The sequence below is a fragment of the Rattus rattus genome, chromosome 18 (assembly GCF_011064425.1).
Source record: "Rattus rattus isolate New Zealand chromosome 18, Rrattus_CSIRO_v1, whole genome shotgun sequence".
Classification (NCBI taxonomy): Eukaryota; Metazoa; Chordata; class Mammalia; order Rodentia; family Muridae; genus Rattus; species Rattus rattus.
This window is the reverse complement of record NC_046171.1, coordinates 6,824,024-6,955,217: the sequence shown is the minus strand read 5'-3', so window position 1 is coordinate 6,955,217 and position 131,194 is coordinate 6,824,024. Positions and strand designations below refer to the sequence as shown.

At 53.1% G+C, this 131,194-nt stretch overlaps 13 protein-coding genes and 1 pseudogene across 39 annotated transcripts in view; 5 read left to right on the top strand and 9 right to left on the bottom strand.

The window, feature by feature from the left end:
• The window catches only part of Wdr46 (WD repeat domain 46), a 7,701-nt gene extending 942 nt beyond the window's left edge, over positions 1-6,759 (bottom strand). Inside the window, exons 1-12 of the mRNA XM_032889209.1 lie at positions 6,691-6,759; positions 6,406-6,612; positions 6,224-6,304; positions 6,005-6,117; positions 5,790-5,877; positions 5,644-5,705; positions 4,209-4,313; positions 3,950-4,100; positions 3,706-3,838; positions 3,360-3,459; positions 247-560; positions 10-104 (exon numbers count right to left, since the gene is read on the bottom strand). Of these exons, the coding sequence (XP_032745100.1) occupies positions 10-104; positions 247-560; positions 3,360-3,459; positions 3,706-3,838; positions 3,950-4,100; positions 4,209-4,313; positions 5,644-5,705; positions 5,790-5,877; positions 6,005-6,117; positions 6,224-6,304; positions 6,406-6,612; positions 6,691-6,759 (1,518 nt within the window). The remainder of the gene's footprint in view (positions 1-9; positions 105-246; positions 561-3,359; positions 3,460-3,705; positions 3,839-3,949; positions 4,101-4,208; positions 4,314-5,643; positions 5,706-5,789; positions 5,878-6,004; positions 6,118-6,223; positions 6,305-6,405; positions 6,613-6,690) is intronic.
• Positions 6,760-7,147: 388 nt separating this feature from the next.
• Positions 7,148-8,627, top strand: Pfdn6 (prefoldin subunit 6). 2 transcript variants are annotated; one of them, XM_032888579.1, is made up of 5 exons: positions 7,148-7,196; positions 7,306-7,446; positions 7,654-7,724; positions 7,816-7,940; positions 8,422-8,626. In XM_032888579.1, exons 2-5 carry the CDS (start codon positions 7,383-7,385, stop codon positions 8,543-8,545), a joined length of 384 nt encoding a protein of 127 aa, XP_032744470.1. In that variant the 5' UTR covers positions 7,148-7,196; positions 7,306-7,382; the 3' UTR covers positions 8,546-8,626. The 2 variants fall into 2 exon arrangements, with proteins under 2 accessions (XP_032744470.1, XP_032744469.1); XM_032888578.1 differs by having other exon boundaries at positions 7,155-7,446; positions 8,422-8,627.
• A 950-nt stretch (positions 8,628-9,577) lies between these two features.
• Positions 9,578-17,634, bottom strand: Rgl2 (ral guanine nucleotide dissociation stimulator like 2). The gene is made up of 18 exons (XM_032889204.1): positions 17,065-17,634; positions 16,665-16,862; positions 15,309-15,392; positions 14,904-15,082; positions 14,748-14,798; positions 14,366-14,663; positions 13,846-14,097; positions 13,651-13,754; positions 13,485-13,569; positions 13,262-13,330; positions 13,079-13,153; positions 12,118-12,150; positions 11,851-11,972; positions 11,644-11,739; positions 11,443-11,554; positions 11,066-11,359; positions 10,291-10,405; positions 9,578-10,203 (listed from the first exon to the last, which is right to left on the bottom strand). The coding sequence occupies exons 2-18, from the start codon at positions 16,818-16,820 to the stop codon at positions 9,992-9,994; spliced, it is 2,337 nt and encodes a 778-aa protein (XP_032745095.1). The 5' UTR covers positions 16,821-16,862; positions 17,065-17,634; the 3' UTR covers positions 9,578-9,991.
• A 192-nt stretch (positions 17,635-17,826) lies between these two features.
• Tapbp (TAP binding protein) lies at positions 17,827-27,107 on the bottom strand. Its single transcript, XM_032889202.1, has 8 exons — positions 26,817-27,107; positions 26,506-26,679; positions 26,047-26,307; positions 21,511-21,912; positions 20,974-21,315; positions 20,806-20,895; positions 20,618-20,694; positions 17,827-19,050 (listed from the first exon to the last, which is right to left on the bottom strand). The coding sequence occupies exons 1-8, from the start codon at positions 26,851-26,853 to the stop codon at positions 19,039-19,041; spliced, it is 1,395 nt and encodes a 464-aa protein (XP_032745093.1). The 5' UTR covers positions 26,854-27,107; the 3' UTR covers positions 17,827-19,038.
• A 107-nt stretch (positions 27,108-27,214) lies between these two features.
• On the bottom strand, positions 27,215-30,691 carry Zbtb22 (zinc finger and BTB domain containing 22). 3 transcript variants are annotated; one of them, XM_032889200.1, is made up of 2 exons: positions 30,599-30,691; positions 27,215-29,698 (listed from the first exon to the last, which is right to left on the bottom strand). In XM_032889200.1, the coding sequence occupies exon 2, from the start codon at positions 29,630-29,632 to the stop codon at positions 27,725-27,727; it is 1,908 nt and encodes a 635-aa protein (XP_032745091.1). In that variant the 5' UTR covers positions 29,633-29,698; positions 30,599-30,691; the 3' UTR covers positions 27,215-27,724. The 3 variants fall into 3 exon arrangements, with proteins under 3 accessions (XP_032745091.1, XP_032745090.1, XP_032745092.1); XM_032889199.1 differs by lacking the exon at positions 30,599-30,691 and adding an exon at positions 30,292-30,371; XM_032889201.1 differs by lacking the exon at positions 30,599-30,691 and adding an exon at positions 29,871-30,008.
• Positions 30,692-30,968: 277 nt separating this feature from the next.
• Positions 30,969-36,687, bottom strand: Daxx (death domain associated protein). 4 transcript variants are annotated; one of them, XM_032889197.1, is made up of 9 exons: positions 36,512-36,594; positions 35,745-35,985; positions 35,433-35,655; positions 34,128-34,953; positions 33,823-34,031; positions 33,412-33,607; positions 32,776-33,250; positions 32,437-32,659; positions 30,969-31,192 (listed from the first exon to the last, which is right to left on the bottom strand). In XM_032889197.1, the coding sequence occupies exons 3-9, from the start codon at positions 35,637-35,639 to the stop codon at positions 31,133-31,135; spliced, it is 2,196 nt and encodes a 731-aa protein (XP_032745088.1). In that variant the 5' UTR covers positions 35,640-35,655; positions 35,745-35,985; positions 36,512-36,594; the 3' UTR covers positions 30,969-31,132. The 4 variants fall into 4 exon arrangements, with proteins under 4 accessions (XP_032745088.1, XP_032745089.1, XP_032745087.1 ...); XM_032889198.1 differs by lacking the exons at positions 35,745-35,985; positions 36,512-36,594 and adding an exon at positions 36,617-36,687; XM_032889196.1 differs by lacking the exon at positions 35,745-35,985 and having other exon boundaries at positions 36,404-36,603.
• A 3,423-nt stretch (positions 36,688-40,110) lies between these two features.
• On the bottom strand, positions 40,111-40,353 carry Smim40 (small integral membrane protein 40). The gene has a single exon (XM_032889119.1). It carries the CDS (start codon positions 40,351-40,353, stop codon positions 40,111-40,113), a length of 243 nt encoding a protein of 80 aa, XP_032745010.1.
• A 1,978-nt stretch (positions 40,354-42,331) lies between these two features.
• On the bottom strand, positions 42,332-43,053 carry LOC116887583 (protein kish-A-like; the record flags this gene model as incomplete). Its single annotated transcript, XM_032889208.1, has 1 exon — positions 42,332-43,053. A coding segment is annotated over one exon (240 nt), but the record flags the coding sequence as incomplete, so codon positions are not given.
• Positions 43,054-58,533: 15,480 nt separating this feature from the next.
• Positions 58,534-59,170, bottom strand: LOC116887545 (annotated as a pseudogene).
• A 1,107-nt stretch (positions 59,171-60,277) lies between these two features.
• Kifc1 (kinesin family member C1) lies at positions 60,278-82,969 on the top strand. The gene is made up of 11 exons (XM_032888923.1): positions 60,278-60,630; positions 72,287-72,424; positions 72,511-72,595; positions 72,966-73,019; positions 73,489-73,539; positions 73,724-74,121; positions 75,045-75,824; positions 76,466-76,756; positions 76,855-76,928; positions 77,054-77,129; positions 82,770-82,969. Exons 1-11 carry the CDS (start codon positions 60,541-60,543, stop codon positions 82,812-82,814), a joined length of 2,082 nt encoding a protein of 693 aa, XP_032744814.1. The 5' UTR covers positions 60,278-60,540; the 3' UTR covers positions 82,815-82,969.
• Positions 82,970-83,758: 789 nt separating this feature from the next.
• Positions 83,759-88,722, top strand: Phf1 (PHD finger protein 1). 4 transcript variants are annotated; one of them, XM_032889252.1, is made up of 15 exons: positions 83,761-84,178; positions 84,844-85,018; positions 85,101-85,182; positions 85,279-85,374; positions 85,730-85,830; positions 85,922-86,070; positions 86,209-86,304; positions 86,433-86,501; positions 86,589-86,712; positions 86,796-86,863; positions 86,959-87,063; positions 87,185-87,353; positions 87,448-87,542; positions 87,877-87,954; positions 88,119-88,722. In XM_032889252.1, exons 2-15 carry the CDS (start codon positions 84,860-84,862, stop codon positions 88,405-88,407), a joined length of 1,680 nt encoding a protein of 559 aa, XP_032745143.1. In that variant the 5' UTR covers positions 83,761-84,178; positions 84,844-84,859; the 3' UTR covers positions 88,408-88,722. The 4 variants fall into 4 exon arrangements, 2 of the variants coding, with proteins under 2 accessions (XP_032745143.1, XP_032745142.1); XM_032889251.1 differs by having other exon boundaries at positions 83,762-84,178; positions 87,874-87,954; XR_004386228.1 differs by lacking the exon at positions 88,119-88,722 and having other exon boundaries at positions 83,759-84,178; positions 87,196-87,353.
• Positions 88,723-88,808: 86 nt separating this feature from the next.
• On the bottom strand, positions 88,809-90,433 carry Cuta (cutA divalent cation tolerance homolog). Of its 3 annotated transcripts, XM_032889254.1 has the most exons (7): positions 90,306-90,416; positions 90,171-90,222; positions 89,747-89,955; positions 89,568-89,627; positions 89,414-89,459; positions 89,271-89,320; positions 88,809-89,028 (listed from the first exon to the last, which is right to left on the bottom strand). In XM_032889254.1, exons 2-7 carry the CDS (start codon positions 90,210-90,212, stop codon positions 88,902-88,904), a joined length of 534 nt encoding a protein of 177 aa, XP_032745145.1. In that variant the 5' UTR covers positions 90,213-90,222; positions 90,306-90,416; the 3' UTR covers positions 88,809-88,901. The 3 variants fall into 3 exon arrangements, with proteins under 3 accessions (XP_032745145.1, XP_032745146.1, XP_032745147.1); XM_032889255.1 differs by lacking the exon at positions 90,171-90,222 and having other exon boundaries at positions 90,306-90,401; XM_032889256.1 differs by lacking the exons at positions 88,809-89,028; positions 89,271-89,320 and having other exon boundaries at positions 89,410-89,490; positions 90,306-90,433.
• A 1,798-nt stretch (positions 90,434-92,231) lies between these two features.
• Positions 92,232-122,300, top strand: Syngap1 (synaptic Ras GTPase activating protein 1). Of its 14 annotated transcripts, XR_004386226.1 has the most exons (20): positions 92,232-92,360; positions 95,557-95,678; positions 97,472-97,577; positions 103,338-103,429; positions 103,798-103,919; positions 105,407-105,560; positions 105,762-105,860; positions 107,493-108,116; positions 108,226-108,370; positions 108,568-108,712; positions 110,070-110,306; positions 110,392-110,593; positions 110,802-110,980; positions 111,618-111,659; positions 111,977-113,048; positions 113,519-113,692; positions 114,951-115,162; positions 116,710-116,800; positions 117,553-117,632; positions 120,381-122,300. XR_004386226.1 is itself a non-coding variant. In XM_032889239.1 (19 exons), exons 1-19 carry the CDS (start codon positions 92,294-92,296, stop codon positions 120,525-120,527), a joined length of 4,026 nt encoding a protein of 1,341 aa, XP_032745130.1. In that variant the 5' UTR covers positions 92,253-92,293; the 3' UTR covers positions 120,528-122,300. The 14 variants fall into 14 exon arrangements, 13 of the variants coding, with proteins under 13 accessions (XP_032745130.1, XP_032745129.1, XP_032745128.1 ...); XM_032889239.1 differs by lacking the exon at positions 117,553-117,632 and having other exon boundaries at positions 92,253-92,360; positions 114,957-115,162; XM_032889238.1 differs by lacking the exon at positions 117,553-117,632 and having other exon boundaries at positions 92,253-92,360.
• An 808-nt stretch (positions 122,301-123,108) lies between these two features.
• Zbtb9 (zinc finger and BTB domain containing 9) lies at positions 123,109-126,103 on the top strand. 3 transcript variants are annotated; one of them, XM_032888838.1, is made up of 2 exons: positions 123,109-123,235; positions 123,518-126,103. In XM_032888838.1, the coding sequence occupies exon 2, from the start codon at positions 123,520-123,522 to the stop codon at positions 124,915-124,917; it is 1,398 nt and encodes a 465-aa protein (XP_032744729.1). In that variant the 5' UTR covers positions 123,109-123,235; positions 123,518-123,519; the 3' UTR covers positions 124,918-126,103. The 3 variants fall into 3 exon arrangements, with proteins under 3 accessions (XP_032744729.1, XP_032744726.1, XP_032744727.1); XM_032888835.1 differs by having other exon boundaries at positions 123,481-126,103; XM_032888836.1 differs by lacking the exon at positions 123,109-123,235 and adding an exon at positions 123,242-123,337 and having other exon boundaries at positions 123,481-126,103.
• Positions 126,104-131,194: the final 5,091 nt, after the last annotated feature.

Here is a 131,194-nt window from a genome sequence, read left to right as displayed (position 1 = left end):
ACAGCTCACCTTCTCCAGCAGGGCCTTCACCTCCCACTCCTGGCGCTGCTTCCGGCTCCGGTATGGGTTACTCTCCAAACCGTCAAAGTTGGGCTCAGCAGCCCCTGAGGGAGGGAGCGAGGGAGGGATGGGCGGAAGAGGAACATGGAACTGAACCCAGTCCTGTTATCCTGGACTGACTGGCCTGTTGCCCCTCCCTAGCTATCTCCAACCCGTGCGCGCTTCTAGTCCTGTCGGGCCACTCACCAGGGACCAGCATGCTGGTGATGCCTCCACTGTGCCCCACCCCCAACACGTCTTCAAAGGGGCAGAACTGGAGTCCATGCACATTGCCCGAGAGCCTGTGGGTGAGGTAGGGCTGCTCCAGGGAGGGTGGGCTGCCTTTGCCCTGCCCTGCCCATATGTTGACCACGTCACCCATTCCCGCAACTAATAGTCCCCGCTGGGAAAAGGCCAGGTGCCCTGCTCCCTGCGGTAAGGTCCGGGAACTCAGGGGCTGGAATGTCCCTCGCAAGTCAAAGATCTTCAGCTGGTGGTCCAGACCAGAGGTGGCCATGTACCTGTGGGAGATGGGCCAATTAATCCCAGCAGGAACTGACTGGAGCCTGCGGAAGTCCAAGGTACCTACTCTGGCCATGAAGGGAGACTAGCACTGCTCTCCACACTGCTGCGCCCCACACAGCCTACCCCGTGGTCTCCGTTGCTTGTTACTTGCCTGTTTTGAGACCGTCTCACTAGAGAGCCCTGAACTCAGAGATCAGGCCTGTACCTCCCGAAGGCTGAGATTAAGGGTGTGTGCCCCACTGTATCCAAGGCCAGAAAAGAAACCTGGTGAGGAAATGACTGAGACAGGCATCACATCAGGCCTGTTGCTTTTGGGGTTTTGATGTGGTTGGGGGAGGGAAGATTGAACTCAGGACCTCATGCCTGCCAGTCAGTTCTACCCTTTACTTCCACCCAAGCCTATCTGGTAACTGCTTCCAAAGCTAAGGGCACTGCACTGCTCCCAAGTCTCAGCTCTGCAGAACACACCCAGTCTGCACCTAAGCGACATCCTACTTCAGAAGGCAGCATGGTAGCCCAATAAAGGTGCCAAGTATTTAGAGAGAGGCCTTCCCTAGCAAGAAGCCAAGCTGTGCAGCAGACCAGGTGTGGACAGCTATAAAAGCAGAAGTCTGTCTTCAGGGCTGGAGGGATACAGAAGAGGCAAAGGGCTGTGCGGGTTTCCTGGAGTCAGCGCCAAGCATCTCTCCAGCAGTGATGTAACAGTGAAGACCATGTTTCTCAAGAAAATCTCCCCTGGTGTACATGTGTACATGGTAGCACACACCTTTAATCCCAGCCAGGCAGCGGCAGAGGCAGAGACCTGCTCTACAGAGGGAGTTCCAGGGTTACACAAAGGTGCCCAGCAACCCTGTTTCAAATAAAAAGAGGAGGAAAACCCTCCTAGAAAGTAGCAGAGTCAGCACGCAGAGTGTGCACCGCCTGGCCAAATCCCTGAGCATAAGCTACTTCCTGTCAGAGGCTAAGAGGGGAGCTAACGTTGATGAGCTTTGCCAAGGGGCCAAGGAGTCTCCTGCCTTGACCTTGGATCCAAGGTGACAGAGCTCGGTAGAGTCCCAGCAGGACAAAAAGGCCACTGATCGAGGCATCCAGAACTTTCAGGACTGTGGTGCTGTCCAGGCAATGAAGCCCCAGGCAGGAGAGTTGTGGACCCAAACAGGGTGAGCCACAGCTCGGGTCTACTGGCCACTGAGGCACAGGCGTGCTTCCCTACTCTCCAGAGCCAAGCTGGCACGCAGGGAGAACGGGCAGAATCAAATGACTTGTTCACAAAGACGGCGATGGCAGCCAAAGCCATCTCAGCATCTCGAAATCTTTCGCTTTTTTCAAAGTGGGTAACTTGGGCTTTCCCTACCCACCTTCTTTACTGGTTTGTTTCCGTTTAAAAAGAAAAAGTTGCAATGATGCAAAAATGTAACCTAGAAAATCCCTGATCATCAGTGAAGGGGAAGTAGTTTGTGGGAAATTCCTCTGGAAACAGCACAGTCATGCCATGCAGAGCTGCAGCACCATGCCTGTCAGGAGAGGGCACAGGCAGCGCCATGCCTGTCAGGAGAGGGCACAGTCTGTCAGCGCCATGCCTGTCAGGAGAGGGCAGACAGCTCCATGCCTGTCAAGAGAGGACAGACAGCGCCATGCCTATCAGGACAGGGCACAGACAGCACAAGTTCCCAGAGGTACAAGGCAAGGCAGGACTTCAGAGGTAGTCACAAGCAAGATCAAGAGTGAAAAGCCACCAGGGCCAGGAGTTGGTAGCCCACAACTTTAATCCCAGCACTCAAAGCAGAGGCAGGCGGATCTCTGAGTTGAAGGGCCAGCCTGGTCTATAGAGTGCGTTCCAGGACAACCAGGGCCACACAGAGAAACCCTGTCTCAAAAAACAAAAAACCAAAAGAGTGATCCCACCAGCCCAGACGCAGAGAGCACTGAGAGATGCTGGTTCTTAGACTGTTTCAGTGTGTAGTGCAGACCAGCCTTGAGCTTCCCTTCCCCTGCCTCAGCCTCCTGGGTGCTGGGGTTAAAGTGTGTACTGCAGCTGCTGCTCAACCCATCAGAAAGAAGGCACTGTGGCCGGATTCCTTACCCCAGAATCCCAGCGCTCAGGAGGCTGGTGCAGGAGGCTCACTACATGTTCCGGGCCGGCTTAAACACGGCACACTCAAACTGAACAGCGATTTAACGCAGAGTTCGGGTGCAGAACTGGGACACAACATGTCCCCCTCGTCTAAGATGTCAGCTTTGATACAGCTGGGTGGTAGGCTGGGGTCGGAGTCTGTTGTCCCTGAGGGAGGACCCTGAGGGAGGACCGATATTCCCTGTGACCTAGCTGCTCCCCTCCACCTCACGGGACACCCTTGGCAGGCTAGGTTCTGGGCTGAGCTGGGGCCATGAGCATGAATCCTTGAATCTTCCCTTATGTGGCTACAGAGTTGAGTTTAGGTTAGAGAATTTTTTGTGTAAGGGAACAGGAGAAAAGGTGATTCGGGGAGGAAGTGACACGGCAAATGACGGGCCCAGCAAAAGGGACGAGACATCGAGTCACGGGACGGAGGCACGACCTTGGAAGGTGCTTCTGGGAAGCACTCTATACCCCTGCACATGGCGTGCACCAAACTAGACCCACACCTCTCTCAGGATCACACGGGTTCTGTAACACACCCACACTTTAGGCAGCTGGTCGGCTGCAACATAAGGCCACACACGTGACTGGATGCCCTCTGTGCTCCTACAGGCGAGGGTCATCCACCTTTCTGCCCAGCTGTGCCCAATACCACCTCCCCAAGCACGTGACTTACGTGCCTGTAGAATCCACTGCCACAGCCCGCACCCCGCCACGGTGACACAGAATCTTCGCCAGTGGCTCCTTCATAGCTGGACTCCATAAAGACACTGTGCCTGAAAGACCGAGGACACTCCAGGTCACTGCTGCAGACCCAGCCCGGGGCTCTTGAGGCTTTGGACTCAGGACACAGCATGAAGGCTTCCACAGACCTGGGCAGCTGGGGTGCAGCTCAGGGGAGCAGTCTCCCATGGACAAAGCCCTGGGTTCAGTTCCCAGCCCCACGAAACGCATTAGCGCATTAGTAGAGGGTCAGGAGGGGACGAGAGAAACAGGCTGGCCAGGAAAATCTGGGAACTGACCATTACTGTGTCCGAGGTGGATAACAGCATTGTAGGGGTTCTGAGCCATGACACTGGGCCGTCCAGCCCCAGCGTTCAGAGCTGTCGATCTTCCCACTGATACATCCAGGTAGGTCAGAACCCCTGTCTCTGACTGAGGAGAGAACGAGATGTCTGGTGTCCTCTCTTCCTTCTCACGGGTCCTAAGGAGAACGGTCCTCCACGGGCCACCACCCGGGCTGGGCCCTCAGCTCCGACCACTCACAGCGGTGGCCAGGAGGAAATGGAAGGGGAGGAATTCAAGCCGGGTCACTCGGTCACAGCGGCGGATGCAGTGGAGCTCGATGCCTTGGTTGTCGTAGATGTAAAGCCAGCGGTTCTGGGCGACTGCGAGCAGAGCCTCGGAATGGAGAAAGCTGGGTGGAAAGGAGGGCTGGTCTCATGGGAGGCAGGACCCCAGGGCACCGTCCTTTAGGGAACGGGCTGGCTCACTCCCATCAACCGCCAACAGAGCAAGCACTGACTGGATGTCCCGCACCGCTTCCATGACGTTGATCTCACACATGAGCTTCTTTGTCACCCAGTCCAGGGCAGCCACGTGACCCCGACGCCCTCCTAAAGCCAGGTGTCTGTTGGAGGTGAAGCAGAAGCAGAGTGTTAGTGCAGGGGGCACCATGACCCAGACTGGAATAATTCAGCCAGAGCCGACACAGCCCCTCGGCAGACGGGAGGAAGCCAGCGCACTGCTGCAGACAGCGCGACCAGACCCAACTGCGTAACTGAAGAAGGCACAGGTCGTGTACCTGAGGAGACACAGCCAAATCTTAGTTCAAGAGTCACAGAAGAGGCCAGGGAGATGGCCCAGTCAGTAGAGTGCTTGCCACAAAAGTATAACGGCCTGAGCCTGAATCCCTGGCACACATGTAATCCCAGTGACAGGGAGAGCAAGGCGGGCAGATCTTGCTGGACATCTGTTCATGAGGAACCGGCTCAAAAGTAAGGGGGAGGGACACTTGCTGCTCCCGTGAGAACGCTGGGTTCTGTTCCCAGCACCCAACTAGTGGCTCACCAGCGTCAGTCACTCCAGATCCTGGGGATCTGGCGCCCTCTTCTGGCTTGGAAAATAAAGAGGCACATCCAGAAGACCCAGCTGCTGAAGGTATTTCTGTACCAGCCCGGTGACCTGAGTTTGAACTCCCTAACCCACATGAAGGCAGATGGAGAAAATGACTCTTTGAGCTGACCCCACACACCGCCTCATGAGCTCGTACAACCACAATGGTACACACACCAACGACGAAAAGCAGGGAAAAAATGAAAAGCGGCACGTGACGACGCCACGTTGGCCTCTGGTGATCACAAGCACACGAGCTCATCTGCAGGCACACCAGCCAACACATGAACGCGCACGCTCGCACATACACAATAAAGTCACTGGCAGCTGAGGGGCTGAGGGTAGGTGTAGCTCAATAGTCAAGTGTGTGTGCATGTGTACGTGTGTGTGTGCGTGTGAGTGTGCGCGTGCGCGCTCTACAGGCTCACACAAGGTCATGAGTTTCATAGCCAGAACCACCAAAAAGACTCAGCCTCTTCCAGCTCTTGCTGTGACGATCCCCTTCATCACCTTCTGAGGTTACATCACCTCAGAAGCCAAAGTTAACCTAACTTCTTCCCTTAGAAAGGGGGCGGCAGGGCAGTATGGGAGAGGGGCAACACAGAGAGAAAGCCCAGCTAGGCATGTACACATGTGTGTCCAGCACATGCCTATAACCCCAGCCCAAAGGGAAAGGAAAGGAGGGTGACCCCAGGGGACTTGGAGGGGGACTTGCTGGCTTCCAGGTTCATAGATCACAAGCCGCTCTGGGCCTCTTCTGGCCTCTAGGTATGCACACGTGCACACAGGCAGATAATTAAGTCCTTTCTTAGAGAGAGAATAGAGCCTCCGGAGCTCAACCTTACCTCCCAGTTCGAGAGTAGTTCAGTCTGTAGGGTCCAAACTGCCTCAGATTCAGGTCAAAGTGCTGCCAAGGGTCAAAATTAACCATGAAAAACTGAACTCGCCCCACCCGGTCTCCTGGGCCCCTCCTCTTCCCGCTCGGGCTCACCTTGGCAGCACTAGAGATGTCCACAGCCTCCACGATGTCTGTCTGCAGTATTTTTGCTGTGTCTTCCCCATCTTCTCCTACCAGAAACCTGAAAGGCGGTTAGGATGGCGATGGTGACACTCCCCACCATGGAAGCGGGCATACAAACATAAAAACACCAACACAAAGTTCCAGAAAGACAGGACGAGAGAAAACCCAAGTCGGGGTCCACTCACCCAGGTTCCTCTGCAAGCAGCAGCTCAGCGCGGGCAGCTCTGACGCTCGCCTCTTCCTCCTGTGCTTCAGCCTTCTCCAGTCGGCTTCGGGTTTTAGGCTTCGAATGCGGGAGCTGCGGTATTGATGACAGGGTTGGAAGAACCGAAGAGCATGTTGCGGGGGAGGGGGAGGTCCTGGGAAAGACACTGGAGAAGCCGCCACCGCCCGCGGTTCCTCACCTTTTTGGACTTGTCAATACGGCAGAACTTCCCGGCCACCTCCAGGGGGGCGGGGACAGGTCCTGGGAACGGGTCTTGAGCCTACCGAGGGGCAGGGAGGTAAGAGGCAGGTTCTGATGGACCCAGTTCCTCTCGTTCTCAGGGGGCGACCTGCACCGCCACCCTGTCAACCCCGGGCTCACCCCAGACAGGGTCCTCTGCGGCTTCTTCCAGTCTGAAGCGTTCTTTGGGATCGGGGGCTTCTTGGAGAACCGAGACTTCTGGGCGATGCGCGCGCTCTGGGACCTCGGGGGTCGCGGCTCCCCAGTCCTCGCCTTCTTCCGTGGCGGCCCCGGAGAGGCGCCGGCGGCGGACGGGGTGGGCTCCTCCTCCCAGTAGCGCCGCGGTTTCTAAGGGGCACAGGAGAAGCCCTCGCACGCGCAGCCCGAGCCCGGCCCCGGGGCGCGGACGCCTCCCACCAAAACTACCTTCCTCTTGGCCTGAGGCTTGTCTTTCTTGGGTGGGTCACCCCTACCCGGCTTGGGGGCTGTCTCCATCCCGACGACCGAACGATGATCCACGTGCAAAACTCCCTTCAGTCTTCCCAAAGCCTGCTAGGAAACTTCCGGAAGTCCCCGAGACTTCATCCAATCATCGCCGTAAGGGCGTCTGAAGCCTCTGGCGCCATGTTGAGAGAGGGCACGCCCCTGAGAGCCGGATAGGCTCGCTAACAAAGCAGATTCTAACCAAATAAAGATTAAAAAAATGTCTAGGTCCAGAATCCTGGTGGTGATAAGCTTTTACTTTCCATATTAAATGCTCTGTCTTGCCCAAAATCTCTCGAGTCCAGTCTTTTAAGTAGAACGAGCCTCACACAAGTCAGAACTACACGTCCCGGCATGTGTCAGAATGTAACTTCCGGCGCCGTCTTTTTTCCCCCGGCATGCCTTGTTTATTTCCGGGTTTATGAATACAGAGGGCAGAGCGTGAAAAGGTTAGGGTTTGGATTTAGGGGGGTGTCTCTTCTTTTCGCTCTCCAATGCCTAGGGAGTGACTATTCTGGACGCAGAGAGGCCACGGTAGCTCGTGCTGTCCTTCTGCAGGGCCAGGAAGGGGAGCTCAGGTGCCTTTCAGAGCTTGAGACCCAGCGACCCCCGCCCAGGAGGCTTTCTCCTTCACCATGGCCGAACTGATCCAAAAGAAGCTGCAGGGAGAGGTAGAGAAATATCAACAGCTGCAGAAGGGTAAGAGAGCGGAGTTGGTGTGGTCTCGTCCCTGTCCGCTCTCAACTCTGATGAGGCGTCGTGCCCCATCAGAGGGTAGGAAGGGGGGATATTGTGTGCAGCGAATTCGGTATCCTCTCTTTCTTCCTCGCAACCATTCTCCCCAGAATTGTGCGGTTCCGGGCCCATTTGATGTTTCTAATCGTGTATTTCCTCTCACCATCCCAGACTTGAGTAAATCCATGTCAGGGAGGCAGAAGCTTGAAGCCCAGCTAACGGAAAATAACATCGTGAAGGAGGTGAGGGTGGGACGCTGGGGGAGGGGGGGAAGGGCGAGGAGGGACTTTTCTGGGCACCGTTATGTCATACACCGCCCCATCTCCTCTTCAGGAACTGGCCTTGCTGGATGGATCCAACGTGGTCTTTAAGCTTCTGGGACCCGTGCTTGTCAAACAGGAGCTGGGGGAGGCTCGGGCCACAGTGGGAAAGAGGCTAGACTACATCACAGCGGAAATGTAAGTGCAGCAGCTGGCCTTTTCAGTGCAGAAATGTTGAGCCCGTGCTGGATAGTTCTATATCTATAGCAACATCCGCCTAGCCACTTCCATAAAGTGGCTGCCCTGGAACTCGCTGTGTAGACCGTGCTAGCCTGTGGTAGATGCACCGGCTGCTGCCTCCCAAGGGATGGAAGCATGTGCCACCATTCCTGGCCTTTCTTTTCGTGTTACATTTGGGCCGTGGCCCATATTAGTCAAAGGATAACCTGTGGGAATGTTCTCCCTACTGTAGGGTTCTTCTGTAGCTTGAATTCAGGTGCCAGCCTTGAAGGACAACAGCCCTACCTAACTGATCCATCTCACCAGCCAGTTCTTCCCCTTAGCGCCCTCCCCGCTTTCTGTCCCACAAACCTCAAATGTTCCACCAGTTTCCCTTTATTCCAGAACATTGAGCCCTCACTGATTTCTCCTTTCTGCCTGCCTCTGTTTTCCTTCTCAGTAAGCGCTACGAATCGCAGCTTCGGGACCTCGAAAGGCAGTCAGAGCAACAGAGGGAAACCCTTGCTCAGTTGCAGCAGGAGTTCCAGCGGGCCCAGAACGCAAAGGCTCCTGGGAAAGCCTGACCCCGTGGGAGGGGGAGGGGGCTGGGGAGGGAGGGATGAGGCTAACCCTGAGTCAATAAAATGTAAACAGAACCAAACCTACTTTCTTTCTAGCCAGTCTTTATTCTCAGTCCTTAACTTCTCTGTACGCTTTACACCTCCGGGATTCACATTCCTGTGACTGAAATCTCTGGCTGGATTCTCCCGTGGCTGAGAACTGAACCCAGGGTGTTGCCTGTGTGCTCTCAGTTTCAAAACTTGAGTCTGAAATGTCTCAAGCTATTTCTTGCTCATATATACAACCCTTTGGCTTCCCTTATGTTGGTGGGCGCAACCTGGGGACACCAGAGTAGACACTGTCTACAGCACAGCATGTCGTTGCCACAGAACTCAGTTCTCTGGCCTGAGAGCCCAGGATATGACCCGGTCATTTGCTGTGAACACTTGTCCCGGAGCAGCCCTAGGTTACCTGATTACCTCTGTCTTCTTAGGATTGGTTAGAATGTAACTTTTAACTAATCTGAAATTCCTTCAAAATTCTTTTTTTTTAAATTTATTTATTATATATAAATACACGGTCGCTGTCCTCAGACACACCAGAAAAGAGCGTCAGATCCCATGGTTGTGAGCCACCCTATGGTTGCTGGGAATTGAACTCAGGACCTCTGGAAGAGCAGTCAGTGCTCTTAACCGTTGAGCCATCTCTCCAGTCCTCCTTCCAAATTCTTACGTCACCTCCACATAGCCGTTATTGGGTTTCTTTGCCCTAAATTATTTCCTATAGATCTGCCCCGAGAAATAACTGTCATTCAGGAGCCCCTGCTTCTGAGGGTCTTTGACAAGACAAACGGGAATGTATAAAGGAGCCAGGAGTGAAGGAATCCCTGGGTCTCCTTTCACCAGTATCTCGTTCTCGGGTCCGAGGATGGCGCCCAGGGCCTCACGCATCCCACCATGCCCTTTGCCACTGAGCTATACCAGGTACCTCCTGGGAGCAGAATCACTACTCCCCACCCACTCCCCAGCTCCGCACACTGAAGGACAGGAACAGGATTCAGGTAGTGTTTTGGTTTATTCTCTTAGTGTTATCACAGTGGCAAGAACCCCCAAAGCGGGACAAGGAAACCCCCAACAGAACCTCTTGTCACTGCCCTCTGCCCTGGGCTCAGCCTCTAGGCCTTCCCTTGGCCCTTCACAGGCTGTCACGTGGCAGTGGCTAATACTCTTTCCAGCACAGATGGCGTGCCACGTTCCCCAGAGGAGGAAGCTATATGCAGTTATCCAACTTGGTTACATGATCACCAGTCCCACAGGGCCGGCTTTTTCGCAGTGGTTTCGTAAACAGGTGACTTTACTGTACCAGGGTGGCTGGCCGCCTTTTGGGATTTCTGCTCGGGTAGAAGGGCCACCCTGTGTGGCTGCTCACTCCTGGTATGAGTTGCTATGTAAACCAACAGGACTTCATCCTCAGAACAGTGCCCGTGCAATCTTCCTCCCTGTGGCCTTGATCCTGGGAAAGGAGCCCCCTCCTCCCTCGCTTGGAGGAGTTCCTGAGGCAGAGGGGCCGCTGTGGGACCCCGAGGTGACAGCAGATGGTCTTCTCCGCTGCCGCAGGAGGAAGTCGTGAGATGCGCCGTCCATGGCATAGAAGACGTTAGCCGAGTGTGGGATGGTCAGCTCTGTGGGTTCAGAAGAGGGAGTGAAGCATTCACGAGTGTCAGCTATGAGGGCCTCCCTTCAGTGTGCCTTCCCTCCAGCCTGTTCACCTCGATCCCCGGGTAGCAGCTGCACCAGCTCAAACTCTGAAGCCACAGCAGAATCACGATTGTTTTTCTTAAGGACGCGGCTAATAACACTTGGGGCCTTGTCCTGGCTTGTCACCTTGACGAAGAGACAAAAGAACAATAAAAAAGCCGGGCGGTCATGGCGCGTGCCTTTAAATCTCAGCGCTTGGGAGTCAGAGGCAGGGAGGGGGAATCTCTGAGTTTGAGGCCAGCCTGGTCTACAGAGTGAGTTCCAAGATAGCCAGAGCTACACAGTGAGACCCTGTCTTGGGGGTCAGTGGGGGGGGGGCAATAAATATACCATGATGACCTGTTTCCCATCCTTTTAGCCCAACCAAAACAGGTCACCTGTGTCTAATCGTTTAAAATAAATAAGACACAGGCAGTGGTGGCCTGTGTTTTAAATCCCAGCAATTGGGAGGCAGAGGCAGGCAGATCTCTGAGTTCAAGGCCAGCCTGGTCTACAGAATGAGCTCCAGGACAGCCAGGACGGCACAGAGAAATCCAGTCTCGGAAAAAAAATAAATAAACAAGAAACCCAATATAGTGGCTGCCAGTGCCCCATCAGCCGGCCCACATGGTTCCCAGAGCAACAGCTCCTGGAAACTCAGGGTGGGGCCTGCTAATGCACAGTTGCATCAAACAACGGCCTGAGTCCCATGAAACTACAGTTGAGCCCTTCTGGCTACCCAAACCCAAGACTAATGCCTAACAAGGTAAGGTCCTTCCCACCCTGCCCAGCCCCAGGCTCCCTCACCAGGATGCTCTTGTAGACGCTGCCATCCTCCCCAAGCTCCATCTGGACTCGGATGATTCGGCAATCAGAGGACCCTGGCCCAGATACCCCGCCCCCACATCCAGCACTCCTGGAGGCCCCCTCTCCTGTGCCCCCACTCAACGGAGACCCGCAGGAGGCTGAGCGTCGGTGACCCCGAGAAGGCCTAGGGGAGGAGGCTGGAGGAGAGAGGTGGCCAGGGTCAGCAGGGCTGTGCAGGGAGGGGCTGCTTTCCAGGGCAGAGTCCAGAGATGAGACAGACGGCCACTTCATGTGCTAGGGGCAAACAGGTGAGGTCATGAACGTTGGGAGGCAGAAGAGAAAAGTCCTGATGGGGTCAGACGCAAGAGCAGGCTCACCTGGGCGAGGCGAGTCAGCAGAGGGGCCGGGGTTCCTGGCACCTCATCTCCCCCCACAGTGGGCCGATCCCAGGACACAAGCGGGGTGGGGCCTCCAACGGAGCCCAGAACTCTGCAGAGGCAAGAAATCAGACAGTGACAGGGGCAGTGGCAAGTCCCTGCCCGTGAAACCGGCTCCCAGCCAGCCAGTTGTGTCCTCACTCCGTCCACTGTGTGATGACTAGTGCTGGCCGAAGCGTCCTTGCCGCGGGGGAATCAATGGTACCAGATGGCTCCACTTCACAGGATACATGGTGACTGGACAGGGCAGCCATAGGCAGAGAGGTCAGGGCGTGCCACCAACACACACACCCGACCCCACCCCCGAGCCAGAGTCCTAGAACCCAACCACCAGACCCAGCCAGTCACCTCTGAGCTTCAGTTAATGGCTGGAGGCCCTGGAGCCATTGCTGGATATCAGGGTTAGGTCGGAGGTCATAGCCACGACATTCGTTCTGGAGGCGCAGCAGCTCAGAAAGGACAGCAAACTCCTGGGAAGGAGGCTTCAGACTGCAGGAGCCAAAACTCAGGGCCCCTGACTTCACCTCCCTTCCCCACCCCCCACCCCCGGGACACACACACACACACAGAGAGAGAGATCCACCACCCAGCCCCGAGCCCCCACATTCCTCTCACCTTCCTCCGCTTGTCAAAATTGATGTAGCCATTCTGCAAGGGCAGTGGGAGAGGGGTAAATGGCTAATCCTGCTCACACAGGTATCAGAGAGAACACCCCCCTTCCCCAAACACAGCCAGTGCACCAGCCACTCAAACCTTGGCATCGCACCCCTCCTCCCCCTCCCATTCACATCTCAGACCTAAACCCATCTTGACTTGATCCTTTTTTGTTTGTTTTTGAGATGCTCTCACTGTGTAGCCTTGGCTGGTCCTGAACTCACTATGTAGACCAGGCTAGCCTGAAGTCATAGAGATCTGCCCACCCCCCCACCTGCATCCTGAGTACAGAGATTAAAGGTGTGTGCCAGCATGCTTGGCAAACTAAATCTTTAAAAACAGACAGTGTAGGCAGGCTAGCCTCTCAGTCAGAAAAACCGGCAGCCTCTGATCCCCAGTACTGAGATTACAGGCAGTACCCAGCTCCACTGGACACTGACAGAGCATCTAATCTAGCTTCTAGATGGAAAAACGGAGCTCACAGTGGGACAAGGACTTTCTGGAAACCTCAGCATTTCATTCTGTTTACAACGCTGGGGATGGAACATGCCAGGGGGTCACTCACACCAGCTACTCAGTCTTCGTGCATTTAATAAACTGTGTGTGCTGGCGTTGCCAATATGCTGTAAACCCTTGACAAATATGAATGCATTGACAAATGTATCCCTCCCACTAACAGGCCGGCGTCCAGACAGTCGGGCAGATACCGACAGACCACTGAGGACATACAGAGGTTGAACTACTTCCCATGGTAACAGAACCTGACTTGAGAGACTGCACTGTTTCTCCTGCCTGTAGCCTCTCTTTGGAAGGTCGTCTGACTGACCCTAAGGGGCACTTGTTGGACCACCCAGGGGCGCGCGCACACACACACACACACACACACACACACACACACACACACACACACACACACACTGACCTCCAGCTCATCCTTGGAGGCTGCATCCAGCATCACGAGACCCTTCAGGAAGGTTCCCAGGTACGGAACCACACCCTGCAGGCAGAGATCGGGATGTGAGCCCTTCTCTCATGCCCTTCAGGCACAACTGTCTACTCACCTCACCAGGTAAGCCACAACATCCCAGCCCAACTGGGCACTCACCCCACCCCTGGAGCCAGACCTTGGGGCCTTCTTGGAGTGTGGCTCCACAGGGGGCTGCAGCTTTACTTCCTGGGGGTGACAAAACGAAGATGATATGGGGGTTGGGGGGAGCAGGGGAGGAGGGAGCTGGGGAGGAGGGAGCAGGGGAGGAGGGAGTTGGGGAGGAGGGAGCTGGGAAGGGAGGAGGAGGTGTGGAGGATGGGGAAAGCAAGACTGCCCTCACCTGCATGAGGAGCTCTCTGCTCTGGGAATAATTATCCTCCTCTGAGAAAATCTGGCACAGGCTGGAAAAGATCCTGAGGCTGTCCCTAGAGAGGAAGAACAGGCCCTGAGCACAGGCCTGGGTTCGGAAGCTTCTGTGCCCCAGGCCTCAGGCACCTCAGTCCTACCTGGTTGTCTCCCCCCAGGCCGCCCGAAGCCTATGGATAGGGCTGGACTGCAGAGCGGACACAACAGCATACACTGAGGAGAAGTTCCTAAGCAGGCGGCATTCCTGTGAGGACCCGAGCACGCAGAGTCAAGGCTCGAGGGTCCCTCTCTCCTCCACAGAAGAGTCCCCAGGCAGCAGGGCTGTTCCCTCTCACCTCAGCCACACGGATCCACTTCTCCAGGAGCCGGGCCCTCTGTGGGGGTCGGAGTGGCCTCACAGTCACCTCTCTTGGCCCCTCTCCAGTTGGGGTGGCCCCCAGGACAGAGCTAACTACTGCCCCCGCCACCTTGTTGAACTGCGTGACGGTGGCTCGGACAGACGGGCAGAGATGAGAATGTCCTGGCCGGTCTCTGTGACCCCATAGGCCTCCCAAACACTGAGAGGGGATCAGATTGAGAAACAGCTCCTGCAGGGCAGAGGTCATAGGTTAAAATTTAGAGTCAAGCCAGGCAAGTTTCCAGTATCAGGGATCTGAGGCTCTTAAGTGGCCGGGGACCAGTGGGGCCAGAGTTCAAAGGGGACAACAGCCAAGGAGCAAAGGGAAGAGAAGGGTCAGAGAAGCAGACAGAAAAGGGGACTGCACCAGGAGAATTGGAAGCAAGAAAAGGATCTGGAGCCAAGGAGAGGTTAGTGAGGGGGGTCAGAGTACGTGGGGTCAAAGGTCAAGGTCTCACCGCATCAAGCAGGGTCAGCTGTTCGGCCAAGTGGTCAGCGAGGAACACCAGGACATCCGTGGGGTCAGCAGGGGAATCGTCAGGAAGGGCCAGGGGCTTAGGAAGGTCGGGGGCCCGGGGGTCCACCCGGGCCCGGAGGTTTCGGACGAGGTCAGCACTGCCCCCCACAACACCCTCCCGTGCTGCATACCCTGTCCGAAGCAAGAAGCTCTCAAGCCGGTCAAGTTGACCCTTGACCTCAGAGCCAAAATCCTCAGGGTGAGAGGCCAGCCAGGTTGAAAGTACAGAGATGGCTACCCTGAGAGAAGGGGAACCAGCCAGGGGTCAGAGGTCCAGCCTCAGCTCCCTCTGAGCAGACTGCGGTTCAGACAGGGCCACTCACCCTGTGGTCCTCTCTAGCTCGCCCGGAGGATGCGATTCGAGGGCTTCCAGCCTGGGAAGGAGGAGAGAGTCTACCTTGCAGCTTTTTCAGCCCCCACCAGGGTGCTGAGAGTTACTCAGAGGGAATCCAGGAGCCTCCTCACCCTTGGCCCCTGACCTGTCAGCCACAAGCCCAAACAGGGCAGGAGTGGAGGTAAAGGCCCGGTGGGTGGCCAGCAAGGCTGGAGTGAACGTCATGTCAGCCCCTGATGTCCTGGCATCCAAGAGGTGTCTGACCAGGGCCTCCAGAGTACCAGCACGGAGCCTTCGGGAGGAGGCGAGGGGAGGCAAGGGGACCTGGAGAACATGAAGGGTGTCTCACTGACGGTCTCCTCAATCTTACTGCTAAACAACATCTAGGATAGTCCAGATCTAGCTTTTTTTTTTTTTTTTTTTTTTTTTTTTGCCACAGTTCAGAGTTCAGACATGGCTTAAATCACAAGAGTGCTACCAGACCTCCAATCTAGTGCTCTGGCCAAAAAAAAAAAAAAAAAAAAAAAAACAAAAAAACTCATGATCTCACCGAGGGATCAAGAGGCCTATACTGGCGGCTTGTGACAGTAAAGGTCGCACCATCCTCCTCCTCATCCCAGACTGACACAGAAGCCTGGAGGAGCAAGAAGAGGAAGTGAGTTCCACAGCACCTCCAGTCCCCAGCCATCGTCCCCAGGCCCTGCTCCTCCCTCTGCACCCCTCACCTGCGATGTCGGGGGACAATACCAGCGAGTGCGAGGGGTAGAGGGTACTGGTGACCCCAGGTCTACCCCCCCCCTGGGGCTCAGACAGCCCCCCTAGCCACCTCAGAGCTCCGTTGAAGAGGTTGGAGTCGGGATTTCAATTGAATGCAGGAACCCCACTTCTGGTCACCCCCAAATCCCCTTGCCCCCACAGCTGAGCCCAACACAGCAGAAAAGCGGGGTACAAAGTCACAAGCAGAGCGCCCGAAGAAGCGCAAAGCCAAAGGCGGAGAGACCTGAAGCTGAAACTTCACAAGACCCGCCCTCCCTGACTGAACCAGAGGAGCCCAAACTCCCCAGACTCCCTTCCCCGGGTCCCCAATACAGCTTCCACTCAATCTCAGCACTGGGGACCCCCTGAAGGTGGCGGCTCCAATCCCAGTTACAAGAAGAAGGGGAAGTAGGGATGATGGGGGGGTGGGGGCGGTAGACTAAGAGTCATGTGGCCCTAGCCCCTCCCCCGACCGATCCCGAAAAACCAGCCTTGCCAGTCACCCTAACTTTACCAATGTCGGGGCCCAGAAGTCTGGGTCCTCAGGCTCCGATTCTAACTTCTGAACCCTCCTGAAACCCTAAATCCTGCAGCTACAGTCACAACTACTAGTCCCTAAGGACGAAGATGACCACGCTCTACCTATCCTGGGATCATCTCTCCAGGTGCCAGAACCTCTTGGCTCGCTGCCCTTTATTGAGCACCGGGGGGTGGGGGAAGAGGCGGTGAAACCAGAGGCTTCCCTCCCCAATCCTAGAGTCTGAGGAGCTGGTTACTGTGGAAACAAACCCCTCCCAGCCAAACAAAAACGAGGAGGGAGACAGGGACCAAGACACAACTAACTGCCCAGTGGCAGCCGTCAGAGGCAGGTATGGGCAGAGGGGGCCTGAGCCCCGCAGGCACGGCCATCCTGCCTGCCAGCCAGACATTCCAGGCAGGAACTCGGCAGGTTCCTGCGGGCGGGTTCCGAGTCAGAGGGACAGGGCGAACTTCAGAGACACCAGGACCCGCAGCCAGGGGACAGATATCCAGAGAAAGAGCGTGGCGGGGTGAAAGGGAGGCAGGGAGGAAGAGACCGAGGGACCCAGAGACACCAAGAGAAGAGTCTCAGAAATACTTAATGCCTTTCCTCCCGCCACCCGCGTCTCACCTCTTCTTCTTCCTCCTCCTCTTCCTCCTGCCCCCCGCCCACGGCCCGGCCACCTGGGTCCCCACCCTCTTCGGGGTCCCGGCTCCGGAAGCTGCTCAGCACGACTCCCCCGGGGGGGTTCGTGTCCAAAAGCAGCCGCAGGGGCCGCGGGAGCATGGCCGAGAGAAGGAATCAGCGGGGTCGGGCCATTGGGGGCGCCTGGGGAGAGACGGGTGGGATTGGGGTGGAGTCAGACGGGCGTGGGGACTCGGGCACGAAGGGACCTGGGTGGGAGTCCCTCAGGAAGGCTGGGGGGAGGGGAGATACCGGAGTAGGGAAACCCGAGCCCTCGGGGCGTGCTAGGGGTTAGGGGCATAACTACTGCGGAATGGGCAGGGTCACCCGGTGCTCCAGCTCTGACCTGCTCGGGAAGGGTGAGGGGCTGCGCGCGGGTCCCGAGCCTCTGTTCTTGTCGGTCTCTGGCCCTCTACCGAGTCCCCTCCCTGGCTTTTCCGCGATGCCCCCTCCTGCACCCCGCCGGGCTCCCGGGCCCTCCCGCCCTTTCCGCTTCCCCCCTCCCCGCGTCCGCCCGACAGCAGGAGCCAAAAAGGGAAGGAAGTGAGGACAGGAGCCAGGGCTACCGACTAGGGGAGTGCTGGATGCCAGGGGCTGGGACGCAGTCTCCAGGTGCCCCACTCCACTGTCCCCTACTACCCTACTCGGGGATTCCGAAGCCCATGCCTCCCAGCACAGGCAGGCGGGAGGTCAGGGTCCTGTCTCAAGCCTCCACGGGAGGGCAAGTACGGGATTTTAAATCACTTTCTCTAACGAGAGCAGTGAGTGCAGCAACTCCCGAGGGAAGCGCCCTAGTGAGGGCGCGACCCCGTTACTGCGGCCCCAGAATGACACCACCCGCGCCAGCACGAGTGCAGCGGAGCAAATCCGCGCCGGGTTTTCCGAGCCGCCCTTAAGCCCGCCCACTCGCGCGGGGAGGGGGACGGAAGTCGGCTAGTGCGCCACTTCCGGTTCTACTCTGGTCCGTCGCTCCGGGCGTCCGGCTCTCGCGGTGCGCCAGAGCGCACTCAGTTCCTAGGATGGCTGTGTCATCGCCGCGCGTGTGGGAAGACTGGAGGGGGACCAAGATGTTGGCTGTGCTTGGAAACCAGAGAACGAGAGACCCTCATGAAAACTCTAAAAGACTTTATTGGCTCACGAGGCCCGGCAGACAGGAGAGGACAGCCATCCTTTAAGTACAGCCGGTGGACTGCACGGGGGACGCTCGTGAAAGGACGAGGCAAAGGAAACTCTGTGGTACGAATGGACGGCTGGAGAGGTAGGCATTAGTCCTCCATAGGCGACACATGGACCCCTTCGTCTCTAGACTACTGTTGTGGGTTGTCCCAAAGGTCCCTAGAACGCTAAGATGCTATGTGGCCCTATCGTCAATTCCCTGGGCAGTGGTTCTCAACCTTCCTAATGTTACAGTCCTATAACACCGTTCCTCTAGTTGTAAAATTCTTTTGTTACTTCGAAACTGATTTTGCTACTGTTGTGAATCCTAATGTAAATAAATGTCTGGTATTCCCGATGGACTTAAAGGGGTCATGACCTACAGGCTAAGAACCGCCTCTCTAGGGCATACAGTAGTGCCCCACCCCAGGTGAGGACGGAACCCAGGGCCTTGCGCTTGCTAAGCAAGCGCTCTACCACTCAACCCCCAGTGGTTCTTCTTGACCTGTGAATATATGTTCTTGTATTTGGTTCTCTCAACAAAGCCCGCTAGGACACCCTGACTGACCTGAAACTCCTTATTGTAGACCAGGCTGGCATGGAAATCAGAAATCCACGTGCCTCTGCCACGTGCCTTGCCAGGGTCAAGTGAGTGTGCCACTAACTAAGCCTCGCTTTTTCTCCCCCACATTTTAAAATTTTAGTTCTATTCCAATAGCTGTAGCCCACATAACAAAAAATTTGTTGGGCTTCTTGGTCATTTTAAACATGTATTAGAACCAAAAATTTTGAGAACCACTACCTCCAAACGTTAAGAATGCTAGATTTGTCTTAAAAAAAAAAAAAAACACAAACAAGCAAACAAAACACCCTTAGGCAAGATGTCCAATGCCACTTGTTACTCTGGAGGAAGAGAGACAGGTGGAGCTCTTGGACTTCGAGGACATCGTGGTTGGCTTGGTGAGGGTCCAGGCCAGACCTTCAGACCTTGTCTAAAAACAAGAACACAATCAAGAAGATTTAAAAAAAAAAAAAAAAAAAACCTGAGCCTGAGCCATTTAATGGAGGGAAAAGAGGGTATGAGGCACCCCTCTCTTGTTCTGGGGCAGGGGCTACTGGAGTCATTTGGACCAGAGATGAGGGTGGCTTCCACAGACCAGTGTCTTCACTCTGACTTCTGCAAGAGAAGGAAGAAGTGGGGAATTTGAAGTATTAGGAGTGAGTTCCTCCTGGTTAACCTAAAAAACACTCATAGTTAAGAGACATGGGAGCGGGATGGGGCTGGCGTTTCCCACCTGCCAGACACAGTCCTGTGTCCTAGCTCCTGAGTCTTCTAGAGGAGCCCGTGGGTCAGCTGAGCCCCACCCCTGGGCTGTGCCCTGAGTTTTGGAGTTCCGTATGTTGTTTACAGGTTTAAACTGTCTGGATGGGTGAGATTCGGACTTGGAGGCAGCACGGTGGTCTCCCTGGTCACGAGAGTTTCCCTCCTTAACAGTCTCTTTGTCCGCTGCCTTCTCTCCTGCTTTGGTGGTACCCCACTTGACTCTGTAATAAATCCTGATTGTCCTCTGCACTTTAAAATAAAAACTTATGCTGGGAGATGCTCAGCAGACAGAATCAATTGCTGGTTTGAGTTTGATCCAGGATCCTACAAGGTTGTAGGAGCAAACTGGTTCCCAAGAGTTGTCCTCTGACATCCAACCACAGGGGGTAACACACTGCACACATTCATATGCAAACATAGGAGAAAATCTTTAAGAGGAAGAAAGATGTGGCTAGTGGGGTGGCTCAGGGGTAAAGGTACTTGCCTTTCTGAGTTTGATCCCCAAGACCTCCAGGGTAGAAGGAGAAAACTCCCACAAACTGTTTTTTGACTTCCACATGTGTGCTGTATTATGCACAGTCCCACACAAATAAAAAAATGTAACTTCTGAAAATTACAAAGGTCCAGTAATGGAGTGTGGTAACACTTGGTTAATCCTAGCATTTAGGGAGTGGAGGCAGGAGGGGGAGGAGTTTTAAGATTGCCCTCAGAAAGCTGGCAGTGGTGGCCACGCCTTTAATCCTAAGAAAGAGGCAGGCAGATCTGTCAGTTCCAGGCCAGCCTGCTCTACAGAGTGAGTTCCAGGACAGCCAGGGCTACACAGAGAAATCCTGTCTGAAAAAACCAAGGCAGGAGTGGGGGTGTGGGGGCGTGTCATCTTCAAGTGTGTGTGTGTGTGTGTGTGTGTGTGTGTATGTATGTATATATGTGTATGTGTATATAATATATATGTGTATATATATAGTTATAGTTATATATACAAGTTGAGGGCAGCCTGAACTACATGAGACCTGTATCAACAAAAACTTAATAAAATATATGATTAAATTTTGCCTGTTTCATTTTACTCCCTTCCCCCGTGAGCCAAGGTTTGTGTGTGGCAGCCTAGAACTCAGGATTCTGCATGGGCCTCTGAGGCGCTATGCCTGGAAACACTGGCCAACGCACCTGGCTTTTTTTTTAAATGTAGCTACTAATGTGTGACTTAAATCTCTAACAGACAGAACCGCCTGCGTAATTTTTAAAAATCACTACTCACAAGGAAACAGATCCAGGCCAGAAAGTCTGAGGTGAACTACACTGAGGATGAGGAAGGATTCAGACCAGGTACCTGTGAAGTCGCCACCTGCTGCTGCAGCCAGCGTCCCTCCCTGGATAACTGGCAGGAGGAGGTAAAGCCCCAGAAACAAGGCACTCTTACCTTTTCGTCTTTGGGAACGGTCAGGCTGGTAGCTGAGGCCTTCTCCTTTAAGATTTTAGGAATGGTCAGGTAGGCAGCTATGGGGAAAGAGAGAGGGGTGAGAGGTGGGCATGCCTGAGGAAGGAAGGGGTGGGTGAGACTTCAGTGTGGGCAGGGTATGTCTTGTGGGGGGCAGGCCTCACACTTACCCATCCAGCCTAGTGCCTTGAAGAGGCCCAGAAGGAGAAAAGCAGACAGGAAGAGGCCTATGCCGTCCTCAATGGAGGGCCCGGAGAAGCCTAGCAAACAGAAGCAGTGCAAATGAGCTTGGTGTTTTCTGAGGCTCACCCTGGTTGAGGTGTTCCCCAGGCCATTACCTGCCACCTCCAGAGTGACTTCAGCACTGCGCCCCGATGAGGGCAGGCTAGGGTGGCGGACCCGACAGGCATAGCGAACTCCATGTTGCTTGTCAGTGACTGGGGGTAGCTGCAGGTGCCCAGACTGGCTGACAGAGCCATCAGAATGGTGACGGACAGTGGAGAGCCAAGTCTTCCCCTCAGCCTTTCTAGAACTTCCTTCTGGGCCACCTCTGAGCTCCCATTCCACCTCCAAGCCCTCCTCAGGGTAGAAGTGGGACACAAGACAGAGCAATTCTGGGGGTGCCTCTCCTGGGGCAGCCCACACAATGGGTGCTGGTGTTAGAGACACTCTCGGGGGCTCTGAAGAAAGAAGAGGAAAGGAAACTGAGGGAATCCACTCCCTCCCTCAGTTTACCTTGTGGCTTCCCTGATACTAGCAGGGTGCTGTCTCCCCATTAGTACTTCACAACAACCCACATTAAAGCTTTCAGAGACCCAGGGCTCCCGGCTGTCTTCAGTACCATCCCTCCCCCCTGCCATGATCCCCTGACTCACTGTGCACAGTCAGCTCCAGGGACACCTGTCCTTGCAGATAGGGCAGATGTACAGTGGCCAGGTAGACACCCTCCTGAGAAGGGCTCACTGCTGGCAGCCACAAGGTCCCATTCCCAGTCCACGGGCCCCAGGGATCATCGTCGTCATCCCAAGCAGCAAATGCCACAGCCTTTTCTCGGGCTGGTGGCATTTTCTCAAGCAGCCCAGGAATTGCAGCCAGCAGCAGGTGACCCTTTCCCCTGTGCTGGCGCCGCCACTCCAGCCCAAAGGGAGGAGGCCCTGAGGCCACAGAGGGAGCATCTTCCAGAGCAGGGGGCGCGTAGGCAAAACGCAGGTCCAGCACTGCATCCTTTCCCAGATGGATCCGAGGGGTGGGGTGACGGGTGAGGACAGTCAGTACCACTGGGCATTGGGAGAACGAAAGGAGAAGGGAGGAGCAGAGCTGAGGGCCCGCTCGTGCTCCAGAAGACCCACACTTCATGTATTACTACAGGGGTAAATCAAGGTGATGGGGGCGGGGCATTACAGCCCTGGAAATTCTGTGCTGAACACACTGCCAAACACAGTTCTCAAAATCTATAGGTGGCTGGGTCTAAGGGTGAGCGTTTCCCCTGCCTGCAAGTGCAACGTGTGTGCAGTGCCAAAGGAGGCCAGCAGAGGGCACTGGATCCCGTGGAATTAGAGTTAAAGATGGCTGTGAGCCATCATATAGATGGCTGTGAGCCATCATATAGGCATTAGGACCACAGTCTCTCATCAAAGCTCTTAACTGTTGGGCCATCTCTCTAATCTCTCTAACACACACACACACACACACACACACACACACACACACACACACACTCACACTCTCTCCCCCACGCTCTCTGCCCAGGGTATCTTTTTTTTTTTTCTTTCCCCGGAGCTGGGGATTGAACCCAGGGCCTTGCACTTGCTAGGCAAGTGCTCTACCACTGAGCTAAATCCCCAACCCCCTGCCCAGGGTATCTTAAAACTCACTCTGCACGATGAGCTAGTCCGGAACTCAACAGATAAGTGATTACCTTACTTTGGCCTTCCTCCTTTCTTTCCTATGTGTGTGTTGGGAGGCTGGCGTGTGTGCGTGTGTGACTACTGCTGCAGCGCTAAGGACTGACCCTAAGGCCTCATGCATGGGAGCAGTCTGTAGCACAGCTGTCACAGATCTCTTGACTCTCCTGTCCGTGTCTCCAGTGCCAGGATTACAGGCCTGAGCATCCAGTGCTGACTGTCACACACAGCAGGCAATGGGCCTACCACTGAGCTACGCCTCAGCTCCCTCCCCCAATCTCCAAAGGAGAAACGGAAGCCGCACTTAGTGGCTCACACAGATAACCCCGACACATGGGAGACCATGGAGGGAGGACTGCATATACTGATAACCCCAACACATGGGAAACTGGCAGGAGGACTGCACACTGATAACCCCGGCACATGGGAGACCGTGGTGGGAGGACTACCATGAGTTCCAGACAAGCTTGCCTAAGACCCAGTCTCGAGAACAAACAAAAATGAGTAACGGCCAGTCACAGTAAGAACAGGACCTACCTGGTGGGAATTCTGGGATTTCAGTCTCTTAAACACCACCACCACCACCAAAATCCCACAGCATGAGGCATGATAAGCTTTCATTTTAATCCCAGGTCTGGGATAGGGCTGCTTCAGACTGTCCATGGCAGCTGACTGATTTGCCTCGTGCTCTAGCAGAGGCGTCTGATTGTGTGATACTTGGAATTCTGGGAGCTTTTCAGAGGGTACATAAATGCTAGGACACCCCCCACAAGAGGAGGGGCAGATTGGCCATTCGGCGGCGGCGGGGGGGGGGGTTGCCTGCAGTTTGTTAGTCGTGCTCAAAGAAGCAACAAAAAGAAATTAGACTCAGGGATCTCTCTCTTCTATCTCTCCTCTCCTATGTAGTTATGTAGGGAGTAACACCCAGCAGATAAAGGGCAGGAAAAGAACAACCCACACAGTAACAAAGACCAGCTACACCAATCTGCTGAGCTACTGAGGTGGTGATGGTCATGCCATTTGCCATTTAATACCTCTGGCTAACCAAATCTGTCTCATTCCTGACTTTCGCTAATAAAACCCCCTATAGGAGGCTGGTCAGTACACGGAGCACAAGAAGTTTACAAATCGGGGTTGGGGATTTAGCTCAGTGGTAGAGCGCTTACCTAGCAAGCACTAGGCCCTGGGTTCCGTCCCCAGCTCCGAAAAAAAAAAGAAAAAAAAAAAAAAAAGAAGTTTACAAATCAGAGCCCTCTCCAGCCACAGTTAAAGTTTTCTATACTGTCTTTTACATTTTCACTTATGTGTGTGTGTGTTCCTGCATGGTGTGCATGTGGCGGTCAGAGGACTTCCGGGAGTCAGTTCTCTCTGTGTGGGCCTTTACTCAGTCACCTCAGAGGACAACATCTCTCCCTTCCCTCCCTCTTTCCCCTCTTCAATTCCTGACCCCTTTTTTACTGTCATTTGTATATGCATGTAGATTCCTAGTACAGCCTGCCTGTAATGTTTCTAGAAGAGTGGTTGGAACGAAGTGCTGTGTGCACTCAGTACTGAGACTCGACACTGGCTGGGCAGCTCCACGGCCAGTTATGTGTCTAGCACGAGCAAGGCCTGGCCCTGAACCCAAACCAGGGTGATTTCCTACCCTAGTGTTCTGTGAAAACAATCATTGAGGAGAGGCGGCCTAGGCCTGCTGCAGCAGCTTCTGGAAGGTGACAGAGAGCTTCCCTGATGCTGGTTCAGTCCCCTGGGGATGGGGGGAGGGGCCTGATAGCAACGAATAAAGCCATGTCACGGTTATTTTATATAAGATTTTTACGTGCACTGGTGTCCGCCTGTATGTATGTCTGTGTGAGCATGCCAACTGCTCTGTAGCACACAGAGTTACAGCCGTGACCTGCCGTGTGAAAGGTCAGCCAGTCCTCTTAACTGATGACCCATCTACCCAACCCCGTTTTCATGGGTTTCTAGTCAAGCAGGAATGACCTGATGTGATGAGGAAGAGGGGACACAGTGACTTGATTTCACCCCAGAGTCTATGAGAAATGGTCGGTCAGTCCTGGCCCAGAGCACTCTAGGAGCCCAGACAAGGGCCTAGAGGGTGACTCAGCACTTTAAACCAATCCTGCACTTCTGGGGATCCAAGTTGGGTTCCCAGCACCCAGGCCACATGGCTCACAGCCACCTGTAGCCCAGCTCTGGAGGATCCAACGGCCGCTCCTAGATTCCCTAGGCAGCTGCACTCACATGCACAGACCCATACCTAGACACACACACAAGTAAAACCAACTTGGAAATAACTGACAGTCACTGAGCCACATGGGACTGGACTGTCTACAACAGATGTGAGAAACACGCTGAGCCTCTCATCGATCACCCGTCACTGAGCACACAGGGCCACCCTGCACACTGCGATTCACACACCCAAGCTTTCAGTATGTTCTTTGCTAATTATCTGGAGCTTGATCTGGGAACCTCGGGCCTCGGGGTCCTAACTTTCTCTTGGTGCTAATAACATTTATTGGATCAGTGAACAGCACAGCGCCTTGCTTCACTGCCACAAAGAAAAGTAACTGGGAAGAACCTACTTTCTACAGTTGGGAAGAAACAGACCCATAGGACAAAGGCTGTGGTCGCCACCGCCATCCCCCATGAAGACCAATGATGTGAGGGCCGGTTCTCTTGAGAGAACTACTGTCCCCACAACGGGCCTGAATAGGGTGGAGCTGAGAGTGGAGGTGCTGGCAGAGCTGAGGGTTTCAGACTGTCCCCCTTAGGAGTTTCAAATGATGAAGACAAAGGACTCAGGGAGTTCGGTGAGAGTATTTGCATAAAAACACCAGAAATGGAAAAGGTGGATGGTTCTGTCTTCCTGTTAGGTGGTGCCCGAGGAGAAGAGCAGATGCTCAGAGGCGTTCAAGACAGATCTACCCCATTTCTGCACATCTGCCCATGGAGTGCCCTCTTCCCCTGTCCAGCACAGCAAAGTGGTGGACCTCTGGGAACTCTGCTGCACCGCATTCTATTTAGTGAGTGAGACAGTGGCCTTTGCAGGAGAATCCACCGCTTCGGCCGTGTCCCTTCTGCCCACTGGAGGCCACCGTTGAGGCACTCAGGACCATGGCCGAGAGCCTCTGGAAGAGGTTCCTTGCTGGACTGGCTGTCCTTAGGCTAGAGTGAGCTTTGAAGAGACTCAAAGTGTGATTTTTGAAACCTGGGACGAGTGCAGAAAAGAACTCGGGTGTCGGGACTCCTAACCTTATGAATTTCTCAAACTCTGGTTTCTGGAAACCGACATCCTTACCGCCTCCCCAGTCCCTCTGCAAAGCCCCGCCCCCAAACCACAGCAGGTTTCAATTTTACTCTCCCCCTACAATGAAAGGTGAAGATAGTCTAACCCTTAACAGAAAAAATATACTGATCCTCCAACTCTTGGCGAGTCGCCGAATTGGCCGATCTAGACCCTTAAAAGCTACCCGTCCATCTCCCGCTCCTCTTCGGGGCTACCTGTTGCCATGGTGATGAAGACAGGCTCCCGCTGAGGCTCCGGCAGTGGTCGCAGCAGGCTGGAGAGGCTGAAGACCGTGCCGGATACGCTGACCATCAGCCAATCCCCGTCCAGGGCCCGCGAGCAGTTCTGCTGCGGACTCAGACCCCTAGCCCACTTCGCCGAGGCGGGGAACGGGATGTAGCTGCTCATCTCGCAGTGTGGGGCGTGGGCGCCTGCGGGGTACCGCCTGAAGGCAGCCAGGAGCATTCCCGCCGGGTCTGCGGAACCGAGAAGGGTGTAGCGGTAGGCCCCGCTGGAAACGTGCTGACTGTACACAGGCCGGAAGGCACAAACTAGCAAAGTAGTGAGCGACTTAGAGAGTATCCAAACTTATTTACAAAGGGGAAAACTGAGGCCCGGGGACCCTACGTGAGCTAAGAGGAGGCGACAGACGCAGCTGAGTCCCGAAGACTCACCATCCACCTTGAAGTATAGCTTAGGGTCAAGATCTGGCCGGGGCGGCGGTCCCCTGGGTCCATGGCGCAGTAGCAATGTGGCAGGTTTCTTGGACAGGCCACCCCCACCTGCATCCTCCACGAACCAGCACTCAATCGTCTGTGGTCCAGCCGAGACCACCACGGTCGCCAGGCCTGGGGGAGAGGGCTCCGGTGACCAGGCTGCCACAGGGTGTCCGGGACCGGCCCGCCCTTCAGACCCGCGATGGGATCACCTCCCTCTCCTTCCCAATGTGTCCTTTCCTAAACGAGAAGGAATGGGGTCCGCTCACCCAGTGCCACAACGACGAGCAGGGGCAGAAGCTTCATGGTGCTGCGATCTCCCCTACCAAGTCTCTGTTTCCTTTCACTTTCATTTTCCCTCAAAGGCGGGGGTGAGGAACTGGAAATTCCCTGCGCTGGTCAGGTGAGGGCGTGACTGCGCGCTGGAGGAACGCAGCCCGCAAGGGCCAAACAGAGATCCCGAAACCCTGTCTCGGGCTCTCCGGCCCCTCCTCGCCCTGCACCCACACGCGTGGATCACCCGACAGCGCGCCAACTTTGAGCCTTTAGCAGCTTAGGCTCCGCCCTCGGGCTGCGCCCTCTTAGCGCCACCTCCCTTAGAACCATACTTCTGTGTCCCCCGACCTGTGTCAGGTCCCAGCAAACAGAGGGGTGTTGGGAAACCAAGTGAAGTGACCAATAAATATTTTAATCACCGTTAAAAATTAAGACCTATACTACGCGGCTCATCCCTTGTCTCCGCCCACTTTCATGACAACCCAATTTGGGATCCTCATGGCAAGGGTGGGATAGTACAGGAATAAGGGGCGCATCCTTCAAGAGGAGTCTCAAAGGCCTCGTCCCACAACACAAACACAGACTTCAGGCACAAATTAACACAACCTGACTGTTGGCCCTGCGACTCCAGGATGCTCAAAATGTCCCTTTTCCATCCCCCCCCACCGTCTTGGCACTACTCCGTGAAGGTGGGGCTCTGGTGTGCTCAAGGGAGAAGAAAAACTGCTTAGTTCCGGAGATATCGAGGAAGGGGCTAAGGAATGGAACGGGCTATCGATGGTGCAGCCTATGCCCTTCTCTAGAATATATACAAGTCCACAGAGATAAGGGAAGACGGTTTGGTGGGGAAAACCCCGGGAGCCACGTTGCCCTTAGACTAAGCTCCCCAATAGCCTGTCCTTCAGTGTGCTGCTCCTCCACCCCCACTGAAATCCATCTCGACTTTGTGCACGCTGGGTGGTGACCAGACACGCCTATTAGACGGGGGTGTGGCCGAATTCGCCTCATCGCCACTGCCCCCACCCACTGCGGAAGACTCCCTCTTGGGTTGCAGTGCTGGCCCGGTGGGTGCCCCCGGTCCAGGTCCAGGTACCGATGCGCCCGCGCCCATCCGGTGCCGGCGCTCACAGTGTCCCCGGTGACGCATGAAACTGTCCCGCCACATGAACTTCTTGGCGCAGACACTGCATTCGTAGGGCTTGAGGCCTGTGTGCGTCTTCATGTGCTCGGTCAGGTGGTGTTTCATCTTGAACTTCTTGTTGCACACGGGACAGTCAAAGGGTCGCAGGTTGAGATGCATATTCACGTGCCGGTCCCGCATACTCTTATGTGAGAAAGCCTTCCCACAGTGGCAAAGAAAGATCTTATTCCCGTCGCTGTTGCCTGCCCCTCCGGGGGTCCCCCCAGAGCCACTTGGTATGCCCAGACCCACCGCAGAGGCGCCCCCTAGGGTCACTGCCCCGTGTTCTGCTGTGTTCCCTGGTGGCTGGCCTGGAGCCTGCGAGGAGGAGGAGGATGGGAAAACCAAGATCTGGTTGCCTGGCACATCCAATGGAAGAAGGGGTCGTGGAGGGTGGGTGAGGCCATAGGAGGAAGGGGTGGGGCCTCCGGGGTCATCAAGTCCTGCCCCAGCGCCACCACTCTCATAGGGGCCAAAGTCATTGGAGGATTCACAGAAGTTCACCTGTTCCTCCCCCTTTTCTGCAGGCTCCGTCAAGGTCCGGACGTCACTGATACTGAGGGTAGCCTCGGGCTCTCCCCCTACAGGAACCCCAGAGCCATTCCCCAGGTCTTCATCCTCGTCATCCTCACAAGTCAACACCAGATCTTCCTCCTCTTCCTCATCCTCTAGATCGGGGTCTTGGTGGACCAGCGATGCTGGTGCAGGGCAATTTCTAGCTCGCTTCACATACACCCAGTGTTTCTGTGGCACTGCACTGGCAGGCAGGCAGTTGGGCCTCCGGAGCCCAGCCCCGGGGGCCGCCGCCCCTCTCCCATCCCCACCGTCATCACATAGCTCATCGGCCTCTAGCAGCAACTTCCCGGAGGTGGTACCCGCACTGCCAACCACGGGGACTGGGAACACGGGGCCACCATCTCGACGGTTCCCACTACCCACTGCTGAGGCCACAAATGCATCTTGGGAGGAAGAGGAGAAATCAGTCGACTCCCGGGGGCTGAAGTAGTTGCTACTGCTGGGAGACTGATTCTCACTGGCCCGGCTGGAGGTATGGGAACGTACAGAGCCTACAGTGGCAGGGGCAACGGTGCCCCCGCTCCCTGATGGGACACTGGCACAAGGGACAGAGACAGAGGGGGCTGCAGCAGCAGTGACAGTTGTAGTAGCGGCTGAAGATCGACCCTCCCGAAGGAGTTCTGTGCACTTATCCACAATGTGCCACATCTGGAGGACCGACCCCACTGTGAGGAAGTTGACAATGTCCGCAGCAGCCATGCTGAGGCGGCCCGTGTACGCTGAGGCCAGGACAGTCTCAAAAGCGCCTGGGTCCATGACGCTGGGCAGTGAGATGGAAGTCATGCCTTTGAGTAGGACCTGGTCGTGGAAGTAAGGAGAGGAGGCAGCCAAGACGGCCCTGTGAGCACGGAACTCCCGTCCCTGCACGCGGATAGACACATCGCAGAGCTGACCCTGGAGCCGCTGCTGGTTGAGGGACTCCAGGAGGGCACTGGTCACCTCAGGGAAGGACACATGTACCACTGCAGCTGCCGGCAGAGGCAGTGGTGGTGGAGCCAGTGACAGAGGCAGTGGGAGTGTGGCCCCACTGGGTGACATAGGAGATGGCTCCATGTTGTGGAAGGAGATACCCCCCCAGCCACAGGAACAAAGGAAAGAAGAGGGCGGCCGGGGGGGTCTCTAGGGAGAAAAAAAAGAGAATAATACAGCATTTTGAAAAGACATACACCATCACAGCATAAAAAAAAAAAGAAAAATCACTGAGATAGATAGGAACACCTCTCAACCCCATGGGACAGATGGGGCAGCTGAGGCCCAGAATTAATCAAGAAAAACATCCAAGTACACCTACCAAACGACATCAAATCAAACCTCAGCGCTAGCAGAGAAAGTATTCCAACTCCAAGTTGAGTACTCTTTCCTAGGTCAGAAAATAGGGGGCTCTCAGGGAATTGGTGTCTATCCTTGTCTACAGCTGCCCCTGAGCCTCACTTAAAAAAAAAAAAAAAAAAACCGCCTCTCCTTGGTGTTACGTACCAATTTTCTTGGGGCGAAGGGGTGTCCTCCACAGTTTTCAAGCTCCTCCCCCGACAGCCCCCAGTTAATTCCCCGACCCGCCCCTTCAGGACCCTCCAGGGCTCCGCCCCCTAGATCCCCGACCCCGCCTCGTGTTTGCCCCCGCCCCCCGAACCCCGCCCCCACTCCTCCCCAATCGCGTCCTTAGACTGTCCCCCGGCCTGAGGGGGCCCCCAGCCCCGCGCGCCCCCGCTTACCTGGCCGCGCGCCCCCGGGCCCCCCCTCACTCGGCGACCAGAGCCGCAGCCCCAGCCCCTCCCGCCGCCATCTTGTGCCGACTCCCTCCGCCCTCCGCCTCCACTCCTCCTCCCGGACCAGCGACCTTAAAGGCGCAGGACAGCACCCCTCCTGTGCCGCTGGGCAAAATTCGACCGACACCAACACTTTCCCTTTAAAGGACCGGCTCTTCATTCCGCCTTAAAGGTACCGGGTCCCATCTGCGGCTGAGGACCCAGGAATTGATTTGGCCGAAGCCTTCGTTCCCCTTTAATCCTGCAAGCCTACCTTTTCCCATTGACCAGTACTGGCTTCCGCTCCTCAGGCTCCACCCCGAGCCCTGGACATTAGCTTGCTCGCGGGATCTAACAGCCCTTTTCCCAGCGTATGACAGAACCCCCGAAGCCCCGCCCCCTTCCTCCGGGCCAGGATTGGTCAAATAACCTTGAGTCAGCCCCTGATTGGCCTTTTCACTCATACCGCTCAAAATGAGAAAGTAAAGCGGCTTAAGAAGGCTTCTGAAGCACTTATCTTTCCAAGTGCCTAGGGGGAGGCTCAAAGAAGGGTAAGGATGAGGGCGCCCTAAAAAGAGGTCCAGGCTAGAAAGGGCAGATCCAGGTGACAGCTGTCATAGGAGAAAGACAATTTAAGAAAAGAATACAATAAGAAAAGAAATTCATTGTTTATTAATGTGTCTGTGTAAAACTTAAAACATCTGATTTTTTGTCAAAAGAAACACCACCAAAACGGGAGGAGCTCTGTCCATCATTTGCTCCGTCATCTTCTAACAGCCATTAGAAACCCTTCTGGATGCAGGGACTGCTAATCAGAGTCTGAGAGCACGATGATCTCCTCGGGATCGCACTGGGTGGCCACACTAGTCTGCAGACAAGTCAGGAGAGAAGGAAGGGTGAACCAGGCATGATGGCCCACGCCTTTAGTCCCAGCACTCAGGAGGCAGAGGCAGGCATCTCTGAGACTGGGGCCAGCCTTGTTATATACAGAGTTCTGGAACAGTCGGAGACATAGAGAGACCCTGTCTCAAAAACAAAACAAAGCAGGATGGAAGGCTGAAGATGGCTTGGCCACTAGACACACTGCTGCTCTGCAGGAGACCTGTGTTCTGTATCCAAGACTCACATGGCTACTTAGTGCTGTCTCTGTAACTCCAGATCTAGAGGATCAGGCGCCCTCTTCTGGCCTCCATGAGCACCAGACACAAATGTAACACACATACATACCAACGGAACACCTAGTTACATACAATAAATCACTTTTTGTTTTACACGGCCTATGTAACCCTGACTGTCCTGAAGCTCATTCAGTAGACTAGACTGTGGCACTCAAGTTATAGACATCTGTATGCCTCTGCCACCTGGATGCTGGGGCTAAAGGAATAAACCACTATGCGGGGCAAAATACATCTAAACACACATAGACAGTCAGTCTTTGAGACTTTGTGGGTTCTTTTTCCTCCCCTTTATCTACCCCATCACTAGATAGGAAAGAAGGATAGAGGGGAGAGATAGGGATCTCTGAATCTAATTTCTCTCTTCTTTGAGCAAGACAACCCCTGAGCTCACACCATGCCTCTCGGAGGAGGTGGGGTAGTGGTGGGGTGGTGTCTACCATTTCTACGCTCTCTTGAAAAGTTCCACAATTCCTAACCATCATGTTCACACAACCAAAGCAACTGCCTGTAGCTGGCAAAGCCACAGCTCTGCTGAGCTCAAAGTGAGTCACATTCAGCCACAGCGATCAGTTGGAAGCAGCCCCACATCCCCACACTGGGGATTAAAATGAAAGCCAGCTCTTTCACTGTTTTTGGTTGGTTTTGGGGTTTAGACACAGTTTATCTGTGTAGCCCTGGCTGTCCTAGAACTCACTTTGTAAACCGGGCTGGCCTCAAACTCAAGAGATCCTCCTGCCTCTGCCTCCCAGGATCAAAGGCATGTGTCACCACTACCCAGCTCTGAGTTTTAAGAAACCAAAATTCCAAAACTGTCACTGTGCACACATGCACGCACGTACCCACTGGCGAATGGGGGAAAAAAGAGGAGGTGCAGCCCCCACAGAGAGTGAGAGGGTGAAAATGAACTGACAGAGGAACCCCCCCCCCAGCTTACCTTATAAATACAAGGCCGGGGAGACTGAGACTGGGGAGTCTGGAGTATCAGGGATGGAGAAGGGTTGCACAGGGAGCTGGTTACCAGCTCATGGCTGGGAGAGTCCACCCTCGTGGAGGAATCAGCAACAGGACCCACAGAGGCCAAGGGGGAGGACGGAGTAGACAGGACACTTGTCTTCCACCCACTGTCCTGCTGTGCCATCATCTGCTTTTTTACATAGCTAAGGACAGAAGAGAAATGACAGAAGGGGCCTGAGGCCGCAGGGAGACCTAGGACACCAGGTTCCCTTCAGGGAATCCTGCCTCCTTGCCTGCCTTCTTCCTCACCCGACGTTACCTGTTTTCTAACGGCCCAGGTCCCAGTTGCTTCTTTTCCTTCCGAAATCTCTTGCTTGGGGGACTGGCATCTCGACAAGGGTGAGAAGAGACACGCCCATTGAAGGACGTAGAGGTAACCATAGCTGCCCCATTTTCCAAGATGGTGGGGAGGGAACTGTCTGACTTTTTCCTGGAAGAGGAAATGCCCCTTTCCTCAGGGGAAGGGATGGTCTCCTCAGGCAGAGCTTCCATGTCTTGCTCAGAAAGCTGGGACACGGGACTCTCTCCCGCCAGGAGCCGCTCCTGGAGCTGCTCGCCGCTACTTTCAGCATCGGTGCTGGGAAGGCCCGGGGATGCTTCCAGCGGGGATGCTGGCGTCCCCGTCAGTCCTCTCTCTTGCTGCTCCTCCGGGGACCTGAGCCCTTCTGTGGGTGCTGAGTTCCTTCTGCGGAAAATGGGCGAAGGGGATGTGGGACTTTTATCGTCTTCATTATCTGGAAAAGAAAAGGGGGGGTGGAATGAGGAACAGGGGTGGAGAGAGGAACAGGGGTCAAGGGGGCTGTGCAGGGAGGAGGAGGAAGGAAAGGATCAACAAGGAAGTCATGTCGGACAGAGCGGAACCACTACCACAGGGGCGCTCCGGTTATGCATATACCTCCTTCCTCCTCTTCTTCATCATCCTGATCTTCCTGCAACTGTTCTAAATCCTCATCTTCATCTTCGGTGGCCTCCTCTTCCTCCTCCTCCTCTTCTTCCTCCTCTTCATCATCACTTTCCTCATCGTCTTCCTCATCCTCGGTCTCAGCCTTGGGGGTAGTAGGGTCCTCCTGGGATGCCACTCCACTAGGACCCTGGGGGAAAGAGGAGTCCCTCTTAAGGAATCCCTTGCCACACAGGTTTTTGGTAGTATGAGGACTTGACTCTGGGACCTTACTAGTGCTACCCAAGCACGTCACTAATCTTCTTTCCCTGCTTCCATACGCTGCTCCAGGAGTCACCCGAGGGTCCCTGGTGGCAGTGCAGGGTGCAGACAAGATTTCTCTGACAGGTGACAACCCTTCCATACCTCACCAGAATCCGAGGAGGCTTTGGGGAGGTCTGAAGATTGGGAAGTGGCTAAGAGCCGGGCTCGTCTCTTCTGTCTCTCCCCCTCCTCACTCTTGTCTTGCATCATTGCATACTTGGAGATGACCTCATCCAGCCGGCTCATGGCCAAGGTTCGATTCTCCCGAAGACGGCGAGCCAATGTGGGATCGGTGAGTGCGGGGTCAACGCCTGTGTGGGGAAACAGGGTCAGAGCAGTCAGTCCCAATCCTAGAAGGGATTAGAGATGCCTCTGTCCCACCTGAAATCATCCCAGGAGCTTCCTACCTGGCCTATAGTCATCTGTGAGGTGGCAGCCGAAGTTATAGATGAGATCCAGGTGGCGGCGCTCCTGTAACCTGACACCCACATCCCGGAAGGCATCCTGAGCCAGGAGCTGAAGCTGCTGTCTGGGAAGGCCCAGACTGTGCCGGGTCGCCGCCTTCTCCACCGCTCTCAGCACATCTCCATAGTCGGGAAACGTGTCAGGCCCCGGCTTGTTGATGAGCCGCTCGATGCGCCTGTTGACCTCTGGGTATCGAGTGCCTCGGTAAGGAATTCGCTGCTCTATGACCCTCCCAGTCAGAGAAGAGCAGTCCTTCAACTCGCACAGCCGCCCAAAGAGGCGGATCAGTTTCCGCTTCAAGCGGGCCTCCTGCAAATAGGAGGAGTCGGGATCATCCAGTTCTGACAGATCCAACTCCTTTTCCTGCAGCCGCTGTATCTCTGCGACATACAGTGCCAGCAGCTGCTCCAAGCGCTGGATCTGCCTCCGGGAGCCGCGAGTCCTTGAGGCCTCAGAGGCAGTGGTTTCGGTGTTTGTAAGGTCAGACGGGGGATCTGTGGGAGGGTTATCACCCGATGATTCCGCTGAGGCTGCAGGAGCTAAGTGCAACTTCTTCTTGATGGAATGAGCTTTAAGGACAGTGCAGAGCTCGTTAATGTAGACGTAGAGCTTCGCTGGCCGGTTCCGAGACCGAGACAGAACCCTGGAGAGGATGTTGCGGAACTCTGCAGAGGCCAGAAAAGCGGACTGAGCACGCTGCTGCAGTTTGTAGAGGAACGGAACCACCTCAGGGTGGTCCGATGTCTGCATCTTACACAGTTCAAGGAACTAAACGGTTCGGGGAAAGGGACGGGAAAAACAAAAAACCAAAAAACCAAAAAAAAAAGAGGGAATCAGTGAGGAAGCCAGAACAATCAGCCAATCAAACACCCCTTTCCTTGGGATCTGCCCAATCACATCATAATGGTTCACATCCTTTTCTTAAAAAGATGTATTCTATATATGAGTACACTGTAGCTGTCTTCAGACACCAGAAGAGGGCATCAGATCCCATTACAGATGGTTGTGAGCTACTATGTGGTTTCTGGGATTTGAACTCAAGACCTCTAGAAGGGCAGTCAGTGCTCTTAACCACTGAGCTGTCTCTCCAGCCCAGTGATTCACATCTTGAATCCCAGCTGTCAGGAGGCAAAGGCAAGTAGAACTCTGTGAGTTCAAGGCCAGCCTCATCTAGACAGTTCCAGGCAACCAGGGCCACAAAGCGAGACCCTTCTCTTAAAGGAAAGGGAGCCTTCCCTGAAGCTTACCTCTTCAAACAGCTTCTCATTCTCCAACTTGTAGCACTTCCTGCTACCTGAGTTACTGCTCCCTCCATCCCCACGGGACTCAGAGGGACCAGAGGCTTCTGGTCCTGGTGAGACAGGATTAGAGGCTGGGTTGGAGGGTCCTGGCTGAGCAGCTGCTTCATCTTCATCGTCATCGTCAAGCACAATGATGCTGTCATCGGTGGCCATGGGGGATCAAATCCCCCTGAGGGAAAAAGTATTTGAAAGGTCAAAATTCTGGAAGGGAAAGGGTGACTCAGGAAAAGCCCCTCCTCCTTAGTCCCACTCAGATACCTCGGGGTTCACAATAGCCTCCTCCTTTCTGAGATGTCTTCAAAGCCTGTCTTTTGCAACTATCAGTCTCAGGCAGTTCTGAAGGGGAACCTCCCGATCGATCGTCTCAAGTCCCAAATTTCAGCCCCCAGTCAATTTCCTGTCTTTCGGTTGCGTTTTCCCCACTCTCTTGTCAGCTGGTGAGTTTTTTCTTCCTACTCCCAATCCGATGGGGTATAAGATCCCACACTGCTCTCTCCGTCTACAGAAACCAACACCCAGTCGATACCACCACATGGGTTTGCCCACCTCTCGCCCTCAATTATCACAGTCCCCTCCGACTTCTTCCTAACTGCAACTCTTCCACTCCGAGGTTAAAGGGTTTCCCTCTCAAGAGCCTGGTGTCCTTCCCGCTCCTACAACCATCTCCATGTTCCACCTTCCACAAACCCGGACTTTAGGCTGGAGATTTTTCACCTCCAGTCCCCTCCCTCTCACCGCACCCAGGTTTTCCCATTCTCTGTGACTCGTAACCGACAGCAAGCCCACCACTCAGCATTCCCAATGTCTGGGCTTCCAGCCCCAGGCGAGGACAGTCTCCAGCCTCAGCTTCCCGCCAAGTAACCCTCTCCGCGTTCAGCCCTAGGCCGCCACATTCCCCTTCAGGGCTAGCAAGGTACCATACAAGCTCGCCCCTCAGACTCGGCAGCCAGGCCGTGCGGATCCTTCGCCTTCGCCAACTCCTGCGCCGCCCGCCACCCCGGCTCCACGAACGACCTGGCCCCCACCTCAGAAACGGTCTCTCGAGGCTCCCTTCAGCGCGGATCACAAATCCTCGCAAAGTTCCCTCCGCCTTCCTTTCCCCCACCCCCACCTCAGGCCCTACAACAGACCGGAAGGCGCGGAGTTTCCGCCTGCAGCACCTGAGGGCGGCCATATTGCTGTACGGGACCTAGGCTTCTTGGGACCGGAAGTGATGCGTGGCCCGCCCACCTAGGCCGCCGCTCCGGGTGCACAGACACTCAGGGGGCCGGGGTCTGGGACCAGGTAGATGGGGCGCGCCACGTTGCCGTACGGCACCAGCCAGCTCCGCGAGGCGTGGAGCTCCTTGCACCAGGAGCTTGCCAAAGCCACTCGGCCAATCAGAAACTTCCTGCCCCAGACCTGCCCTCCCACCCCACGCCATCGGCTGGAGGGCGGGGAAGACCTTCCCATCCTTCCATCCGAGCAGGTACCTAAGGAGCTGGTGTGTCTATGGCTGTGTAGGGCTCCAGGGAAGGAAATAAAGGATTTTCTTTTCCTGCCCTGGGTTGGTGTAAGCCTGGCACTCCCTACTTTGCTTTCCCTCCGACCAAGAGTTCCACCGCCTGGTTGCCTATGCTTGCCCTTCCCTTTAAGAGCCGGCGTGCACATGGAGGCTGTCCAGCCCCGGCCTCCTGGGTCAGGTGCACACACACGCATACGCACATATGCATGCATACAAATGAGCACAGCATGCTGCCCGAGTGAGGTATTGTTATTATTGCGGTCCGCGAGACTGGATGCTCAATCTGCACCACAGACCGAGCTCCCTACTGGGAACCGTGGCCCCTGTTCCACCGAGGGTCGTCTTGACTGTACGGAAGGCAGTGCTTCCGGGCAGGGGTCTGCAGGGCGTTGAGGCGGAGCGCGGGATAACCTGGTGCGGGCTCGATGAGAAGCCCTGCAAGCTGCCGCTGGGAGCGCTGGGAAACGAATCGAGGCTCATAAAATCACGCGGGGTGTCTTCCTTCTCCTGGAGAGCTGCGGAGAAAAGGAAGAGGGGAAAACAACTGTGTGATGCCGGCCGGGCCCGGGGTCCAGGCGAGGCCCTCAGGTGTGCTGACGAGGAAGCCTGATAAGTCAACACCCTTCGCGCGGAGACTGCATCAACGCGGTCTTCCTGCCTCAGGTGGCGGGCATTTTACCAATGTGCAGGACCAAGAAAAGCCCAGCTGCTCTCGGGGCTGGGGATTTAGCTCAGTGGTAGAGCACTTGCCCTGGCACAAGGCCCTGGGTTCGGTCCCCAGCCCCCTCAAAAAAAAAAAAAAAAAAAAAAAAAAAAAAAAAGCCCAGCTGCTCTCAAGAGAACCCGAACTACAAATTTAAACCCACTTCTTCCTCGCTTCCCGTCCGGTCTTACGGCTTTCAATGGGGGGTGGGGTGGTCCAGTGACTAAGGGGACTCTAAAGATAATGAAGGTTTTAATTTTCATATCCTTGGGTTTCTCAAAGTGGGTTTCCCAGAGTGAATGCCTGAAATGAAGGTTCCCCACCTTTTCACAATTATTTCGGTTTTATGTGCGTGCCGGTGTAAGTCTCTGCATGACATGAGTGCAGGTGCCTGCTGAGGCTTTAAAGAGGACTTATTTATCCTGCGGGTTCACTTCCCAGCAAATCCCTAGTGTGACTCACAACCAGCCATCTGTAACCCTAGTTCTAGGAAATTCAATAGTCTTGTGCGTGGTGAACATACATGGGTGCAGGCAAATCATCCGTACACATAAATAAAAGTGTGTTTTAAAAAGATAATCGGGAAAGGAGACAAATTTGAAATGTGGTAAAATATCCAATTAAAAAATGTAAGAGGGGGCTGGAGAGATGGCTCAGTGGTTAAGAGTACCGATTGCTCTTCCAGAGGTTCTGAGTTCAAATCCCAGCAACCACATGGTGGCTCACAGCCATCTGTAATATACATTAGATAAATAAAAATTTTAAAAAAAAGTTTTAAAAATGTAAGAGGAAATGTTAATCGCTATAAAAACTGACAGCAAGCTGAGGGAACATGTCAGAGCTGGGGGGTGGGGGTGGAAGGAAGCTAGGAGTTGGAAGATAGAAGTTCTGTAAAATGCTGTCCTCTGGACAAGGCTGACCTGTGGCACTGGCCAACTCCCAGAAGCCAAGGTTATCTGTGACACAGATAAGAGCTATCAAGATGCCTTCAGAAACGAGGTAGGGGGCTCATGAGGATCCCCACCCATCTCTAAAAAGCTATTGGCAAATCGTTGTTGTTGGGGGGAGTCATTTTCTGCCACTGGTAAATCCAGGGAGCTCCACTCCTGTGAATAACCCTAATTAAAGTGAGTTACAAAACAAAAAGACAGGGAAGTAGAATCAATTTGGGGGGCAAGGAGGAGGGAGTTTCCCTGGAAGTGAAAGGGGGATATGAAAGAGAAATGAAAGTGAAAATGACCAGAACTCAAATATATAATGAAGAAAAATAGACGTGTGTTTCACACTCTTCCATCCATTCTGTTCTTGCAATAATCACTCAACGTACCTTTATGTATCCGGGTGTTTGCCTGCGTGTGTGTATGCACCACTTGTATGTCTGATGCCCAGGAAGATAAAAAGAGGGTGACTGACCCCGGGGTCTGTAGCTAAACAGTTATGAGGAGTATCCCGACCTGGGGATAGGGAGGCCCTGACCTGGAGCAGGGCTGGGAGTGTCTGGAAGGGGCATGCTAGTTGTGGGGGCTTTGAAACTTAGAACAGATGCTGGTGGATGGGGACTGAAAGCTCTGTCTGATAGGCTGAGAGGCACCCCAGGCCCATGTCAGTACAGACAGAGCCATGTGTCCCTTTTTCCAGAGGCAAGGGAAACAAATCCTTTCTGCAGGCAGGAACCTGTTGGACAAGTTCCTGGAGGAAGTCTGGCCCTTATCTAACTGTCAGGAACCCTTCTAGAGTTTGGGGTGGCCCAAGGCTCATTTCTGGACATACGCACGTCCTGAGACCTAACGTGTCCCAGCTGTATCGCTCCTGGATAGAAACTGGAAGAAACCTAAGCCAGAACACCACAGAGACACTCGCACAGCCACGTTTATTGCTGTAGCGCTCGAAGTAGTCCAAAGGAACGGAAGCAGCCAACGGGCCCATAAAACAGAATATGGTACGGACGGACACACTGTGGAGTCTTACAGCTAGGAAGAAAACCAAAACCACCACAATATTTGCAAGAACACAAGAGGAAATGAAACTCACTCTGAAGCGAAATAAAATAAAATTAATCTTTCCCTTCAAATAGCTTATTTAATTATTCCTTGCTATTCTCTCATATGTGGGTTCTGGAGTTACATTCATATGCTGTATGTCTACAAAGGTAGGGGTGCGTGTGTGTGTTGCAGACCTGAGTGTGCTTCCACGCACCCGCTCACTTCAGGTCACTTACAGCCTCCTGTAATTCTACCCCCTAGGGCTCTAACACCCCTCTAGCTTCTGTGGGCCCCTGAACTCACGTGCACGTACCCACAAATGGGCAGATAAAGATAATCTTAGAGTGACGGCCTTAACTCTCTCCTCCACCCCAAACTCTCTAACATCTCCTTTCTCACCTCAGTAGGCAGGACAGGTTGTCTGTAAGATGATGTTCACAGTTCCAGAGCTGACTCCTCCTCAGGGGTCCTGAGGAGCCAGTCCCGAAACTTGGTCCAAGGCAGGGGCCACAGCAGTTTGTAAGCAGCCTCCAGCATCAGCAGGGTCAGGAAGAGGACCAAGAAAGTGAGGAAGATCTTGTCCAAGGCGCGACGCAGGGGACCCCGAGGAGGAGTGGGACCATGGGCGAATGCTAGGAATATGTCCCCCTCCTCCACACTGCCCTCTTCCTCCGCCATTTTCACAGCCAGACAGCTGGCTGGCTCCTTGAGGGGACAGAAGGCCTGGCTCAGCACTTCGGGGATTAAAGGGCGTGGTTGTGATGATCCTGCAGCTGCTGGGTTTGACCCTAATTCAAGAACCCCGAGAGTAGGGGGCTGGAGAGATGGCTCAGCGGTTAAGAGCACTGACTGCTCTTCCAGAGGTCCTGAGTTCAAGTCTCAGCAGCCACATGGTGGCTCACAACCACCTGTAATGGGATCTGATGCCCGAAGACAGCTACTGTGTACTTGCATACGTAAAATAAATAAATCTTAAAAAAAAAAAAAAAAGGAACTCAAGAAGAAAGGGGACAGAGGCTTTTTGAGTTTGGGGACAAATTTTGGGGTTTTTTTTGTTTTTTTGTTTTTTTAATTTTTTTTTTTTTTTTATGTGAGGACACTGTGAAATGATACTGTAGCTATCTTACACACCAGAAGAAGGTTTTGGATACCATACAGATGGTTTGAGCCACCATGTGGTTGGGTTGAACTCAGGACCTCTGGAAGAGCAGTCAGGCTCTTAACCAATGAGCCATCTCTCAATTTTTTATTTTATTTATAAGTTTTATGACCTTGTGAGCATGTTAAACCTTTCTCCCTTTACCTGGGTTCCAGCGGATGGGTCAGGGTGTTTGACTTGTATTAACAGCTCCTTTACCCGATGAGCTGCCTCAGTGGCTCAGGACAATGAAATCAATTCATGGACGTCGAATGGGAAAGGTTAGGCTGTATACAGATTCACCATATGTAACTCCGCCTTGGAAGCAGAAGCGCCCCCCCCCCATGGAGAAATGGCCCAGTGGTTAGAGCACCGGCTGCTCTTCCGGAGGTCCTGAGTTCAATTCCCAGCAATCACACGGTGGCTCACAACCCATCTGTAATGAGATCTGATGCCCTCTTCTGGGGTGTGTGTGTGTGTGTGTGTGTGTATTTATAGAGACCTTAATTGGGATGGACAGGCATTTCTGACCTCAAGAGTCTGTTTGGGGCCTCTCTGAGGGAGAAGAAGTGAGCAGCTATAACAACAGGTCAGGGTGGGGTTGTGTTCTCTAACCCCAGATAAAGAAGGGGGTTAGGATCACTTAGCCCAAGCAGGCTACTTCCCTCCTGTCAGGTTTCTGTGGGTGATCTTCAGATTGGGAGACTACATAAAACCTGACCAGGCTGAGTGGCACAAGCCCGAAATCCCCAACCTTCAGGATGCTGAGGCAGGAGGATCAGAATCAATGAGTGTTATGTTCCTTTTATAAAAAGATAAGGGAGGGAAGGAATAAGCTTGGTGGGGGCACCGCATGGTGTGGGGGTTAGGAGATGCCTCTGCAGGCCGGGCATTGTGGTTTGCCCGGGAGTTGTCTGTATTTTGATGCTAATTCCACTGCCCCGGGACGGCTGCCTAGTCAGTACTCAGGACTCAGGTGACTTCACCAGAACCTTTTCCCCATAGAGTTTGTAAAATACAGGTGAGGGGCAGGTACAGGATAGGAGGCCTGTCATTGGATGAGAAGGAAGGATGGGCGGGAGAGAAGTTTGAAGGAAGAGGAGGAGACTGGAACGGAACGGAAAGGAGGAAGAGACTGGAGGGACAGGGAGAGAAGCCTGGCAGGACAATATGGTGGGTGACATTAAGATTCTGCTCTGTGTATTTACAGGTTGTTATTAATGTTTTGGGGTTTTTTTTGTTTTTTTTGTTTTTTTGTTTGTTTTTTTGGTAACTACAATGGATGTTCTATTTGGAAGACTTAACACCACAGAGAACGAAAAATGTATAATGCATATTCAGTCATCATTCTGCTTGCCGCTTTTGTCATTCTATGATACTCTCCTTCGTAGGACGGCAGCTCTACATTTGTGACCAGAAGCCCAACTCTTACACTAATTAAAGAAATGCAGTTTTGTTTAAACTATTTTAAACACCTGTAATAAAGTACAGAATTTGCCAAGAATAGAGGTACTCTGGTTAGCAATCAAAAGGGTTTAAATATGAATGCAATTCCTAAGAACGGTAACAACAAAAATAGATCCATTTTCTTTTCTCAATAAAAATAGGCCAGTCGCTAGAAGGTATCACTCTGTGAAGACGTTATTTTGAAGCCCTAGTCAAAGAAGCAAGCCTGTGGAACTGATCACTGGGTTTCTACTTTAGTGCCTGGAGAACCTTAGGAAAAGCAGTCCTGGCATAACAGGATGACGTTTGTAGAGCGTAATACTGGAGTGAGAGAACCGAGGTCGATGGCTACAATCACGTTCCTGTGTATTTCCGTTACATCTTGATTATTCATACAGTTCGTTGGTCCAATAGCATAAAAAGAGAGAACAGCATCTCGAAATCTATCTCATTCCATGTTCAGAGACAAGAGGCGTAACCATTCTCCCCGTTATTTTCTGGAGGCAAGTCCTGTGTGCAGTCTGATGGCAATCACATGCTGGTAGTTTCCAAAGCTACTGTATGAAGAGAATGCTGAAGGCCATCATTATACAGCATATGGCGACATAAGGACTCTTGCGTTCGCCAATTCGGGCACACTTCCAAAATATTCCAAATAGTCCAGTTTTATTTCTGTCCAGGACGCTGGGTGCCAGGGATTGGACATAAGCACACATACATATAAGCAGCAAGATTACAGTCAATAGACTCTGAAAATTGAAAATGGCATAGTGAGGCCGGTGCTGGTCCAGCCACCGTTATTAATGTTTTTTTTTTTTTTTTTTTTGGCTTTTTTTCGAGCTGGGGACCGAACCCAGGGCCTTGGCTTCCTAGGCAAGGCCAACCACTGAGCTAAATCCCCAACCCCGTATTAATGTTCTTAAGGGATTTGGCCTGTCACTGGGCTTTGTATGTTTAGGTGGGCAATTTATATGATTTGGGTCAAAAGGTTATTGTGTTGTGTGTTCAAGTGGAGTGGAGTGTGGGGCGGCTGGTCTGGGCCACCACGGAGTTGAGATGTGTGTTCCTGACATGGAACTAGATAGGTAGAAAGACTGCTGATGGCTCAGAGAGAGGCCTTCGGCAGTGTGATAGTGGATGGAGCAGAGCGGGTGAGAGGCTTTGCTGACTGTTTTAAGATATCTATCAGATATTATGGGGGCACTGCAGTGATGGATCTAGTGGGGAGATAAAGACTTTTTATTTTTTATATTTTCACAACAACAGGGCATGGGGGAGGGGAGTTGAGGGAGAGACAGAAAAAGGCATAGAGAGAGTAGAGGAGAGAGGCCGCCATGAGCGGGGGGTGGGGGGGAGAGGAATGAGAGAGAGAAAGAGAGTAAGGGAGCAAGAGGACAGAGCAAGAGAGGAGAGAGGAGGGGCCAGCAGCCCCTTGTATAGTGAGTCAGGCACAACGGGCTGTTGCCAGGTAACTGTGGGGCGAGGCCTAGACGAAATGCCAACACTGAGAGTCTGAGTCTACCTACATAGGGGAGACTTGTCTCAAAACAAACAAACTCCCTAACTTCTGGTTCTGTGGTGTCAGGGGACGGGGGCAATTTTAAGTGGAGTGCACATGTTGACAATGTTCACAAGAAGAGCTGCGATTGGTCAGATGGTGAGTGTTATCTTTTGGGCCACCAAAGGAGGAGGGGAATTCTAAACAGACACTGGTCTCTGGCATCAGGAGGGTGGCCACCAGAGACACCCAAGGCTTCAAGCATTAAAGGGCTCATTGTTTTAGTCTCGTGCCCAATTCTGAGGAAGGCAAGATAGAAGGGAGAGTCATGGGGACATGGGAAAGGAAATATGTCCTGTGCCCAGGTGGCTAGTCAGAGCCTCTCAGCTAAGCAAGATTTCCAGCACCATTAACAACTGGCAAGGCCTTTCTTTCTCCCTTAGTTTCCGGGATAGCTCCTGAAACTTCTGTAGGCTACTAGTGGCTCTGCCTTAGTTTACTATATTATAACCCAATCCAAGGTGCCCGAAGGCACCCTGTAAACTCACCTGTTAAATTGAAGGCAAGGTGTCTCAGCATGGTAGGGCGTAGCTGGTCTTTGGTACTTTGTGGGTTCTCTCTTCCACCCTTTCACTAGATGGGAGAGAAACAAGGATAGAGATGAGAAAAGAATTAGGAAAATCCTTGAGTCTAATATCTTCCCTTTCCTTTCTTCTTTCACCCACAGCTGCTAACAGAACAAAAACAACCTTCCCAAATGACAAATGACCAACTACCACCCCCACCCCACCCCACCCCCACTGGATCTAGCATTGATCAATATACCCTATGAAAGACTCCAGAATCCCAAATGTCACACAGTAGCAGAAATTGTCTGCAGCTGGCAAAACCACGCCTCTGCTAGAGCACTAGGCAAATCACAGTCAACTGCTGGGGGATGGTCTGAAGCAACCCCCACATTGCATACCTGGGATTAAAATAGAAACACATTCCTTTCTCTCGTTTTTTAAGTTTATTTTAATTTTATGTATATGGGTGTTTTGCCTACATGTCTGTCTGTATGAGACCATCTGAACCCCTGGAACTGGAGTTACAGGCAGTTAGTTATAAGCTATCTTATGGGGGTAGCTGGGCATTGAACCCATGTCCTCTGGAAGAGAAGCCAGTGGTCTTATCTGCTGAGCCATCTCTCCAGTGCCAAAATCACACTTATAATATTTCTTGGGTTTTGCTTTGTTTTGTATTGTTGTTTTGTTCTTGCTTTTTAAAGATTTATTTATTTTTATTATATAAGTACACTGTAGCTGTCTTCAGACACACCAGAAGAGGGCATCAGATCCCATTACAGATGGCTGTGAGCTACCATGTGGTTTCTGGGATTTGAACTCAGGGCCTCTGGAAGAGCAGTCAGTGTTCTTAACCGCTGAGCCTTCTCTCCAGCCCGCTTTTGTTTTTTCAGAAACCAAAACACCAACATTCTCACTACAGTAGTGCCCACCATGACGCTCAGACCACTACAGAGACAGAGACAGGCAGAGTCAGAAGCGGGCAGAAACAGAGGCAGGCGATTCTGTGAATTGAAGGTCAGCCTGGACTACATACAGAGTTCCAGGCCAAGAGTGGAGAAACCAAGAGGAGTTAACATGAGTCACAGTGCAACAGTGTTGCTCAGTGATAAACAGGAACAGGATGAGAGGGAGGAGGGTCTGTTTGTCAGAGCATGGGGTGAGAAATGAAAACCTAAGTCCCCAGTAGAATTGAAAGTTAAGCCTTATTTTTTTTTTCCCCAGAGCTGGGGACCGAACCCAGGGCCTTGCCCTTGTTAGGCAAGCGCTCTACCGCTGAGCTAAGTCCCCAATCCCTTAAATATTTTATGTGAGTACACTGTCACTGTCTTCAGACACACCAGAAGAGGAATCAGGTCCCATTACAGATGGTTGTGAGCCACCATGTGGTTGCTGGGAATTGAACTCAGGACCTCTGGAAGAGCAGTTAGTGCTCTTAACCGCTGAGCCATCTCTCCAGCCCCAAGCCTAATTTTGAGGTCTGACTTCTGGGTCTTTCTTATCTCGTTCCTCGTTTTCTCTCCTCTATTTTAATTTTTTAGAGGTAAAACTTTTTTTCTATCCCAGGGTGGCCTTGAACTTACCTCGTAGGCCAGGCTTTTGGGATATCTCTCTGACTTTCACAGGCTGCAGAGAAATAGCCCTTGGGAGGCAAGAAGGGAATTTGGTTCAACACAACTCCCGTAGCTGATGTTGGTTCAGACTTCTGGAGTGATTTATTTTGGACAAATTTAAGGACAACATAATTTGCTGAAAACTGCTCTGGTGATAATTAACTCAATCCCAGCTTGACAACAAAGCATCCCTAAATCTCCCTCTGGAACAAAGACAGCTGTATACAAATACTGAAACTCTTTGGAAAAAGTCCATTAAGTTAGGTTCTGTGGATTTACTGAGAAAAACAAACTTGTAAGTGTTGGGATAGAAATGTCGGCTCGCGTCTGGACAAATCACAACGGGCCAACATGGTTCCACGTGGAAAGGTTTAATGAGAGAAGAAGAGTAGAAGAGAGGGGTAGAGGCGGGCCATGAGCACGTGGAGGGAAGTGGGAGGGGAATGGGGAGAGAAGGGACAGAGGGAAAGAGGGCAGGAGCAAGAGCAAAGAGTGAGGAGAGAGCAAATAGCCCCTTTTATGGTGCGTCAGGAATACCTGGCTGTTGCCAGGTGACTGTGGGGCGGAGCATACCTGCCTGTTGCCAGGTAACTGTGGGGGTGGAGCTTAGACAGAATGCCAACAATAAGGGTCTGGGGGAGGATCTAAGTGCCAGAAAAGTCTAGTCACACAGTGCAAAGGTCCCCAAGCTAAAAAACAGGTCCACTCCAACCTGCTGGGCAGATAACAGATATTGCATTCTTTCCCTTGAAGGAACAACCCTGTGTGCTAACACACCAGGTTCCCCCGGTGCTTATCTGTGAGCACACAGACTTCTGTGCCTTTAATGCAAAGCAGTCCTGACCTCTGCCTCCCGAGCATGCCATGCGCCCTAGGCTTTAACTCTGGGGACAAGATCTACGAAGACCTTTAAAAACAAATACTTTTCAGAAGAGGTAATCTAATACTTCATCCCTTAGGCATGCAGTGGATTTTGGGGTAGTTTTTCAGGGAGCCCTGGGTTTAATCTTTCCCATTTCGGAAAAAAACCAGCTGTGGTGAATGCCTGCCATCCCCCAACACTGGGGAACTGGAGGCAGGAGAATCAGAAGTTCAAGATCATCCTCCACTACGCAGCAAACTCAGGGCCAGCCTTCTGACCCGGATACTTTGTCTCAAATAAACAAAGAAGCAGGTGTAGGATCAGGCGCCTTTCCGAGGCAGAGGCAGGCAGATCTCTGAGTTACAGGCCTGCCAGGGTTACCCAAGAGAAACCCAGTCTCAAAAGAAAGAAAAGAGAAACCAGTAGGCAACACAAAAGCGGCTTGCTGCTTCACTTCATGGCTTCTTATTTTTATAGGATCTCAGTACGTAGCCCCGGTCTCAGTACTCATTATGTAGTCCAGGCTGGCCTTGAATTTACAGAGATCTGCCTGCCTCGGTCTCCTGAAACAACGACCCTGTCAGGTCTACTTCATATGCTCCTCCAGAAGAGGGCAGGTCCACTCAACCTGGCCTGTAGAAGGGTGTCTGGCAGTTAGACAAAAGCCAGCACTCCTTGGGAACTTGTGTAACCTGCTCCCCTCTGCCAAAAGAGGACATGTCTCTGTCTTTGGCAGAGGGACAAATGGCTCTCCAACAACAACATTGTGGTTGCTTATCAAAGCCTATGCCAGCCTCTAGACGTCATCTGTCCCCCCTGTTCACACCAGTACTGTTGTCCAAAGCCCCTACCCTGGCACCTGGGCCCCTCACCTCTCTTCTCATCTCTCTCTCTCTCTCTCTCTCTGTCTCTCTCTCTCTCTCTCTCCCCCCCACCCCTTTTCCCTCTCCCTCCTTAACTCCCTGTCTCTCCACATCTTTCTCCCCTTCCTTCCTCCCCTTTTCCCCTCCCCTCCCCATCTTTTTGTTCTCTCCTCCCTTTTGTCTCTCTCTCTCTCTCTCATATCTACATCTAAAAACCTTCCTAATAAAGTAGCAGTCATGTCAGCCTTTTCTTAACTGAGTTCCCTCTGGGGGTTGGGGATTTAGCTCAGTGGTAAAGCGCTTGCCTAGCAAGCGCAAGGCCCTGGGTTTGGTCCCCAGCTCTGAAGAAAAAAGAAAGAAAGAAAGAAAGAAAGAAAGAAAGAAAGAAAGAAAGAAAGAAAGAGAAGAGCACTGACTGCTCCTCCAGAGGTCCTGAGTTCAATTCCCAGCAACCACATGGTGGCTCACAACCAGTGTACTCACATACATAAAATAAAATAAATAAATCTTGAGAGAGAGAGTTCCTGTCAGTGAGTCAGGAAGTTGATGGCTACCCATCTCATGAAAAGGAACCTCTCTCCTTTGTGGTCGGGACATTTCCTGACAAGTCTTCAGTCTGGTTGGGGATAGTGCCAACTGAAGTTCTTGTCACCAGGGTGTCAGGTCCAAAGGAGACTCCCAGTTCCCCAAACTCCAAAAGAGCAGTCCAGAAATATCCAGAAATGAGCCCTACCTGGACTATAGGAGGAGTTCTCACAGGTAAAGCCCCAAGCCAGCATTCCTCAGGAACCTGGGAACCTGGTTCCCATCTTCTAAAAGGAGTCATTTCCCTTGCTTCTGGCAGAAGGGACATGTGACTACCCGTGGCATCTGTTGGCATATCAAAATGCATGGCAGTCTCTCCAACCTGGGTGTCCATCAGAGAAGACTGCGTGGACACGGGTTTAAGCTAATAGAATGTCTTTACGCGCCAGCCAGAGACTACTCTGTGTGTTTCGGTTCCAGGGGTGAGCTATTGAGCACGAGTGCACGCACAAACACACACACACACACACACACAAACACACACACACACACACACACACACACAGAGAAACTATAAGGTTGGTACCGGCAGAGAGATTCCCAGAACTATGGGGCTCCCCCAGTATCAGTTACACAATTCAGAGTCCATGCTAGCTAGCTAGAATCCTACCCCTTCTCACCTCGGCTCCCACCTAAGCTCCCTTGGCTCAAAGGCTACTCAGCCTCTCTCTCTCTCTCTCTCTCTCTCTCTCTCTCTCTCTCTCTCTCTCTCTCTCTCTCTCTGAGACAGGGTCTCTCTGTGCATCCCTGATTGTCCTGGAACTCACTCTGTAGACCAGGCCGGCCCCAAACTCAGAGATCCACCTGCCTCTGCCTCCCAAGCACTGGGATTAAAAGCATGGCCGCCACTACCTGACTTGTTTTCTCTACTCTCTGCTATTCTCCTGTCTCTCCCGTAGTCCCGGGGACATGATCAGTCTTCTTTTCTCTTTCACCCTGTGCTCTGGACTCGTCCAGGTGCCTCTGGATTTTCCCCTCCCTATGCACAATTATTCCTTCCCATACTGTGGGTTATATCAGTTTATACATCTGGTGCCCAAAACCTGGGGAGGGTACAAAAGGACCCCTTTCCCAGGGGCCTGGCTTCTCGGGACTGAACCAAAGAGATTTGACTCTCTGTTAGCATTAACCATTTGTCTCTGCTGCTGGCTTCTGCCACCGGCCATATTTGAATCCGAGGTTTTGAAGCTGCCTCTTCTGCTGCTTCTGTCCTCACCAGCTCTCTCAGGTGCTCGGGAATCACCTTGGAGCTGTCTGCTCTGTCTCTGCTGACTCCCTGAACCTACCTATGACAGGTACAGAAGTCAAAAGGCAGGCCGTGCTGCCTCTGGTGGCTTCTCCAGCCTTACTGGGAACCTGTCACATGAGAAGGGACACCTGTTCGAGTTAGGACATTTCTAACAAGTCTCTCAGTCTACCTGGGGACACTGGATTGAAACTCAGTCTTCTCTGTCTGGTCCTTGCTGGCACCTTCCCTAAAGTCTCTCCCATCTCCTCCTTCTCTGCCCCCTCCCCCATTCCTCTCACTTGCCTGCCAGGGAGGGAGGGAGCAAGCGAGCAGCGAGCAGAGCTCCATGGGCTCTTAATCTCTTTCCCTCCTCAGACTCAGCCAATCACTGCTTGACCCCTGAACACTCAGTTTCCAAATTCTTGTACATTGTGACAACTTTGACCACGGCCATCTCTTCTCTCTAAACTCTCGCCACTCCTTACATTCTTCTGTCCTGAGTCTTTGCTGCTCTCCGTTCCCACCACTTTAACCCTCACTAACTTCAGTCTTTAAAGATTCAGACAGCTTTTCAATATGAATAATTTTTTTAAAAAATTGTTTTATGGGGTTGGGGATTTAGCTCAGTGGTAGAGCTCTTGCCTAGGAAGCAAAGGCCCTGGGTTCCGTCCCCAGCTCGAAAAAAGAACAAAAAAAAAAAAAAATTGTTTTATGCTGTTCTACTCTATAAAAAGGCTGGCTCTCTCTCGAGTCCAGTTATGGCCCCGCTTTCTCCAGAACCAAGCATGCTTGTTTGAAATTTTCCTCCAAAATCTCTGTCCCAAGTGAGTGAGGCAGGCGACCAGACTCTGAGACAGGGAGAAGGAAAGCGAAACAGAGGGGGCAGGGAAAAGACACTATGCTCTACAACAGCTAAAAAGTAAAGTATTCCCAACAGATTACAGCTACATACCTCATACTCCTTGGCTTTAATTCTCTCTCCAAATCACTCCTTGCTCTTAGGTCTCTAGGACTTTTGCTAAAGTGTAACTTTGTCTCAATTTTCTTAAGACCATTGTGTAAACTTTCTGTTTCTCAGGGCGAGTTAGTTGGGTGTGGTTAGAATCTAGAACAACTACAACAACAAAAGAAAAATAGCTTAAGGAACAGAAGGGCTGAGAGTTAAAAAATCTGTAGATTTTAACTTGTACGCAGCCTGGATCCCACTCTTTTTTTTTTTTTTTTTTTTGGCGCTGAGTACTGAACCCAGGGCCTTGGGCTTGCTGGACAAGCGCTCTACCACTGAGCTAAATCCCCAACCCCGATCCCACTCTTTCTTTAGGAGAATAGACTTTGTTTATCACCGGGTTGTCTCAACCAGCCAGCTTCTCTCAACCAGCCAGCTTCTCTCAACCAGCCAGCTTCTCTCAACCAGCCAGCTTCTCACAACCAGCCAGCTTCTGAAGTAAGGACACTGGGATTTTTTTTTTAATTTATTATATATACACATACACTGTCACTGTCTTCAGACACACCAGAAGAGGGCGTCAGATCCCATTACAGATGGTTGTGAGTCACCATGTCATAAGATCTTTAGAAGATCAGTCAGTGCTCTTAACCCCTGAGACACCTCTCCAGCCCCACACCAGGACTTCTTATCCGTGATGAAAGCTTGGCCTTAGCTCAGGTTTGTTCCCAGCTACTGGGTATGACTTAAATTAACCTAGTTATAGTAATCTACATTCCACCACGGGGCTTCTTACTTCCCTCAGCTCTTTAATAAACTACTCGGAAGGTATTTGAGGGCATGTTTACAAGATGAAATGCAGGTATAAGAATAAAATATCAAAAAGGGGGGCTAGAGAGATGGCTCAGCGGTTAAGAGCACTGACTGCTCTTCCAGAGGTCCTGAGTTCAAATCCCAGCAACCACATGGTGGCTCACAACCATCTGTAATGAGATCTGATGCCCTCTTCTGGTGTGTCTGAAGACAGCTACAGTGTACTCATATACATTAAATAAATAAATTTTTTAAAAAAAGAATAAAATATCAGGGGGCTGGAGAGATGACTCAGCGGTTAGGAGCACTGACTGCTCTTCCAGAGGTCCTGAATTCAGGATCCCAGCAACCAAAATGGCTTGTGACCCTCTATAAAGGGATCTGATGCCCTCTAGTGGTCTTCAGGTGTACATGCAGACAGAGCACTCCTACGTTTAAAAGAAAAATACATACAAAATTATAAAAATACCATCAAGGGCTGGAGAGATGGCTCAGGGGTTAAGAGCACCCGACTGCTCTTCCAGAGGTCATGAGTTCAATTCCCAGCAACCACATGGTGGCTCACAACCATCTGTAAAGAGATCCGATGCCCTCTTCTGGTGTATCTGAAGACAGCTACAGTGTACTTACATATAATAAATGAAGAAATCTTAAAAAAAAAAAAAAAAGGAACATGTTTGATGACTGAAGTTTATTAATTTCTGAGGTCCACTCAGGACTGCAAAAACTAACGTGAGGTTGTATGTCTAAGTCCTCTGTCTTTGCTAACTCACTTAAGCTTTAGCTATTGGGATGAACTGACTCATACTGGAAACTGATAATCTGTGATGATGTACTAGGAAAGGCTGGGGAAAGTAAAGTTCCCAGTTTCTCTGTATTTATGGTTGAAAGCTTTATGTTATTTTATGTATGTGAGCACAATGTTGCTGACTTCAGACACACCAGAAGAGGGCATCAGATCCCATTACAGATGGTTGAGAGCCACCATGTGGTTGCTGGGATTTGAACTCAGGACCTCTGGAAGAGCAGGCAGAGCTCTAAACACTGAGCCATCTCTCTAGCCCCTGGTTTAAAGTTTTTTTTATTTTGATGCTACAGCATCTTTTATTAAATTCTTCCCTTCCAAATTTAAAGACTCAACAGGGTTAGAACTTTAAAACCCTAACTTCTTAAGAGCTAGTTACTTGTCGATAGTTAAATATAATTAAGACATACAAGCTAGGGGTTGGGTATTTAGCTCAGTGGTAGAGCACTTGCCTAGCAAGCGCAAGGCCCTGGGTTCGGTCCCCAGCTCCGAAAAGGAAAAAAAAAAAGACATACAAGCTAATGGCCAGAGGCTTTATGGGGGATCAAATTCTCTGATGTAAAGCAGGTATGTGGGAGCACACACCTTTAATACCAGGACTTGGGAGGCAGAAGCAGGAGGATCTCTGTGAGTTCCAGGCCAGCCTCATCGATAGAGTAAATTCCAGGAGACATACAGTGTCTCAAAACTTTAATGTGGGGGTGCTGGAGAGGTAACTCAGTGGTTAAGAGCACTGACTGCTCTTCCAGAGGTCCCGAGTTCAATTTCAGCAACCACATGGTGGCTCACAACCATCTGTAATGGGATCAGATGTCCTCTTCAGATGTGTCTGAAGACAGCGACAGTGTACTTTAAATAAATAAATCTCTTTTTTTTAAAGCAACTTTAAAGTGCTCAGAACTGTGTTTGCTAGGAGGACAAGTTTTAGCATTCTCTATATATTGGTGTCTCAGGGTTTTACTGCTGCGAACAGACACGTGACCAAGGCAACTCTTATAAAGGACGACATTTAATTGGGGCTGGCTTACAGGTTTGGAGGTTCAGTCCAGTATCATCAAGGCAGGAACATGGCAGCATCCAGGCAGGCATGGTACAGACAGGGCTGAGAGTTCTACATCTTCTTCCGAAGACTGCTAGGAGAAGACTGGCTTCCAGGCAGCTAGGGTGAGGGACTTAAAGCCCAAGCCCACAGGGCCACATCTCCAAACAGTGCCAAGCTTATGTAAACCATCACATTCCCCTCCCTGCCCCCCATAGGCTTGTTTAAACCCATGAGTCAATGGAGACCACACCTAAACATAGCATAATGCAAAATACACTTAGTCCAACTTCCAAAGCCCCTACAGTCTATAGCAGTCTCAACAATGTTACAAGTCCAAAGTTCAAAGTCTCTTCTAGGATTCCTCCAATCACTTAACGGTAATCCCTAAAACAAGACAGGAAACCAGCTGGGCAAACTCCAAACTCTGCATCTCCGTGTCTGATGTCAAAGCCGTCTTCAGATCTCCAACTCTTTTTCATCTTTGTTGACTGCAACAAACCTCTTTCTCCTGGGCTGGTCCCACTCCCTGTTAGCAGCTTTCCTCAGCAGATAGCCCACAGCTCTGGCATCTCCAACATCTTGGAGTCTCCAAGGCAACGCCAATGTTACAGCTTCTTGTCTCAGTGTCTGGGATCCACGCATGATCTTCTGGGCTCCTCCAGAGGGCTGTCATCTCTTCTCCAGCTCTGCCCTCTGTAGCGCTCTAAGCTCGGGTTGATCCACTCCACTGCTGCTGCTGTTCTTGGTGATCATCCCATGGTAATGGCATCTCCAATACACTGGGGTCTTCTGCTTCGAATAGGTTTCTCCAAGAGCCTTTCATAGGTTCTCTTCATGGTGCCAATCCTCAAACCTTGGCATGACCCCTTCAGTCCTGGGCTGTCAACTATAACTGAGGCTGGACTTTCACCAATGGCCTCCATGGCCTCTCACAGTGCCAAGCCTCAGCTGCTCTTCATGACCCCTTCATGCCTTCAGAACCAGTACCACCTGATGACTTACACATTACCAAATATGGCTGCTGCGGGAAGTATAACCTTGGCTATCTCTGGACCACAGCTTCTCTGTACTCTCAGAAAACACTTCCCAGAAGATTTCACCGAAGTGATGCTGGTCTCTTCTTAATCACCACTAATTTCTTAGTTCCAGTGAAAGATAAAAGTTTTAAAGTTGCCCCCTAGACACAAAGTTTTAGAGCAGAAAAAAAAAAAAAAAAAAAAAAAAACAAAAAAAAAAAAACAAAAACAGGACAAAAAACAGGTTAGGCCCCAGAATTGTATGTTCCAAAAAACCTCTCCTAGGGCTATAGAATGGATAATTACATTGGCCATCTCAACAGCTTTCTCCCAGAAACTAGCTGACCATAAATCTTAGAGAACTATCTTGAGAAGCAGGAAACAACTTCTCCTAGGAACTAGCGGACCATGAAGTTAAACAATCTGAGAAGTAGGAGACAGCTTCTCCTAGGAAACAATCTTGGGAGACAGAGAGTCCTTCCTTGTGATTTTTCACTGTTATTCATGACGCCATCCCTGCCCCCTCGGGTTGTGGTTTCTCCCTTTAAATACCTCTTCTCCCAGCCTCTCGGGGTCGAACTCCACTGCCCCTGCATGGGATACGAGTCTCGACCCCAGTGCACTGGTTGCTATCTATAAACCTCATGTGATTACAACAAGGACGGTCTTGTGTGAGTTCTTGGGGGGTTGCGTCATCCCGAGACTTGAGTGAGGGTCTCCCCACTCCGGGGGTCTTTCACCAGCTGACCAACATCAATTGTCCCAGTAATCTCTTCTATTTTTGGACTCTGAAGCCAGAGCCATGTGTCCAAAGCTGCCAAGTTCTGCTGCTTGCAGGGGCTGGAGCATGGCCCCTTGTTCTATTACACCATCACCAGCTTTCTGTTTCCCAATTCTTTCCCTGCCTAAGCTTGGTTGTCCTGGAACTTGCTTCATAGACTGACTTTGAACTCAGAGATGTGCATTCCTGTCTCCTAAGCACTGGTCCACTAAGCCTGGATTTAAGGTTTTCTTCACCTAGAACTTGCTCTGTTCTATCTTAGAGATCTGCACATCTTTGCCTCCTGGGATTAAAGGCTTGTACTACCGTGCCTGGACCTAAACTTACTTGCCCCAAGGTCACTTAATTATTCCCTTAATTCAATTTAATACCCTTGAAAACCGGATTCAGCTCCCATTTTACTTTTTTTTTTAAGATTTATTTATTTATTTATTTTATGTACAGCATTCTGCCTGCATATGTGACTGCAGGCCAGAAGAGGGCACCAGATCTCATTACAGATGGCTGTGAGCCACCGTGTGGTTGCTGGGAATTGAACTCCTGACCTCTGGAAGAGCAGTCAGTGCTCTTAACCGTTGAGCCATCTCTCCAGCCCCCTCCATTTTACTTTTGAGTGTCCATTTAATACTCAAAGTATAGAGTCAGTAGTTTTCCTTTAAACATCTTCTTCATGAGACTTAACCAGAGAACTCAGTCTATGATGGGCGTTTCTGAGACTTCTTTTGTCAGTGCAATTAATCTGAGTCTCTTCACCTTAGCCTCAGGCAGACTCTTCAAACAAGGGCAAAAGTAGCCCATTCTTCACCAAAATACCACAAAAAACAGTCTTTAGGCCAAATGTTGAAATTCTTCACCGAAACCTCCTGGGCCAGGTCCACATGATTCAAATCACTCTCAGTAGCAAAGTCTTCTATATTCCTACTAGGATAGCACATTAAACCCCACTTAAAGCATTCCACTATTTTCCAAATCCAAAGTCCCCAAATTCCCACATTTTTCTAAACAAAAGCATTTTCAGGCCTATCACAGCAATACACCAGTCCCTGGTACCAACTTCTGTCTTAGTTAGGGTTTTACTGCTGTGAATGGACACCGTGACCAAGGCAAGTCTTATAAAGGACAACATTTAATTGGGGCTGGCTTACAGATTCAGAGGTTCAGTCCAGTATCATCAAAGCAGGAACATGGCAGCACTCAGGCAGGCATGGTAGAGGAGGAGCTCAGACTTCTACATCTTCCTCTGAAAGGCTGCTAGTAGAATACTGACTGGCAGGCAGCTAGGAGGAGGGTCTTAAAACCCACGCCCACAGTGACACAACTACTCCAACAAGGTCACACCTCCTAATGGTGGCACTCCCTGGCCCAAGGCATATACAAACCGTCACAATTGGCAAGGTTAAGCCTAACCAGATAACCAAAACAAGTATTTGTTTAAAATCAGGTCTACCTAATAGAATGATTACACAACGGCTCTCGAACCCCTCAGAGAAATCTGCTGACTATGGCATTTAAGGTGTTTTTTTTTTTTTTGTTTTTTTTTTAAAGATTTATTTATTTTATGTACAGCATTCTGCCTGCATATGTGACTGCAGGCCAGAAGAGGGCACCAGATCTCATTACAGATGGTTGTGAGCCACCAGGTGGTTGCTGGGAATTGAACTCCTGACCTCTGGAAGAGCAGTCAGCGCTCTTAACCGCTGAGCCATCTTTCCAGCCCCATTGTTTTTTTTTTTTATAAGCCCAGGAGACACCGGGGCAGAGCACCCAGGCCTGAGCACTTTGCACAAGGCTTAGCCTTTATTTATTTATTTATTTATTTATTTATTTATTTATTTATTTTTTGAGCTAAGGACCGAACCAGGGCCTTACACTTGCTAGGCAAGCGCTCTACCACTGAGCTAAATCCCCAACCCGCATTTAAAGTGTTTAATGAGGAAAGACTTCCCTGGACCATAAAATACCAGTTCTGAGAGCAGCAGTTGGGACTATTTCCAAAGAAGACAGGCAGCCACTGACTTGCCTGGAGCTCGCTTCAAGTGGTACTACTGTCCACTGGGCAAAGAAGAGCCTGCTTTGGGGTTGGGGATTTGGCTCAGTGGTAAGCACCTGCCAAACCCTGGGTTGTCCCTCTCAAAAAAAAAAAAAAAAAAAAAAAAAAAGAAGAGCCTGCTGGCAGGGCCTGCCCAAGCTAAGGACAAGGTTGGGTTGATTGTCCTACTGTGCTTCACCCAGGTGAGTCAGTTCTCCCAAGTCCCTTCTCTGCAGAAAAATCTCTCAGATCCTGTGGGTGTGGCTGCTGCATGCTGGTGCTGCTCTGTGTGATGGCTGAAGACCGATGTAACCCCCAACGGAGCTGTTGAGTTCACCCACAGTGGAGGATCGCAGGTTTGGCTGTGGGTAAACGTCCCTCGTTCTACTTGAAACAGAGGATATTTGGTTTACCCCTGCTGCTCAAACGTATCCTTCTCAGGTCTCCGTGGTGGCCTTGATGGAGATCTAGCTTTGTCAGTCGGTTTAGCAGCAGCAGACTGACCTGAGCCAGCTCCTACCCCAAGGCTGCACAGGCCAGGTCAACCCATTTCATATGTAAAACCTCACAGGCTGGTTTACCTGACAGTCAGGCTTCATTCGAAGAAAGATAAACTCCCAAAACAGGTTTCAGTAGAAGACAAACACATTTTGTCACACGCTAAGATTTTTGCTTTTTTTTTTTTTTTTTTTTTTTTCTTTTCTTTTTGGAAAGTCGCTAGGGAAATACTGTCTAGGCTAAAACTCATTCATCTTTGGAAAATTATAACCAGAAATTTTCCAGTGTCCTCCAATAACATTCAGAAACATCTCAAGTAAGATCTTTGGGGGCCGTAGATTTATAAACTTGGTGTCAAGAAACATACTATTTGGGGCTGAGAGATGGCTCTGCCGTGAAGAGCACCGACTGCTCTTCCAGAGGTCCTGAGTTCAAATCCCAGCAACCTCATGGTGGCTCACAGCCATCTGTAATGGGGTCTGATGCCCTCTTCTGGTGTGTCTGAAGACAGTGTCTGTGTGTACAAATACATAAAATAAATAAATGAATCTTTAAAAAAAAAGAAACATACTATTTATTTATCTGGGTATATATGCATATCTGTCTTTATTTAAGACAGAGTCTCTCTATAGAGCCCTGGCTACCCTGGAATTTACTTTGTAGACCAGGTTGGCCTTGAACTCAGATATCTGTCTGCTTCTGTATTCTGAGTACTGGGATTAAAGGTATGTGCCACTGTGCACCTCAGGACCTGGAAGTACATGGACTGCCAGTGCCCCGTATGCTCTTCAGGGTGCAAGATAAAGGTAGTCAGGAGCTGCACCGTCAGGACAGGCCACAAGCATGGTGGGGACTGAGCAACACAAGGATACAGCACGCCTCCTATCCCCATCTGCTGCCTTTCCACACCAGTAGCTTCAGGGAAGAACATGCCTAATGTTTCTAAATTCATTAGTTCTTATTTCCTTGTGGCATCTAATGTGTGCCGGCTGTTTTGTGGCCCTTTTGTCACAGAAAAAAAATTCCATCTGCCTTGTCAAACTAATAAACCCAATTACAGCCAAAAAAAAAAAAAAAAAAAAGGTATGTGCCAACAGGCCTGGCTTCTAGTTGTTTGTTTGTTTGTTTGTTTTGATTCAATAAAGTTTTATTTTCCCAAATGTACAACTGATTGAATCTGTTTATGCATCTTCACCAGCAGCTGGGGCATCTCCACCCTTTGTGTTTCTGATGTAAATTACTTGGGCTCTGTGCTTTGAAACCAGCTTGATGAGTCCTTTACTAAGTAGCTCCTGAAGGGCTGCCCTGGCCAAGGAACCTAAAATCTTCAGTCTCTAGGAGACCACAGCTGGAGTAATAAGCTATAGTTGGGAATTTCCTTACAAAGTTTGTCATAAGTAGCTTTGTCAAGGGGCTGGAGAGATGGCTCAGTGATTAAGAGCACTGACTGCTCTTCTGGAGGTCCTGAGTTCAAATCCCAGCACCCACATGGTGGCTCACAACCATCCGTAATGAGATCTGATGCACTCTTCTGGTGTGTCTGAAGATAGCTACAGTGTACTTATAATAAATAAACAAATAAAGAAACAAACAAATAAATCTTTAAAAAAAGTAGCTTTGTCAAACAGGACGAGATTGTTCAGCTTGTCCTGAACTTTGCCTTTGGATCACTTCTTTTTGACCTTGCCACCAGATTTATTTACTGGGTATTTGTCTTTTTTGGCCAACTTTCCGGCATCCTTCTTCTTGTCATCTTTGGGTGGCATGGCGAAGCTCAGAGAGTAGTGTGGACCACTGCAGCCACACTAAGATGTCCTGTTTTTTTTTTTTAATCTAAAAAATTTTTTATTGACCTGGGTATGGTGTCATAGGCTAGCCCTGGCATCTCTGAGTTCGAGGCCAGCCTGGTTTACAGATAGAATTCCAGGACGTCGGAGCTACACAAAGAAACCCAGTCTCAAAAGAAGACAAATATGCATGAAATTTATGTATTATATATCATATATGCTTATATATTATTAATTATATATTTGCATGTGCAAAGATATGTACATTTACATTCATGTATATATATACATATATATATTGCTGAGTGCAGGAAGGGCACACTTGTGGAGGTCAGAGAAAAGTTTGTGAAGAATCCGTTTTCACCTTCCACATTATATGGGTTCCAGGGATTACCAGTTTGCCATCCTCCCAGCCCTGTCTCTAGTTTTTATGACCTTATTACACGATTTTTGAAGAGACACTGCAAGAGTTTTGTGTCCTGGTTTTTTCGCCCCCTCGTGTTTTTCTTCTTCTCCTCTCTTGCGCGGGCGATTGCACTCAGGACCTCAGCCTGCTAGGTTAATGTTACACCTCGTCATATCTCCAGATATGACCTCCGCTTTCGTTCTAAGATTTATTTATTATATCTAAGTACACTGTAGCAGTCTTCAGACACACCAGAAGAGGGCGTCAGATCCTATTACAGATGGTTGTGAGCCACCATGTGGTTGCTGGGAATTGAACTCAGGACTTCTGGAAGAGCAGTCAGCGCTCTTAACCGCTGAGCCACCTCTCCAGCCATGACCTCCACCTTTTTCTTTTTCTTTACTTTTTTCTTCTTTGAGGACAGGTCGGAGCCATCATCAGCTTCCACTTTTCGGTCCTGAGAAACCCACTTCAGTGGAGTAGTTTCCAGGCCACAGGGTTGGCGAGGAGGCGTGCAGGTTCAGCAGCAGCCGCTAGGTGGCGCCCGTTCCGCCCTGACCCTGCGCAGGCGCCTTTGCACGTTGCCTCCCGCACGCACGCGCTCTTCTGACGCAACCAGAGGCCTCAGGAAGCAGAGCGGAAGTGCAGGGAGCTCCGCGCAGAGAAGGAGGAGAGGGAGACGAGAGGAAGAGCGGATCCGGAAGTAGGATCCAAGGAGTCTGGTTCTCTAGCTTGGTCTGACGACAAGAGTCCCGACTCAGGGGGCGTGGTCCCGGAGGCGGAGGGCACTGTGATTGGCTCGCGGCGGCGGCGCCGGCGCGGATTGGCTTCTGCGGATTGAGCGGCGAGTTTACAGCGCGACGGTTGAAATTCAAAAGTGGCGGGTGTGGCGGGTGCTCTGGCTCCTGGGCCGTCTGGCTCCGGTGTTGCGTGGCGCGAGCCCATGAGAGGACGCGGGTCTCGGGACACCGGCACCCAGTCTGCTGCCTTTGCATCCCGTCCTGTGCGGACCACCGTGGACATGCAGGCACAGGTGAGTGTGGCGGAGACGGCCTCTCGCGGCGAGCGGAGGACACAGCCCGCCCGCCCGCCCGCCCGGGGTCCCGGGTCCTGGGGACAGGTCGGGACAACCCGGCCTGCAAGGGGAGAGTCCCATCGCCTCGTGCCCTGGACGCCAGCGGGCGGGCCAGTGCAGGCGACACACAGAGCGAGGGCCCCTGGATGTTCGCAGCGACGCTGGCCCACCATCCCTGTCGTGCAGGCGCGACAATCCCGCGTCTCTTGACCTCCCTCCAGCACTTCCCATTTCGAATTCTCCAGCGGATTCGACATGTCTGTGCTTCTCAGTTCTTACAGATTGCCTTGTGGGGGAAGCGAGGGTTCGGAGAGGCCTTGTCGCTTGTCCGCAAAACACATTCCTGCTGATGCCCTGTTGTGTTGCCTTCTCCTTGCGGCTGGATCTGAATAGGGACAGTCTACCCTCATCTATCTCTTTCTTTTGTCCATTTGGACTTGTTGACTAGCTTATGGATGCGCTGCTCCACCACAACCATCTGAGGTGTATGCAGTTAATGGACTGATCTCTCTAGTGTCAGGGAAGACCGGCCTCCATTCTTTGTTTACTAGTACTTCAGTCTAGACTGGCTCACAGTCGGTATTCAGCTTGAAGAGACTTTCTGGTGTATTCAACAGCCAAAACGGAGAGCATTGCATTGTGACAGGTGACAGAAAAAAATAGTTAAAGTTTTCTCAGATTTGTTCATGCAGTATTTGTAGAGCCTCTTCTATCCCTGTACTGTTGCATTTAAGTAAGAGACAGGAGACTGACAGCCCCTGGGGAAGCAGAAATAAATACAATTTGTATCTCTTTTGGAAGGCAGTGAAGGACTGTAAGGGTTGATCCAGGTGGAAGAGGAAGAAAGCTAGGAGGAGAAGAAACATTGACTAAGGTGTGGAGAGTCAAAACGAGAAGAGGTGGGTGGTACAGTGTTAGGCAAGCATCCAAGAATCCCCTGGAACCAAAAGCAACAAACCTTTCTGAGGTCAGCTGTGCAGGGGCTGAGACAAGGGTTTTGAGGTTCAAGCCAGTGATAAATTGTTTCAAAAAAATGAAAACAAATAAACCCAAAAGAAACAATATAAATTTGATATAGTAACTTGAAGCTGGTAGTGTGCTTAAAAGAATAGTAGGATTTGGGTTTTTTTTGGGTGGGGGGGGCGTGGGGGGGTGATGGTGGTGGTTTTCTCTGGGTGGTGTAACCCTGGCTGTCCTAGAACTCACTTGGTAGATCAGGCTGTCCTAGAACTCAGATCTACCTGCCTCTATCTCCCAAGTGTTGGGAGATAGCAGTTTTGATGGAATGGTTGAAGTGAAATTTGTTGAGATAAATTGAACCCAGTGGTTCTCACCCTTCCTGATGCCTGTGAACCTTTTTTTTTTTTGGTTCTTTTTTTTCGGAGCTGGGGACCGAACCCAGGGGCTTTCGCGCCTGTGAACTTTTTTTTTTTTTTTTTTTTTTTTTTTTGGTTCTTTTTTTTCGGAGCTGGGATCGAACCCAGGGCCTTGTGCTTCCTAGGCAAGCGCTCTACCACTGAGCTAAATCCCCAACCCCGCCTGTGAACCTTTAATACAAGTTCCTCATGTTGTGGTGACCCCAAACCATAAAAGTATTTTTGTTGCTACTTCATAACTGTAGTTTTGCCACTGTTATGAGTCATAAATATCTGATATGCAGATTTGATAGTCCTGTGAAAAGGTCATTTGATCCTCGCATAGGAGTCCTGACCCCAGAGGTTGAGAACCGCTGCCCTAGATACTGTTTTTGAGAAGTTTTACTGCAGAAGACAGTAGCTGCCAGGAGCACTGTCAAGGGAGGAGTTTTTGAGGTTAGAGGAAATTGTAGTATGTGTGAGCTGGCTGAGATGGGACTGGCGTGGTGCTCAGGGAGGGTTGAATGTGTATCCACTTGTACTGAATGTTAAGTGCATCTGAGAGATGAGGCCATTGTGTCTACCTTTCTGGCAGGAGAGAAGCATTTATACTGGTTAGAGTTGTCCCGAACAAGCACGAAAAACACAAAGGGTAGTACTTTTCAATTACTCAGCAATAAAGTTGGCTTTTTTCATTTTGGTTTTTGAAACAGGGTCTTCTTACCAAGTCACTCTGGCTAGTCTAGAACTGGCTGGAACAGGTGCCTCCCAAGTGTTGGGATCACCACTCCTAGCTCTGTTGTTGTTGACTTCTTTTTAGGAAAACATATGAGAGCCAATTTAGTGAACATTTTTTTTTTTTTTTTTGTAGACATGGCTGTCAAGGTGTGACTCTTTTGACATTGTGGTGTAACATTGTTCTCCACAAATACAACCTGCCTCATTCTTCTCTTAGCCTGGCATGCAGATGGCTGTGGTAGCTAAGGAATTGGTTACTTCTGTTCTGTCCTGTCCCTGACCCCACCCATCCATGTAGCTCAGACCGACCTGGAATTTTATGTAGCTATGGCTGGCTGGCTAGGACAGCGTCTTTTAATGCTTTGCACAGAAAGTCAGTTGAGTATAAAATTTAAAGCACACACTGGCTGAGGGAGACCAAACAGTGGGCGGGCGCTTGTGCGTGTTCCTTGCCACACAGTTCAAGTAGAGGTAAAGCTATCAGCTCGTGAATCTCAGGATTTGCAACCAAAGCTATTTATTTACTCTGAGTGTGTGTGTGCGCGTGCGTACATGCGCACGCACGCACGCACGCACGCATGCACGCACATATATGTGGTGGCATACTTAAAAATCAGAGGAAACTTTCTGGAGCCGTGAGTCCTGGGTGTTACACTTAAGCCCTAACCCCTGAACTACCTTGCTGGCTTCCCTAGGCCATCTCCAAGCCCCTTTTCCTATCTCCAATTTTAGTTAAACAGCTTTGCTGGGTTGCCTAGGCCAGCCTTGAGCTTGGAATCTTCCTCCGCACCCTCCCGTAGCTGGGATTACAGCCAGCTGCCATCCTGTCTCACAAGGATCGTCCCTGAAGCTGGACCAAAGGCACTTAGTTCCTTAGGCTTTGCAATATGTGCCGGGGACCAGGCGTGGTGGCCTATGTCTTCAGTCCAGCACTGGGGAGGCAGAGGCAGGTGGGTCTCCATGCATTTGAGGCCAGGATAGTCTACAGTGTGAGTCCAGGACAGCCAGGGCACAGGGAAACGCTGTCTCAATGTGATCTCCCCACCGCAGTAATACGTGCAGGGGTACATGAACACTGAATGCTAAGGCTTCTCCGAGTCTCAATGCGACCTCCCCACCGCAGTAATACGTGCAGGGGTACATGAACACTGAATGCTAAGGCTTCTCTGAGTGCATCCTTGCAGGACCGCGCCTTGAGCCTGTGTCTCATTACGCACTGTGGTTCTACTTCTCCTGGGTTAGGTTTACTACCAGGTGAGTTTACCAGTTGTCCCCGCTTTCTCGCTGACACATGGGATAGCTGATCCTTACAGACAGTCTTTCTCCAGTCTTCATTACAGCTTCTCCAAATTCCTGCCTTATGCATTAAAATCAACAGTTCTGTCCTCATAGAGACACTTTTGTACCAAAAGTGCAGTTGGTGAGAGGGCGCGGATGAATGGCCCTGCTCCAGGCCGAGGGGCTTGGCTGCTGGGTATACTTGTTGCCCATCTGGTTGGCTCCCCCTGTCAGCCGGCGTGCAGGCAGTTTGGGTTTGGGGTGAGCCTACAGACTTTGGCAGTGGGTGGTTAATACATATTCTCAGCTCCCCGGATAGCCTTCAGATTTCGGTTCAACAACCAGCCCCTCTCCAGAGCTATGACTTAAACTAACCCAGCCCCTCCTGTGAACTAGGAGGTATCCTCACATCAGCTCAGGCCTTCTTAGCTCCTGCCTCCCACCGTCCTCTGTGGCTCCTCCTGACCCCTGACACCAGCCAGTTCCTACTTTATCCCAGCACTGGCTTCAGGAGACTGCGCTCAGTTTCCTCGGGCAGGGGACACAGTGTGTGTAGTCCTGGGGCACAAACACTGCCTTTGCATCCAGTCACTCGTTCTAGTGAGTTAGATTCTGTCCCAGGTACTGAAAATGATCAAGGTGTTTATATTCTTGAGGAAGTAGATAGTTTGCTATAGTTTAGTTCGTTTGCAGACCTCCAGGTTGGTGGTTACCCTAAGCTCTGAGAAGTCAAGGACTTGGTGTTCATCACTGTTCACCATTCAAATGCTCACCACACAGGACCTTGCTGGATAAACGATGCAGCCTCTGCATAGGACGTCACTCATCTTTGCCTATCTCATTTTCTTTTTTTTTTTTTTTTGGAGCTGGGGACCGAACCCAGGGCCTTGGGCTTGCTAGGCAAGTGCTCTACAACTGAGCTAAATCCCCAACCCGGCCTATCTCATTTTCAAATGCTCACACTTAGCCACCAACCCCCACAAGGTCGTGCTATAACCCAGCCAGGCCAGCCTCAAATGTGTGATCCTACTGTCTCAGTTCCTGGGTGTGGGACTGGAGCGTGCTGCTTCCTTGGCTCACAGGTCAGTTCTTCACATCAATCATGTCGTAACTCAGACCTCAGTGCTCACCTCCTCATTACAGACCACAGCCAGCACAGTCTCTTTCCTCTAGTCTGCGCTCTCTTCCCGGTCTGCTGGGTCCCATGTGTTGATCTGAATAGACACTGCTGTTTGTTGCCCGTGAGCCCCCTTTTGCTATACCAGAATGCTTGTCCGTGAGCCACACTTTTGAAGCCAATGGTTATCCTCCAAATTGCTACCGAAAGTACTTTAAAGTTCTGGCGAGCGCTTGGGCATTTGCTACCAAGCTGGAGAACCTGACCTGGGTCCCCAGAACATGGTGACCAATAAGGGGGGTCTGACAGCTAACAACCTCTTGGCCTCCACTGGTCCTGCATGTATGTGCATGGCGAACAGATCTGACCTTAGAACATTTCACCTTGTGATGTCTGCCTTCCCCCATGTGGAGAATTAGTTAAAAATGGTGCCCGGAGATGAAGCATTTAGAACGGCACTCTGTAATCAGCCTGCTTCTCCCAACAAATGTCCCTCTCTTCTACTTAAGGTCCTAGCTTTAACTAGAAGGGCCTGTTGGCTTTGGACCTGTACTGTTGGCTGGTTTCTGTGTTCCAGGAATAATGTTTCTAGCCCTGAAGGCAGCTGCAGCACAGCCTCTGTCCAGCTTCTCCTGGAGGCAGTTCCCTCTCCTGTCCTGACTCTGTGTGTGTGCTCCATCTGTGTGTGTGTGCTCTATCTGTGTGTGTGTGCTCCATCTGTGTGTGTGTGCTCCATCTGTGTGTGTGTGCTCCATCTGTGTGTGTGTGCTCCATCTGTGTGTGTGCTCCATCTGTGTGTCCATCTGTGTGTGTGTGCTCCATCTGTGTGTGTGTGCTCCATCTGTGTGTGTGTGCTCCATCTGTGTGTGTGCTCCATCTGTGTGTGTGTGCTCCATCTGTGTGTGTGTGTGCTCCACCTGTGTATGTGCTCCACCTGTGTATGTGCTCCATCTGTGTGTGTGTGCTCCATCTGTGTGTGTGTGTGTGTATGTGCTCCATCTGTGTGTGTGTGCTCCATCTGTGTGTGTGTGTGCTCCATCTGTGTGTGTGTGCTCCATCTGTGTGTGTGTGCTCCATCTGTGTGTGTGCTCCATGTGTGTGTGTGTGCTCCATCTGTGTGTGTGCTCCATCTGTGTGTGTGTGTGCTCCATCTGTGTGTGTGTGCTCCATGTGTGTGCTCCATCTGTGTGTGTGTTCCATGTGTGTGTGTCCACCTGTGTGTGCTCCATCTGTGTGTGTGTGCTCCATCTGTGTGTGTGCTCCATCTGTGTGTGTGCTCCATCTGTGTGTGTGTGCTCCATCTGTGTGTGTGCTCCATCTGTGTGTGTGCTCCATCTGTGTGTGTGTGTGCTCCATCTGTGTGTGTGCTCCATCTGTGTGTGTGTGTGCTCCATCTGTGTGTGTGCTCCATCTGTGTGTGTGTGCTCCATCTGTGTGTGTGTGCTCCATCTGTGTGTGTGTGCTCCATCTGTGTGTGTGTGCTCCATCTGTGTGTGTGCTCCATCTGTGTGTGTGTGTGCTCCATCTGTGTGTGTGTGCTCCATCTGTGTGTGTGCTCCATCTGTGTGTGTGCTCCATCTGTGTGTGCTCCATCTGTGTGTGTGTGCTCCATCTGTGTGTGTGTGCTCCATCTGTGTGTGTGTGCTCCACCTGTGTGTGTGTGCTCCATCTGTGTGTGTGTGCTCCACCTGTGTATGTGCTCCATCTGTGTGTGTGTGCTCCATCTGTGTGTGTGCTCCATCTGTGTGTGTGTGCTCCATCTGTGTGTGTGTGCTCTGTCTGTGTGTGTGTGCTCCATCTGTGTGTGTGTGTGTGCTCTGTGTGTGTGTGTGCTCCATCTGTGTGTGTGTGCTCCATCTGTGTGTGTGTGCTCCATCTGTGTGTGTGCTCCATCTGTGTGTGTGTGTGCTCCATCTGTGTGTGTGCTCCATCTGTGTGTGTGCTCCATCTGTGTGTGTGTGCTCCATCTGTGTGTGTGCTCCATCTGTGTGTGTGTGTGTGCTCCATCTGTGTGTGTGTGTGTGCTCCATCTGTGTGTGTGTGCTCCATCTGTGTGTGTGTGTGCTCCATCTGTGTGTGTGCTCCATCTGTGTGTGTGTGTGTGTGTGTGTGTGTGTGCTCCATCTGTGTGTGTGTGCTCCATCTGTGTGTGTGTGCTCCATCTGTGTGTGTGTGCTCCATCTGTGTGTGTGTGCTCCATCTCTGTGTGTGTGTGCTCCATCTGTGTGTGTGCTCCATCTGTGTGTGTGTGTGCTCCATCTGTGTGTGTGTGCTCCATCTGTGTGTGTTTGTGTGTGTGTGTCCATCTGTGTGTGTGTGTTCTCCATCTGTGTGTGTGCTCCATCTGTGTGTGTGTGTGTGCTCCATCTGTGTGTGTGTGTGCTCCATCTGTGTGTGTGTGCTCCATCTGTGTGTGTGTGCTCCATCTGTGTGTGTGCTCCATCTGTGTGTGTCCATCTGTGTGTGTGCTCCATCTGTGTGTGTGCTCCATCTGTGTGTGTGCTCCATCTGTGTGTGTGTGTGTGCTCCATCTGTGTGTGTGTGCTCCATCTGTGTGTGTGCTCCATCTGTGTGTATGTGCTCCATCTGTGTGTGTGTGTGCTCCATCTGTGTGTGTGTGCTCCATCTGTGTGTGTGTGTGTGTGTGTGCTCTGTGTGTGTGTGTGCTCCATCTGTGTGTGTGTGCGCTCTATGTGTGTGTGTGCTCCATCTGTGTGTGTGCTCCATCTGTGTGTGTGTGTGCTCCATCTGTGTGTGTGTGCTCTTCATCTGTGTGTGTGCTCCATCTGTGTGTGTGTGCTCCATCTGTGTGTGTGTGTGCTGTGTGTGTGCTCCATCTGTGTGTGTGCTCCATCTGTGTGTGTGTGCTCCATCTGTGTGTGTGTGTGCTCCATCTGTGTGTGTGTGCTCCATCTGTGTGTGTGTGCTCCATGTGTGTGTGTGCCCCATGTGTGTGTGTGTGCTCCATCTGTGTGTGTGCTCCATCTGTGTGTGTGTGTGTGTGTGTGCTCCATCTGTGTGTGTGTGCTCCATCTGTGTGTGCTCCATCTGTGTGTGTGCTCCATCTGTGTGTGTGTGTGCTCCATCTGTGTGTGTGTGCTCCATCTGTGTGTGTGTGCTCCATCTGTGTGTGTGCTCCATCTGTGTGTGTGTGTGTGTGTGTTCCATCTGTGTGTGTGTGTGTGTGTGTGCTCCACCTGTGTGTGTGCTCCACCTGTGTGTGTGTGTGCTCCATCTGTGTGTGTGTGCTCCATCTGTGTGTGTGTGCTCCATCTGTGTGTGTGTGCTCCATCTGTGTGTGCTCCATCTGTGTGTGTGTGCTCCATCTGTGTGTGTGTGCTCCATCTGTGTGTGTGTGCTCTATCTGTGTGTGTGCTCCATCTGTGTGTGTGTTCGATCTGTGTGTGTGTGTGCTCCATCTGTGTGTGTGTGTGCTCCATCTGTGTGTGTGTGCTCCATCTGTGTGTGTGTGCTCCATCTGTGTGTGCTCCATGTGTGCTCCATCTGTGTGTGCTCCATCTGTGTGTGTGTGCTCCATCTGTGTGTGTGCTCCATCTGTGTGTATGTGCTCCATCTGTGTGTGTGTGTGCTCCATCTGTGTGTGCTCCATCTGTGTGTGTGTGCTCCATCTGTGTGTGTGTGTGCTCCATCTGTGTGTGTGTGCTCCATCTGTGTGTGTGTGTGCTCCATCTGTGTGTGTGCTCCATCTGTGTGTGTGTGCTCCATCTGTGTGTGTGTGCTCCATCTGTGTGTGTGCTCCATCTGTGTGTGTGTGCTCCATCTGTGTGTGTGTGTGTGCTCCATCTGTGTGTGTGTGCTCCATCTGTGTGTGCTCCATGTGTGTGCTCCATCTGTGTGTGTGTGCTCCATCTGTGTGTGTGTGCTCCATCTGTGTGTGTGTGCTCCATCTGTGTGTGTGTGCTCTATCTGTGTGTGTGTGTGCTCTGTGTGTGTGTGTGTTCCATCTGTGTGTGTGTGTGCTCTGTGTGTGTGTGTGTGTGTGTGTGTGTGTGCTCCATCTGTGTGTGTGCTCCATCTGTGTGTGTGTTCTATGTGTGTGTGTGTGCTCCACCTGTGTGTGTGTGTGTGTGTGTGTGCTCCATCTGTGTGTGTGTGCTCCATCTGTGTGTGTGTGCTCCATCTGTGTGTGTGTTCTGTTGTGTGTGTGCTCATGTGTGTGTGTGCTCCATCTGTGTGTGTGTGCTCCATCTGTGTGTGTGTGCTCCATCTGTGTGTGTGCTCCATCTGTGTGTGTGTGCTCCATCTGTGTGTGTGCTCCATCTGTGTGTGTGTGCTCCATCCTGTGTGTGTGTGTGCTCCATCTGTGTGCTCCATCTGTGTGTGTGTGCTCCATCTGTGTGTGTGTGTGCTCCATCTGTGTGTGTGTGCTCCATCTGTGTGTGTGCTCCATCTGTGTGTGTGTGTGTGTGTGTGCTCCATCTGTGTGTGTGTGTGCTCCATCTGTGTGTGTGTGCTCCTTCTGTGTGTGTGCTCCATGTGTGTGTGCTCTATCTGTGTGTGTGTGCTCCATCTGTGTGTGTGCTCCATCTGTGTGTGTGTGCTCCATCTGTGTGTGTGTGTGTGTGTGCTCCATCTGTGTGTGTGTGCTCCATCTGTGTGTGTGCTCCATCTGTGTGTGTGCTCCATCTGTGTGTGTGTGCTCCATCTGTGTGTGTGCTCCATCTGTGTGTGTGTGCTCCATCTGTGTGTGTGCTCCATCTGTGTGTGTGTGTGTGCTCCATCTGTGTGTGTGTGCTCCATCTGTGTGTGTGTGCTCCATCTGTGTGTGTGTGCTCCATCTGTGTGTGTGCTCCATCTGTGTGTGTGTGCTCCATCTGTCTGTGTGTGTGTGCTCCATCTGTGTGTGTGCTCCATCTGTGTGTGTGTGCTCCCTCTGTGTGTGTGTGCTCCATCTGTGTGTGTGTGCCCCCTGTGTGTGTGTGCTCCATCTGTGTGTGTGTGCTCCATGTGTGTGCTCCATCTGTGTGTGTGTGTCTCCATCTGTGTGTGTGCTCCATCTGTGTGTGTGCTCCATCTGTGTGTGTGTGCTCCTCTGTGTGTGTGTGTGTGTGCTCCATCTGTGTGTGCTCCATCTGTGTGTGTGTGCTCCATCTGTGTGTGTGTGCTCCATCTGTGTGTGTGTGCTCCATCTGTGTGTGTGTGTGTGTGTGTGTGCTCCATCTGTGTGTGTGTGTGTGCTCCATCTGTGTGTGTGTGCTCCATCTGTGTGTGTGTGCTCCATCTGTGTGTGTGTGCTCCATCTGTGTGTGTGTGCTCCATCTGTGTGTGTGTGTGCTCCATCTGTGTGTGTGTGCTCCATCTGTGTGTGTGTGTGTGTGTGTGTGCTCCATCTGTGTGTGTGTGTGCTCCTCTGTGTGTGTGTGTGCTCTATCTGTGTGTGTGTGTGTGTGTGTGTGCTCCATCTGTGTGTGTGTGCTCCATCTGTGTGTGTGTGCTCCATCTGTGTGTGTGTGTGCTCCATCTGTGTGTGTGTGCTCCATCTGTGTGTGTGTCCATCTGTGTGTGTGTGCTCCATCTGTGTGTGTGTGCTCCATCTGTGTGTGTGTGCTCCATCTGTGTGTGTGTGCTCCATCTGTGTGTGTGTGCTCCATCTGTGTGTGTGTGCTCCATCTGTGTGTGTGTGTGCTCCATCTGTGTGTGCTCCATCTGTGTGTGTGTGCTCCATCTGTGTGTGTGTGTGTGCTCCATCTGTGTGTGTGTGCTCCATCTGTGTGTGTGTGCTCCATCTGTGTGTGTGTTCTCCATCTGTGTGTGTGCTCCATCTGTGTGTGTGTGCTCCATCTGTGTGTGTGCTCCATCTGTGTGTGTGTGCTCCATCTGTGTGTGTGTGCTCCATCTGTGTGTGTGCTCCATCTGTGTGTGTGTGCTCCATCTGTGTGTGTGTGCTCCATCTGTGAGTGTGTGTGCTCCATCATCTGTGTGTGTGTGCTCCATCTGTGTGTGTGTGCTCCATCTGTGTGTGTGCTCCATCTGTGTGTGTGTGCTCCATCTGTGTGTGTGCTCCCTCTGTGTGTGTGTGCTCCATCTGTGTGTGTGTGCTCCATCTGTGTGTGTGTGCTCCATCTGTGTGTGTGCTCCATCTGTGTGTGTGTGTGTGTGTGTGCTCCATCTGTGTGTGTGTGCTCCATCTGTGTGTGTGCTCCATCTGTGCTCCATCTGTGTGTGTGTGCTCCATCTGTGTGTGTGTGTGTGCTCCATCTGTGTGTGTGTGTGCTCCATCTGTGTGTGTGTGCTCCATCTGTGTGTGTGTGCTCCATCTGTGTGTGTGTGTTCCATCTGTGTGTGTGCTCCATCTGTGTGTGTGCTCCATCTGTGTGTGTGTGCGCCCTGTGTGTGTGTGTGCGCCATCTGTGTGTGTGTGCTCCATCTGTGTGTGTGTGTGCTCCATCTGTGTGTGTGTGTGCTCCATCTGTGTGTATGTGCTCCATCTGTGTGTGTGTGTGTGTGTCTCCTCTGTGTGTGTGTGCTCCATCTGTGTGTGTGTGTGTGTGCTCCATCTGTGTGTGTGTGCTCCATCTGTGAGTGTATGTGCTCCATCTGTGAGTGTGCTCCACCTGTGTGTGTGTGTGCTCCATCTGTGTGTGCTCCATCTGTGTGTGTGTGCTCCATCTGTGTGTGTGCTCCATCTGTGTGTGTGTGCTCCATCTGTGTGTGCTCCATCTGTGTGTGTGTGCTCCACCTGTGAGTGTATGTGCTCCATCTGTGAGTGTGCTCCACCTGTGTGAGTGTGCTCCATCTGTGTGTGTGCTCCACCTGTGTGTGTTTGCTCCATCTGTGCCATCCTTCGGCACAAGATGTTTGCTGAGAGTCATCTTTGAGAATTAAAGTCTAAGGGAGCTCAGAAAAGGGCGTTTGTGGGCTTTTGTGTTTGTTCCTCAGCCAGCAGGGTGTGGTGGTGCACACCTTTAATCCGGGTGCTTGGGAGGCAGAGGCAGACAGAACTATGTGAAAGTGAGGCCAGGCTGGTCTACAAAGCAAGTTCCAGGACAGCCAGGGCTGCACAGAGAAACCTGGAGAGAGAGAGAGAGGGGGGTTGGTGGGGGGGAGACAGAGAGACAGAGAAACAGAGAGAGACAGAGAGAAAGAGAGTCTTTTACCCCAGCAGAGGGCCCCTTTGATGGAAGTGAAGAGGAACTTGGAGCTGAGCACAACCCTGGTCAAGTCCTCCTCCCGGCTGCCCCTGCCAGGAAGCAGGCTCAAGAGGGGTCCTGACCAGATGGAGGATGGCCTGGAGCCTGCAAAGGTAAGACAAGTTAGGAGAGCAGAGAGGAAGAAAACGAGGAGGGGTAAAGACAGGTCACTGTGGAACCTCATCCTTTCTCTCCCTAGAAACGAACACGAGGCATGGGCACAGTGACCAAAGTTGACACATCCCGCCCGAGAGGGCCACCCCTCAGCGCAGTGTCCACTGCAGGTGGGCTGTGGGGTGGGCTGTGGGGGGTGAGGGGACCAAGGGTGTGCAAATGTACTGCTCTCTTACTCTTTCTTTGCTATTTTATCTGCTTCTTTTTTTTAAATGATTTATTTATGTATATGAGTGCCCTGTAGCTGTCCTCAGACACACCAGAAGAGGGCATGGGATCCCATTACAGATGGCTGTGAGCCCCCATGTGGTTGCTGGGAATTGAACTCAGGACCTTTGGAAGAGCAGTCAGTGCTCTTAACCACTGAGCCATCTCTCCAGCCCCAGAGAGAGTCAAATATTTCCAAGCTTTTAACGTACACATGCATCTGTACTTGCCACCTAAGTGCTGTGCCGTCTCCCCCTTTCCACCCTTGGACAGCTCAGAAAGGCCCTAGGAAGACCGGACCTCGAGGGTGCTCTGCTGTTGGTCCAGGTAATGGTGCTCAAGCCAGGGCTACTCAGGGGTCTGGGTCTATGTAAGGGGAGTGGTGGCAAGGGGCTCTGGTCCTACATGTCTTCTAGGGAGGGCACACCCTCCCTAGTGGGGATCACACCCGGGGACTTGTACACGTTAGGAAACACAGCCCATGAGTTTGTTCTACAATTTTATTATTTTTTCATTTTACTGTGTGTGTGCGTGTGTGTGCGCGCGTGTGTGTGTGTATACACATACACGGAGGGAGGCATTGAATCCTGGAGCTAGAGTTGCGGGTGCGTTTGAGTCTCCTGACAAGGATGAGGGAAGAACCCAAGCTGAGGTCAAGTGCTCTCACCTGCTCAGCCATCTTTGTAGGTTTGATGATGTTTCACTGTGGCTCATTGGCCTCCCTAGTGCTGGAGTGCAGGTGCCTTCCATGTCCTATGTGTCCAGCCGTAACGCCATGTCAATTCTAACTCTCTAGTGCTGAGGAACCAGAAGCCGGCTCCCGCTGCTCCTGCCCAGAAGCCAGGCAGTAGGTGACATATAAACAGTGGGTAAGAGGCTGGGAGGGAGAGGAGGTGGGGAGTGCCCCGAAAACGCCATCTTCCTGTCAGGAGAGGTAAGAGGGTAGCTGTGGCCCGAGGTATGGAGACGTAAAGGGCAGAAGGCTCAGAGTGCTGATCTCTGTTTGCCCCTTGTGTGCCTGCCCGTATTAGCATCCACTGCTCCTGTGGTGGCAGGGAAGAAACCTGGCAAGCGTCCTGCCTGGGACTTGAAGGGCCAGTTGTGTGACCTCCATGAAGAGTTGAAACAGTATCGGGAGAAGACTCAGACACTGGACCGCGAGAACCAGGGGCTCCGAGAGCAACTCAGAGAGGTTCAGGAGCAGGCCACGACCCTGGGGACAGAGCGGAACACCCTGGAGGAGGAGCTGACCAGTGTACGCAGGCAAGCTGAGCAGAGCCAGCAGAAGCTGGAGACTCTGGGTGCCCGCGTCTTGGAGCTGGAGGAAAGTCTGGGTACCAAGGAAAGGCTGGTTCAGGAGCTTCAGACAGAGCGGCTGCAATTGCAGGAGGAACGCAGTACACTGAGCACCCAGCTGGAGGAGCGGGAGGTAAGGCCGGACTCACAGCTGCCCCCTCCCTCGCAGAGGCAGTGCCTCTCCTCAGGCCCCCTTGAAGCCTTAGGAGGCCTTACCTCTCCAGCAGGACGTCTGCTCTCAGTTCCTCTGAGCAGCTCCTCACACGGCCTGCTCTCCCTCTTTGTTCCTCCCTCTTCCCATGCGTGGGAGCCTGGGAGCCCAGGTAGATGGCACGGCTGTCTCTCAGGAGATGACGTGCAGCACTTTGAAGGTGCATGTCCACCTTACCTTGGCTCAGTCCTGTGACTGGTGTTGCTCTTCCCGGATGTTCCCGTCCCATTCCTCTTCTCAGGGCTGGGGCTTTCTCTTCTTTTTCTCTCTTTGGCAGCAGGGCCTGGGGATTGCTGAAGCTCTCTGTTGTAGCTACGCTAGCCAGCAGCTACGCTAGCCCCTCAGCTCTGGGATCCCATGTGCACACAGCCCTTCAGCTCTGGGGTCTGCCGTGCACATAGCTCTACCCATCTTTTTCTTCTTTAGACATTGGTGCTAGGAATTTTAACCCAGGTCCTCCTGCTTTTACATCAAGTGTTCTTCTTCACTGGGCGGGTGATCTCCAACGTCTCTGGGACTCCCCACTCCTATTTTCTTTTTTTTTTTTTTTTTTTTTAAATATTTTATTTATTTAGTATATATAGGTACATTGTAGCTGTCTTCAGATACACCAGAATCTGTTATAGATGGTTGTGAGCCACCATGTGGTTGCTGGGAATTGAACTCAGGACCTCTGGAAGAGCAGTCAGTGCTCTTAACCGCTGAGCCATCCTCCAGCCCCCCACTCCTATTTTCTTACCTCTTTCTTTACCAGACTGTGAAGTCCATAGGGTAGAGACCCACCCCATCCTGGCATAGGCCTTGCTCTGTTTGCATCCCAACCTCTGTCTCTCTGTTCTGGGCAGAGGGAGTTTCAGGCCTCAGAAGCAGCTCTGTCAAGCAGCCAAGCAGAGGTGCTATGTCTTCGGCAGAAGACTGCAGCCCAGGTGACCTTACTGGCTGAACAGGGAGACCGGCTCTATGGGCTAGAGATGGAGCGCCGTCGACTCCACAACCAGCTGCAGGAACTGAAGGGCAACATCCGGGTCTTCTGCCGGGTGCGCCCTGTCCTTGAGGGGGAATCCACTCCATCTCCTGGCTTCCTCGTATTCCCTCCTGGCCCTGCTGGACCCTCTGACCCCCCAACTCGCCTTTGCCTCTCTCGGTCTGATGACCGGCGCTCCACCCTGACAAGGGCACCAGCAGCTGCTACCCGCCACGACTTCTCCTTTGATCGGGTGTTCCCACCAGGAAGCAAGCAGGAGGAGGTGTTTGAGGAGATCTCCATGCTTGTCCAGTCAGCACTGGATGGCTACCCTGTGTGCATCTTTGCCTATGGACAGACAGGCAGCGGCAAGACCTTCACCATGGAGGGCGGGCCTAGGGGAGACCCCCAGTTGGAGGGGCTGATCCCGCGGGCCATGCGGCATCTGTTCTCTGTGGCCCAGGAGATGAGTGGCCAGGGCTGGACTTACAGTTTTGTGGCCAGTTACGTAGAGATCTACAATGAGACCGTCCGAGACCTGCTAGCTACGGGGACCCGCAAGGGACAAGGGGGCGAGTGTGAGATTCGTCGGGCAGGCCCAGGGAGTGAGGAACTTACTGTCACCAATGCACGATATGTCCCTGTTTCCTGTGAGAAAGAGGCAAGTAGGGACTGGAGAAGGGGTGGGCAGAGTGGGGTGGAGGATGGGCTGTGAGGGGAAGAGGCCATCTCTTGAGGCTGAGGGTAGGCTGCAAGGAGGTTTGCTTTGATAAGGCCCAGGAGTGAGGGGGGTGCCACATCCTTCCAGGTGAGTCTCCCCACTCTTCCTGCCGCTTACATTGCTAGGTTCACCCTAGCCAGGGTGGTTACCTGACAGTCCCCATCCCAGGGCTGCGTGATCGCTGCTTCTCTGGGGGCCTCATGTGAGGCCACGTGGGTTGTCCTTTCATTCTTTCTGAGCGCATTGCACTGTGGCTCTGGCTGCCTTAGAACTTGAGGCGGTCCTGCCTCGGCCTCAGCCACCACACCTGTCCTGATTTTATTTTGAGACATGGCCTCAAAAAACCCTTGAGATATTCCCTCTATGGCGAGTTGTCTTTGAACTTTGAGTTCTTCTCCTTCAGCCTCCAAGTAGCTTGCATTATAAGCCGTGCGTTAAGACCGAGGCTGGGTTCTCCGGTCACAAGTGCACACACTCATCTGCTGCTCTGTGGTTTTGCTCCAAGAGGGCAAAGGCACACTTCGCCAGCGTGTCCTAGCTTCTGACCGCCCGCCTATACCCCGTGTTAATCTCATCCCTAGGTGGAGGCTCTGCTCCATTTGGCCCAGCAGAATCGGGCTGTGGCCCGCACTGCCCAGAATGAGAGATCATCACGCAGCCACAGTGTGTTCCAGCTACAGATCTCTGGAGAGCATGCTGCCCGGGGCCTGCAGTGTGGCGCTCCCCTCAACCTGGTGGACCTGGCTGGGAGTGAGCGGCTTGACCCTGGCTTAGCCCTAGGCCCTGGAGAGCGGGACCGTCTTCGGGAAACACAAGCCATTAACAGCAGTCTGTCTACACTGGGACTGGTCATAATGGCCCTGAGCAATAAGGTTCGAGTGGACGTGTGGGCAGAAGGTGAGGGGCCACGGCATGAGCTGTGAGAACCCTCTCAGGTCCTAACTGCCTGTGCCTAACCTTAACCCTCCAGGAGTCCCACGTGCCTTACCGAAACAGCAAGCTTACCTACCTGCTGCAGAACTCTCTGGGTGGCAGTGCCAAGATGTGAGTAGAAGGGAGGGATGGGAGGACTGGAACTGCAGTCTGAGGAGGAGGAGGAGAGCTGGGTGTAGCTGGGTGTGGTCTCAGCCTCGGCCACTGATGGGGCTTGGACCCTTCCCTTTCCGCAGGCTCATGTTCGTGAACATTTCTCCTCTGGAAGAGAACGTCTCCGAGTCTCTGAATTCACTCCGCTTTGCTTCCAAGGTACGGCCTCTATCCTGCTGCCTTAGTTTTCTACTCTCGTGACAAAACACTGACCAAGGAACTTAAAGTTTATTGGGGGCTTACAGTTTCAGAGGGTTGGAGTCCATGCCTCTCTTGGCAGTGGGACGAGGCAGCAGGCAGTGGCAAGGCTGGAGCGGTCGCTGCAGCTCACATCTGGAGACCCAACATGAGGCAGGCAGAGAGCCTGGGAGAGACTTCAGAGCCCCTCCCTAGTTCCCGCAGACACATACGCTGCTCTGACAAGGCCACACCTCCTCGTCCTCTCCAAACAGTCTCCAGTCCTCTCCCCAGCGGGGCCTAAGCATCCAGTATTGAGCTGTGGGGCCACACTCCGTCGTGACTCCTGGCTGCTTACAGGCATCTCCACCAGGACTCACTCGTGTGTTTTAAGCTAGGGCACGTCTATCCAGAAAGGATTTAAACTTGCTAGGCATCCTGGGTTCTGCCCACCTGATTCCATTTTTAACTGCTGGCATTTGAATTAATATTTTTAGAAGAAATAACCAGAGTCAGGACTATTGCAAGAACAAGCCCTGTCCACGTTCTGAGGCCTCTCCTACCTGTATCTGTACTGCTGTCCCTTGGTTCTTTGCTCTTCAGAATGGCCCCCGGGTTACTGCCAGTGCACTGGGATTGCACGTTGCTTTTAGCTCTGTGCAGGACTACAGTATTCTCCAGTCCCCGCCACTGGGCTGGTGCATTCCCACCTTGTTATAATTGCAACACATCTCCAGTGACGCCTTTATTTTCCAGTTCCATCTGTCCAGAGAGACGCTCCTTGGGATGGGGTTGCCAGAACAAAGGGCATGTCCTATATAGACACAGAAGTCCCCAGTCTCACCAGGGGCAGGACAGCACCCATGACCTCAGCTGTCGGCGGGTTAGCGGGCCTCCGTTTCATTACTGTCTGCCTTGATGGGCAATGTTCTCCTGTTTTCCCCTTTTCCTGAGGGTAGAAGAACTCTTAAGAGTTCTGATCATGACTGCATCTGCCTTCTACCAGGCAGAGTGGTCACAGCATGTCAACACATGTACCATGCTGCCTGGAAAGTTACTTGGCCTCTTTATCACCTATCAGGGCTTTAGCCAGGTCCTTGTCACAGTAAGCATGAGCTACTGAGCCCACGTTAGCCATGTATGGTGACACACACTTTTTGTCTCAGTACTTAGTAGGCTGAGGCAGGCTGATGTCTGTGAGTTTAAGGCCAGCCTGGTCTACAGAGTGAGTTCAGGTCAGCCAGAGCGATGTAGATTCTGTCTCAAAAAGGGAATGGGGGGTAGCTTTAAGGTGCTTTACAGGTTCAGGGGGCTGGAGAGATAGCTTAGAGGTTAAGGGAACTGTCTGCTCTTCCAGAGGTCCTGAGTTCAATTCCCAGCAACCACATGGTGGCTCACAACCATCTGTAATGAGATCCAATACCCTCTTCTGGTTTGCAGGCATACACGCAGGCAGAAAGCTGTATGATGTATACATAATAAATATTAAAAAAAAAAAAGGTGTTTTACAGGTTCAACAGATAGCTCAGTGGTTAAGAACACTTGCTGCTCTTGCAGAGGACCTGAGTGTAGTTCCCAGCACCCAACATCCATCCCTAACTCTAGTTCCAGGGACTGCTACATCCTCTGCGGGCACCAGGCATTGTGGCGCAGGCAAAACCCTCCTAAACATAAAATACGTGAATCTTAAAATTAAAAAAAATATTTTTGCGTGTAGGTTAGAGGATAACTTGTAGGATTGTAGGACTTATTTCTCCCCTTGTCGAGACCCTAGAGACCAAGATCAAACTTAGCTTGTCATGTCATCAGACTTGGTGGCAAGCACCCTTACCAGCTGAGCTATTTTGCTGCCCCCAGCCCTAATATCTTATATGTTAATGTTGGCCCATTATGGGGCAGGAGGGGTGTTAAGTCTTGATCTGTAAGTGTAACTTTGCTTTTTTTTTTTTTTTTTGGTTCTTTTTTTTTTCCGGAGCTGGGGACCGAACCCAGGGCCTTGCGCTTCCTAGGCAAGCGCTCTACCACTGAGCCAAATCCCCAACCCCGTAACTTTGCTTTTTTTAAGATGAATTTACTTTTATTTTATGTGTCTTGTATGTCTGTCTGAAGGTGCCAGATCCCCTAGTATCAGAGCCACAGACACTTGTGAGCTGCAGTGTGATTGCTGGGAATTGAACCCATGACCTCTGGAAGAGCAGCCAGTGCTCTTAACCATTTAGCCATCTCTCCAGCTCCTAAATGTGACTTTTATTCTCCTGTTGTCTCCCAGGCTCACCTCCTCTGTCTGCTAACCTGGTCCAGGTCCTGGAAGCTTCCAGCCTCCATTCAGTCTGATTGATCTAGGCCTAGAGTGTTTTCAGCCTCTGAGACTTAATGCTCAATAAGTTCACTCTTTCTAGTTCTTTCTAAGCTCAAATTCTCCCAGGTGACTGATTCAAACTGGCTTCTCTCAGCTTCCTGAATTGGCTCTGCTTGGCCTCATACTAACTCGGGCAGTCTGTTCTAATCTTCTGGCTTCTCATTCTCTGGCTCGTCTGTCTTACCTGTGTTTAGTTTGTTCTCTCTTCAACCTGTCTCTGTCAACTGCCCTGGTAAAGCTGCCTGTCCCCAGTTCTCTCTGCACTGCCCCTCCTAAGTACCTTCCTCCTCTCTCTTCCTTCTCCTGAGTTGGGCAAATCCTATTCCGTCAAATCTTTCTCTGATTCATCACTTTGTCTGCTACTCAATTAGACATCACTTTCAAACATGGCGGCTTCCCTGTACAAACTCACTCTACCTTCACTGTTTGGGATTAACGGTGTGTGTGAGGGTGTGTGGATTCCAGCCAGGGTGGTTAAAGGTGTGAGCTAAGGCTGAGACACAACTAGAAACAGACTCTCCAGTAAATGACAGTCTCTGGGTTCACAGAGTCATCAAGTACCCGCAACACTGACCCTCCACCCCCACCCCCAGTGCTGGGGTCATAGGCAGCGCCACTCTGCTGTCAGTTCTCGAGGTGTCCACTGCAGTCTCCCTCAGCTGCCTCAGGGTGTCCCTGTGAGGTTTGTCTAGTGTGGGCATTCGTCTCTCACTTGGAGGAAGATGGGTCTGTTTGCTAGGAATCCTTGTCTGCTGTAAGGTGTGGTGGGGCCTCTCCTCTCCGCGTGTGTGCGGAGGGCCTCTCCTCTCCAGGTGTAGGCGGGTGGGATTTACTGGAAGTGGAATGGCTGTCCTGTTGATACTCCACATTCAGACTCCGGCTGCGCCCTCCCCTGCCTCGGGTTTGCTGTTTGTAGTTGGAGATTTGGTGTGGTTGGACAGGCAGTTTTGGTTCAGACCCTTGGCCTATTTAGTAGCTGGGGCAGCTGGTGCTCCTGGTGCATCGTATGTCTAGTTCCACATTTATTATTAACTTTTCTTTCTTTCTTTCTTTCTTTCTTTCTTTCTTTCTTTCTTTCTTTCTTTCTTTCTTTCTTTCTTTCTTTCTTTCTTTCTTTTCTTTGGTTAAAGATGTCCCAGCGCCCTGTGTGTGCTCAGAGTGCTCTACCCTTGAGCCACCTCCTCCACCGCCATCTCACCTCTCTTTTTTTTGAGATGGGGTCTCAGGTAGCCCAGGCTAGCCTGGAACTCATCTTCACGCTTGTCTGTCTAGTGCTGGGACCTAGATCTGTGTCTGGGCTCCTGGATTCTCAACAATGACTTTATGAGACAGTAATTCTAGATCCATTATTTTGTTAAAGGGCTGTAGAATGGTGATTTTTTTTTCTTTTTTTTTTTTTTCGGAGCTGGGGACCGAACCCAGGGCCTTGCGCTCCCTAGGCAAGCGCTCTTCCGCTGAGCTAAATCCCCAACCCCAAATGGTGATTTTTAATCAGTATCATTACTCATGGCTTCTCCCTTACGGAGTAAAAGCATACCTCTGGGGTACTGCTGTGGGTCAGTCTGTGAGCACTGCAAAGCAGAGGCATGAGGTTGCATGGGTATCAGTTACAATTGCTAAAATGTGGTAATGAATTACCTGAACTATTGAAGAAATGGCACCAACTAGACTTGTTCACTGTCAGGTTAGCGCACAACCTCAGGTGGTCAAGGGCACATTGTAAAGGACGCTGAAACTGACCTGTGTGTGGTGAGGTGAACATCCTGTGTAGGAAAACGTGCTTGAGAGTTCTTTTGTGCACTCTGTGTGCCTGGTGCCTAAGGAGCTGCATTCCCAGGCCCTGGAGTTACAGGCGGCTCTGAGCTGCGCGTGGTTGGTTCCAAGGCCCTTTGGAATTCAGCTGTGCTCTTAATCTCTGAACCTTTTCTCCAGCCCCAAGGTGATGGATGGGTTCATTTATTTATTAATATTTAGCTGGGTGTGATGGCACATGCCCTTAATCCCAGCACCCAGGAGGCAGAGACAGACAGTTCTCTGAGTTTGAGGCTACCCTGATTGTGTTCCAGGACAGCCAGGGCTATACAGAGAAATCCTGTTTCAAAAAAAAGTTGTATGTGAAGGTTTTGCCTGTGGAGGTGTTTATCACACTTGTTCTTGGTATCGAGGAGGTTAGGAAAGGGCAGTGGGTTCCCTGGAACTGTAGCGGATGGCTGTGAGCCACCATATAGGTGCTAACAACTGAACGCAGGTCCTCTGTAGGAGCCGGTGCTTCTAAACACTGAGTCATCTCTGCCTCAAGATGCTGGACCCTTTATAGGTTTTCATTTTTGAGTTCCTGTCCTGAGTGACTCCATGTGTGCCCATAGACTTCTATGTGGAGGTGGGCGCTACAGATGCTTACATCCTGACCTCTGACATCTCCACCTCCCCTTCCTGATCCTCACAGCAGCGCTCCATCTTGGTCGGCATGAGCTCCTTCAAGTTAGCGCCTGTCTGGTCTGCTTAGGCTGGGCAAGCGCTCTCCCACTAAATAACAACCCCAGCGCTCGTGTGTCCTTTGGTCTGAATCTAGTAGTCTGTTTCCAATTCTCTTCTGTGATATTTTTTTCTCAGGAGCCCTAGTTCTCAAAGGAGTTCAATGTCCTGATAGGTTTTGTAGGAGGGCTTTGAGGTGTCTAGTCCAGGGCGTTGCTGAAAATGGAGACCTCTCTGCTACTGTAATCCTCGTGTAGGTGTCTTCAGTTAGCTTTCTAATCCTGTGATTAAAACACCATGATCAAAAGCAACGTGGAGTAGAAAGGGTTAGTCCGTTGTCAAGATGTCAGGTCGTTACTTCTGTAGGCCATAATGGAGTTGCTGCTGTTGTTGCTGCTCCTCATCGCTTCCTCAGCCGCCTAATAACACACTTCATTAGGGACCCACCTGTTCATGGGTGGCACTGGCCCTCGAGAGGGTAGGGTCCTCCAACATCAATCACTAATTAAGAAGAGGCCCTGTGGCTTTGTCCCTCTTCTCGAGCAAGGAGTAGCCTGTGTCATGCTGACATGTGACCAGCGGGCATATCTCTATCATCTTTTCAGACTGCTGGTCTCCTCTAGGTTAGTGGACACAGCACCACTGTCCCTCCAGGGGGTCAGGCCGAGCCTGCTGCCGTAGTCCTTATTTCAGGGAGTCAGACGGTGGGCCCAGCATTGGGGCAGAATGGGAGACTTCGGATTGTAAGCAGTGATCTCGTGTAACCCTATTCACTGGTCCATCCACAGGTGAACCAGTGCGTGATCGGCACTGCTCAGGCTAATAAGAAATGAAGATGGATGCAGAGCCTGGCTCCTGTGCAAGCGGGTGTGCGTGTCTGTTTTGTGTATATGTATAACACGGGGGTGGGGCGGGGCTGAGACATGATTTTATTGGGTGGACAACATTATGTACCCAACTATCAAATAAAGAAAATTTGGTGTAGGTTGATTTTTTTCTTAATCTTAGATTTAAAAAATTGTGTGTGTACAGTTGTTTAGCCTGAGTATATACATGTGCACCATGTGCATGTCTCCTGCTCCTTGAAGTTCAGAAGAGGCTTCGGGGCCTCTGGAACTGGAATTATGGACAGTTTTGACCATCGATGTGGGGTCTGATCAGTAAGTGCTCTTAACCACTGAGCCATCTTTCCAGACCCTGTTACAGCTCTTAATGGTTTTATTAATATTGAGCTGCCAGATGAAGTATTGTGAGTAAATACCGTAAGATGTAGAAATGTCCATTTTGACCTGTTTTGCAGAGTGAGGGAGGCTATGGGCTTTCACTTGGAGGGACACACTCACTTTGCTGCCTGCCCTGGTGCCTCTCCTCTGTCCTTCAGCTCAGGGAGTTGTGCCCATAGTGCCCACACCGGGCCCTCTGTGACCAACTAAATCTCTCACTTCCCCTGCCCACCGGTTCGAACCATGGTTCCGTCCGTGCCGCCTAGTGCCCATTGGCTGGTGTGGGCGCGTCACCGCCCCAGTACTAGTTCCAAGTAGCCCCTGGTCCTTTCCCTCTTAGAGGAGCACGGCCATGCCAGTGCTCGCCGCGGGAGGAGTGGCTGTGTGCCCAGGTGCGGCGCGCGGGCGGGGCTACGCGTGCGCAGAAGGGCGGGGCAACAGAAAGCGTGAATGAGGAGGGCGGTTCCGCGTGCGGAGGCGGAGCTTGGAGTGGCCACGGGGGCGGGGCAACTAACGGATGTGGCATGGGGCGGGGCCCGGCCCTGACCTGCAGGCTAGCTGCCAAGAAGGTTATTTCCTGCTGCCCTCAGAGCAAGCCTCCTATCCGAAAAGGGGGCTACAGGGATTTCCTCGTCCTCCCCGACCGGCCGCGCCTCCAATAGCGCAGCGCCCTCCGGGCCTACTGGAGGTGAGGGAGGTGCTGCCTACCCGCCCCTCCGTCGTCTCCTCCCACTGGTGCTCCCCACCCTCCACTCTCCTCCCTCCTTCTGTCGACTCCTCCTGCCGCTGCTGCTGCTTTGGCTGCTGCGTCATACGCCCCAGAGCGGCCAGGACGGAGGGGCTGGGCCCGGGGACCCCCCTGGCCTCCACCTGCACGCCCCTCGGCGCTCACACTCAGTCTTCCCGCACCGGGGACTCACCCAGGTCTCTTGGGTCTGCCCCTACCTGGCTTCCAGCTGCCCCAGCTGTCACCGGTAAGGAGAAGGCGGGAGGCCCGGAGGGGGGGGGGCAGGGAGCCGGGGGTCGGTGCGCAAGAAGGGCTGGGGGAGCCTCCTGGTCCCAGTTTGGGATCTGTGCTGGGGCGACTCAAGTCCCTCCGTGGACTGGCAGTGTAGGGGAGTAGAGACTTGGACAGGGACACGCCCCCCTCCTGGGGCACTCAGGGAAGTTATCTAATCCCAGGTCAAGGAGCCCCAAATTTGAGGGTGACCTAACATAACCTGGCACCAGGATGGTGGCTCTAAATAAGACACACAAGCCTGGGGAGGCAGCTGTTTCTACTCCTTTAACGTCTTTAGAAAAGCTCCCAAACATCTCCGGGCAACAGATTGCCCCAGTTAGGCTACCTCTACACAGCTGGGAAAGGTGAAACTAAGTGGTAACCTTGATTCTGCAAACATCTTTTCCACCGGAGGTCCGGAGGAGCTGGGATACTACGGAGCTAGGCAGGGGAGATGGAAAGGAGTGGAGTAGAGAAGCTGACCAGAACGACCTGCCTCCTCGGGGTTCTAAAGGATTACGAGACTGGGGTTGGAGATTCCTGGTCAGGGTCAGGGTTTCTTCATCCGTAACAGAAAACAACCCACACAGGGACACTTTCTCAGCGCTCATAAACTCTAACCATCCTGTTTCGGAATAGCCCACCCCAGGATGCAATGGCGCAGCTCCCCCGGCTGAGCCGTTTGGGTGCTCCCTCTCTTTGGGACCCAGCCTCCCCTGCTCCCACCTCAGGCCCCAGACCTCGGCTTTGGGAGGGTCAAGATGTGCTGGCGAGATGGACTGATGGGCTCCTGTACTTGGGCACCATCAAAAAGGTGAGGCCCACCTCTGATCCCCTGCCTTCCCAGGCCGGTCTGATTCCTGCCCCCACTTTACGGTCTTGGTCATCCACTCCAGGTGGACAGTGCGCGGGAGGTGTGTCTGGTCCAGTTTGAGGATGATTCCCAGTTTCTAGTTCTATGGAAGGACATCAGCCCAGGTGAGACCCTTCAGAGCACAGCTTCCCTCTGCAGCAGCTGGAGCCGATGGGGACGCTGGGTTGAAGTGGGCCTCCTGACACTTTGTTCCCTCACAGCCGCCCTTCCTGGCGAGGAGCTCCTCTGTTGTGTGTGTCACTCTGAGACCGTGGTCCCTGGGAACCGGCTGGTCAGCTGTGAGAAGTGTCGCCATGGTGAGAGGGCGGGATGTTTAGGGGGTGCAGTTTGCCCTGGGTCTTCAGGGTTACCGCTAGAAGGGTTACCCTCCCTCATAGCGTGAGTCACGCAGGTCTCCTGCCTGGGCCAGTCCTCACCCTGTCACCTCATCTCAGTACAGGGAGAGGGAGCGTGGATGCAGGTGACAAGGCTGAGGGCCTGCCCTAGCTCGCTCACATTTCTTAACCAAGCTTCCTTGGGCAAGGTCCTCAACTGCTAGAAGCCCGTTGACTCAACTCGAGTGTCAGGATGAGACCTGCCAGCGGGACCGGTCTTAAATGCCCTGGTCAGGACTTAGATGCACACACTCTGTGGCCTTCTCTCCTCATTCAGCCTATCACCAGGACTGTCACGTCCCCAGGGCCCCAGCCCCTGGAGAAGGAGAGGGCAGCTCCTGGGTCTGCCGCCAGTGTGTCTTTGCGATTGCCACAAAGGTAAAGGCACCTCTCTGCCTGCTTGTGTGGGAGCCTCCCGTGACCTCTCCTCCTTCCCTGCCCTCTGAGGCTTCCCTCTTTTCCTCTGCAGAGGGGAGGTGCCCTGAAGAAGGGTCCCTATGCCCGGGCCATGCTGGGCATGAAACTCTCCCTGCCGTACGGTCTGAAAGGGCTGGACTGGGACGCCGGACATCTGAGCAACAGGCAGCAGAGCTACTGTTACTGCGGGGGCCCGGGGGAGTAAGTGAAGGAAGAGCAGGGCCAGCCACGGGGTGTTTTGTGGTGGTAGAGCCCAGGACAGAGGGGAACGAAGAGGGTGAGGGGGGGGCCCTGTGGTTTGAAGAAGGCTGAGGGCCATGGCGCTGTCTTCCCCTTGAGGTGGAACCTGAAAATGCTGCAATGCCGGAGCTGCCTCCAGTGGTTCCATGAGGCCTGCACCCAGTGTCTGAGCAAGCCCCTCCTCTACGGAGACAGGTGAGACCCAGGGAGACTGCACAGGAGCCTGGGGTGCTCTCTCTCCCGCTCTCCCGACTGACTAGTTAGCCCTCTGCAGCTCGTACAGGAGGGTTGAGTGAGGTCCCTCTGTCCTGACCCATATACAGATTCTATGAATTTGAATGCTGTGTGTGCCGGGGCGGCCCTGAGAAAGTCCGGAGGTTACAGCTTCGCTGGTGAGAAGGATGGTGCTCTCCGCCATTTTACCCTATGACTCCTGACTCCATAATGCTGCTGCTGTTGACAATCTCATGCTCCTCCAGGGTGGATGTGGCCCATCTTGTTCTCTACCATCTCAGCGTTTGCTGTAAGAAGAAATATTTCGATTTTGACCGAGAGATTCTCCCCTTCACCTCTGAGAATTGGGACAGTCTGCTCCTGGGGGAGGTAAGGGTTCTAAAGTTTGAGAACTGCGGTTTTTGGAACAAGGAATGCGTGCTCCCTGGGACCCATTTACCCTCTCCCTTCAGCTTTCAGACACTCCCAAAGGAGAACGCTCTTCCAAGCTCCTTTCTGCCCTTAACAGCCACAAGGACCGGTGAGTCGGAAGAGGGAGGCTGAGGGAGTGATGTGCCAGCCTGGATGAGGGGACTTGGCAACTGCCCTGACCTGCGGATTTCCCCCTTGTCCCAGTTTCATTTCAGGGAGGGAGATTAAAAAGAGGAAATGCCTTTTTGGTCTCCATGCTCGGACCCCTCCTCCTGTGGAGCTTCTCACTGGAGATGGATCCCCCACCAGGTCACTGGTCCAGGGGGGATGGGGGAAATTCTCAAGGATCTGTTTGGAGGGTACATGTACAGAAAATGGGGGTCTTGGGGTGCCTGGGAGGGGGCTGGGGGGATAAGGAGGCCTCTTACAGCTTCCCTTCAGGGCAGGGCCCTGGGGGAGGGGTCTCACGTCCCCTGGGGAAACGACGGAAGTCGGAGCCAGAACCCTTGAGGAGGAGGCAGAAGGGGAAAGTGGAGGAACTGGGGCCACCCACAGCAGCTCACAGTCGGCATGGGTCCCAGGAGCAGAGGGCCCTGCAGGTACAAGGGCAGGGGAATCCCATGGGGCAAACCGGTGGGGGTGTGTGTGAAGGAGCCAAGGGTCATCTCACAGCCCCTCTGCCTTCTTCTACAGGCCTCAGAGTCTCCACCACCCCCCAGCCCTAACCAGAGCTACCAGGGCAGCAGCGGCTACAACTTCCGGCCCACAGACGCCCGCTGTCTGCCCAGGTCAGTACCCGGTTCAGATGTACCCAGTCATTCCCTTCTCCAGACTCTGTCACCTGCAACTGTTTTCCCTTTCCGCCTTCTCGCCTCAATTTTTTTTTTTTTTTTTTTTTTTTTTTTGAGCCGAGGACCAAACCCAGGGCCTTGCGCTTGCTAGGCAAGCACTCTACCACTGAGCTAAACCCCCAACCCCTCATCTCAATTCTTGTACCAAAGAGGCGTAGAGCTAACTGCCGCCCAGCCTTCTGGTAGTTAGTGTAGTGTGAGCTCCGACCTTCTCAGGGAAGGCATGCTTCCCTGCTCCCGGTGCTGACCTGCCTGTTCCCAACCCCAGCAGCCCCATCCGGATGTTCGCCTCCTTCCACCCTTCTGCCAGCACTGCAGGGACCTCTGGGGACAGTGAACCCCCAGACAGGTGAGTCTATCCTGTCAACGCCAGTCCCCTCCTTTCCTTATGTGACCTTAGGCTTTAGTCTCTCAAAGGCATGGCCACCCGTCTGCCTTGAATGTTGTGTTCAATGGCATACCACCCTCATCTAACTGGCCCGTCTAGTCTTACTGTTGTCTTCTCTCTTCCAGGTCACCTCTGGAACTTCACATTGGCTTCCCCACAGACATCCCTAAAAGTTCTCCCCACTCAATGACTGCCTCGTCTTCCTCGGTCCCAGCCCTGACCCCAGGCCTTTCTAGACATTCACTGCCCCCTTCTCCCTTGTGCCGTAGTTTGTCTCCGGGGACTGGGGGAGGAGTCCGAGGTGGGGTTAGCTACCTGTCCCGGGGTGACCCTGTCAGGGTCCTTGCTCGAAGAGTGCGGCCTGATGGCTCTGTGCAGTACCTAGTCGAGTGGGGAGGAGGGGGCATCTTCTGACAGCTCACTTGTGCTCACCTCCCCATGCACACACTGGCACTTTCACGCCCTGACCTCTGACCTCACCTACAGCTGGGATGTACCTGGAGAGACGGAGTGGTTCTCCCTCCTGCCCAGGCTGGAATCCAGGGGGTTGGAGAAGAGGTCCTCTTCTCTGCCCCTTGATGACTCCTAACCCCCCTCCCATTCCCTTTGATGTTATTTTGTTACAGCTTTTGAAATATTTTTTAAGAGTATTTAACCCTGGGGTATAGAGACTGGGGGGGGGGGGTCCAGGATTCCAGACTGTATGACTAATAAAGAGAAATAAACCTATAGCAGGCATCATGAGTCATTTTGAACGATGGACAGAGGCACTCTCCATCTTCCCCAACCACATCTACGTCACAAGAGAAATGGGCCTCGAGAGCAGGAGAGGATTTATTAGGGGCTCAGTCATCATGTGGAAGCCCAAGAGCATTGAGCAGAGGAAGCTGTGGCGGGAACAGGGCTTGTCATGGTAGGGCCTTGCCAGAGCCTGACACTGATTCCGTGACCTGGTGCACCCAGTGCAGATACGGGGGATTCCCTTGCTCCACGGGCAGTGCGATCACCTCGGCAACTTCATAAGGGTGCACAGATCTGCAAAGCGACAGGGCCGGGGTTATTCAGACACCCAAAGACACACCCACTAAGCCACCAGCCCTGGACTCCCCAGTAAGCCCCACCACACAGTATCCATCTTGGACCTCTTTTTACCAAGCCTGGGATGGTATGTGTGTGTCTCACTCAGCAGCAGAGTGCCTGCTTGCCTGGAATGCTCAAGGCCCCACCTGGTTCATCCCCCAGTACCACCACCACCAAAAGAAAACCTCAGTTCTTACCGGACAAACTCTGTCAGAGCAGGGACCAGGGAGCTTTGTGTTTTAATCATCTAAAGGGCAAAGACAGACACAGTTCAACCTGGTGTCAGGTGAAAGAGAGCCAGAGTTGTCAAAGGAGCCGGGCAGGAGGGGAGTTTTCTCACCATCAGCACCTCACTATCTTCCTCGATCTTTCCTTTCCATTCATAGCTGAGGAGGTCAGAGAAAGAAGGAAACAAGTCTTGGAAAAGGAAAATTTCTCCCAGAAAAAGCTCTCAGCCCCCTCAAGTTAGATTAAGTTTCTAACTGACAACTCACATGGATGTGATCTGCGGGATGAGGTTAACGCAGGCTGCCAGGCGCTTCTCTACCACTGCCCTGAGGGTGAAGCGAGATCAGAGTGCGCACGGCCTGGAGTTGTGCTAGTACCCCAGAGACAGCACCCTCTCCCTATCCCCAACTTTCCCTCGTAGGTCCTCGGGCCGAAGTTCCCCCACCTGGCAATCTCCTTGGCGACTTTTTCGTTCGGACAAGTGACAAAGGCTGCAGAGACTGATCCTGGAACGTAGCCGGAGCCCGAGGCCGGCGACGGCTGGGACGGAGGGCTTCCAGAAGCCATGGACAGCAGAGCTCGGGGTAGCAATAGAAGGCGGGAAGCCACCGGCAGTAGTGCAGGCATGCAAAGAAACGACAGGAGCAGCGTGGCCTGGAGCAGGGGAGGGGGGCGGATTCAGTGTCCCCACAACTGCACCAGGAAACCGCACCCGGGCTGCCTTTTGGGGCAGACACCAGGCCTCTGCCCTGCCTTTTCTGCACTAGGAAGAAAAATGTCCCTGAAACTTAAAACTTGGGACAGCTCCTCGGTTCGGCGGATGAAACTCGGCCAGACTTCGAGACCGGAAGGGGCGGGACCAGACTCACCCCTCCGCCGAGTAGGACGCCGAGCGCCCGCCCCCAGTTCATGCAGCCCGCGCTGGTAGAGAAAAGGAGAGATCAAAGGCCGCTCATTTCACCGAGGAAGGATCGGGAGCCCCGGGCGGAGCGGTCTCCCCTTACCTGCAGAAGCCACGTGACGAGAAAACAGTGCACACCACGTGACAGGAGCAGCCCTGCCTTCCCAGAATCTCCAGACCTGGCCAATCCCGGCCCTCGAATGGCCCGCTAGCCATGCCTCCCTAAGAGGGCGTGGCGTCCGGCCCCCTGGCCAATCGGCAGCTTGGTCCGAGGACGTGCGCAGGAGTAGACCGCCCACTTCCGTGAAGCCTGAGCCCGCTGCTGGCAGGGGAACGCTGCTGCGGCGGCCCGCCGTCACGTGATGAGGCCTGTCCTTTCAGGAGGCGCCGCCTCAGGAGCAGCGAGCGGAGGCCAATCTCCGGTCGGCCTCGCCGGCCACGTGATGTGGGACCTGGCGACCCGCGCTCTCGCTGCGTCAGGCAGGGGCCGGGGAGTCGTCCTGAGGCCCCGGAGTGTGCCTAGTAACAGTCCCCCTCCCTCCCCGCGCTGACAGGCGGGGAGCAGTGAGAGCGTCGGAGCAGCCTTGGGTGGGGACAGTGCCCCCCCCACAAACCACCCCGCCCGCCCTTGCGTTAGCACCGAACTGAGAAGCCAGCTGTCCCTGGGTAGGGGGCAGTGATCAGGCAGGCTCAGGCATGGCATTGCCAGGGCTGGGTGAGGAAAGACACCTTTGCAAAGCCCTGGGTGACACCTGTAAATGGGCTAGTGGGTGATGGGAGATGCCGAGAACCCAAAGCTTAGGACCAAGTGTCTGACATAGGAGAGTTGCAGGTTAAGAGTTCAGAGGGATGGCCCTGTTCTTTCTCCCTTGCTGATTCTTCTCCCCAGGACTGGCCCTTACAGTCCTGTCTTGGGTATCCTTACCTTCATCCATTCCCCCAAGGAGCCAGGACCTGCCCTACATAACCTCCCTGGAGCCTAAACACATCCAGTGACCCAAAAAAATGGAGAGGGGACCAGTGAGAGGCCAGAAAAGAGGGAGGAGACAGCAGGAAAAAGGGCTCTGCCGCCCAAATATTAGCCCTCCCTCCAAGGTCTGGGGTCCTTGGCGTGGGTGGCTGATGTTAGGCTCCTGCATTTCCTTCTTGAGTTGGGAGGGGGCTGGTCTCTGAGACCCTTGTGTGTGTAGGTGATGGGGGCGGGGGTCCAATATTTGGGCCCTTCCTAGGGTCTGAGTTACCTGTCGAGTTGCTTCAGGGAATGGAGTCCTGCCATCACCAACTCAGACCTTTCAGATGGAATGTATTTTATTTAGATCTCTGTGTGGTCATCTTCATCTTTGGGTCAGCCGAATGTCTCCTCCCTCGTCCCCAAGTTTGCAGTTTCTTTGAGACATGAATGTGGGGTTTCTTATCTCAAGCTAGATTCTGAAATCTAATTCTGGCCTGGGACTCTTTTCTAATATTGGCTTCATGTTTTCCTTTGGGTCTAGGTCTCTGTTTTAGATCCCCCAAACTACCAGTCCAGGGTTCGAATAAGATTAATATGGGTTTGGGGAACCCATATTCTGATCCATGACTCCTTTCTTTAATTTGGGTTCAGAGTGGGGAGTGTTCTGAGCTCAGAGGTCTCTTCCTTCTAGATTTGGATCTGTGAGACCCAATTTGTTGAGTATGGAATGAGGGTTGAAATATCTTTCTCTGGGTCTGGGTCTGGGTCTGGGGTCTGTCTCAGGGTCTTGGGTTAGCTTCTTCAGGTCTCTGGTGTGTATGAGTCAGGGGTCCGTCGCGCTCTCTCTTTCCGGGTCTCCCTGAGTAGGGGTGGGGGCTGCAGTCTCTCCCTCCTCCTCCTGCTCTCTCCTCTCTAGCTCGCTTCCCCCGCCCCCCCTCTCTCTCTGCTGCCGCTGCTGCCGTTGGCTCTTATTCTCCTCCTCCTCCTCCTCTCTCCTCCTCTCTGCTCCTCTCCGCTCCTCTCTCCTCCTCTCTCCTCCTCCTCCTCCTCCTCCACCTCCTCCCTCTCCCCCTTTCTCTCCCCCTCTTTCTCTCTTCTTTTTCTTCCCCGTCCCCCCCGCCCCCTCCCCCTCAGGCCTGATGAGCAGGTCTCGAGCCTCCATCCATCGGGGGAGCATCCCCGCGATGTCCTATGCCCCCTTCAGAGGTACGGTGGTGGTAAGGGTAGGGGAGGGCCATATGGGGGGGCAAGAGGGGGAGGGGCAGGGGGCGGGGGAGGGCCAGGGCCACCGAGGGGAAGGAGCGGCTGAAATGGAGGGAGAGGGGAGGGCTGGAAAGGCAGAGGTGGGAACAGTGGGAAAGGAGGGATTAGAGGCATAGGGGTAGGTAAGGGATAGAGGGGCTGAGATACGGGGCCCTGAAAGGGGCTGAGGGGAAGTGATGGAGGGAAAGCGCGTCAGAAAGGGATGAGAAGGGAGGACTGAGTTTGGGGAAAGGCTGCAGAAATGGTTTGGATTTGGGAGCTGAGTGAGGAAGAAATTACCAAGGAAATAGAGGCACGGGCTTAGGAGATGGGTAGAGGGGAAAATGAAAACACGGGCGGCGTGAGAGACCAAGGAGATGGGAAGGGAATTTGGTGAGGGGCTCGGGGTGATAGGACTTAGGAAAAGAGCAGAGGAGGGAGGGAGGGAAGGGGGCCAGATGGAGAAAGAGGGTGGCAGTGGGGGGGTGGGGGGTCCAGATGGAGGGAAGAGAGGAGAGAGAGAGAGGGTTGGGGGAGGGGACGCCAGAGAAGGGGGAGGATCAAGTGTTTTTTTTTTTTTTTGGTTGGGAGGGGGGATGCATTTAAGATTGAGGGATGGTTGCAAGGGCCAGGTAACAATCCTGAGGGCGACTGGTTCTTAGAAGTGAGATGCAGTCTTAGGGTCTCATTTGCTTCCTTCACTTAATCGCTTTGACCCCTTCCCCACCCCACCTCTTCTTTCCAGTCCCCCTCCCTGCCTCTGCTGTCCATCAGTTATATCTTTCCCCCCATATGGTGTCCGTTTCTTATATGAGTCCCCCTTCTGTCCTTCCCCTGTATTGGTCCCTACCTCATATCTCTTCTCTCTCCCTCCCCTTTTCTAATAACTACCTTAGTATATCACTGCTGCTCCTGGGCTCTGTGTGTGTCTTAGCCCCCATCGGGCCCTGCTCACCCATGTTGGCTGAAACCTTCTGGTCCATTCACTTGCCTTAGGCATACACCACCATCATTACTTCCTTTTCTCTTAGGTCCACCCTGTTACTTGTCCCTCAGCTCACCCTCTGTTTCCTACCCCACTTCCCATCTTGTCACATGGTTATTTCCTCTTATGCCCCAACCTGGTGATTCCTCTCTTCTTGTCCCCTCTGCTTCCTTGGGTGATGGAGATTTGGGGGGGGTACCAAAACATGGGTTTTGATGGTTGGAACAGGGCTCTAGGGAATCCCCGTCTTGGACTCTTGTGGAATTTGTCATTCCAGTAAAAATTTCCCATTTCCCCTTTCTCTGCCATGTTCCATCATCTCCCAGGGTCACTAGTGTACTTAACTATAGACTGTGTGTGTGCCTGTGTGTGTGTGTGTGTGTGTGTGTGTGTGTGCTTGCATGTATGTGCGTGTATGTGTGCATGTGTGCCTGTGTACGCGTGCATGTGTGTGCTCATGTGTATGCATGTATGCATATGTGTGTGTGTGTGTGTGTATGCGTGTGTGTGCGCGCATGTGTAGAGTTGAACCTAAGCTAAGGTCCCCGGTGTCCCTTTCCTGTTCCCAGTAGAATAGTGTCCCTTGAGGTCTAACCTGCTTGCCCCAGCTGTAGCCTGGAGCAGCTGTTGTGTCTTGCTTACATGCATCCACAGATTTTCCCTCTGGGTCCACCATGTGTTGAGATGAACTAGGCCTCCAGTGGCTGCGTTATGGGTGGAGGTTGTTGCTGCTGTTGTGCTGGGGCTTTGAATCCTAGTGGGATTTTTGTTGTTGCTGTTGTCGGTTTTGGGGTTTGTTGTTGTTATTGTTTGTTTTGTTGGGGTTTTTTTTCCCTACCACTGAGCTATAATCCTCAGCCCCACCAGTGATCTTTGATATTTAGAGAATATGAGGAGAGTCTCCAAGAAAGCATCGAGACAGTGAAATTCTGAAAGCATTGTGAGGTTTAGGCACAATTCCCCAGGTGTTCATCTTTCTGTCTGACCTGCGATTTGGGTAAATATGACCATCGTCGGTAAGGGGATGGAGTTCCCTAAAGTTACTCAAGGGACTGGAACGAAGCTCAAAGGCCAGTTCTCCTGAAAGGTGCCCAAGTTAATTACCCCACAAAGGTGACAGCACTGGGATTTTCTTCCTGTGAACATTCTCCAACTGATCTCTTAAGTCTAGGCTTATCACTCCAATGTCACCAATCTAACTTTTCTGACTCCCTTGAGGCCTTTCCTTCACTATGTCCCCAGAAATGGTCTATGGCAACAATGCTAGCAAGACAGCCAAGATGTCTCAGGGAGACCCTCGGACAACTGTTGGTCCATTCCCTGCTCCCCCCACCCCCAAATCTATCTTCAGATCCTTGGGAAGTTCCTCTGTCATCAGGCCTGGCTGTTCCGCTCTCCTCCACTCTTTCTTCAGTTCCTCACTGTGCCCAATGACAGCCAGGTGCGGCTGTCAACCTGTAGAATTGGCTTCATTTCTACCTGTGAAGCTTAGGTGGGGAGAGGAGGATTGACTCTTGACTCCTGAGCATGTTGTGGACAGAGAGGCCAATCCCATCTCTGGTCATCCAAGCAGTATACTCACAACCTTCTCCCGCCCTGATCCCCCTGATAACGTCAGGATAGAAGTGGGTAATTAGGAAGGGAAGAAGAGAGGGGAGGCCTCGTGCCTCTCTGAACATGTAAGCCCCCCTTCCTCTCTTCTAAATGTTTATTTCTCAGGATCTCATGTCTCAGATATTCTTCGGAATACCGTCTTCCTCTCTACAGCTGGGCACCTCAGATTCTCCTAAACGTGCGAGGCCACATCCATTGTGAACAGCTTGTCAGTTCCTCTCCTCTGACCTCTCTGTCTTTTGCCAGTTTCATAAACCTCTCCAACACCCCTCCAACATTGGGGCAGAGTTTTCCCATTCTCCTGCCACCAGTAAAGTCCCCCTGTGTCATAAGACTAATTCTCATCTTCGAAACCAAGCCCATCCCCTCCCGGGAGCCTCCTATGATGATGCCACTCAGTGTGAAAGACCATCTTCCGACCTTTAAAACCACCAGGCATTTCACACCGAAGACCTCTCTGGGCAGTCCCTCCTCCCTCTTTGCAGACTCTCCTCCCCGCTCTAGGTTTCTACACCCAAAGTATAGACCCTCCCTCACTGCTTGTGTGTCTCTGTCCCCCAGATGTACGGGGACCCCCTATGCACCGAACCCAATACGTTCATTCCCCGTATGACCGTCCCGGTTGGAACCCCCGGTTCTGCATCATCTCTGGGAACCAGCTGCTCATGCTGGATGAGGATGAGGTGAGCGGGCTGAGGAGGAGGTTGGGCAGAGGGGGAGAGCACGGAGGAGAGGATGCTGGGGAGAGGCCTCTTCAGTGAGAGGGAGAGAACCCCAAGAACAGCCAGGAAGAGAGGCAGGAGGTGGGAGGAGGGTGGCCATTGGGATTGCCATGTAGAACCAGGGTGTTAGAAGAGAGACAGCCCTCTTTGCCTTTGAGGCCATTGGCTGTGCTGCAGAAGAGCCATGGTTCTGAAGATTTGAGGGCGCCTCCTGTTTCACCCCATCCATATTGTGGGGGGAGGGAACATGAAGAGATTGAAGCAAGTGAGGAAAGGGGGCCTTCCTCCAAAGTGAAGCGACCCTCAGCTTTCTCCTCCCCTCCTCCCCTAGCTCTTCCTCACAGGGCACAGTGCAGGCCAAGACTGGGTGACCCTGAGGAAAGGCAGGGGAAGTGGGAGCGGCTGGAGGGACTGACAGACGACAGGACCGGGGTCGCTGGACCTTGGCATGAATGGGTGTGAGCTTCAGAGTAGGTTGACTTGAGCCTCCTCTCCAAGGCAGGCTGGGTCTGAGGAAGAGCAGCGAGAGGAGGAGAGGCCCAAGCAGGCAGGCGATGGACTGTGAGAAGCTATGTGCAGGGACAGGACTGGACTCTCCAGAGGGAGGAGGTGAAATGGACAGGGAGTTCCGAAGGAGGTGGTTAGTGGTCAGAGTGCGAGGAGTGTTGGTTCCATTGTAGGAACAGAGTGCGAGGCCCCCAGGTGTGACTTAGGGAGCCATCTTTAGAGGGTGTGGGGTACCGGGGAGAAGTAATGAGAGGTGTGTGGCTGGGACTGGATTTGGGGGTAACAGGTGTAGAGGAGCCTGGAGAGCTGGTGACAATGTGGACAGGGGATGCCCAGATGGTCAAATAGAAGTAAGTGTCTGAGAGGAAGCTCGGTGGCCTGGTAGACCTAAGTTTGGGGTACTGGAAGGCATTTGAGTGATTTGCTGTTGGTCACCAGCCTTGACTGAGGATTTGAAGTCCATTAGGTGGTCTGGGAAAGAGAGAGCCAACATGGGTGGGAGCCAGCGCAAGCAGTGACAAGGAAGGAATGAGACATGGAGACCGAAGGGACCCACTAGCCATCCGAGGCCAACAGGAATAGCCTGTCTGATAGGAAGGTGGGAGTGGGAAGGCAAAGATGGAGCTGGAAGAATGAAGGCCCGCAGGAGCTGGAATCGGGTGGATGGTGGGGCTGGGGCCTCATGGGAGTCTAGCTTCTGGTAGGGGTGGGAGTTAGGATGCGACTCCCAGGGGGAGCTGAGGTGAGGCCTAGGGAAAGGTTGGGCAGAGGGGAAGAGGGTAAAGGAGGGAGATGAAAAGGGGGGAGGTGACCAGGCCCTCTTGGGGGAGGGGAGGTTGGGTCCCAGTCTGGCCGCAAGCCGGGCTGTGGGAGGAAGACAAGCTGTGGAACTGATTATAAATGCAGCTGTGACAAGCTTGAGGGAGAGAAGGGGGCGAGGAAGGTAGGAGGTTGGGAGGGAAGCAGGGAGAATGGACGAACTGAAGGTCACAGGGAAACCAGACTCAGGAGGTAGCTAACTCCTGTGGATATGCGGGAAGCGCTGAGTGGGGTTTGGGAGAATCCTCTAGACTGTTTCTAGAGAAATGGGGGAGAGCAGGGAACGAGAAGTCCCCTCACCAGGGCCAAGGGAAGTGGGCAGGGGTGGAAGGGGCAGGTGGGCTGGCAAGGGGCCGGCCTTCCATGGAAGGGGAGAGGAGAGGAACGGCGCAGGCCCGTGGGGTCTGACACACTCCCCAATCCCCTAGATACACCCCCTTCTGATCCGCGACCGGAGGAGCGAGTCCAGCCGAAACAAACTGCTGAGACGCACCGTCTCTGTGCCAGTGGAGGGGCGGCCCCACGGCGAGCATGGTACGGAGGCCGAGCAGGCTCGTGCCCCGGACAGTCGCGGGGAGCGGGCGGGGGCGGAGAGCAGCCGTGATCCCGATCCCGAGGACAGGGCGCCCTCATCCGGGCTGCGCGGGGTACCGGGGCTGTTGGTGAGCGGCCCCCGCGTGTCCATACACTGCTTAGCTTTGCTCCTTCCTCCTCTCCAGCAGTGAAGTTTGACCGTTTCCCTGGTGCTTGTGAAAATAATCTGCTTAGACCTTTAGTCTCCTGTCTGTGCTCCTGGCCCGGGCCCTCGCCTCCTCCATCTGAGAACTTGGAGAGAACGACCCAGTCCCCGCCCTCCCTCAGACCTGTGCTCCACTCGCCAGCTCCCATCTTTTTTCAGATCTTCAGGCCTGTGGCCTTTTCTTCTTCCCCCTCAATTGGTTCCGTTTTCTGCAGTCGTTCACTCCCTGCTTTCTCGGTTCTCCACTTTCTCATTCTCCATCTCTCCCCCCTTGATCCCAGTGTCCTCCCCTCTGCTCCGGGTGGAACTCCGTCAGACCCCCCATCTCCTCACTGTCTCTCCAACTCTCTCCCTCTCTCCATCTGTCTCTTCCCCTTCCTCCTCCCTTCTGCCCCCCCACCCCCCTCTTTAGTCATTTAAAAAAAGATTTTTGTCTTCCTCTGAGAAGTTCGCTTAAAAGGTTTCCATGGGAACAGTGAGGGGAGATGAAGGCAGGGAACAGGGATCTGCAGCCAAGGTGCAGAGAGACGCCCTCAGTCTCCGGAAACCCCCTTGCCACTGCCCAGTTCCTCAGCATTTCCCCTCTGTGAACCCCCCATCCAACCCCTTGAGACCCCTTTATCCCGCCCACCATCTCTTCCTCCCCAGGTTACAGGCTTCCTTAGAGAACCAGTCGCCTGTGTTCTCCAGCCCGCTGCCTGCTGATAGGTCTAGGCCTCGCTGCCCTTGGGGGCCAGCTTTGGCACCCCAGACCAGTGGTCAGGGATGTGTGTCATTGTCATGGAAACTGACAGGAGGGTGTAGGTAGCACTCTGAGGCAAGCCAGGTGGTGAAGCCTATATAGAGATTGGATGATGTCTGTCTGTCGTGTCCATGTCGGGTATGTTTTTCGTTTGTGCAGTGTGTGTACCTGTATGCTCTGGAATGGTAACATGCTCACAGAGCGCGTTCGCCATGTGTCCCGCTGTTGGCCGCTCTGCCCACACAGTTCTCTTGTCTCCTTAGAGTACTCAGAGTGCCGAGGCCTTTGGTGCGGGTCTCCTGTGTTTTGGGTGAAGTTAAGGTGGCCTGTGAAGGTTACTGCATTGGGGCTTAGGAAACGCTGAGAATGATTTCGGATATAGATGTATATATTTGTGGGGCAGGATTAGAAATTAGTAGGTGGTGAAGGTTTGGAATCTTCGGAGAGAAATAGAATGTATAGGGAGCATGGAGGGTGTGCAGGAGACATCAAGGGTTTGGGGACTTTGAGGGCTCCACTCTGCAAAGGTGTTTGCTGAGGCTGTGGACGCTCCAGCCCGGGAGAGGTCGCCGGACCTTTGAGGGCATTGGAATCCAGGGCTCCTCCTCTGCTGGGTGGAGCTGCAAACCCTCACTCCCTTCAAGGGTTTCTCGCTCTCTTTCTCTCCCTCTCTCTCTTTTTGGGGGTGGGGGTCCTGTTCACGAGGCGATGATGGGAGGCCTAGTTGGTTTTGGGGGTCCCTCTGTCCCCCTCCCCCGTCTCTCTCGCTCTGTCTCCGGGCGACGGGGCTCGTGACAGAGGCGGCCACGGCAGCAGCGGTCGCCTAGCAACGGCGGCGGGGCCCGGGCAACGGCGGCAGCGGCGGGAGCGGCGGCGGAGGGAGCCGTTCCCGCGGCTGTCACCGCGCGGCCGTCCAGGCCGTCCAGGCCCCGCCGCCGCCCCACCGCGTCGGGCGGCGCAGGGGGCCGCCGCCCCCTCTCCCTCCGCACCCGCCCCTCCCCGCGCAGAGGGGCCCTCCCCACCGGGGACACCTCGACCCCGGGGTGGTGCGAAGGTAAGGGCAGGGCCGGGCGGACGAAGCGCGCGCGGGGGGGCCGCGCGCGTGGGGCGGGGGCGCGCGTGTGCGTGGGCACAGGAGGGGCTGGGGAGGCCGCGGTGGCGGCGGCGGCGGCGGCAGCTGCTCCCTCCGCATGTTCTCGCTGCATCTTCCGAGTGGGGGGAGTTATGGTAACCGGAGGGGGGAGTAGAGGTCGGAAGGGAGGGGGTCTGGGCAGCTTCCTGCTTGTGACCGCGCGTGGGGGCGGCTGGTGTGAGGGGGTCTTGGAGCCCTACGGAGGGCCAGCCCTGGTGTTTGCGTGTGTGATCTTGACCGTGCTTGTGCCCCTGTGTGTCGGTGCATGTGCACATGGGGCCCAATTCCTCTTGCACACGTGTAGCCAACACTGTGCAGGTATGTCCTGTCTTGCCCCGCCTCTGCCAGTTAACAGTCTGAGGGCCTGTGGGGCTAGTCACCGGCTTATCGGGCAGTTTGTGGCCAAACTAATTCAGGTCACCTCTGACCCAGAGCGTGCATGTCCCTGGTTGAGGCCGATGTGTAGGAATGTGTGGCTGGCCAAATGAGAATTTTCAGTGTCCCTGGTGGCAGGTGTGTGTCTTTGCATGTATGTTCCAACACTGGCCTGAGAATCTGTGTCAGTCCCAGCATGGGTGTCCAGGGCGTGTCTGGATGTGGGTGGTGGTGTGCCGGGGTGCCGGTGGTGGGGACGAAGTGTGTGAGTGGTTCCTTGTAGTCCGACCGCATGAAACACCTTTAGACTAGGCAGGTATGAGCCTCTCTGCCTGGTCCCCAGTTGGGGACAGAAAAGACTGACAGGAAAGAAGTGAAGGGGTAAAGAGGGAAGTAGGAATGAGAAAGTCATCAACAGGAGAGCAAAGGCAAGGGTGGAAGAGAATCTAAGAGCGCTGAGCTGGACTTAGAGAAAAGAGGGCAGAGGACAGGGAAGTTGGGAGGCAGCTGGAGAGCCAGATCTTTCTGTGAGGCAGTCTAAGAGGGTGGATGCAGGGGGGCCTAGGTGGCTGGGTCTGTTGGGTCAGGCTTGGCTGGATTGCTGGAGGCCATGCAGCCACAGAAGCTAGTTCCCAGTGAGGCCTGTCACCACGGAGACTGCAGTGGGTGCCCTCCCCCCAATTTCTCTGTTTCCTCTGTAGCCCAGCTCCTCATCTTCCTCTGGTTCCCTCTCCCCTGGCTCCCTTTGAGAGCTCCCAGCTGGGTATGGAGAAGAAAGGCTACAGGGAGGGTAGGGGTTTGGGGGATTGGAGGGTAGGAGAAATGTTTGTGGGTGATGTTGAGATTAGAGACATCGGAGAGGCGGAGTCCAAACCCTTGCTCTGTATGCCTCTGTGTGTGTGTGTGTGTGTGTGTGTGTGTGTGTGTGTGTGTGTGTGTGTGTGTGTGTATACAGGGTGTGTACTGTGTGGGTGTATGCACAATGCCTATGTTACGGGCCTGTGTAGGTGGCTGTTATGTGTGTGCATGAGTGTATACACCATGCAGGGATGGGACATGGAGATCCAGCATGGTAGTGTATGCTTTTCAGGTTTGCTGTGTGTCCAAGGCTGCATGCTTTTTACCACAGGCAGCACTAATAGCAGGATATCCCATGTTCCTGTCACTCGGCCCTCTTCTGTGCTTCTGCCTCCTCCTTGTGTCAGAGTCCTTGGGAGCCGTGTGTGTGGCCTCCATGTACCTGTGACTTATTGTGGAGTTCTTGGTATTTTATGACTTCCCTCCAGGAACTAAGCAAAGCAATTAGCAGATCTTCCTCTGTGAATGCTTTTAATTCCGAGAGAAAATTTTAGTGGATTTAAACTTAAGGCTTCTATGCCTGTATTGGAGACGCACATATGGAAATAATGGCTGAGCTAGGTCCCCTGGAATGAGAGAGAGGCAGCCATACCTGAGAAACACAGAGGAAGGGACAAGGAGGGAGCAGTTCGGGGCCTCCAGGTGACAGAGGCTCGGTAACCCATTTGCTCCTTCTTCATCTTTTGCTTTATTTGTTGTTTTCCTGGCAGCCATCACAGTGCTGGTGGCTAGAGTCACGGAAGGGCTGGAAGAAATCGAGAAGTGGGGAGGAGGGAGTTGTCCCAAGACGTGGATGTGGTTGTACTGTTAGTGTGAATTATGAGTGTCGTTGCTTTAGGAGCACCCCTTTACCTGACTGGGGTCATGGTGTATGTGTACAGGGGGGACACACGGGGCCACAGCATGCTTAAGTGTGTGTCTCAAGGCTTAGACCGACATGCTCCTGTCTGTGGGGCATGAGTTGTCACAGGGTTACATGTCCATTTATGTAGTGTACTGCCCACATGATAGCCACATAGTCCACACAGCGGTTCTCACGTGGCTGTCTGAGTTCAAGTATGTACACCCCGTTTCAGTACTCACATATGTCTAGGCATGTGGGATGTGTGGCCTGGGGTCCCCGTGCTCAAGGCTGTCTGTATGTCTCCGAAGCACATAGTTTCCTCTTATTTCTCCTAATGCGGCTGTGATATACACGGTTCCCCACTGCTGGGTGAATTTTTCGTGCTCTACACACGTTTCCTGGGGGACTGAGAGGGATCCCGTGTTTCAGGCTCCAGACTTGCTTGTGTGTGAAAACCTGAATCTGCCTGTAAAAGGAGCAGAGGACTGGCTCTGAGGCAGTGGGCAGTCTGGAAGCAGACATGAAAATGTCGCGGGGCTTTCACTGTTCTGTTCTGGAACCTAGCGGGTTAACAAGCAGTTCTTCCGGTTGCCCCCCCCAGCCTGTAGCTTCTTGTTGCCATGGAGATGGTGGCCCCGCCCCCGATGCAGCACCAGCCCCCCCATTGGCTGCAGTGGTGACTGGGGCTGAGGGGGGAGCCCAGGCCTGGGCAGCCATTCTGGAGCTGGAGCCGGAGCTTGGCATCCCCCCACTTTGATTCTCCTTCAGCCTTTCAGCCCCTCCAAATTCCCTAGCAGCGGATCTTCAGCTCCCTTCCTCTGAGCTCCTGTTCCTTCCATTCTTGGCAGGCTGAGCTTCATCCGTATTCACCTCCCCCTCCGCTCCGCCAGCCTTTACTTGGGAGTCCTCAGAATCCCACTGCCCTTCCTCCCCACTCCCCTGCATTCTTTTCTTCTGCTCTTCAACCATTCACTAGCACTGCAGTGCACGTGGAACCGGCACCTTCTCCCCGCTCCCCATCGGTCCCTTCCTCGGATTTTCTGTTCCCCTCCACTCAGCACAGGTCTCTTCTGAGACCTCCCCCTCCAGTCCTGGGAGGGGGTCATGGGAGGCAGCCCTGGACCTCCAGACAGACAGGGCCACTGGGAGGTGTGGGGAAGGGGGAGGATGTGTCTAGCCGGGAAAAGAGGAAAGCCCATCTGTGGGCAATGACCTTTAACCCATCTGCCCCTGATCAAGCCCCTTCCTTCCCTTGGGTGAGGGACAGGCAACTGATCCTCCCTGGGCCGTAGGTATTCATCATCAGGGAGGTTTTACTGACCCTCTTGACTATGGCCCCCTGCTGACCGCCAGTCCCAGCCATGGGCTTAAGGCCTCCCACCCCGACCCCGTCAGGGGGCTCCGGTTCAGGTTCCTTGCCCCCTCCTTCCCACCGCCAGCCTCTCCGCCGCCGCTGCTCTTCCTGCTGCTTTCCGGGGGGTAGGTGAGGCCGGAGCTGAGGGGCCTGGGGAGGTGGCTAATACACTGGCCCGGGGTGGAAATCGGGACCAACAGTTCCCCAGCCCCTTCCCCAACTTTCCTCCGGGCCCTTTCCTCCCCTCCAGAATACCACTTGGGTCGCTCGAGGAGGAAGAGTGTCCCCGGGGGGAAACAGTACAGCATGGAAGCCGCCCCCGCTGCGCCCTTCCGGCCCTCGGTGAGTGAATGAAGTGGCTGCCAGATGTGGCTCAGCCTAGCCCCTCCAGCCCCAGCGGGAGCTCCAGGATTCTGAAAAAGAGGGCCCAAGGAAGAGTGTGCATGTATTCCCCACCTCTTTGGTTTACCCCTTCTTGGCTCTGCCCCCTACTTCTTGGACCAGCCCTCCCACCTTTTCCAAGCGAGTGTGTGTGTTTGTGTATCTGCTCACATCAGACAGTACCCGTGGGAGCAAGGAAGACAAACTGGTGTCAGGGCTCTTGTCCCTTTTCCTCTGCTCCACGTTCTTCCAGGGCTTCCCTGCCAGCTCAGGGTGTCTAGGGAGAGACTGAGCTGCCCCAAGCACCCCATTTCCCATTTGCTCCCCAGCAAGGCTTCCTGAGCCGGAGGCTAAAAAGCTCCATCAAACGTACAAAGTCACAACCCAAACTTGACCGGACCAGCAGCTTTCGACAGATCCTGCCTCGCTTCCGAAGTGCTGACCATGACCGGTAGGTACAGGACCTGAAATGAGATGGGTGGAGTGGGGGTTCCCTGAGGACAAAGGTCAACGGGCTTATGCTGGTTGGGGTGCAAGAGACTTCAGGGAGGAGCTGGCCTAAGCTGTGGGTGGCAGGAAAGAGGGACAGACGACCTGCCGAGGCAGGGGAGGAGGTGAAGGCGAAGCCAAGGAGGTCAGGAGGGCTCGCAGAGTGGACGAGCTAGGCCTCAGAGACCCCAGCAGCAGGGCCAGTGGGGAGCCACAGGACAATGGGAAAGGGAGCGTCTGGTATGCAGGTAGCAGAATGGGGCAAAGGCTGGAGCTAATCCCGGCCTGAGGAAGCCTGCTTGCCTTCTGCCCTTCTCTGGGCTTCCCCTCGTCCAGTCACTCCCTGGAGAGAATCTGTCCTTTTCTCTGCATCTGTGCTCTCCCAGGGACTGAGCAGGGTAGGGAGGTTGGGCTCAGGTGAGTCACACCTTTCCCTGCCCCCTTCCAAGTAACCAGTGCTGGATTTGGGGCTGGAGGGGGGGGTGAGGGCATGGTATTCCTGGCCGCGGGGGCGGGGGGCCGGGGGAGCGTGGTGCTGACGGCAGCCAGAGCCTGTGATGACGGGGCTGCTATAAATAACTTCACGGAGGCTCCCACACCCGAGCTCCCCTCCTGCTTCCCCATGCTCTCCATCTTGGTCCCCTACCCATTTCCACACCACTTGGTGTCCTTGTTCCCCTCGCTCTGGTACCTCATCCCAGTTTATCCCCTGCTCCCGGTGGCACAGCACTGTGTGCGAGTGGCCACCCTGGTCCGTGCTCCGTAAGGAAGAGCTTTCTCTTCCTTAGCCTTCCTGCGCCTGCTTTTGCCTCCCCCTGCTGTGGTGCCTCCTCCTCCCCACGTCTGCTCCCCAGCCTCTGACCTCTATTCTGCCCCCTTGCTCTCTCCTGCCTTTCTCTCTTTACCCCTGGTTGTATTAGAAACTCACTTCATTTATAGTTTGAATCATAAAATGTTTATTAGATACTAACTGTGTGCCAGGGCCAAACCAGACATTACTGTATTTCCTCTGTGACTCAAGTCTTTGCTTCCAGTTTTTCCTTTATATTGAGATTCTGGATTCTGGAGTCACCTAGACATGTCCAGGCCATTTTGTTTTTTCCTTTTCTTTTTTGCTGCTGCTTTTTTGTTTTTGACATGGTTTGTTTTGGGTTTTAAAGACAAGGTTTCATCATGTGGCCCTGGCTAACCTGGGACCTGCTATGTAGACCAGTCTGGCCTCAGACTTAATAGGGATCTACCTGTCTCTGCCTCCTGAGTGCTGGGATTAAAGGTCTGTGTTACTCTGCCCAGCAATTCTGAGTATGAGTTGACACAGATAAGTCCCTTGAAAGGCATTGGTTTCCCCTAACCTGGGCTTCCCCTGTGAGGCTGTGTGTGATGGACTGAGGCTCTCCTCTGGCGAGGAGAGGGCCTTCCCTGATGCTTCTCTGAACCTTGTGCTGCCAGGGCCCGGCTGATGCAGAGCTTTAAGGAGTCTCACTCCCATGAGTCCCTGCTGAGTCCCAGCAGTGCTGCTGAGGCCCTGGAGCTCAACCTGGATGAAGACTCCATTATCAAGCCAGTACACAGCTCCATCCTGGGCCAGGAGTTCTGCTTTGAGGTAGTGGCTTTGCGGGCTGCTGTGGACTGAGAGGCAGGGATGCAGGAGGGTAGGGGCCCTGAGGGCCTTGAGTAAGTGGCACATGCGGGGATGTCAGGGGAACAGGGCTGGGATAAGGAAGGAAGGCGTGGTGTGGTCTTTCGCCTCTAGGAGGCACGCTTCTCCCGTGGGGCCCCATCTCAAATCCACACTCCTCTCCAGGTAACAACATCGTCTGGGACAAAATGTTTTGCCTGTCGGTCTGCAGCCGAAAGGGACAAATGGATTGAGAATCTACAGAGGGCTGTGAAACCCAACAAGGTATTGAGGAGAACGGGAAACAAGGGGCAGGGCCTGTGGGCTAAGGGAGGGGTTTGGGAGGAGAGGGCAGGTACCAGGGCCCAGGTGATTCCCATTATTCAGACCCCTGTTTATTTCCCTTCTCCCCATCTGCTACCTTACATCACACCCTGCTTCGCTGACACGAGAGTCATAGCGCTAGGGGGCCAGCCAGCAGGACCTGTTGGGCCCTCCAGTTCAGGCTAAGGGCCAGCCGGAAGGCCTCACTTGCCTAACAGGTTGTTATCCAGCCCCACTCACAGTGCTCTGTGAACCCTGGCTCTTTTTACAAAGTCTTCACAAGCATGGTTGGACTCCGTGACCTCCAGGTCCCCTTGACAGGGCCCCTGTGCATCTGTGTTTCAACCAAGACCTATGTTCCACCAGGATAAGATGCCACTCTGTCAGCTGGTCTCTGACTCCAGTTTGTGGCAGGCTCACAGTCCTGGCCATCTTTCTCTTTCCCCCCAGGGCCTTTATTAGGAAGTCCCACTTAAGTGCTAGACACAGTCGGAGGCACACAGGGTCTGCACCGCACTCTTTCAGCACTGTACTGGCCTGCGACTCCTACTAGCAGCTTAAACTGGCCCTCAGGCACTGCACTGGCTCCACATGTAACACAAGCAGTATTTTGTTTTTACACATCTGACGTTTCTGTGGGATTTTCTCATCTGAATCTTTAGGGTGTTCCTTACTTTAAAAAAAAATGTTGCTGGGCGTGGTGGCACAGGCCTTTAATCCCAACACAGAAGTGGGTGGATTTCTGTGAGTTCAAGGCCAGAGTGCATTCCAGGATTGAGCTTTGTGGAGTAAGAAAACCAAAAGGAAATAACATAAAAACTTCCTTATTTATTCAGTGGGGATGGGGTGGGGGTGGGGAGGTCACAGTGCACAGACCAGAGCATGGCTTTCTGGACCTGGTTCTTTCCTTCCACTCTGTTGTGGGTCCTGGAGCGCACACCCATGCTTGGCACCTTCCCCAAGTAAGTCATCTTGTTGGCCCTTCCCTGCTTTTGACCTGTTACTCAAGCATTTTCCAGCGTGAATTCTGTATGAGCTGCCCTTCTCTGTTAGCTGCCATGGCTGCTGTAAAAAGCCACCATGAACTGAACCAGCTGAAGCCATTCCCTCACTGCTCAGGGGTCTAAGTCCAGCGTGAGCAAGGCCGTGTCAGTTCTGAGGCCGTTACTTCAGTCCTTCCCTCTTTATGCAGCTGCCTTCTGTCTGTATGTCTCTAGATGACCCTCTCCATGTGATAAAGTCACCAATAGATGGATTAAGAGATTATATTAACATCTGTCAGGTCGCTCTTTCTGAATGACATCACACTCAGATTCTAGAGAGGCGATAATTTGAGGTCATGGCTAGATATAGTGGTGCATGTACTTCTGGTACTCTCGGGTACATATGCTCATTTGAGGCCAGCCTGGGCTACTTAGTGAGCTATCTCAGAAACCAAAACCAGGTACAGTAGAATTTTGGGAGTGGTGGACGCTATTAAAGCCCAGTATACTTACTGCTAACCCTATGGCCACCATCTTGAGCCCGCGTGCTCACTGTCCTGGTGTGTCTGTCTTTACCCATTTATCTGCCCCAACCACGTCCTCATGCCAGGACAACAGCCGCCGGGTAGATAACGTGCTGAAACTATGGATCATAGAAGCTCGAGAGCTGCCCCCCAAGAAGCGATATTACTGCGAGTTATGCCTGGACGACATGCTCTATGCACGGACCACCTCCAAGCCCCGCTCAGCCTCAGGAGACACTGTCTTTTGGGGCGAGCACTTCGAGTTTAACAACCTGCCTGCTGTCCGGGCGCTGCGGCTGCATCTGTACCGTGACTCGGACAAAAAGCGGAAGAAGGACAAGGCAGGCTACGTTGGCCTGGTGACTGTTCCAGTGGCCACCCTGGCTGGGCGCCACTTCACAGAGCAGTGGTACCCCGTGACCCTGCCAACAGGAAGTGGGGGCTCTGGGGGTATGGGCTCGGGGGGAGGAGGGGGGTCAGGGGGCGGCTCAGGGGGCAAAGGGAAAGGAGGCTGTCCTGCTGTGCGGCTGAAGGCCCGTTACCAGACAATGAGTATCCTGCCCATGGAGCTATATAAGGAGTTTGCAGAATACGTGACCAACCACTACCGCATGCTGTGTGCCGTGCTGGAGCCCGCCCTCAATGTCAAGGGCAAGGAGGAGGTCGCTAGTGCACTGGTTCACATCCTGCAAAGCACAGGCAAGGCCAAGGTGAGCCACGTCCAGGGAAGGCTGGCTGGAGGGCAGAGAAGAGGGAATGAACTCAACTGACGGGGTCGGACTCTTCAGAGGCTGACCCTGGGGCTTTCCTGGGCTCCAGGACTTCCTTTCAGACATGGCCATGTCAGAGGTAGACCGGTTCATGGAGCGGGAACACCTCATATTCCGCGAGAACACGCTCGCCACTAAAGCCATAGAAGAGTATATGAGACTGATTGGCCAGAAATACCTCAAGGATGCCATTGGTACTTCAGGCCTTCCCCTGAACCTCCCCGCCCACCCCACTACCCCTAAACCTGGGCGCCCAGTCCCTACATCCACCTTCCTCAGAGTCCCGGACCCCAGCCTCCAACCATCTGATTCTGCCATTCCTCCAACCCAGGGAGCCCCTGCCCCTGCCCTTGGAAAGTGTGACCGCTCCCTGTTGTACACCCTCTCCCAGGGGAGTTCATCCGTGCTCTGTATGAATCTGAGGAGAACTGTGAAGTAGACCCCATCAAGTGCACAGCGTCCAGTCTGGCAGAGCACCAGGCCAACCTGCGGATGTGCTGTGAGTTGGCCCTGTGCAAGGTGGTCAACTCCCATTGGTGAGACTGGGAACGCTGGGCTGGGGGGCCAGGGCTGGGCGGTTGTGTGTTCATCCGTTCATCCGTCTGTCCATCCTCAGAGGACTGAGCATCAGTACGGGCAAAGCACTTTCTGGGGTGTCGTAGAACAGAGAGAGGTGGACAGGGCTGGCTCCTGACTTCAGATGACCTCTGACCAAAGTGATCAGGGATGCACGAGACGCTCGAAAAGCCACAGAGCCATTGTGATGTGTCCCATTAAGGGAGGGTCCCTCGGGCAACACCAAGTCAGAGAAGACGAAGGCGTGTGGGGTGCCCAGGGCTGGGCTGGTATTTGAACACAGTAGGCAGAGGGCGTTTCCGGGGCAGTGAGATAGCACAGGTGAGGGAGGTGGTGTGAGAAGGCTGTGATCCTTCAGAGGATGGCTGGCAGCTGCAGCCATGGCTCTAGTGGAGGCAATAGCGGGGAGAGAGCTGTGCTTTGGGAAGGAGAGAATCTGGAAGTCCAGGGTTCAGGAGTCTGCAGCCATCAGAACACTCTGGGGTAGCCTTAAAGGTGTTGGCATCAAGAAGCGTGGCTGAGACTGGCCCAGAAGTCAGTGAGCTCCGTGGTGAAGGAAAGGGGGAAGCGCAGTCCCCGTGAGGCTCTGGTTCCGGTGTGAAAACCAGATGTAGATCCAGGTAGAGATGGAAAGTCTAAGAGGGGCTGCTCAGGTCGGCTAGCGGGAGGACAGGGATTGTCAGTCAGGATGACTCGAGGTCATGAGACTGTAGTGCCTAGGGACCCACAGCCTCATTGGCAGAACCAGGGGAGTCTAAAGGAGGAGCCAGCTGGCAGTGTGGGGGCGATGGTGAGCTGTTTTACAGTGTCAAGTTTAAGGTGTCAGTGGGACATTGAGGTGGCGCCGGGAAGGAGGCGGGGAAGAGTGAGCCGAGCCATCCCAGGGCTGGGATCATGCCTGGGCACGCCCATCCCCATTTCCCTGGAGTCCAGAGAGTTGGGGGGTCCGAGCTCCCTGTGCCTCAAGTGACCCTCCATCTCTCTCCCATCTCTGTCTCTTCCCTCGTGTCTGTTTTTCTTCTCCTCCTCTCCTTGTCTCTCTCACGCCCTCTGTCTCTCTCCCCGTGTCTCTCTCCCCTCACCCCTTCCCCCTCCATTTCTCTCTCCGGAATCTGTCCCTTTCCCGTGGCCCTCTTCTTCAGCAGCCTCCTGTCTTTCTCCTGCAGTCCCTCCCTCCTGGTCTCTCACCTGTCTCCACACCTCCTCTCACCTCCTACCACCCCTCAGCATGTTCCCTGAAGGCTGAGGGTCTCTGGGGCTCAGTCCCGGTCTCTCTTTCTCTCTCTCTCTCTCTGTCTCCCCACCCCTTCCCCTCAGCGTGTTCCCGAGGGAGCTGAAGGAGGTGTTTGCATCGTGGCGGCTGCGCTGTGCAGAGAGGGGCCGGGAGGACATTGCTGACAGGCTGATCAGCGCCTCGCTCTTCCTGCGCTTCCTCTGCCCGGCCATCATGTCACCCAGTCTGTTTGGACTGATGCAGGAGTACCCAGATGAGCAGACCTCACGAACCCTCACCCTCATCGCCAAGGTTATCCAGAACCTGGCCAACTTTTCCAAGTGAGGGAGCCTTCAGGACGGGCGGGTTGAGCCGTGGGCTTCTGGAGGTCTCCCGAGTCACCAGAGCATCTGTGCCCCTGGCTAGGTTTACCTCAAAGGAGGACTTCCTGGGCTTCATGAACGAGTTTCTGGAGCTGGAGTGGGGTTCTATGCAGCAATTCTTGTATGAGATATCCAACCTGGACACACTGACCAACAGCAGCAGTTTTGAGGGCTACATAGACTTGGGCCGAGAGCTCTCCACACTTCACGCCCTGCTCTGGGAGGTGCTGCCCCAGCTCAGCAAGGTCAGTAGACGTCCCCTCTGTCCCATCCCCAGGAACTTCCACAGGCACCCAGGCTGAGAGACTATCTCTGCACACAGCTCTCACCACCTTCCTGTTCCCAGAAACTCACCACCACTTCCAACACACCTCACGACACCTCTACCCGTGGCCTCCGAGGCCCTTTTAGGACTGGGCACTCACTCACCAAGTGACAGCTTTGTCCTTCCAGGAAGCCCTCCTGAAGCTGGGCCCGCTGCCCCGGCTCCTCAGCGACATCAGCACAGCCCTGAGGAACCCTAACATCCAAAGGCAGCCGAGCCGCCAGAGCGAGCGCGCTCGGTCTCAGCCCATGGTGCTGCGCGGGCCGTCAGCCGAGATGCAGGGCTACATGATGCGGGACCTCAACAGGTGAGCACCCTGCCCCACACCCTCTGCTCTGAGAGCCCGACCACCCCTGGGTGCTTCCTGCTGGGCCCTGGATGGACCTCTAGACCTTAGGAGGGACGAGCAGAACGTCCTTAGGGACAGTGGTTAGAGTACAGGCAGTGGGAGGCTGGGAGCTCTTCAGAGCCAGTGAGGGAGAGGTGCAGAGCCCAGAAGTTCTTGGTGGCTCCTCGCTCCAAGTTCAGCTGAAGCAAGAGGGACCCTGCTGCAGCTGGCCTGCTTTGTTCCCCTGACCACCCACTGCTTGTCCTTAGGCTGTGTCTCAGCCACATGGTACCAAGATCGTCAGGTGTCTCTGGGACACTTAACCCCCCCGCTCCCTGCTCCCCCATGCCACCTTACCCCAGAGGGCTCTCCATGTCCAGCACTCAGAGAAGCAGCAGGTGGGGCCAAGTGGGCCCTGCAGCCCGGCATCCAGTTTGACGGGGGAGGGTCGGGTCTGGGCCTCAGCTCTGGATGGTGTCCTTCATCTTGCGATTACTCTGCTGTTCCTCACCCATGTCTTCGTCTGCAACACCACGCCTCTCCCACTATCCTTCCATCATCGTCCACACCTCTCTCCTCCTCCCATCTGTGCTTGCCCCTTTGCATCTCTCTCCAGCTCCATCGACCTTCAGTCCTTCATGGCTCGAGGCCTCAACAGGTGAGGGCTCTGTCCTGCCCACCCTTCTGTCCTGCCGCACTGGCCTTCACCCACCTCCTTCACAGTGCACCTCATCTCCTCCATGCCTGCCCAGACCAGCCCGCCCTCCTCCTTTTCCAGGCCTTATGCCCTTCCTAGGCCTTGTCCCTTCCCTTCTCCCTCCTCCCTGCCTTGCCTGCCTCTCTAGGGCGGCCACCACCAGCTCTCAGCCCTCCGGTGGGTCCCGCTTTTCACCTAAGGCCAGCACCAGCCTCCAGGCTCAGGTGCCAGCAGTCCTGCCTGGCCTTACTGCCTGTGTCCCCCTTTCCTCCCAACAGCTCTATGGACATGGCTCGCCTCCCCTCCCCAACCAAGGAGAAACCCCCGCCGCCCCCTCCCGGTGGGGGTAAAGACCTGTTCTATGTGAGCCGGCCACCACTGGCCCGGTCCTCCCCAGCATACTGCACGAGCAGCTCGGACATCACAGAGCCTGAGCAGAAGATGCTGAGTGTCAACAAGAGTGTGTCCATGCTGGACCTGCAGGGCGACGGGCCTGGGGGCCGCCTTAACAGCAGTAGTGTTTCCAACCTGGCAGCTGTTGGGGACTTGTTGCACTCAAGCCAGGCTTCACTGACAGCAGCCTTGGGGTTGCGGCCTGCACCTGCCGGGCGCCTCTCCCAAGGGAGTGGCTCTTCCATCACAGCAGCTGGCATGCGCCTCAGCCAGATGGGTGTCACTACGGATGGTGTCCCCGCCCAGCAACTGCGCATCCCTCTTTCCTTCCAGAACCCTCTCTTCCATATGGCTGCCGATGGACCAGGGCCCCCAGCAGGCCATGGAGGGAGCAGTGGCCATGGTCCACCTTCCTCCCATCACCACCACCACCACCATCACCACCACCGAGGGGGAGAACCCCCAGGGGACACTTTTGCCCCGTTCCATGGCTATAGCAAGAGCGAGGACCTCTCTACAGGGGTCCCTAAGCCCCCTGCGGCCTCCATCCTTCACAGCCACAGCTACAGTGATGAGTTTGGACCCTCTGGTACTGATTTTACCCGTCGGCAGCTCTCACTTCAGGACAACCTACAGCACATGCTCTCCCCGCCCCAGATCACCATCGGTCCCCAGAGGCCAGCTCCCTCAGGGCCAGGAGGGGGCAGTGGTGGGGGCGGTGGTGGGGGCGGTGGGGGCCAGCCACCTCCCTTGCAGAGGGGCAAATCTCAGCAGTTGACAGTGAGTGCTGCCCAGAAACCCCGGCCGTCCAGCGGGAACCTATTGCAGTCCCCGGAGCCAAGTTATGGTCCTGCCCGTCCACGGCAACAGAGCCTCAGCAAAGAGGGCAGCATTGGGGGCAGCGGGGGCAGCGGTGGCGGAGGGGGTGGAGGGCTCAAGCCCTCCATCACCAAGCAGGTAGGTGAGGGTAGGGTGAGGTGGCGTGGGTGAAGAGCAGGGAGGGAAGCAATAGTATAGTCTGGTGTGACAACTTTCTCACCTTCTTTGTTCACTAAACAAACGTGTGGCATTTGGCTTGTATTCTCACCGTTCAGGAGGCAAGGTGATACAAGGTGACACGAGTTCTGAGGGCAGCTAGAGCTAGGTAGTGGTATTGTCTCTAAACAAGAAGCTGACAAACGTAAGGAGAGAGCCCTGAGCAATGTCCTGTGAACCGAGGCACCGAGGGTGTGTGGATGAGCAGTGGAGGAGCCCACCCTTGCACCTCCTCTGGGCAGGCCGGCAGGCAGGCAGGATTGCCTCACTAGTGCAGAGGGAGCAAGGCTCAGGCAGGGTGCAGGTCTCGGGGTCATTTCTGTGTTCTCTGCCTCTGAGCACGCCCTCCCTTTCGCACCTTTCTGCTCTCTGCCCCTCCTTGCTGGTCACAGCATTCCCAGACTCCATCCACGCTGAACCCCACGATGCCGGCCTCGGAGCGGACCGTAGCCTGGGTGTCCAATATGCCTCACCTGTCCGCTGACATCGAGAGTGCGCACATCGAGCGGGAAGAGTACAAGCTGAAGGAGTACTCGAAGTCCATGGACGAGAGCCGACTGGACAGGGTATGCCGGCCTTGCCCTCCAGCCCCGTCCCCCTTTCTCATGCCAGGGGAGGAGGGCCGTCTGTCCTTCCAAGGAAAAACATCTATGCTCAGATAGTAGGGTAAAAAGAAAACAGACAGCCCTTTTTTCTGTTAAGGGCAGAAAGATTTCTAGCCCAACTCTCTTTGTGGGTAATGTATACCATTTGTCTATACCGTGGGCTGGAGAGTGCTGTTTAAGCTCTGTTAAAGCTCTGAGGAAGAGAATGGCTCCAGGATTAGGGCGAGTGTGAGGAAAGCACCCCAGCTGAGCCTGGTGGCAGAGGCCTGTGGACTGAGGTCAGCAGGAGACTAAGTCAGGAGATGTCGGTTCAAGGCCAGCTTGGGCAACTTAATGAGGCCCTGTTTCAAAATACAAAGCGAGAAGAACGCCGTGGGACAACGTGTGTGGTAGAATGTTCGCTAGGATGCAGGAGGCTCTAGGTATCAGCGAGTTCTACCAGAGGGCCAAGCACTCACGCCCCAGAGTAGCTATCCCAAGCTCTGAGTCCCCTCCTATGGGGTAGAATGACTGCTTAGGCCGTCAGAGGACACTAAAAGCTTTTAAGGTTTCCTTTCCTGCCCTCCTGCCCGTTAGATGAGGGACCCTCATGCTCGTTGAGGACAGCCCAGTCCAGCACGGCACACAGCTTTCCAGCTGGGAATATGCGCTGCTGGTGGCTGGTGGCTTCCTGTGTGGCACGTGTGCACCGCTGCAGTCCAGGAGCAAAAGCTTTAGTTATTTCACTGTTAAGTTGTGTGTGAGCTAGGGTAGAGCTTCGTAGTGGGGCTCTGGGTTTCATCCCTAGCACTGGGAAAAGGCAGAGCACATGTGCTCTACATGTAAGCCGCGTGGAGCCCAGACTCGTGTTAACAGTTGTGTTCTCAGCCTGTGAGCCCTTTGACCTTTGTCTGCAGGACAGGACTGGGGGGCACATGGGAGACAGCACCTCCCCCCTCACCCAGCGTCTTTTTCTCCCTCCCCACCTGTGTCCCGTGTTCCTATGCATGTGTGAGGTTGGCTCATTTCTGAGGTGTGGGACTGACTTGGATTTTGCTCCACCGTGAAGCAGCCTCAGTATTACTTCAGGCTTTCTCCTGAGCAGATGGAGTGTGTTCATAGGCAGGGAAAGGGTGGGGTACTTCCTTGTGCCCTGGCTGAAGTGACAGGGACGGGAACAGGCTGGCAAAGCCAAGGCTAGGCGCCTCTCACAGTGCGGGGTCGTGTGCCCGGCGGGCAGGTGAAGGAGTACGAGGAGGAGATCCACTCATTGAAGGAAAGGCTGCACATGTCCAACCGGAAGCTGGAAGAGTACGAGCGGAGGCTGCTGTCCCAGGAAGAGCAGACCAGCAAGATCCTGATGCAGTACCAAGCCCGCCTGGAGCAGAGCGAGAAGCGCTTGAGGCAGCAGCAGGTGGAGAAGGACTCCCAGATCAAGAGCATCATTGGCAGGTGAGGGGCGGCCCGGGGAGGGTGAGGGCGAAGGGGAGACCTGCTCAAGGTGTTGAGCGGTCGATGCCTTACCGCCAGCACTGCTTACACACTAACTCCCGAGGCCCCAGGGAGCTACAGCAGTGCCTTAGTCTAGCCATCAGCATCCCGACTTAGGCCTGATCTCCCTCCCAGCTCTCCCTAATCCACAGCTCCCCCAGCAGTGCCTACCCACTCCTGTGTCCCTGGCCGGAGCTCCTTGTTCAGGCTTGCAATGGGTTCCATTAGATGAGCTTTTAGCTCGTCAGTGCCCCAAAGGACCTGCTCCTCAGGGGCCACCACAGCCAGAGCCAGGCATGCTCTGATCTAGTGTCATGTGAGACATTTGGTACCACTGCAGGGACTGTCTTATGAGACAGCTTCAAAGTCTTCAGTGACTCAGGCATGGGGCACCGAAGCTCCGCCCTCTGCACAGACGCAAGGCCTCTAGGCTCTGGCTGGCGGCATCTTAGAGATACAGAAGCCTAGCTGTACGCAGTTGTACACGCTTTTTGGTTGTTTTGAGAGAGGGTTTCTCTGTGTAGCCCTGGCTGCCCTAAAACTTGCTCTGTAGACCAGGCTGGCCTCACACTCAAGAGATCCACCTGCCTCTGCCTCCCAAAAGCTGGAATTAAAGGTGTGCACCCACACCACCTGTTTACTTGTGCACACTTTGAATGTGTCTGTAACCCCACATTTAGGAGGCTGAGGCAGGAGGGCGATCTAAGCTCCACGGTGCGCTCTAGGCTTCCCTGGCTACAATGTGAGACTCCATCTGAAAACAACCAATGGGAGAGATCAGGTCTACTTTCATGGGTTTGAGAGATGACTCAAGTGCTGGAGAGGACACACAGCTCTTCTAGAGAGTCTGAGTTAAACTCCCAGCACCCACGTCGGGTGGCTTCTCACTCTCTGTAACTCCAGTGCTACAGGGGCGTCTGATACCTTGGGCCTCGGTGGGCTCCTGCACTTGTGTGGGCTCCACACACAGATACACAATTAAAATACATAACAGGCTTGGTGGCAGTGGGGCGCACGCCTTTAATCCCAGCACTCAGGAGGCAGAGGCAGGCAGATCTCTGAGTCTGAGGCCAACCTGGTCTAGTAGAGTAAGTTCCAGGACAGCCAGGGCTACACAAAGAAACACTGTCTCAAAAAAAAGAAATAAGAAGCTGGGTGTGCGGATCCTTGCCTTAAATTCTGTCACAGGGGAGGCTAGGGCAGGCAGCTCTCAGAGACAAGGTCAGCCTTGTCTACACAGTGAGGTCCGGGCCAGCCAGAGCTACACAGTGAAACAACACATGTGTCTTTAAAAAGCCCCAGGAGGCAGGCATGAAGATCCCTGGGAGAAAGTGGAAAGCGAGACTCTGGTGACAGCATCTTTTGGGTACTGGGGGAGGAGGAATTCTGCAAGGAGGGGAATGTCCAAGGTTTCTCCAGAGTTGCAGGGGTTCCCCAAGGCCAAGAGTACTACAGGTGGGCTCTCAGTCCGTGCTGGCCACTAACCCCACTGAAGCCCGTCCCTTCAGGCTGATGCTGGTGGAGGAGGAGCTGCGCCGGGACCACCCCGCCATGGCTGAGCCGCTGCCTGAACCCAAGAAGAGGCTGCTCGACGCTCAGGTGGAAATTACAATGTCATTTATCTTCTCCGTGTCCCATCCCCATCCATCCCACCGTCTCTGTGCACTCACTGCACCAGCCGTGCCGCCCTGGCCCCATCCCTGTCCGTCTGTCTGTCTGTCTCCCGTTGTCCTCAGTTTGTCTATTCATCTGCATCCCGTTGTCTGTGCCTCTCTCACTCCTGGTAGTGCCAGCCTTCCTCCTGTGCCTTCCTGTCCTCTTCCCACTCCTGCCTGCGCCTCAGGGCTGCCACACCACTCGAGCCTCAGCCTCTCAGCCCCCTGCCTCCTCCTAGCCCAATCCTGTCTGCTCCCTCAGCTCTCCTTACTCAGGAAGGCTGATGGCTCTACTGGATAGAAGGGAGCGTAGTATAACCTGAGCTGTAATTTCTCCGGCCTGGGTACCCTAGAGACTCAAAGCTCTCTTGACTTCCATTCTGACTCCTTGGTGGAGCCTACGAAGCCTCTTGCCCCTGGTTCTTCAGATGCTAAAGGCCTCTCCCAGAGACCCCTTTCCTTAGTTGAAGTTCAACCTTCCTTTGGCCTCTGGTGTTTTCCTGAAGCTACTAACTCCTGTCACCACCCTCTCTGCTCCTCAGACAGCTTCCAGGCCTTTCTGCACCCTGGCCCCTGCTTCCCTCAGATCCTGCTCTCTCCTGTCCATATTCCTCCTCCCTCTGCTCTGACCACCAGGCCTCCCTGCCACCACCACCAAGCTTCCTGACCCCATGACCCCACTCTCTCCCCCTGCAGCTCCTCATCAGGTAATTCTCCTGGTTCCGCTTTGACCACGGGCGGAGGACACTGGGGGAGGTGACTCCGGACCACTGCAGGTTGGTGGTGAAGCCCACCCCCTCCAACTCTCTGGAGCCTCTGCCCTCTCACTGCTACGCACCACACCCAGAGACCCTCCACAGGCCCCTCCCTCCTGACACCTCCTGCACAAACCCCCTTCCCAAGGTACAAGCAGGCTCACCTGCTGGCACCCCCACACCTACCCTTCCATGCTTAGCAGTACCAACTGGACCCTCAGAAAGACCAACACAGTTACAGGTTCCCCAGTTCTCTCCAGACCGGCCCCACAGCCACCTCCTGCCACCACCCGCCTTTCCTCTACCTATCCAGTGTCTGTCTGTCACCCCCCATTTCACCAGAGCGTCCTTGGGAGCTGGGATGTTGGAGTGGGTGGGACAGGGGGGAGGGATATTGGGCTGGGGCCAGGTTGGAGGGCTGTGCTGACTGCAGCAGGTAGGTTGGGGTTCCCGCTTCCTTTCCTAATCCCTCACCCCCTCCTGCTGTCGCCTCCTTGCTCCTTCTCCTTTGCCCTTGTGAGGCAGAAGGAACCTGGGGCCTCCTTACTTCTCCTGGGTGAGGTTGGGAATGGAAGGGGCCCTGGAGAAAACGCTGGAGACGGCGTGGCGGTAAACAGCGCAGGCAGCACATGACAAGCAAGAGTCTGGGGCAGATGTGAGGCTAGACTGAGTTTCATGTGGCCTGTAAGTTGGAAGTGAGGAGAAACAGGCTCTCTAGAATGTATTCAGGAGCTCAGTAGCCATATTTAGTACCAGGCAGGGGCACCAGGAACAGCATGTTAAATAGCCTCTTCCGACAGCCAGCGCCCAAGCTCCTGTGGCTGATGCCGTGCATCCCTCCTGCCCAGGAGCCTGTCAGGACACAGAGTCCAGTCCAAAGCCAGTGAGCGGGAGGCTGTCAGGGTGCCTGTCCTGAGACACATTTCTGTGGGAGGAGCTGTGGTGGACAGGGGCTCCTCAACACCTTTTCTCTCTGCCTGCCCAGCCTCTGTCAAAGCTGTCAGTGATCTGTAAACAAGTGCTGAGAGACACCAAGGAACCTCGCCATTTAGAGGACTCCTGCAGTGAATTCTTTTGTAAAATGAGTAATGGCACCCTAATTTACCCAGTTTCTAAATTTGGGTTCATGAGGGCGTAGGGGCATGCCCATGTCGTCATGAGCAGACAAGCAGAGTGGAGGCCATCTGAGGGTTCCTTCCCCTGCTCTCCTGCTGCGTGCACTCAGGGTATCCCACTGCCTGCCTGTGAGATACCCAGAGGGCCAAGGGGGCAGCTGTTTAAGGTTATATTTTGGGTGGCATTGTAACAACAGGTGAGTCTTTGATTCTGACATGGGGCGGGGAGCTGATCTTGGAAGCCTTCATTTTTTTGTGTCCTTTGGAGAAAAGGTCAGATATAGATAACTTCACGCTGCCCGACCTAAATGTGGCTTAGACAGCCACATTTGTACTTTGGACATTTGTTCCTATTTGTAGGCCTTGATCCCCTGCAGCCCAGCTACTATGTAAAGCTAGTAGCATTCATTTTAAACACTAAGTATGTGTCTAGCACTGAGGAGCCACACGGCCCCTCTCCCAGCACAGGCACAGAAGGCTGCGCTGTGGGTAAAAGAGCTGTAGAAGCTTCTGAAAATAGGTCCAGGAGTAGCCTAGGGTCGCTACTCAAGCTGGAAGCCTGGGGAGGTGAGCTGAGACAAGAGAAGGATGGGGTGGGGCGGGGAGGGGCGGGGAAGGATGGGAAGTCAGTCAGTCCACGAATGCAGTCTGGGCACAGTGAATGCCTGGTGGGTCCTGCGCCCTTTGGGATATAACAAGCCTTTCACAGGGCCCCATATCCGATATGTACAAGTCATAACCGCAGCAAAATTACAGTTATGAAGTAGTAACAGAATCATTCGCCGGTTGTGATGACCCCATGAGGAACTGTAGCAAAGGGCTGCAGCGTTAGGAAGGCTGAGAACCACTGCTCTAAACCTGTGAGTCATTCCTACCAAGTATGCGTGCGAGGGGTCTTCATACAAGATGTCCCTCCACATCACTTCCCCATCCCCACCCTGTCTCCAGTACAGCAAAGCCTAGTTTGGGATGTTAGACTTGAAAGGTCCACTCTAATAGCTGACAGAACTGAATGACAATGTCTGTTTAGTGAAATGCTTGTCTTCAAAACACAGTAAGTAGAACTCTAAACAAGGCCTCCTTCCACACAGGCCCTCAGGGAGCACAGCCTAATGAATGAAGTCTGTTTGCTGGTGTAGGTTAAGTCCCCCTCCCACAGACATATTTCCACCAATTTGTTTAGCACACTCTTTTTTTTTTTTTCCTCACAGATAAAGGAGAACTCAAGGCCTGCTTTTTGTTCAAATTATTAACAAACTTGCAGATCTGTAGGGGTTTGCACTAATGAGGTTTTGCCATACTGCCTCCTCTGGTTCCTCAGTGCGCTCTGGAATTCCTGCCTAGGTGGAGGCTGCTGGGAGGGGGCTCCATGGAAGCGGGGCTGGGACCGGGTGGGTTACATACATAGACCCTGAAATGGGCGTATACTGGAGGGAAGGTGAGAGCTAGCTGGTTTTGAGCTGGTTTTCTGGTGTGTAGCTCGAAGGCTCCTGGTAGGAGTCAGGGTGGTTTCCTGGAGGTGAGAATCAAACAGGAGGGGGGTGGACACGGCTGTGGAGTGGGCTGGGTGCAGGTAAGCACAGCTTGGGGCTAGCATCCTGGCCCCCGCGAAGCGTCTCAATAAGTCCGCGCTCTCCTCTTTGGTGTCTTGCAGGAGAGGCAGCTTCCCCCCTTGGGTCCAACAAACCCGCGTGTGACGCTGGCCCCACCTTGGAACGGCCTGGCCCCCCCAGCCCCACCCCCCCCACCCCGGCTGCAGATCACAGAGAACGGCGAGTTCCGGAACACCGCAGACCACTAGCCCACCCAGCATCACAGACCTCCTTCCCTGTGCACCCTACCCCGGCCCACCCAGCGTCACAGACCTCCTTCCCAGTGCACCCGACCCTGGAACATCACCAACCAACAGGACTGGACGTCACCAAGGGACAGCGGGATTGTCTCCCTTAATGCCTCCTTGGGGCACCCATCTGTCAACCCCACTGCTCCATTCCAGGAGGGAGAGTGGGACCCTCAGCTGCCCTCTCACCCCAGGACACCACCTACCCCACACAGACCCCTTCACTCTGGGGTGCTATCCCCATCCTCTGCCTCACAGTTCCCCTGAGCACTGGGGGACAGACCCTCACCCCCACACTGGGGGTGTGGCACCTCCAAACTTTCAACTTCAGGGTGATTTTTTTAGCAGTAACCAGAGCTGACAATCTATAACCCCCCTCTACCACCCCATTTTGGCCTCCCCTGCCCCCCTTGTTATGGGGAGGGGACCCCGGGTGAGGGGGCCCTATTACCCCTTGATTTCTCAGGAGCGTCTGGGGGGGCTCAGCACGCACAACTCCTTCTCCTCTTTCCACTCTTACATTAACTCTCCCCACCCAGAACCCAGATGGGGTGGAGGGGGCCACCGGGGCAGGGAGGGGGCGGCAAGGGGGGAATGGGAGTTGCCTCCCCTTCTTCCCACACCTGATCTGCTCTTGGCTGGTCCCAGAGCGGGGTGAGGGGGCTTATGCCCCCCCCTCCCCCAGTGTGTTGGGTGGGGTGGAATTGAGGTTCGGATGAGGGGGTTAGGGTTTAGGAGGCCATGTGTGTTGGGTTGTAGAGGACAGATTAGCTGATCTGCCCTACCCCGACACACAGCCAGTCCTCTACCCCTTCTCTCTCTTGTCTCTACTCCCATGGGGAGGGGGGAACTTACTCTAGGAAAAGCCATGTCTCTCTCCCCCAGGATGGGGGGACCTGTGTTGGAGGATGGGTGTTTGGGGGCCCCCTTACATGACTCTGTCCCCTGGGGGAGGTAGGACAGGGCTGGGCTTCCCTCTCACCCTCCCCCTCACCCAGTCTCCCTCCCTCCCGCCAGCTCCACGCTTTTTCGGTGTTTTCTGTACATAGCTCTCTGGCGGAACAGGGGAGGTAGGATGGATGGGGTCTGGGTGGGTAAACCATGAAGGGGAGAAACCCCTCCTGGGTACCCCTCTTCTCTGACTGCTGCCCTCTACCCAGCCTTGTCTCTTCACCCCTTCTTGCGTTTGGTATTGAGAATTCTTCCCAGACTCCAGACTCGACCTTTCTTTTGTATGAACAGCTCTCCTTCAAACTTACCCCTCTACATACACCCACCCAGCCGGGGCCAAATTTATACTTATATAAAAGTTGTAAATATGTGAAATTTTATCCCATTCCCTCTCCTCTGCTTCCCCACATCAGGCCTTACCCTTGGACCTCCTCCCTCCTCTTTGGCTGTTGTAATTATCTGGGGTTTGTACTGTACATAATTGGGGTGGGGGGCTGGGAGGCGACCCCTCTGTACAGAGCTTCCTGGCTCCCTAGCCCCACCCCTCATTTCCTTCCCCACCCACCACCTTAAGAGTAGGGAGAAGATCTTCTTACTCATTTTTTTTGCTGTTTGTTTACTCGTTCTCCTTTCTGCTCCTGCTCCCAGACTCTCGGTCCACACCCCCACCCCCCACTCCCCCTCTTTTCTCCCACTCCCGGGTCCATTTCCTTTTTTTTTTTTTTTCTGGAGTGTGTGGTGAAACAGAAAAATCATGTTTAATAAACGGAGATTGTTCTTTTATCGCTGGGCTGACTTTTATTTTTGGTTTTTCAAGACAGGGTCTCTGTGTGGTTCTGGGCTGTCTTGGAACTCACTCTGTAGACCAGGGTGGCCTTGAACTAGAGAGATCCGCCTGCCTCTGCCTCCTGGGACTAAAAAAGCGTCTGTCGCGGGGCCAGGTGTTGGGCTGATTTTTTAGCCTGGGGTCTCCAGAACCACCTGAAGGCTGACAGGGACTACTTTGGGGGAGAAAAAGTAAAACAAAATCATGTCTTCTTCCACTACACACTGCTCCAGTCAGGAAAACTATATACGGCAGGGCCTTTCTGGTGAAACTCCTACCCCCGTTCTCTACCCGCCGGACACTCGACCCAAAGGCGCTGAGGCTGGGAACCGGCTTTTAACGCCCGAAAGACTCCAAGTGCAAAACCCTCTCGACATAGGGTTTAATTGTGAGGACGCTTGTCTGCGAAATGGAGGAAAGAACCGGGGTGCTCAGCATGCGTGCGCTCCAGACTTCTGACCTGGCTGCCCCACGTGCACGCGGAGGACAGCCGCATCTCCTACCTCGCGCGGCAAGAGTCGGGGGATACACACACCGCGCTGCGGAGCCAGTCACTCCCCTCACCCCAGAACCCGCAGAACCACCCTCCTCATCGGCCGCTCACCCCCGAAAACATTCGCCGCCGCTCCAGCAGCCCGCCCGCCCCAAGCCCCGCCCCTCCGACTGACCAGCCAATGAGGAGAGGTCTTGTAGGCCGCCGCTCTCCCATTGGCTGCAAACCAGGTCCGGCCCTCCGCGCCTGGCTGCAGTGGCGTCCGGCGGAACTGCGGCAGCTTCCGGCCGGCCAGGCGCAGTGGATGTGAGGAGCTCCGACGCGGTCGTGCGTGCGGTGGGGGCGTGTCGGTGGGAAGTCGTGGGGCCGGAGCTCGCGGAGCCGGCCTGTGCGAGCAAGGTGAGGAGGGGCGAGCGGCGGCGGAGGGCGACCCGAGCCAGCGAGGCGGGGCGCCATCCCTTCCCTACTTGGCTTCCGCTGGGCCTGGAAGTGAAAACACTGGTTAGTGTTTTGCTGGGTTTCTTGGTGGGCGGAACTAATACACAGAAACTTGTCACTGAAGAGTTTTCAAGTGTCGGTAGGGAGCGGCTTGAGGCAGGTCTCATACCCCGAACTTGTGTGACCCCAGTCTCTTTCCTCTGCAGTCTTCATCCCCGGGATTTATTTCTCCCTCCGAGGTAGCCATGGATGCTTCGACTCCTTTGCCTCCCGCACCCTCTTCTCCGAGGTGTAACCCAGCCCCACAGACAATCCACATTGAGTTCCCTCATCATAGCTCTTCGCTGCTGGAATCCCTGAACCGCCATAGGCTGGAGGGAAAGTTCTGTGATGTATCCCTCCTGGTTCAGGGCAGGGAACTGAGGGCTCACAAAGCAGTGTTGGCTGCTGCCTCTCCTTACTTCCATGACAAGCTGCTATTGGGGGATGCGCCCCGACTCACTTTACCGAATGTCATCGAGGCAGATGCGTTCGAGGGACTGCTTCAGCTCATCTATTCAGGAAGCCTCCACCTGCCATTGGATGCTCTTCCTGCCCATCTCCTCGTGGCCAGTGGCCTTCAGATGTGGCAGGTAGTAGATCGGTGCTCAGAGATTCTTCGAGAGCTAGAAACGTCCAGTGGAATTTCATCTGGTGGAGGAGCCTCCAGCCTCACACTTCTTTCCACAACATCTGCAGGAGGCTGGTGCATTCGCTCTTCCCCTTTCCAGAACCCAGGGCGGTCCTCGGCTTCCACAGAGAATTCTGCTGCCCCTGAGAGCCCCAGTGGAGGGGAGGGGGGTGAACTAGAAGGAATGTTACAGATTCAGGTCAAAGTAGAGGAGGAAGAGGAGCAGAGGTCAGCAGCCCCACCCTTTCAGACCCCTCAGCCTGAGAGAGTGTCAGGAGCGGTTTCCCAAGCTTGCGGATCCCACCCGTTGCCTACATCGACTCTTCCCAGCAAACCTTCAGAGGATGAGAACTCAACACTTGATCCTCCTGCCCCTCCCGTACAAACTTCCCAAATCTTATATGTTAACCAGGAAAACATCGAGTGTAAGGAGGAGATATCAGGAGGCAGGACTCTGTCTGGAGGAGCAAAGGAAAAGACCAAAGTACTGCCTGGAGAGAACTCTGAGGAAAATGGGGAGCTAAGATACTTGCTGTCCTCAGGAGGAGGGGAGACGTCTGGGGCAGGAGACCCATCCTGGAAACCAGTGGATCTCCATGGGAATGAAATCTTGTCAGGGGGTGGAGGACCCGGAGGAACAGGGCAGGCTATGCACGGGCCTGTGAAGCTAGGAGGGACACCCCCTGCAGATGGAAAGTGCTTTGCTTGCTTGTGTGGAAAACGGTTTGCAGTCAAGCCGAAACGAGACCGACACATCATGTTGACCTTCAGCCTTCGCCCCTTCGGCTGCGGCATCTGTAATAAACGCTTCAAGCTGAAGCATCATCTGACAGAGCACATGAAGACCCACGCCAGAGCTCTGCACGCGTGTCCCCATTGTGGCCGCCGGTTCCGGGTCCAGGCTTTCTTCCTTCGACACCGGGACTTATGCAAGGGCCAGGGCTGGCCCACTTACCACTGGACTTACAAATGACTACTGATGCTCTGTAGTGATTTCTAGGACAAGATAGCCATGCTGCTGACGGACTTACCTTCCACCACCTCAGTCCTGGATCATGTGGTCCTTCCAAGAGATTATATATGTCATGTTGTAAACCCCTTACTCTTGGGGATGGGCCTCACCCTGGTATATTTGGAAGTCCTGTAGGAAGGTCATGCTTCTGATCACTCAACCGGAATGGCCCTTTTTGTATTGATAGCCCGTGAAGGAACCGCTGACCTCAGGTTATATTAGCAAGAGAAGAGATGGAGCAAAATGACCCAGTAACTCTCACCTCATCTTCACGAGGAGGTGAGGGAGCTGCTCTCCAACTAGGAAGACATTTGATTCAGAGCTCAAGTAATTGCCAGACTCAGCTCTGAGCAGCCTCTGCCTCATTGTCAACGGTATCCCGACTCTGTACTTTCTGTCATTTCTTTCCAGAAGCTTTTTAAAGTTGTACTTTTCTTTTCTCACCAGGAGACACCTTTCCCAAATATCCTTTTAAAAATGGATGGAGAGGTGGCTCGGGCACTGACTGCTCTTCCAGAGGTCCTGAGTTCAAATCCCAGTAGCCGCATGGTGGCTCACAACCATCTGTAATGGGATCTGACGCCCTCTTCTGGCCTGCAGGCGTACATGCAGACAGAGCATTCATACATAAAAAAAAAAGTACTTGAACATGAAGCAAGTGTCCTTCACACATTTAATCACAGCACATGGGAGGCAGAGGCAGGTGGATCTCTTCAAGTTCAAGGCCAGCCAGGGCTGCGCTCGGCGAGACCCTATCTTGAGGGGGACAAATAGTACTCGAGCACTTTAGCAAACTGAGCATTTCACAGGTTACTCTGAAAGCCCATCGCAGAGGGTCCTCCCTCAGAGGCCTTCACCTTGTCTTTCACTACCACTAATCACAATGACAGATGTGACCCAGGAACTCAGGAGGTGGCAGCTGGCCTACAGCGCTCCCGGGGTGGCATTTCCCCCGCTTAGAGGATCTCAGGGTTGAAACCACACATGGTGAGGATCTGCAGAGGAGCCACGGTGGGACCATGCTGCTCTCTTTTCCACCCCACCCACATCGGTAGAAACAACACCTTTGTAGAGGTAGAGGGGTAGATAGAATGGAGGTGAAGGGGAATTTAAATTATAATAAACTGCCCTGCAATCTAAACTGACAGTAGGCTGGACTGAGTAATTTATGTGCAAGAGATGTGAGAGCGGATGTGCGGGAGCTGCGTGTGTTCCTTTTGTATCCAGTTACATGGCTGGGAGAAGAGTGAGGTGGTTTCACAGAGACGTCACAGACAGTGCTGTCCCAGACTCGGGTCCCGCCGCTGCTGAGGAACCTCAGGTAAGTTAGCATATGTTCCAGAGTCTGACCTGCTCCTGCTCGGTTCTCTGTCTTGGTTTGTTGAGACCTTGTCTTTCCGTCTAGCCCAGACTGGCCTCAAACTCATGATCCTCCTGCAACCCCTTCAATACTAGGATTACAAGCACTTATTGACATGTCTGGCTTATGTCCACTTTTTGAAAGGCTTCGTGTCACATGATATTAGCTTAAATTATTTCCTAACTTCTTGGCAGTATGCGTAGAAGTTAATTTATTCTATAAATACTTAGAACAGAGAGCAGTGTGCTAGCCCTTGATTTTCCCTCACTGGGACAGTGTCTCAGTGAATAAGAGCTCTCACTGCCCAAACGTGAAGACCTCAGTTCAGATCCTAGCACTCATGGGAAAAAGCCAGGTGTTGGGCTGACCAGAGGGTTCAGCAGGCACCTACTGACAAGCCCGACACCTCGAGTTTGTGCCCCAGAACCCACATGGTAGAAAGTGAGAACCTGCTGGGGGCCCCAGGGCAGCCTGCACAGGAGATAAGGAGTGGTTGCAGGGAGGGAGGGAGTCAGGCATGGGATCCTAGGGAATTTCACAGCTCTGACGGGCTAGCAATCAGGTGCCTCCATATTTATATAGGTTTCACAGAACACAGGTGGATTAATGATTATCCAAGAAGTACAAATTATGTGTTTAATTTTTCATTACACGTCCAGGGTTGCAAGTTCAGTCACAATTAGAAAATACAAACAACAGATTTGTTTTTTAAGATTTATTTATGGGGCTGGGGATTTAGCTCAGTGGTAGAGCGCTACCTAGGAAGCGCAAGGCCCTGGGTTCGGGTCCCCAGCTCCAAAAAAAAAAGAACCAAAAAAAAAAAAAAAAAAAAGATTATGGGGGCTGGAGAGATGGCTCAGTGGTTAGAGCACTGACTGCTCTTCCAGTCTTGAGTTCAGATTCCCAGCAATACATGGTGGCTCACAACCATCTGTAAGAGATCGATGCCCTCTTCTGTGTGTATCTGAAGACAGCTACATGTACTTAATATAATGAATAAATAAATCTTAAAAAAAAAAAAAAAAGATTTATTTATTATATATAAGTACACCTTAACTGTCTGCAGACTCACCAGAAGAGGGCATCAGATCTCATTACAGATGGTTGTGAGCCACCATGTGGTTGCTGGGAATTGAACTCAGGGACCTCTGGAAGAGCAGTCAGTGCTCTAACCACTGAGCCATCTCTCCAGCCCAACAGAACAGATTTTAATGTTGAAGCGCCCACCCTGACCAGCAAGGAAGACGCAACACCGTCGGACTCTTCTTAACAGCCTTTATTGCAGGAACACCTAATTGTTAATACGGGGACCCTGGGGAACAAAGGCACTCGCCTTAAATACAAGACAGGCTGTGGCTGTAAATTTGTCCACTGGGGATTGGCGGAGTATGAAATACCTATTTAGCATGAATATCACCCTGGCCTTGTAGGTGCTGGGGGTATGCCAACACATGCGCTGTGGGTATTTACCACAAACTCCCACCGGATGTCGGCGCCATCTTTAGCTGCTCCCTACATAATGTATCTATGTATTCATTTTGTTTTTTTCGAGACAGGGTTTCTCTGTATAGCCCTGGCTGTCCTGGAATTCATTCTGTAGACCAGGCTGGCCTCGAACTCAGAGTATGAACCTGTTTCTGCCTCTCCCATGAGTGCTGGGATTAAAAGGCATGGGCCATCATCACCTAGCGTCTAGTTTTGGTTTTGTTGTTGTTGTTTGGTGGTGTTTTGTTTGATTGGTTTTGGTGCTAGGGATTGAATCCAGACCTTCACACTTCCAATTATGAGTCTCACACGTGAGCGACAAGCCCAGCTGAATCTTGTTCTTGTGGCACTGGACTGAAAATAAATTTCTCAGGCGAGCGTAGGCTTAGATTTTTTTCAAAACCTACTTTAATAAGGTTTCTTTCTTTTCTTTTTTTTTTTTTTTGATTCTTTTTTTCGGAGCTGGGGACTGAACCCAGGGCCTTGCGCTTCCTAGGCAAGCGCTCTACCACTGAGCTAAATCCCCAACCCCTTTAATAAGGTTTCTTAAAGGCTTTAACCTCCCTTCTAGCCCACCACCCACCAGAGGTAGTGGAAAGGAAAGGTTAATAGGCCAAAAGGGGAATGTGGACCTGTTTAGAAATAGTTCTTTTGGGCAGTTCCAGTCTTCATTGTCAGGATGTTACCAGTTCAGTCTGTAGGAATCAGCAGCCGTAGCTCGATCACTCACAAACACCGTTCACGAGTCAGCAGTGGCAGTTTGATCCAGAAGAGACCATGAGGCTCTGCCAGTCACCCCGAGTCCTTGGAAGCAGCAAGATCCAGCAGGAGCTCTTTGGTGTGTTTCTCTCTACAAACTCGATGATCAGCAAAGAAGGCAAGGCTAACCAATGCCCCAGCATCATCAGCGAAGCCCAAGGAAGAGCAGCCAAGAGTGGCAAGGCGAACCAATACCACACAGCGTCGCCTGTGGTCTGTTGTGTTATATCTAGACCCTTTCCAAATGTGTGTCCTCTTAAGTGTCCGCTCTAGCAAAATATCACATGCCCTTGCTCCAGGCAGCTTCCAGAAAAATGCCATGTGTCCTCAGCAAAACACCCTCCCACATGTCTGAGCAAAACATCCTCTCATTAGACAGTTTCCAGAAAAACATCACATGACACAACTGAGCCTCCAAAGAAACCAGAAATTTCCACTTTAGGCGTGAGTTGGGGGATGTCAGTTAGTGGTAGGTGCTTGCCTAGCAAGTGAAAAAGGTCCACAAAATAAATCTCAGGCAAACTTTCAGGTTTACGTCTAGACTCAGCTAGAGCACCTAGTCCACACCTCAGTTGAGGCTTTCAAACCTCAATGTCATAGAAGTTTTTAATCTTAAACCGTGGTTTCTACCCTGCCTTTAACCATTTAGTTCCCAGGTAGAACACACACACACAACCCTTATATTTACAATAAGCCTTAGTCAGCATAAGAGCTGGGCGGATATCTACCCTCCATGCTATTACATCTACTTCCCAGCCAATAACCTCAGGATATAATTTGCCATGTTTTGTCTGGGCTGCTCTTAACTCCAGTTAGCCAACCCATTTTTGTAAGATTCTTACCCCATGGCACTTTCTCCTCTATGTCACCTCCTCTCCCACCTCATGGTTCCCCTGACTCCAAGCCCAGGAACCCTCAACCCTACCCATGCCTCTTCTGTCCAGCTATATGCTGTCAACATCTTTATTCACGGGTCAGGGATAACTTGGGGGGCAAGGTCACATAGCATCACATGGGTCTACACATGGTCTCCGGGAGCAGCCAGTATTTAGCACTGCAGAATACCTCCATGTATGTAGCATTTACGTGTTGAAGAAAGGTTGAGTCTGCCCAGCTACCTCCATTCAGCCTGTGAACTTTAAAGCAGGGTCAATCTTTGTTTTGAGAGTCTCTGGCTGGGCTAGAACTTGATTTGTAGACCGTGCCGGTCAGGAACCTCCTACAGATATCCTCCTGTCTCTGCCTCCCGAGTGCTGGGATTAAAGGTGTACAACCCCATGCCTCTTTTAGTCTTTATGATACTTGGTTATCCTATGACACAAACTTTTTTAAATATTTATTTTTAATGTATATGAGTACGCTAGCTGTCTTCAGACACATCGGAGGAGGGCATTGGATCCCACTCCAGATGATTGAGAGCTACCAGGTGGTTGCTGGGATTTGAACTCAGGACCTCTGGAAGAGCATCAGTGCTCTTAACCACTGAGCCATCTCTCCAGCCCCGACACAAACTTTTTAATCATTACCTGATAATGTCTTTTTGTTCTGGACGCATTTTTGCTGAGCCCCTCAGCAGTTTTACCTGCTAGTTGCATGGAAAAATTAAATTGGGGCTGGAGAGGTGACTTGGCTATTAACACTCCCTGCTCTCACAGACAACTCAGGTTCGATGCCCAGCACCCACATGATGGCTCACAACTGCCTATAACTCCAGACCCAGGGGACTCAGCTGCTTCTTCTGACCTCCTAGGGTACCAGGCATGTACACGGTGCACAGATATACAAGCAGAAGAGACACCTATACACATAAATGAAAACTTAAATATAGATGAGTCCAGCAGTGGTGACACACACCTTTGATCCCAGCACTTCGGAGGCAGAGGCGGGAAGAACTGAGTTCAAGACCAGCCTGGTCAACAGAGTGTGTTCCAGGTCATTCGGGGCTACACAGAGAGACCCTGCCTCGAAAAGACAAAAGTAAAAAATAAATAAGAAGTAAAACAGCAGGAATAGGTTGAAAATGTTGGGCTGAGATGAACACAGTGACATAGGAGGAGCAGTAATTCAAAGTCAGCTTCAGCTACACTGGGAATTTAAGGGCAGCCTGGGCTATACAGCACTGCATAAGAACAAAAAGAAAAGAAACTTATGCCAGATCCCTTTCCGAAACATAACCCCGAGAGATCAGTGCTTTCCTGAAAAGTGACTTGGATAATATACCTATGTCCTTCACGGCAAAGCTCAAGAGGTCATGTGACCCTTGACCCCTTAATCACGCTTGATATACAAGGCATATATTTTTTAAGACTTATTTATGTATGTGTGCACTGTCACTCTCTTAAGACACAACAGAAGAGGGCATCGGATCCCATTACAGATGGTCGTGAGCCACCATGTGGTTGCTGGGATTTGAATTCAGGACCTCTGGAAGAGCAGTCAGTGCTCTTAAGCGTTGAACCACCTCTCCAGCCCCCAAGACATGTATTCTTTTTTTTTTTTTTCTTTTTTTTTTTTGGGGCTGGGGACCGAACCCAGGGCCTTTTGCTTGCTAGGCAAGCGCCCTACCACTGAGCTAAATCCCCAACCCCAAGACATGTATTCTTAAATTCTCTCTCTCTGTGTGTGTGTCTGTGT

What these genes read in the sequence shown, in the direction of transcription:
- Pfdn6 (XM_032888578.1), top strand. Translation starts at nt 7,383, where the DNA reads ATGGCCGAACTGATCCAAAAGAAGCTGCAGGGAGAGGTAGAGAAATAT. An exon ending in ATATCAACAGCTGCAGAAGG is followed by an intron (nt 7,447 to 7,653) that starts GTAAGAGAGCGG and finishes TCACCATCCCAG; the next exon opens with ACTTGAGTAAATCCATGTCA. An exon ending in AAAATAACATCGTGAAGGAG is followed by an intron (nt 7,725 to 7,815) that starts GTGAGGGTGGGA and finishes TCTCCTCTTCAG; the next exon opens with GAACTGGCCTTGCTGGATGG.
- Rgl2 (XM_032889204.1), bottom strand. Translation starts at nt 16,820, where the DNA reads ATGCTCCCGCGGCCCCTGCGGCTGCTTTTGGACACGAACCCCCCCGGG. An exon ending in ATAGGCCTCTTGATCCCTCG is followed by an intron (nt 15,083 to 15,308) that starts GTGAGATCATGA and finishes CATGTTCTCCAG; the next exon opens with GTCCCCTTGCCTCCCCTCGC. An exon ending in AGTGGATCCGTGTGGCTGAG is followed by an intron (nt 13,755 to 13,845) that starts GTGAGAGGGAAC and finishes GGGTCCTCACAG; the next exon opens with GAATGCCGCCTGCTTAGGAA.
- Tapbp (XM_032889202.1), bottom strand. Translation starts at nt 26,853, where the DNA reads ATGAAGCTTCTGCCCCTGCTCGTCGTTGTGGCACTGG. An exon ending in GCTCGTCGTTGTGGCACTGG is followed by an intron (nt 26,680 to 26,816) that starts GTGAGCGGACCC and finishes CCTCTCCCCCAG; the next exon opens with GCCTGGCGACCGTGGTGGTC. An exon ending in CTTCATCACCATGGCAACAG is followed by an intron (nt 21,913 to 26,046) that starts GTAGCCCCGAAG and finishes CCCAATGCCCAG; the next exon opens with TGGTACTGACTGTCCTCACC.
- Zbtb22 (XM_032889200.1), bottom strand. Translation starts at nt 29,632, where the DNA reads ATGGAGCCATCTCCTATGTCACCCAGTGGGGCCACACTCCCACTGCCT.
- Daxx (XM_032889198.1), bottom strand. Translation starts at nt 35,639, where the DNA reads ATGGCCACCGATGACAGCATCATTGTGCTTGACGATGACGATGAAGAT. An exon ending in ATGAGAAGCTGTTTGAAGAG is followed by an intron (nt 34,954 to 35,432) that starts GTAAGCTTCAGG and finishes CGAACCGTTTAG; the next exon opens with TTCCTTGAACTGTGTAAGAT. An exon ending in TGAAGAAGAGGAGGAAGGAG is followed by an intron (nt 33,251 to 33,411) that starts GTATATGCATAA and finishes TTTCTTTTCCAG; the next exon opens with ATAATGAAGACGATAAAAGT.
- Smim40 (XM_032889119.1), bottom strand. Translation starts at nt 40,353, where the DNA reads ATGGCGGAGGAAGAGGGCAGTGTGGAGGAGGGGGACATATTCCTAGCA.
- Kifc1 (XM_032888923.1), top strand. Translation starts at nt 60,541, where the DNA reads ATGAGAGGACGCGGGTCTCGGGACACCGGCACCCAGTCTGCTGCCTTT. An exon ending in TCCTGCCCAGAAGCCAGGCA is followed by an intron (nt 73,540 to 73,723) that starts GTAGGTGACATA and finishes TGCCCGTATTAG; the next exon opens with CATCCACTGCTCCTGTGGTG. An exon ending in CACTCCGCTTTGCTTCCAAG is followed by an intron (nt 77,130 to 82,769) that starts GTACGGCCTCTA and finishes GTCCATCCACAG; the next exon opens with GTGAACCAGTGCGTGATCGG.
- Phf1 (XM_032889251.1), top strand. Translation starts at nt 84,860, where the DNA reads ATGGCGCAGCTCCCCCGGCTGAGCCGTTTGGGTGCTCCCTCTCTTTGG. An exon ending in CCCCTCCTCTACGGAGACAG is followed by an intron (nt 86,305 to 86,432) that starts GTGAGACCCAGG and finishes ACCCATATACAG; the next exon opens with ATTCTATGAATTTGAATGCT. An exon ending in ACAGTCTGCTCCTGGGGGAG is followed by an intron (nt 86,713 to 86,795) that starts GTAAGGGTTCTA and finishes CTCTCCCTTCAG; the next exon opens with CTTTCAGACACTCCCAAAGG.
- Cuta (XM_032889254.1), bottom strand. Translation starts at nt 90,212, where the DNA reads ATGAACTGGGGGCGGGCGCTCGGCGTCCTACTCGGCGGAGGG. An exon ending in GTCGCCAAGGAGATTGCCAG is followed by an intron (nt 89,628 to 89,746) that starts GTGGGGGAACTT and finishes CTTCACCCTCAG; the next exon opens with GGCAGTGGTAGAGAAGCGCC. An exon ending in AAGATAGTGAGGTGCTGATG is followed by an intron (nt 89,321 to 89,413) that starts GTGAGAAAACTC and finishes TTTGCCCTTTAG; the next exon opens with ATGATTAAAACACAAAGCTC.
- Syngap1 (XM_032889237.1), top strand. Translation starts at nt 92,294, where the DNA reads ATGAGCAGGTCTCGAGCCTCCATCCATCGGGGGAGCATCCCCGCGATG. An exon ending in GTCCTATGCCCCCTTCAGAG is followed by an intron (nt 92,361 to 95,556) that starts GTACGGTGGTGG and finishes TCTGTCCCCCAG; the next exon opens with ATGTACGGGGACCCCCTATG. An exon ending in GCGGCCCCACGGCGAGCATG is followed by an intron (nt 97,578 to 103,337) that starts GTACGGAGGCCG and finishes CCTCCCCTCCAG; the next exon opens with AATACCACTTGGGTCGCTCG.
- Zbtb9 (XM_032888838.1), top strand. Translation starts at nt 123,520, where the DNA reads ATGGATGCTTCGACTCCTTTGCCTCCCGCACCCTCTTCTCCGAGGTGT.